This window comes from Dermochelys coriacea, chromosome 1 (assembly GCF_009764565.3).
Source record: "Dermochelys coriacea isolate rDerCor1 chromosome 1, rDerCor1.pri.v4, whole genome shotgun sequence".
Lineage (NCBI taxonomy): Eukaryota > Metazoa > Chordata > Testudines > Dermochelyidae > Dermochelys > Dermochelys coriacea.
In genome coordinates, this window is record NC_050068.2 from 136,586,223 (window position 1) to 136,708,118 (window position 121,896).

General features: G+C 43.6%; 2 protein-coding genes across 4 annotated transcripts; one reads left to right on the forward strand and one right to left on the reverse strand.

The window, feature by feature from the left end:
• The first annotated feature begins 42,704 nt into the window (after window positions 1-42,704).
• Window positions 42,705-57,726, forward strand: BMX (BMX non-receptor tyrosine kinase). The gene is made up of 9 exons (XM_038413549.2): window positions 42,705-42,766; window positions 44,009-44,136; window positions 44,435-44,509; window positions 46,445-46,616; window positions 50,178-50,394; window positions 52,264-52,328; window positions 52,927-53,045; window positions 56,150-56,307; window positions 57,155-57,726. The coding sequence occupies exons 1-9, from the start codon at window positions 42,705-42,707 to the stop codon at window positions 57,227-57,229; spliced, it is 1,071 nt and encodes a 356-aa protein (XP_038269477.2). The 3' UTR covers window positions 57,230-57,726.
• Window positions 57,727-69,287: 11,561 nt separating this feature from the next.
• ACE2 (angiotensin converting enzyme 2) lies at window positions 69,288-107,816 on the reverse strand. 3 transcript variants are annotated; one of them, XM_038372859.2, is made up of 19 exons: window positions 107,467-107,814; window positions 104,906-105,064; window positions 101,592-101,685; window positions 100,672-100,815; window positions 96,060-96,172; window positions 94,844-94,952; window positions 93,580-93,677; window positions 91,396-91,565; window positions 88,911-89,137; window positions 87,993-88,137; window positions 83,101-83,199; window positions 82,176-82,298; window positions 81,690-81,862; window positions 81,548-81,607; window positions 80,756-80,814; window positions 73,702-73,802; window positions 72,118-72,234; window positions 70,659-70,853; window positions 69,288-70,202 (listed from the first exon to the last, which is right to left on the reverse strand). In XM_038372859.2, exons 1-19 carry the CDS (start codon window positions 107,647-107,649, stop codon window positions 70,085-70,087), a joined length of 2,487 nt encoding a protein of 828 aa, XP_038228787.1. In that variant the 5' UTR covers window positions 107,650-107,814; the 3' UTR covers window positions 69,288-70,084. The 3 variants fall into 3 exon arrangements, with proteins under 3 accessions (XP_038228787.1, XP_043360131.1, XP_043360132.1); XM_043504196.1 differs by lacking the exon at window positions 81,548-81,607; XM_043504197.1 differs by lacking the exons at window positions 70,659-70,853; window positions 72,118-72,234 and having other exon boundaries at window positions 69,288-69,760; window positions 107,467-107,816.
• Between the last annotated feature and the right edge of the window lie 14,080 nt (window positions 107,817-121,896).

Consider the following 121,896-nt stretch of genomic DNA (forward strand, 5'->3'; position numbering starts at 1 on the left):
AGCCCCATGGCCCACCGAGACAGGCAGACAGGATGCGGACCCCCAACAGGGCTCCTGATGGATTGGCGCCATTAGGCCTGCCTTGAACCCTGGGGCAATAGAGGGCCATGGAGGGAAGATAGCAGCCCCTGGTGGGTCAGGACGGGTTAACACAAAGACCGCTCCCTAGGTGTCATCTATTGGGAAAGGGAAGGAGACAGCCCCTGGGGCAGCAACAACATCTCGGGAGGCGGACAGGATAGGGACGGGGCAGGGGTAGGGTTAGAGGTGAGATTCTGGGTGGGGAGAGGGCTCTCAGTGATTCTGGGTGCAGGGTCTATGGATTTGGTGGTCACGGCATCAGGAGGTGGACTCTCTTCTGTAGGGCCCCCTCCTGGGAAGGAGGTTGATTGCTCCTCGCCAACAAGAGAAGTCCCTGGTGGATCAGGTCCTGGCCGCATGGCACTGGCTGTCGCCTCAACAGCCTTGGTGGCCGTCAGCAGGGCGCCATCTGTGGCTGGGTTGATGGAGAAGTCCAGGGGCTCCTCAGAAGTGGGAGCGGAAGCAACGGTTAGGGTGAGGGAGCATGGGGAAAGAGGGTCTGGAGTGAAGTCGCCCAGATCGAGGCTCGCTGGCATAGGGTTGTCCTCCCCTGGGTGACCGGGGTCAGACCCAGGGCTTCGATCTCCTCATATATGGACCAGAAATTGTTTTCCGCCATCCCAGGATTCAACCCGCCGGCACCTGACACAATAGTCACCTCGGGGCTCACAAATGTTTCAGGTGGCGCCAGGGCAGTGGGGGCTCCCTCGGGGGTCTTGGAGGGGAGGGACTCCCGTGGAGGGGAGATACTGCCTTCCAGTGCTGCCACGTCTTCCCCAGCTGGCTCTGGTGGGTGGAACACACCCGTGGGTAGAGCGGAAGGCTCGGCATCGGTGCCCCCCTTCCTGGTCTTCCGGGGGGCCTCCGCGTCAGATGGGAGGAGCGGAGCTCGAGCCTTCCGCTTGCCCCGCTTCCCCTGGACTAGAGCCCAGCCCTCCATGGCATCCTCCGGGGGCTGGCTAGCAGGGGTTGTGTCTGGGGGCAGAGGCGATGGCTCAGGGACTCGAGGGAATGTCGGTGGGCCAGCACAAGAGATGGAAGATTCCCCTTGGGGTGGGCCCTCTCCCATGCCCGGCAGTTTCCCTGCCGCATCCTCCTCCACAGGCCCCGCCAGATTGCAAGCAGCGGGGGCAGGGCTCTCCCGCTCATCTGGGCATATTGGGAAAGGTGCCCTTGGGCCTGAGCGGGAGCAATGATGGACTGGGAAGGAGGAGGGGTGGTTCGGGTGCTGGGCAGCCAGGGGCACCGGCTATGACAGGGTCAGTGCCCTGCTGGGGCTTGGGGGTCCTGGATGCCCCTCCTTTCCGGGCCAAGGGGCAGTCCCTTCGGACGAGCCCCACCACCCAGCAAAGAAAGCACGGGGCCTCCCCCGTGGAGTAGTGCACCCGGTAATGGGCCCCCTGGTAGGGGACTAGGAAGGACCCCTCGAGTGCCTCTCCGTCACGCGCTGCCGGTGGCAGTTGAAGCTGCACTTGACGGTGGAACGAGAGGACGTGACGGAGGGCGGGATCCTTGCAGCCCAGTGAGAGAGGGCTCAGGACAGAGATGGGTTTCCCCAGGGTCGAGAGGGCGGGTAACAGGGTGGCATTGGGAAGAAAGGGAGGGATGAAGGTCAGGATGAGGCGGACGCCCAGGTCCTCGAGCGGCTCCAGGGGGACGAACACCCCCCCCCCCACTGCCAGGGGCTTCTCCACCGCCTCCTGGGCGGCAGCCTCTGATGCTAAGAAGAAGATGACCTTACCGTACATTTTGGAGGCCGCCACAATGGCCGTGGGCCCCACTCCCTCGCCAATGCCCGCACCCAAGTTTCCACGTGGGGCGAGGCGGGCACCAGGAGGCAACGGACGCCGTGCTTCCTGGTCATGGTGGGAAAGGGGCCCCGGCCGCTATAGATGGTAGCGGAGGCAGTGGGCTGGAGAAATGACGTAGCGGCAGGCGGGGCGGGCCGCTGCCACCCGGACGTACGCCCTGGGGGCCGAGGGAGGGACACCCGCAGAGCTGGTGGAGGGAGCAGCGGGTAGGGATGCTGTGGCCGGGCTGCAGCAGTGGGGGCAGTCCCTGCCATGGAAGGCCTGGTCTTTTTGGCAGGGCCCTTCCCCTTCTTCGTCCCCTGGCCCTTTCCACCGGCTTGGGGGGGCTTCCCCAGAATACAAGGGGGCAAGATACATGGCAGCAGTGGAGGTCACCCCGGTGCCCGCCGCTGCTGGCACCCCAACAGGGGCAGATGGTTTGGAAGTGGCAGGTGAGGTAGAGGCTCAGGGTGGTGACGGAGGGGCAGGCGGGGGAAGGGTGTCTGGGGCTGCTGGAGGGGCCCCACACATCGTGGCCCTGCCATAAGAAGCAGGGAGGGAGGCGGGGGGGGCAGGTCAACCACTCCTCCCCACTAGGCTGCAGGCAGGGGAGGAGGGCACCAAAAAAGGGGGGGCCGGACAAGGGGAGTATCAAGGGCTCGTAGGGGACAGTCACCGACTCAGGGTAGAAATTTGGCTCCTATAGCTGCACTGGGGAGGGAGGTCACAAGAACGTTAGGGGGGGTGCAGTGAAGAGGGGCAAACTCAAACAGGGGAAGGGCACAAGCATGTGGGCGGGGGCATGGGCACACTAAGTAAGGGGCCAAGCAGGGAGGGGGTACCCTGTGGGGAGGGGGGAGAGGCAGACCGGAGGCAGGACAGGGAACCGAGGAGCTAGCTTCAGAGGCCAGGGCGGGGCAAACAAACAAAAGCTGCAGAGGGAAAAGGGCAGGGCAGGCAAAACAAAACTGAAGCTAGCGAGGTGCTGGGGTAAAGGAGAGGGCAAAAAGGCTGCAAGGGGCAAAATGGGGCAGGTAATTGGGGACAAAGCTGGGGCTCACTAAGGGAGTCCAGTCCAGGGGGATGGCGGGGGGCACATGTGCCCACGTGTGCTTTCAAAGAGTCAGTGCGGGCTGGCTGCTGCTTCAGGCCCAAAAGGTGGGGAAAGGGCACGGCAGGCCAAGCAAGCAGCAGAGTCCCAGAGGCAGGAGCTGAGGCAGATGGTGCACAGCCAGTGGGGGTGATGGAGGGGGCAGCAGTGGTGGTACTGGTGGGGGTGGGGGGGACACACAGATGGATCAGGGGGCAGCTCCACACCACACCCCATGTCCCTGGAAACACAGTCAAGACCCCCACCACAAGAGCACAGTTTGAAAGTTACTCAGTCTTAGGGCCCCCTCCACAGTGGTCTGCAAAGTCTCTAGGTGCTCCCCCACTGGTAGATGGTCATCTCCTTCTCAGGGCTTCAGCAGCAGGCAGCAGACTCTGCAGCAGCAGCAGCAGCTCCAGGAACTCCAGGTGATGGTCCAGGCAGACAGAAAGGATCCCTCTCAGGTGGTGGTGGTGTTCACAGCAGCAATGGCTGGGGTACCTCACTCCCCCCTTCTAGGGAGCGGGCCAGCAGGCTCCTCCCCAAGAGACTGCAATTGGAGCAGTAGCAGCACCTGAGAATGGGGGGCCAGCAGTCAGTCAGCAACCAGGTAGCAGAGAATGGGGGTGGTGTGGGGGCTGGCCCAGCCAGGGGAGCAGCTGGAGCAGCAGGGAGAGCCTAAGGCTTAGCAGCAAGAGTAGCAACCTTCTTCCTCCAGACCAGAGTACTACAGGAAAGCAATCAAAGAAAGAGCTATTGGTCCCCTTTTCCCTGGATAAGGGAACAGGGAAGGTTCCAGAACAATCAGGAACCTTCTGGAGACAATTAAGACAGGCTGATTAGAACACCTGCAGCCAATCAAGAAGCTGCTAGAATCAATTAAGGCAGGCAAATCAGGGCACCTGGGTTTTAAAAAGGAGCTCACTTCAGTTTGTGCTATGTGGGAGGAGCTGGAAGTGAGAATGTGAACTGTTGGAGGACTGAGGAGTACAAGCATTATCAGACACCAGGAGGAAGGTCCTATGGTGAGGATAAAGAAAGTGTTGGGAGGAGGCCATGGGGAAGTAGCCCAAGGAGTTGTAGCTGTCACACAGCTGTTCCAGGAGGCACTCTAGACAGCTGCATTCCACAGGGCCCCGGGCTGGAACTTGGAGTAGAGGGTGGGCCTGGGTTTTCCCCCTAGCTCCTGGTCAGACACAGGAGGAGTTGACATGGATTGTGAATTCAGAAAATCAGCCAAGCTGAGGGCTGCTGTGAAGCTCCAAGGTGAGCAAATCTGTCAATAAGCACAAGACCCACCAAAGTAGAGCAGGAACTTTGTCACAGTGATTTTAGGTGATCTTCTGATGTATATGTTTTTAAATTTGAACCTGCTAGTGCCACTACAATGCCTGCAAACACCGGATTGCTTCTCATTTAACTCCCTCTGCTCTGTACTTCACAGTAACAAACTCAGCATGAATCAGCACAATCTCCAAGCAAATGAGATGGGTGAGTCACATACTGGAGGGGGAGGGGGGGGGTGCAGCCTGGGGCAGGGCAGTGCCAGGGAGGTCTCATATGCTACAGACTGGTGGTGGGGCTTTTACGATGCTAATACCTCCAGAGTATGGCTATCCCCACCAGCGTGCACACAGTCCCACCGGCTCATGGCCAGAGTCACAGACCCCCAGCTAGACACAGGGCTCAATGAATGCAGTGACACAATCGCACAGAGACCCCAGCTACACACAACGAAATGACACAATCACAGATCAGTGAGGACAGCCACGTGCACAGAGCACACCATCCTAGGTGACACATGTGCTGTGTGCTTTCTGGCAGTGCCTGCCATGGAGAGGCTCCCCTGCCCGCTCACATGCTGGCTGCAGTTACGGCTCCGCCCCCGGGGAGCAAACGGAGTGAGCACTCCGTCTCCTCCCACCCCTCGAGAGAGGGGTGGGACAGTGAATGCAGTTGCCTATTGGCTGCAGCGTGGGGGAGGCAGGGGCGTGCCTTCAGGCTGTCCACATGCTGGATTGGATCCCTGACACTTTCCAAGAAAAGAGCAGGAGGACTTGTGGCACCTTAGAGACTAACAAATTTATTAGAGCATAAGCTTCTGTGAGCTACAGCTCACTTCATCGGATGCATACCCATTCCAGAGTCTTAGGGTGTTGGGGAGTGGCTGGCGGGGCCCCTCGGGCTGCGTGCGCAGCATGGTGCCCAGGCCAGGCAGCATCAGGGGCAGGTCCTGCGCAGATGCACCCTCTGGCACCGGGTGCCGAGGCTGGGTCTGTTCCCCTGCCAGAGCTGCACCGTCTGCTTTTCCAAAAGGGGGGAGAAAATGCAAACCCAGCAATAAAGCCCCCAAAACAAACCACAGGGAAAAGAACCAGAACCTGGCAATCAAAGCCAAACAAGCTGTCGTGCGCCCCTGTGTGCAGGCCTCCTGCATGCTAGCATAATAAATCTTTGCACAAAGTGTGGCTCATAAGGTGCCATTTGAAAGCTTGTAATTTGCTGGGCACTATTGTGCTGGTAAAATATGTGGCAACATTGCATGGAAAGGTGCAAAGTTCCCCTGTATGATATTGTTAATGCACCTTCCAAATCCCATAGCTGGGTCCCTACCCAATTCAGGGTCCATTTCATGGCCATAGAATTTTTTAAATTGTAAATTTCACGGTTTCACGGATATTTAAATCTGAAATGTTCACAGTGTTGTAACCCTAGGGGTACTGACACAAAAAAGGGTCATGGGTGGTGGTGGGGGGTTTGCAGGGCTATTGTAGGGAGTCACAGTATTGCCACCCTTACTTCTGTGCTGGGGCAGCATTGCCTTCAGAGCTGGGCGGTCGGAGTGTGGAACTGGTGGCCAGGCATCCAGCTCTAAAGGCAGTGCTGCCACCGGCAGCAGCACAGAAGTGAGGGTCACATGAATGAGAGGAGCAGGACCAGTCTTGTGGGCGGGAGAATGGGTGACTGCCCATGATCAGTGGGGTACTGTGGTCACCTGCACACACAGACCCAACCCAAGGTTCCTTTAATCCCTGAGCGCTGGACCTGGAGCCAGGGAGGGGCCAGGCTGGGGAGGGATGGTATGTCCTCTTCTCTTGCATTGGCTGCTCCCCAGGGATGGGTAAGAGCTGCCACCGGGAACCTTCCCTGGCTGCAGGAAGGTGTCCCCTCAACGTGACTTTGTGCCCCTACCTCTCCCATGAAAGCTAGAGCCTGGCTGGTAGGAGCCCCCAGCCTTCCTCCTCCCCTACAATAACTAGATTTCACAGCAGAGACCAGATTTCATAGTCTGTGATGTGTTTTTAATGGCCATGAATTTGGTAGGGCCCTACCCATAGCCCTGCCCAGGTAGAAATTGGCAAACAGGTCTGTTCTAAACAAACAAATGTGTGTGTGACTTAATTTGCATTAAGCAGTTAACAGAGTCATCAAGCAGGAAGGGAAGACAAAGGAAATTCAAACAGGTTTAAAAAAAACAGCAGAGACCATCCTTTCATGTAGACGACGAGGAGGAGGAGGGGTCCTGACCTGACAGTTTGATCAGTAATCTGCTGGACTATGTGGTGGAAATTTTGTTTGAATCTAATATAGTTTGTTAAATTAGTCATTAATAAACATTTTTATTCTTGTAACCATTTCTGGTTTCTATGTCTCATTACTTGTATTCACTTAAAATCTATTTCTTTGTAGTTAATAAGCTTGTTTTTACTGTTTTATCTAACCCAGAGTGTTTAAATTGAAGTGTCTGAATAACTGCTTGAAATAATGAGTTAGCATATTATTCCCTTAAAGAAATAATGAACTTAAAATATTTATACTGTCTAGGAGATGGATAGGCAGCACAAGACATGCTGTTCTGGGGGGAAAGCTGGGGCTAGGGGTGTGTTGGGGTCACCATGCAACATAACCCAGGCTGGTGAGAGCCAGAGTGTAACCCAAGTGTGGCTGTAGTCTGCAGTTCCACACAGACTCTCAGGGTATAACTCATATGCTAGAAAGCTGTTTGTGAGTGGCCCAGGTGGAAGCTAGTTTGGTAAGGCACCCAAGATTGCAGGGCAGGAGTGGCACAGCCCCCCACTGGTCTGGACTGTACCCTGGTATTGTTACACAAGCTGAAACCAAAATTGGAAATGTCAGCCTAACTTTATATTTCTGTTCCCTGTCCAGGTGCTTTTACTCCTAGAGGCAACACAACCAGTCTCAAATTCTAAAGTAGAAGCTACTTTGTGCTCTTACTCTACTAGGACAGTGTTTCATAACCATTGAGTTACACAAAAGGTAGTTAGGGTATCTCAAGGCATTGGAAATTATATCACAATCTAAAGCAAAGAAAGTATCACTCCCTTACCCCTGCACATCCTTCCCCTTCAAGGTGAAGCATTCTCCTGCCATCTCTCCAAACATACACAGAGGCCTGTTCTACACTAGAAAATTAGGTTGGCATAACTATGTTGCTCAGGGGTGTGAAACATCCACACACCTGAATGGTGTAGGTAAACCAACCTAATTCCTCCTGTAGATAGCATTAGGTTGATGGAAGAATTCTGTAGCCTTTCAACTGTAGACAAGCTCAGAGAAATCAATTATATAGGCTTATCCTTGTTATCACTGATGCATTTTTTAACTTTTATAGTAAATGTTATGAGAGTGGGAGGGTTGCAAAAGATCTGACTTAGCAAAAGGGGCCACCATCCTGGAAAAGATAACAATTACAGTACTGAGACAATGTGCTCTAGTGAAAAGAACAGTGGGTTGGCACTCAGAAGATCTGTATACTATTCCTGGCTCTTCCACTGGCCTGCTGGGTGATGTGTGGCAAGTCAACTCACCTCTTTGTGCTTGGATAATGATACCTAAGAGAAGTGTTATGGAACAGCTAGGTATTACTAATTTCCATTCAGATCAATTGGAGTTGCATCATTGAAATTGAAGGCAGTAAGGGGTCTATAGTGTGTTCCATATCCTTTAATTATTTATTTTACATTAGAGGAAAAAGAACTAAAAGTAAATATAGCAGTCTATATAAAAACATGTTTTAAGATGTTATAAACCAGTGATGATTAATGCAAGAAAATAACTCTTTCAAACAAATACCACATTGTGTTTATGTTCAAACTTTCCTCTTTGTCGTCTTCCTTTTTTCCTATGTCTACTCCATAATTTTTCAAGTGAAAGGTTGCGACATGACAAAAAAACAAAACAAGAACCCTGGTAAAACACCAAAAAAATTCTCTCATTTTACTCATTGGCGAAAAAGAAATAAAGGGCGGAGACGGGACAAATAAAATTTCAAAAAGGAATCTTTGTGGCATGGCATGTGGTATCATTCTTTGCCTATATTTGACACTGAGAATAAATCTCTGATGAAGCTGGCAAAGTGTCAGACAATTATAATGGAGCAGTATCTATTATTACCAAGAAGCAGCCCCTAGCATTATTTGGTAACTGTTTAATGATGAACTAGCCTGGGGTCAGAAATGAGGGGTTCAGGATGCAGGAAGGGGCTCTGGGTTGGGGCAGGGGATTAGGGTGCAGTGGGGGGTGAGGGCTCTGGCTGGGGGTGCAGGATCTGGAATGGGGCTGGGGATGAAGGGTTTGGGGTGTAGGAGGGGTCTCAGGGCAGGGGAAAGAGGTTAGGGTGCAGGCTCCAGGAGGGAGTTTGAGTGCGGGATGGGGCTCAGGGCTAGGGCAAGGGTTGGGGTGGGGTGTGGGCTCCAGGTTGCGCTCACCTCCCGGGAAGTGGTGACATGTCCCTGTGGCTCTTAGGTGCAGGGGTGGCCAAGGAGGCTCGGTGCACTGCTCCTGAGTGCCGACTCCACAGCTCCCACAGGCCCGGAACCACAGCAAATGGGAGCTGTGGGGGCAGAGCTGGCGCTTGGGGACAGCGAGTGGAGTCTCCCTGGCCATCCCATGCCTAGAAGCCACAGGAATATGTTGCCGCTTCCCCGGAGGCACCTGAGGTGAGTGCTGCCCAGAGCCCACACCCCAAAGTCCCATGATCCAGGCCGAACTACCTGCACTGTGAAGGAGACTCTGCAGCCAAGCATTTCCCTGGGTAAATGAGGCCCCAGCCCTTGTGCATAATCTGCAGAGAAGTGTACTTGGCAGGGGGCTGCCCAGGATCTAGCTGTGATGGTGTCTGCCATGGCTAGGAGCTGGCCTGGCTAAATGTGTTTCAGCTTGGGGAGTGGGTACCAGGCTGGCACCAAGAGTGCTGCTGGAGGGGCTGTGTTTCATCCCTGAGACTCAGGTTGAGTATGATCCCACCTCAGCTGGGAAATGAGACCGTCTGTCCTTACAACAGGTGGGGGGAGTGTTTGGGGTGGGCGTTCTGGTTGAAAACCCCAAACTGAGTGGCAACGAGACCTGGTACACAGGGGCACAGTGCTACTCAGGTTTGGCCTGGCCATCCCTCCATCATGACAATGGGGCAACCGGGACAAATTTGTGGGAGTGGTGTTGCCACCGAGTGCATGGGGTCACAGTATCACTCAGCTTTTTGTACTGTGACACTGTGTGTCAGATCACAACACCCAGAATGGGGGAGTAGGGAGCCAGGCCCAGCACTGCAGGACAGGAGCTGCAGTTGCAGGTTGGGTGCATGGCAGGCTGTCTCTCCAGTCTCCTCCCTGCTCTTGCCCCAGAGCCTCCCTTCAGTGTTTTTGCAGCCTTGGGGATTTGGAAGGGTGGGGGGAGGGAGGGAGCTCAGTTTCAGATTTTGCCACCGGCCTCAAAAGAACTCTGTACAGGCCACACCCAAATACATATCAGGGTCCCCTATTAGGGACCACAGTACATGTCAGAATCTCATTAACATTACAAACAAACATAGATGTGTTCTGCTGAAGTGGGTGGGATTTCAAAAATCTGCTAAGGAAATAGATAAGATTTTTAAATGTTGTCAGTACAATATTTTGGGAAGCAAAGAAGCAAAACATACATAAGCACCTACACACACAAGCTCACAAACAGCAGTTAGCACAAAACATGAACTGCAAATGAAGACAGAAAATTGGCAAAAGGCTATGAGGTTTTGGTTTGCTTTAAATCAGGAAACAACCAACATGTTGTTGGTAGCAAAAACAAAAACAAAAAACAAAAAAAAAACCTGTAGCAAAAACCAAAATAGCAGATAGGAACCTCAATATTTTGAAGCCACCGAGTTTCCCTTTTCCACCAAAGGAAAGTTGCATCTCATGCCTAGGGTAACCTATCTCCCCGCTCTCACCTATGAAACACTCTACTTTGCAATTCCCTATCTGTGCAAGCCTGCAAACTAAGACTGCTTTTCATTTAACACCCTCCTCTGCACTTCAGAGTAACCAACTCAGTATGATTCAGCACAATCATCCCCAGCCTAGGTGGCGTGTGACTCTTGTGTTTGGGGAGGCTGGGAATCTATACCAGAAGCTCCTAGAAGTGGGGGATTGGGCCAGCCCCTGCTCTGCCCCGAGGCCTCACCCCAGCTCAGCCTCCTCCCCCCCAAGGCCTAGCTTGTGCTCCACCCCTGCTCCGCGAGCCCCTCACCTGCTGCTTGTGCCTCTCCCCCACCTCCCCCCAAGGCCTCCCTCCGCTTGCTCCTCTCCACCCCTGAGGCCCCACTTCCCGCCACTCACACCTCTCTGTATCCCCCTTCCCCAAGGCGGGCAAGGGGGGTTTCAGGGGAAAAGGCAGAGCAGAGGTGGGAAGAGGCAGAGCAAGGGTGGGGCCATGGTCAGGGCACCTGCGGCCCCCACTTCTCAGGAGCTTCCGGAGGCAGCACTCCAAAGGAGGAGGGCAGGCACACTTCCAAAGGGAGGTGTGCCACATCTGGCATTTCTTGCCCCTTTTAGCGTCTTATACCTGCCGCCCATGATTCCCAGTCTCCCAGCAAACACAAAAAAAAGGATGGGTGGGTCACATACACTAGGAGAGGAAGCTTCCAGTAGAACAGGGTTGGGGAAGTGCTACATACTACAGTGGTTTGTGGGCTTTTATCATACAAATAGTACTGTGTGTGTCTGTCGGCAGGATCAAACCAGGGATCTCTGAAGCTTAGTGCAGGAGCCTCTACTGTATGAGCTAAAAGCCATGTGGCTCTTAGCTAAGGCTGTAACAGACTCATTAATCTCTAGATGGTCTAGGTGACACTAGAGGGAGAAAGAGTGCCACACCAAGCAGGCATGGCACACACAATCACACAGGCTTATTCCACTCATAGACAACAACTAGACACAGGGATCAATAAACTGACACAATCACAGTCAGACACGCACACAGATGATACAATCGTGGTCAGAAACTCACATAGATGACACAATCGCAGAGATCTCATTCACACACACTCAGATGACACAATCACAAAGACCACAATCGCACACACACAGAGACAATGTAATCCCAGATAACACATGCACTGTGCACTTTCTCACACTACCTGCAGAGGGCAGAGTCCCCTGCACTGTAAACCCCACCCCCAACACTCCACTAGCATGCTGTAAGGATGGACCTGCTGGCCTCATCCCTCCCCAGAGAGCAAATGACCTCATCTCCCAGCTGCGGTGGGATCATACTCTACTTGACTCTGAGGGATGTAACACAGCCCCTCCAGCAGCACCATTGGTGCCAGCCTGGTGCCCACTCCCCAAGCTGAGACACATTCAGCCAGGCCAGCTCCCAGCCATGGCAGGCAGCATCACAGCTAGATCCTGGGCAGCCCCCTCCAAGTAAACCCCTCTGTAGATTGTGCACAAGGACTGAGGCCTCAATTACCCAGGGAAATCCACACTGGGTTTCCTCCAGGCCCTGCAGAGTCTCCTTCACAGTTCAAGTAGTCCGGCATGGAGCATGCTGCACATGCCTTCCTCTACCACCTCCAATATGACCACCAATTCTTTTATCTCCACCCAAGAGGTCTCCTGCGAGACCTCTCTGAGCTGTCAATCTGCTGCCACCTAAGCAGGGCAAGGCACTCCAGTGGGCTAGTCTATACTCCACTCTGGTTCCATAGCTGGCTGGAGATATAAGCTGGTGGCTCATTCATGGAGCCATAAGCACAGGTGTGTACCTGACGCGGTTCACAAACTCCCTGACACCTGTCCTTCTGTGGAGCGAGGGACACCCTGGTGCATATCTATATAGGTTTAGCATGACCAGATGTCCCCATTTTATAGGAACAGTCCTGATTTTGGGGTCTTTTTCTTATATAGGTTCCTATTACCCCCCACCCCCGTCCCAGTTTTTCACACTTGCTGTCTGGTCATCCTATACAGGATACATCAAGTTGCAGCCCCTTTTCTGGCTGCACTTTTCCTCACTCCTCTTGATCAATGCACACCCCATTTGGCTGCACAAAGCGGAGGAACCTCCTTGTCAAACTCTTCCAGGCGCTGGCCAAGGTGGCCATCCATCATACCAGGAGGAGGAAGGTGGAGGCGTTCCGCGACTGTGGGGCCCTATCCAATCCCTGGTATGATCATGCCTCCAGGCACAGTTCCTCTGGGGAGCATCCACTGACTACCTCGACACTTTTGAGTAGCAGTGGGTACTAACAAGGATTCTCTGCTCAGTATCCCCCACCAGATCCCTGATTTTCAATCTTTTACCCCACTTCCACTCCTGTTTTTTCATTCATTGTCCCCAGTAAATCAATTTTTGCTTGGGATCAATGGATCCTCCCCCTTAATTGAGGGGAGTCTCTTTAGTTTTGGGCAGGCCTAGACTCGCCTGTCCCCAATACTTCAAATATTACCCAATACTGGACAGGGCAAAGGCTATTTCTCATCTTCTAGACTGTGCTTCTCATTTTGTTTTTCAGAAAGAGCAGAGGGAAAAAAATGTGAAACCAATGAAATGGCCCTCCACTAAAACAAAACAAGGAGAAAGGAAGAAAAACTGAACTGGCAACAAAAGGCCAAACAAGCCTAATCAAAACCAGAAATGTCAGCCTCACTTTGTCTATTTCTGTTCCCTGCCTGGTGCTGCTACTCCTAGAGGGAACGCAGTTGATCCCAGATTCTAAAGTAGAAGGTATTTTGTGTTCTTGCTCTGCTAGGACAGTGTTTCACAACCAGAGGGTCACAAAAAGGTTGTCAGGGCAGAGCAAGGCCTTGGAAGTTATACAGTTGGAAGTTGCACAATCTAAAGCAAAGAAAGTATCACACTCCTACCTCCTGCACACCCTTCCCCTTCAAGGTGAAGCAATCTGTAGCCATCTCTCCAAACATACACACAAAATACATTATATAGGCCTACCCTTGTGATCACTGATACATTTTTTTATTCTTACTTCTATAGTAAATGTAATTGGGGGGAGGAAGATGTTTGTAAAAGTTCTGACTTAGCAAAAGGGGTAACCATCATGAAAAGGTTAACAATTACTGCACTGAGACAATGTGGCCTAGTGAACCTAGAGCAGTGGGTTGACACTCAGAAGATCTGCATGCTATTCCTGATTCTGCCATAGGCCTTCTGGGTGACCTAGGGCAAATCACTTCACCTCTAATGGGAAGTACCATGGTATGGAACAGCTAGGTATTACTGATGTCTATTGAGATCAGCTGCAGTTACACATGCAGACCGAAGGCAGTAAGTGGCCCACAGTATGTCATTTTCCATATCCTTATTTATTTATTTATTTCACATTAGAAAAAAAGAGGTAAGAGTTAATATAAAAATCTATATAAAAAACATGCTTCTAGGATATTACAAACCAGTGAAAATTAAAGCAAGAAAATAACCATTTCACATAAATACCACATTCTGCTCATGTTCAAACTTTCCTGTATTTTGGCCTATAAGTAACTCAAACCATACGCAGTAAATACAAACAATTATCTTCTACACATCTGTTCATCAAACATACCAAAATAACACAGGAATCCCACCAATAAGTATGGAAAGTGCTAGACCTATTGCAGTACATTCAAGTTTTCTTTTTTATCTTCAATATTGTTTTTAAAAAAAGCTTAAGTGGCATTTTGGCATGACTGTAACCATTGTAATTTCTTTCCCATGTGAAAGAAGTTAGCAGTACTCCGTGTAATCTCACTGAAGTCATTACAAACTGATAGTAATTATTAGCAATTTCTTCAATACCAATTTTACTTTCCATTTATTCTTTTAATTTCAAAATTAGTATCAATATGTCTTCCTTTATGTACAAATTTTATAAAAGGGCTTAATATTAAAGATAGTCTGAGAGCATTAAGGGCCTGATTTCAATTTTAACATTAAGCTGAAGGTCCTATACAGTAGTTTCATGACTTCAGGGATTTTTTTTTTCTTCATCCCTTTTTCACTCTGTAATTTTTTTAAATGAAAAGTTACAGAGTAGCAAAAAAAACCAAAACCAACCCTAAATTGTGGATGTTAATCATTACACTTCACTCGTTGGCTAAAAGGGAATAGAAGGAGAGAGAAGGGAAAATTAAATTCCAAAATTATTTTTAAAGCATATTTAGGGTATGGTGTGTGGTTTACTTCTTAGCCTGAATTTCCATTGCAAAAGCTGAGAGGAAAAATCTCTGATGGAGCCAGCAACATGTCAGGCAAGTACAGTCGAGCACAATCCGTTATTTCAGGAACCAGCCTCTTGCGTTACATGATTACTGACCAAAGAGGTCAAATTCCTCAATTCAATGGAAGCTGTGTTATGTTTTTCCTGGGCTCATGGTGGCCACTTAATTGCACCAGCCCTCACACTGTTTGAGGCCAAGGTACGCGCCCAATTTTGTATGGTGCTGAAATATGGGGATGGAATGATACCATAGGACTGGAAAGTGATTCTAAACAAATTTCTTAGGAGGATTCTCAGTCTTCCAAATAATAGCCCAGCTGCTCTTCTGAGAGCCAAGACATGAATGGACTCTATTCTGTCCAAATGGCAATATAGTAATATAAATTTTTGGCTTCATGCTCACAGTACACACTCACAGCAATTGCCAAAGCTATGCTTAGAAGCACTACTCTGTTGGACTTTTTCATGTAAATTTCCTTGGTTAGAATATATTCAAAAGTCTTTGCATTCACTAGGTTTCTCAAAATCAGAAATGATTAAAGTTTTAAAAATGTGAAATCCATAATGAAGTCAAGAATAGAGGATATTAATAACCAAATGGATATTGCACTTGTTTCTATTTAAAATATGTCACCTTGGTTCCCCCTTGTTCAAAAGACTCATGGATAAGCCAGATATTTAGAGTTTGTGTAATAACATGCTAAGGAGGGCCCTTACAGCTCTTCCTTTTCAGTTCATGCAGACAGTTTACACAGAAGGCCAGTCTACTGCACCAAGAAAGTAACTGCCTCTGTCCAGGAGGTTTTAGGGCAGGTGGGAAGACCTACTCCATTATTTATTATATTGTCATTGGTATTCAGAGTAGCAGCCGTGTTAGTCTGTATTCGCAAAAAAGAAAAGGAGTACTTGTGGCACCTTAGAGACTAACAAATTTATTAGAGCATAAGCTTTCGTGAGCTACAGCTCACTTCATCGGATGCATTTGGTGGAAAAAACAGAGGGGAGATTGATATACACACACAGAGAACATGAAACAAAGGGTTTATCATACACACTGTAAGGAGAGTGATCACTTAAGATAAGCCATCACCAGCAGCGGGGGGAAGGGGGGGAGGAGGAAAACCTTTCATGGTGACAAGCAAGGTTGGCTATTTCCAGCAGTTAACAAGAATATCTGAGGAACAGTGGGGGGGGGGTGGGGGGAGAAATAACATGGGGAAATAGTTTTACTTTGTGTAATGACTCATCCATTCCCAGTCTCTATTCAAGCCTAAATTAATTGTATCCAGTTTACAAATTAATTCCAATTCAGCAGTCTCTCGTTGGAGTCTGTTTTTGAAGCTTTTTTGTTGAAGGATAGTCACTCTTAGGTCTGTAATCGAGGGACCAGAGAGATTGAAGTGTTCTCCAACTGGTTTTTGAATGTTATAATTCTTGACGTCTGATTTGTGTCCATTCATTCTTTTACGTAGAGACTGTCCAGTTTGGCCAATGTACATGGCAGAGGGGCATTGCTGGCACATGATGGCATATATCACATTGGTAGATGCGCAGGTGAACGAGCCTCTGATAGTGTGGCTGATGTGATTAGGCCCTATGATGGTGTTTCCCTGAATAGATATGTGGACAGAGTTGGCAACGGGCTTTGTTGCAAGGATAGGTTCCTGGGTTGGTGGTTCTGTTGTGTGGTGTGTGGTTGCTGGTGAGTATTTGCTTCAGATTGAGGAGCTGTCTGTAAGCAAGGACTGGTCTGTCTCCCAAGATCTATGAGAGTGATGGGTCGTCCTTCAGGATAGGTTGTAGATCCTTGATGATGCGTTGGAGAGGTTTTAGTTGGGGGCTGAAGGTGATGACTAGTGGCGTTCTGTTATTTTCTTTGTTGGGCCTGTCCTGTAGTAGGTGACTCTGGGTACTCTTCTGGCTCTGTCAATCTGTTTCTTCACTTCAGCAGGTGGGTATTGTAGTTGTAGGAATGCATGATAGAGATCTTGTAAGTGTTTGTCTCTGTGTGAGGGGTTGGAGCAAATGTGGCTATATCGTAGAGCTTGGCTGTAGAAAATGGATCGTGTGGTATGATCTGGATGAAAGCTAGAGGCATGTAGGTATTTCCATCCCACCATCAACCTCAGCCTGGACCAGTCCACACAAGAGATCCACTTCCTGGACACTACGGTGCTAATAAGCGATGGTCACATAAACACCACCCTATATCGGAAACCTACTGACCGCTATTCCTACCTACATGCCTCTAGCTTTCATCCAGATCATACCACACGATCCATTGTCTACAGCCAAGCTCTACGATATAACCGCATTTGCTCCAACCCCTCAGACAGAGAAGCTCTACTTCTCCCTCATTGAAGAACTCCTTGTTAATCCAGGGTGTCCTCTTGCCATACTTCTATCTTTCCTACGCAGAGGGATAGTTTGCTCTTGTGCCCTTAATAATGTCTCATTGGAAAAACTGCCAACTCTTTGAACTGTTTTTTCCCTTAGACTTGCTTCCCATGGGATCTTATATACCGACTCCTGCATTTGCTAAAGTCTGCCTTCTTGAAATCCATTATCTTTTTTGTGCTGTTATCCCTCCTGCCATTCTTTAGAATCATAAACTCTACCATTTCATGATCACTATCACATAAGCTGTTTTCCACTTTCAAATTCTCAACCAGTTCCTCCCTATTTGTCAAAATCAAATCTAGAACAGCCTCTCCTCTAGTAGCTTTCTCCACTTTCTGAAATAAAATGTCTCCAGTACATTCCAAGAACTTGTTGGATAATCAGTACCCTGCTGTGTTATTGTCCCAACTGATGTCTGGGTAGTTGAAGTCCCCCATCACCACCAAGTCCTGTGCTTTGGATAATTTTCTTAGTTGTTTAAAAAAGCCACATCCACCTCGTCTTCCTGGTTGGTGGTCTGTAATAGACCCCCTACCATGACATCGCCCTTGGTTTTACTCTTTTATCCTACCCAGAGCCTTTAAACAAGTCTGTCTCCTATTTCCATCTCAGCCTCAGTCCAAGTGTGTACATTTTAACATATAAGGCAATGCTTCCTCCTTTTTTCCCTGCCTGTCCTTCCTGAACAAGCTGTACCCTTTTATACCCATATTCCAGTCATATGTATTATTCTACCAAGTCACTATGATGCCAGCTGTGACATAGCTCTCTTATTAACTAGCATTTCAAGTTCTTCCTGCTTATTCTCCATACTTCTCACATTATTATACAGATATAAAATATACTGATTTGATTTCCCCTCTATGTTCTTTCTTGTCTCCCCTTATCCCATGCTCCCCCCCACACCCAACTTCCAACCCTTTTCATGAAAATAGACAGTGAAAACAGACTAGCTGCTCTTCCTTTTATAATGCACTAGCATAATGTTGCAGTATCTCGATTGCAGACACTACGAGGAATTGTTCAGAGGCCATAAACCCCCTTGACTTGAATGTATCAAGGCTAAAAATGGAATTTTGCAAAATATATGCTAATCCAGAAAACACACCTACATGTGTTCTGACAGAATGAGTGTGATGAGTGGCATGCAAATATCTTTCTTCTGATAGACACTCCAGGTTTGATAAGGACGTGATGGAGAGTAAGTCAACAGGACACTTCCCTTTGGAGCGCCAAGCAAACAAAAGACAAAGGACACAGTTTCTCTTGTAAGTGCAACACCCATGTAAGTAACCTTAAACTCAAATAGTTTTTTAAAAACCAAAGGGTCTCGCTCCTCTTTTCACTTGCTATTGCATAATTAATAACAAGATTAATGCATATAATAATCATATAATAATATTTCACTTTTTTACATTCTTTACCTGAATGGTTCTGTTTCATATCCATATGTTTCTTCAATGTAAAGAAAGAAATTAGAAATTACCAGTCTAGGAAACACTGTGATCAATTATGCTTTTTCTCATCTGTGATATGAAGGATTGTGTATTGTTGCTATAATTACTTTCTTCCTGTGTCTCAGATATGATACATTTGTCCTTCATATAGCTTCAATTCCTTGCCAAACAGAGCAAGACTTTAAAGGGAGAAATTCTCAGGCAACAAAAGAACTGAAAATGTCTCAGTTGGAGCTACAGTTTGATCTTAAATTTTAATTTCCTATAAAATGTTTATTTTTATCTGAGTAAAAAAACTAAACACTCATAGCTGTTTATAAAATATAAAATACACTCTTCATAACAGCTTGTTAGAACATGCAATAAATATATCTTAAATTCATTTTGTAACATGCTGTACAATCCGTTAGTAAAGGACATAGTTGTCTTTGTTAATCTTTTAACAACTATTATTATTAAAATGATTATTTCCAATTTTAGGGCAATAAAATGGAGCAGGAATCAATTCTGGAGGAGCTTCTTTTAAAGAAGTCACAACAGAAGAAAAAAATTTCACCAGTTAATTACAAAGAACGACTCTTTGTTCTCACAAAAACAAACCTCTCTTACTATGAATATAACAAAGAGGTGAGAAATCAAAGAGGTACATATTTTTCTAAAGTAAGTTTATGCCTCTGGATTTTCTTCCTCAATGTGCTTTGATTAGATATCATATAGTAGGGGTAGTGATATATTTTGTTCCAAGTGGCATTTAAAAATGGTATGGGACCAAAATCTGGCCTTGATTCAGGATAGCACTTAAGAATGTGTTTAAGTCCACCCCTATCCAGGACAGAACTTAATCATGCTTAATCTTAGGCATATGCTTAACTCTCATCAAAGTCAATGGGACTTAAGCACATGCCTAAAGTTAAGCACATGCCTTGAATAGGGATGTTTTCCTGAATCAGGTTCTCTGTGGTGAGTTATATATCTGGCATTGGTTTGGAAATCATTTATATAGGAGATAGCTCAGTGCAGAATTTGGCTCATAACTGATATAAAATAAAAGGCTAAAGCGTGATTGTATTTTAAAAAGTGATTATGTATCCAAAAATGGTCAGTACTTTGAGCGCAGTGGCCTCTTTTGTGCATTCAGATGTAGCTCTGAAGTGACTAAAATACATTGTTATCATCTGCACTCCTGATAGCACATATGGATTATTCCTGTGAGTTTCAACTCCTTGTGTGAATAAGAGTTGCAGGATTGGTGCCAGTATCTTAACAAAATAATGTAATACAAAATCAGACTCCCATTTCCCACTAAAGACTTTTGCATTTTCTATCCTCCATCTCTGCTTTTGCATTGTAATACCAAAGTTCATGTACCAGATGTAGGGACCATCCTGTTGTCTTTATACCTTGACTTCAAGGGGAATTTTGTCAGTGTATGGATTTCAGGATAATATATCATGGAGGTTTCTAAATGTCCTTCCCAAACAGTTTAACAAAAGTGAGAACTCTGCCTTACCCAATCTGAAGTGTGCAATTACACACAGCTTGATTAAGTGTGGCTTTATCAAACTTGTCGTGACCATAAAGTATTTTTGATTTGAGGACAATAGTCTTGTGTTTAGACTGATGAGTAGTCCTGCTTCGACTTTTATTCTTAGAAAAAAGGTAGCAAAAAAGGATCAATTGACATTAAGAAAATTCGATGTGTTGAGACAGTGAATCCTGAGGAAACAGGCACCTTTGGAGAGACAATATCCATTTCAGGTAAGATCACGAAATACAAAACTGGTCTTTACTGTTGTGAACCATTATTTCTAGGACAAATAAGGACTCCCTGCTGACTGTTACAAAACCTTACAGCAGGTTGGAAATGCATCCTTTTTAGTATAAACCTGACCCAAAGACCATCAAATCAACAGGAGTCTTTTCACTGACTTCAGTAGAATTTGGATCAGGACCTGTCTCTGCGTTCATGTGTGTATAATAGTTTATTTATTTTGGTGTGATCCTATACACACACAAGAATGGTGCATTCATCTGAATATTGAATATGTTTATTTTGTTGTGCAATACTGATCACAATTCATTTTCTCTTTTTAACCTTCCCACTTCACCTCCTTTCACTTTAGTGGCAAAAAGAAGTGCAGAACTTGGCCTTTTGATATTGAAACTATAGGTTGACCATTTAAATGTACCAGACTCCAGAAATTCAAAGTTACAGTTCCTCAGCAATTGTACCTCATCCAAATTGCACATCTCCATTAAACCTTATCTTAATAAACATATACAGTAATACCAAACACTACATATGTGAATGGAAGCAAAGTCATATCTGCTGCAAAAGCCATAACTTTGACTTTGCTGTCATTTGTATGTGTTAATTCTCAGAGATAGGTTCATTCCAAGATCTATGCCAGAGCAGAGAGTTTTGGGGGCAGAGAGTCCTTGAGGAGAAGAATATACAGCAGTGCAAAGCAGCTGCAACTTCCCTTTGTGATAAGGGTGGGGTGCTATAGTCTAAAATTGGCAACTGTGGCTTGGAAATGGTACATGACCTGGGCAGCAAGAGGAATTCATTAATTAACTGCCACCCAATAATTGCTACCCCTGGGGGTAACCCCAAGAGAGGGCAGCAGTGTTATCACTGTCTGACTTATCTCAGATTGGATACCCCCAACCCTCATTAAATAGTATTTTTATATTAATTAGTTTGTTACTCTCATGAGCACCTAATACACTCAGATCTGGGGGTGGGGAGGTGTGGGGGAGGAATGAAAGGTACATACTGTACTTCCCAGTTCTAATGAGAATGTGCAAGTTACTGAATGTAGGGTCTTATTGTTTGCCTACTAATGCCAAAGGGAGTTTTGCCATTGGGAGCAGGATTGGTTCAGGCCCATAATGCAAGCTCACATTCATGTGAAATAGGAGTATAACTATATAACTCTGCTCTGGCTCTTCACTGTCCTGGGCTTAGGGTTGCCAAGCCTCCAGGATTAGGCTGGAGTCTCCAGGAATTAAAGATTAATCTTTAATTAAAGATTATATCATGTGATGAAATCTCCAAGAATACATCCAACCAAAATTGGCAACCCTGCCTGGACTGCATGCATTTTGGTTTGAATAAGCCTGCAGAGCTTGATCTTTGTGTTTCTAAATCCTTTACTTCTTTGTTTCCATTACTCTAGGTCTTTATTTAAAAAAAAAGCTAATGAACTTTGAGTCAGATGTGAAGCACAGGATAACTAGAATGCATTGTTTTCCTGCCTCTTTTAGATTGTATACAAGGATGGCCTTCTCTATGTCTATGCAGCAAATGAAGAGAGCCGAAAGCAGTGGCTGAAAGCTTTACACAAAGGTAACATTTATTTTTACCATCTTGTGAAGCAACTTTTTTTTAACATGGGGGGGGAGCGGGGATTGTGTGTTCAGAGAAATCGTCTGAATAAGGGGAGCAGATGAATCTAGTTTCTCATTTTAATGCAATGGTTTTGTCAGCCATTTGCAGCCTCAATCTCATTCTGCCATGCAACAGGACTGGAGTGGATGAGAATATTTCAAAAATGTCAATGAAAATGGTGGGAGGAAAAAATTCACAAAATTTCCCTGCTGGCATTTCCCTACCAGCTCTAGTCTTTACACAGTTTTGTTCTAATTCTTTCCATGGTCTTTAACTGAGCAAGGCTCCGTCCATACAATAAGTGGTGTCAGGCAGAGTGCTGGGCCCAGTAAACCACAGTGAAATCAATAGGACTCCTCAGGGGAGGAGGAGTCGATCCACATACTACACATGCAGGAGCGCCCATTAAAGTCAATGGAAGTCTTTCTGTTTACTTTAAAGGACTTTGGGTCAGGCCCTGTTTATCCCCCAGTTCTCTCCTTGTGGGTGGAGGTGACCATGAGGGTGTGGGCTCTTTCCTTGCCTGCATGGAAGTGAAGATATATTAACTATGGCTGCAACATTGTCCCTGGACAATCTGGGCAGAAGTGGGAGGCTCCAACAGGCTACATGCATTGTTTCTTCTAGAAACCAGGGACAGATTATTTGAATAAGTCTTCGGAAGAAAATTTGGTTTTGAAAGCCCCTCTGGGGAGGGGATCCTGGAGGCAGGTGCCAGCAGGGATCCAGACTGGCAAGGAAATAGGGAAGAACCACAGGAAACCAGTAGGCAGTTTGGAGGCATAAAGACTTCCCCACTCATGGCCCTGACCTCTGGCAGATTGAGTTTTTGGTAGCTGAATCCTCTGCTCATTCCATTCATCCACCAGAATATGTGCTGGAAACTCCAGGATTTATCTCTTCATGGGGCTTATTGTCCCGTAAATTGTCTTTTTCCTGATGGGAAAAAGATCTGATCTTAGGACCTCAGGATTTGGTCCAGTATTCTCAGCTGAACATGTTAATAAGTGTGCTATTCAAACAAGATATGTTTTTTTAAAGAGAGTATGTGAGGAATACCATTTGTTCAGTGAAATATTGCATAAATCTTGTGACGTGCATTATAGCAAAGTGATTACAATTTCTAAGGAACTTTTAAAATCAAGTTTAGCTATAAAAACTAGTAACAAGATTCTGTGGCCAAGATTTTGAACAATCATGCAGCAGCTCCCATGCTTCTGCATGTGCAGCATTTTTGAAAACCAGGCTGTAAATTCAGGTGCCTAACCAGGGATTAGGAGCCTAACTTTAAGCAATCATTTATAAACCCTTGCCCTACACTTTTCAAATTATTTGTTTCATTATCTTTTCAAACAAATACTACAAAACGGATTTAAAAAACTACAGTGTCCCTATTGCCAGTTATACTGTTTTGGGCCATTTCTATAGAACACTGGAGTATTTTTTTTATATACAAGTAACAAATGTTTATTTAGAGGTTTGATAAATAGAAAGTGTTACATTTTAACTGGACATTCCTTTAATAGGTCAGTTTTGTACTGAAATTTGCCATTTGGGATATTGAACACCTATAGTTTGTCTAGTTTATTTCTATGATATGAATTAGAAATGAAATCACACTTCATATTTTTGATACATAAAATATTTTTTAGGTTTTTCAACACAGTTAAATGGGCTTTAGGACAGTCTAGCAACGTCTTTAAGTCTTTGTAAAATGCAAGTGTCCTCCATGATCTTGATTCACAGTTACTGAATTCCTTTATTGTATCAGTTTGTCTTACTTTACTGAGACATGCTACCAGCAAACCTTTTGAAATTCTTTTTTTTCTTCTTTCCCTCCTATGCTCTCCAGAGATTAAAGACAATCCTAATTACTAAACAAGTATCACAAAGATTCTTCATCAATGGGAAGTTTCTCTGCTGCAACCAGACATGTAAAGCAGCCCATGATGTACCATCTGGAAGAAATGTAATGAGCCATTTTTGCTTTTTGATATGTTGTTAGTCTTAATGGTGCTTTTCATGATATTGGTAAATCTACAAGGATAATTTTAGTCAGTGGTGGTAAATCTAAAAATCTGGTCAATTATTCCTTTTGATGTTTGTTCTTAACTTCTTTTAGCAGCATTGCAATTGTACTATGCAGTTTGATAATATGGCTAAGGGAAAATAACATAGTATGTGAAATACCCATGCTGAGATCATAACTATTTTTTACTGTACCTCCAAAATGCACCAAAAAGAAATTCTTTCTCTTTACTTCTTTGACTTAGGTATGTTGAGTGGTTGTTGCTATTGTTATGGGACTGGGAGAAAAAAATATCAGAACTTGTCTTTATGGCTGACTCCTAACAGCCAAATTATCTACTAACAACATTGGTGTGTCAGTTATAAAGAATTAACTTCATAATTAATCCAAAGTAAAACTGAATTTTCTCATTATATCTATATTTATGGTGGCGGCGTTTCTAAGCAATGCAACATTCTCCCCCACAAGCCTATTTCTGGTACTCTGTGGAATGTGCGTTTATAAGAAATAGGATTACAATAAGCATAGGAACAGGTTTCAGAGTAGCAGCCGTGTTAGTCTATATTCACAAAAAGAAAAGGAGGACTTGTGGCACCTTAGAGACTAACAAATTTATTTGAGCATAAGCTTTCGTGAGCTACAGCTCACTCACTGGATGCATTCAGTGGAAAATACAGTGGGGAGATTTATATACACAGAGAACATGAAACAATCGGTGTTATCATACACACTGTAAGGAGAGTGATCACTTAAGATGAAATAATCACTTTCCTTAGAGTGTGTATGGTAACCTCCATTGTTTCATGTTCTCTGTGTATATAAATCTCCCCACTGTATTTTCCACTGAATGCATCCGACGAAGTGAGCTGTAGCTCACAAAAGCTTATGCTCAAATAAATTGTTAGTCTCTAAGGTGCCACAAGTCCTCCTTTTCAATAAGCATAGGGGAAATCAAAAGAATAGCTGAAAATCATTTTACCTTTATAAAATGTACTGTGCTGAGGAGCAAGTTTAGTTAGGAAAAATTGCCAGTCAAATTATTCCACAAAATGGTTCTAGGGAGCAGTTGTTTCAAATAAGGCACAATCTGGAACCTCATAGAACATTTGTGCATTTCCCTCCCGTGCACCATTTAAAACCAAACATGGTATATGTGAGTTGCAGATTCCTGCAGTATGTTGGAACAATGTATTTACTGAATGAAGGAGTATTTTATTTTTTTATTTAAATATACATTTTTAAAATACTGGACTGGAAATTCATCACAATTATTTATCTCATTTATTAGTCACCATAAAGACCTGAGGAGTAAATTTTCAAAATGGTGCATGCCAGATCTACATATTCATAAGCACCCTGCCTCCCCCCCGACACACACACACACATTATTGCATGCACATTGGATAGTTGAGGCTTACATTTTTTTGAAAGTGGACAGTTGTTTGGGTGCCTCTGGTTTGGGAGCCTAGCTTGAGATATGGAAATACTGATTTTTCAGAGGTGCTGAACTCTTGCAGTTTCCATTGACATTGAGAGTGCTCAGCCCCACTGATAATTAGGTCCCAATTGTTTCAAGATGGGTACTCAAAATGACAGGCAACCCATATTTAAGGGACATATTTGAAAATGAAAGCCTAAACACCTAAGAATCCAATTTGTATGTGCGAGATCGCAAGTGAAAATATAGAGGCCCTTTTTAAAATGTAGCTGCACTATTTATAATTAACATCAGTTTCCTATGTATGGACACAGTGGGAGGAACACTAAACATGCCCTACTATTTTAAAGAGTTGCCAGTTGTTGGTTTTTTGTCATTTGAATGGCCTTCTGTAACTTCCAAACCAAATAAGATATATGCAAATAATGCTATAAAACCCACACACTGCCACAAGTAACTATTTGGTTGCCATTGGACTTCTACACAAAGTAGTAGGTAGAAAAAGAAAACCTTCCAAAAGTAGAGTCACCATGTATCAAATACTTTGTCTCTGTCTGAAATACTACAAAATGCAAGAGGGTGTTGTGTCTACTCTAAATTTGCTTCAGAAAAAACATCTATTGTTGATGATGCAGCTGCACTTGTGATAGCAACAGTGTGAGAGGGCTAGTGGAGGGAAAATCTCAGGCAGCTTCCAACATATTAACTTTCACATTCCCTAAAGCATGTTAACCCAACGTGGAGGTAAAACATTGGTGATCACGAGTTCTGTGTGTCTCCTCTAGTAGTCCCACCACAGCTGCCACTAGTGGAGCTACATAAGTGAAAAAGCCTATGGCACGCAAGGCCTTGGAGTTATGCAGTAAATGGCTTGTGTTATTTTTACTTTCCCTCCAGTTATAGATATGAGTCTACCTAGCACAACCAGCTCTGTGAAACCGCTGCCTGCTGTCCCTGGGAAACCGGTAGGTGATTAACTTTTAGGATCTGCCTACAATGAATTCTGCTTAAGTGGGCAAATCCACTCTCTAGCATCCAGACCACATAAATGATGGAGAGATCCACTGGGGAAGGAATAGAGACCCTTCTCCCCCAGACAGCTGTTGAATAGAGATTATCCAATCTAATCACTGAGTAGCACCAATGTCCTTAGTGGCCACCAGCACAACACGGGGAAGACAAGAGGGTGCACTTAGCAGTCCTCCAGCTCCCCCACCCTTTCTCCACTCATTCCTCACCCTGCCCACACTCCCCTCTGGGCTGTCATGCAGGAGTGCTTGCAAAGCTGTTAAAGGTCTTAGATAGTTTCAATCCATTGCAGCGTGCATATGTCAGTTTGGGCCATAGCAAACCTCTGCTTCTTGTGAAGTTGTTTGAACAGATTTGCTTTTATGTGCCTGTTTCCATTAACGTCAATGGGAATTTTACCCCACAAGCTTCAGTGAGAGCAGGCCTGGGCCCAAATTGTTTCTCTAGAGTCCAAATCCTTCCATTCCAGAAGTTGCAGAGGGCCTCCTACTGAGTGGAAATGCTGCAGTTCCCCTGTACTGGGGGAGGGCAGGATTACATGTGGTCTATACAGGAAATGTGCAGCCTCTGCTGTCACAGAGTCCAGCTCCATGAAGGCTCCTTTATAGTCATGTATAGAGAGGCCTGTTAGAGGGAAGGTGGTCGTCCAGAGACAAGAGTCAGGATGGGCTGAAGGATCAGCTACTACACTGATTCTCTGGTCCTTTCCTCCCTGTAGAGCACAAGATCCATGGAGGTCACTCTAGCACTTAGGCCCAGGTAGTGACTGGAGTGCTGCTTCACTGTTGTTCCATGGCCGGGGATTGGGTTATCTCCACCAAATGTGTCCGTGTCCAGACAAGTCACTCAGGCTTGGAACTGGGGAGAGGGCTTGTGACTAAGAGCTCAATTATATGTCATACATCTAAGACAGGGATTGGCAACCTTGGCACGTGGCCCATCAGGGAAAGCCCCTGGCGGGCCGGGATGGTTTGTTTACCTGCAGCTTCCGCAGGTTCAGCTGATCGCAGCTCCCACTGCTGCAGTTTGCCATTCCAGACCAATGGAGGCTGCGGGAAGTGGCAGCCAGAACATCCCTTGGCCTGCGCCACTTCCCGCAACCCCCAGTTGGCCTGGAACAGCAAACCGCGGACAGTGAAAGCTGCAATTGGCCAAACCTGCAGACGCTACAGGTAAACAAATTGTCTTGGCCTGCCAGCGAATTTCCCTGATGGGCCACATGCCAAAGGTTGCTGATCCCTGATCTAGGATACACTCAGGTTATAGTTTCCAGCTTTTCTCTGCAACCACCAGCACTAGAAACTTTTTTAAAAATGAAAGCTGAGTTTCTCACGTAATAACTTGACTCCAGCAGCAGGGGATTTAAGAAACATACCAAATATCACATGACTCATGATAAAATCATAAGAATTGGCAATGCTGGCGTTAAGTATTTTTGTGTGTGTAGGGACTTGGAAAGCATTTATAATTGAGCAAATGGGCTTTTGATGCTGGTTCTGATAATTGAAGTTTGAGGATACTGAGACTATGAATAAACAAGTTCAAATGCCATGGGCCATCCTCCCTGACTCCTGTCGAAGGATTTTGTTTATCTAAAGGGATTATCAGTCATGCAAATCAGCCACTGAACTCATATTATAGACTTGACTCATATTAGGACTTCCCAGCTCATTATCAAGGAGATGTTTGGAACGGGAAATTTAAAAAGCAGGGGCATAACAATGCTCAGATGGGTCCCCAAATACAAATTCAAAGTGGGCCCTATAATAAAGCTCAAATACCTTCCAGTGCTTGTTAGAGACAAAGCAACTTTATTTCCTGGCCCCAGTTACATGGCACAGGTCAGGACTACAAAAGTTGTCAAAGACAGGGAGCAGCATCTACTTAGTCCAGCAATTAGTAGTGCAAGCCCCCAACAAAACTTTGAATAACTTTCTCCTTTGTCCCCTTGCCCCTTTTACCACCCATTCAAATTGCTCAACATAGCGAACACCATAATCTCTTAACACTCCTTCCAAGTCTCTGTTGCTTATGCCCCTCCCCTCACCCTTCCTCCAAATCTCTGGAGACTCTGTCCCCCTCTTCCCTGTCTAGGCTGTTCTTGGTGCTTCCTTCTCCACACATCCCTGGGTCTCTGGTGTCCTTTTTCCTGAGACCAACATCATACCTCTGCCCTCTTATGCTGGGGCCTGAAAGAAGAGGCTATTCCAGGAGCAATTATGGGAGTAGGGGACCATCAGCCGGGATAATGGGCATGAACGTGCCTTCACAGGAGCCGCCAGACAGTTTCCCGACTTTTTGGGAGGCAGCAGTTGTTTCCTGCCATGAGAGGCAGCTTTTCACATCTGTTAGTCCTCTGCACCCCCATTGTAGCCCTTGCTGTTCTCTCCTGCCCCCTCACGCCTCCTAGCCAGCAGGCGGGGGCAGATCAACTGGCCATTCCCAGCCCTCACTCAGTCAATTCCCTTACCCCCTTCCTGCATCCCTGAGGTTGCAGCCAGAGCCATTGAGAGGTTCCACTGTTAATTACTCTATGGCCTTAGTGTGAGGATTTCTAGCCTGCTCTCTCTCTCACACACACACAACACGCGCACACACACACACACACATCTCTCTCTGGGGAAAATTGAACTTATCCACAGTGTGCTCTCCACATCAAATCCAAGCTGGTAACCAAAAGTGGCAGGCACATAGGCACCTAAGTCTCATTGAAAGTCAATGGGACTTAGGCTCCTAAGTGACTTGGGCACTTCTGAAAATGTTATCTTTAACCCTCATTCCTACTGCTATTAAAAGTCAACAGCAAAACTACTACTGACTTCACTGAAAGGTGACTAGGGCTCAGGGCGGTATATTACCTGCAAATCTGTATGTTTGTGATGGCCATGCCTTCCAAGACTGGAACCGCCACTTACAGGATTTTTTTTAACAAAAATCAGGGTTTTTATAATCCCAGCCAGCCCACCACTAAACCAGGACTCCTCTGGGAATTTTGCAAGCTTAGATCTACATAGACCCACTGTATTTGACTATAAGTTTTTAATTATTTTAAGCTGCTGTTATTACCAAGTTTTAAACAATTATTTAACTTTCTCATAATTCCGTATGACAGACAACTTATATTAAGCAAATAAGTGTGTGCCATGGACTTTCCTCTTTTAAACTAACATTTGCATTTCCTGCTGCAGCAAAGCCCTGACTCTTTCCATTTTATTCCATGACAAATAATCGGCCTTGATTATCTGACATATCAATTTCTTCCCATACTGTGTTTGGAAAAGGAAATAACAGGCCCCACTGTGCAGTAACAGTTGGCTAATGCTGATATCATTTTTAACGGTGACTATTATACTTGTTATTGATCTAAGGCATATTTTTAAAAATGCAACCTGCTATTGTATCATATTACAGCAGAGTCTTTTGGTAAGGTCTGCTATCAGCACACTTACCTACGGTGGAAGGTACTTACGCTTCATGACTCACAATGTACACTACAAGTATGTCTACACTTCAAAAAAGATTTTTTTTACTTGGGTTAGTACTTTGAGTTCAACCCCAGGGTAACTTATAGGCTTGGACTTGAGCTGCTGACCCAAGTTAATGCCAACTTGCCATGTCTTCACTGCTATTTTAACCCAAGTTAGCTAACCTGAGTTAGGAACATACCTTCTTTGCAGTGTAGATATACCCAGGTATAAATATCAGTTAATCCTATTGCCGTTCTGGGTTATGTAAATTCATCCTCTCTGCTGAGCCACCTGCAACATGTTGCCAATTGAGCTCATGTGAGCTCACAAATTGTTAGCTTCAATTGAGATGTCCTTATCTCTTCTGGTTGTAATTTTAAACCCACTGGGCTGATCCTGTTCTCAGCTATAATACAAAACCATGCTCCTTGGGTCTTGTAACATAAAGTCTGTGCTGTTGCTAATTTCACAAATACACAGCTCCACATATAGTAAAGCAGGACCAAGCCTTGAATATTATGAATAGAGGTTGGTTTGTAGTTCATTATGTATATTGGACTACAGCTGTTGGAATGTGTTTTAAAACAGATGAAGGAAAAAATACTTCAGCACACTATTTATTTCTTGTTAGCTTGCATTAATTTCTTCGCAGTCACAGAGCTCATTGAAGAAGCAAATTGCAATATAAATGCTAAAAATGATTTTCTACTGCGATGCACTTCATTGTAAGTTTTATTTCCTCTGCCTTTCAAAAGCTGAAGCATGACAGTCTGCCTCCAGTTCTAGCACCTGGTAAATCCTTGCTGAAGATCACTGGGGCAGAGTATGACTATGAACCCAAAGGAAACTCTGATATCCAGCTCGTCAGGAACAACAGGTATTATGTTCTGAAAGAAGAGGATCCTGACTGGTGGCAAGTAAGGGACCTAGAAGGGTAAGTTTACTTTGCACACTTAATAGAGAATATTTGTTCAGTAATGACCCTCATTCCACATCACACCGATCCTGAAACAACCCTGTCTGGCACTGGTGCATTCCAGGATCTAGTTAAGAACTACCCTGTGCTTTTAAACTTGCTCCAGCCTGATCTCATGAGCCTTAATTTTCTCTACACTCCTCCATTCTTGTTCTCCTCTTACCTTGCCCTCTTTGACCTTTGCCACAGTCTTATATACATGACACGTACAGCGTCTCTCTGATGCATGTGTATTTAACATGTTGGTATGGAATTTAGAGGAAGTCAAGCCTGCTCAGGATTTATCATTTTCATTCAAAGGCTCACAAAAAGGTCCACTACTTGCAAACCATATAACAAATGTACAAAGAAGGGGGGTTGCATTCCTAAGGCTGTTCAAAAATCTGTCCTGTCCCATCTTTCCTTCCATCTCACCTACTTCCACTTCTCCCTGTGAATAACTAGAATTTTAGCTACCAGATCAGGCAAGAGTGACAATAATCACTGAGTAGCCTATTATCTGAACAGTCTCTAGTGGTTTTTATTTTGGAATGTACCTGCAAAGCAGTGGCAACTTTAGAGTCAATGAAGATTATTAGGAAGAAGCACTTTTCACCTTTGGGGTATCCACCTGGGGCGGGAGGGCTGGGAAAGGGAGTTAACCCAAAGCTTTTTGTTGTACATCATGTAACTTGCAGGATGTGAGTTGCACCAACAGTGTGCATATGGAACAACTGTTCCATTTTCAGTTCACATCATGTGAACACCTGGCAGCAGTTTGCTGTGAACTGAGGGCACAGCATTCTCCAGAGGTGTCCCATGGAATGTATTCCAAAGGATATGTCTGTGGCTTTCCTGTTGAGCAGGTGGAATCCTGGGATTGCTTTCGCTGTGAAGTGTGGAAAGGCAGGCAGGTTCAATTTTATGTGAAGAATCACATTTTCAACGTCTCCGCCCCATACTTCCTTTCTGGGCTGGCTTGCAACATTTCCAAAATACTGTCGTCCAGCATGGACCCCACAATGCTGCACACTGCTATGGTGATAAGCATGAGTATGCACAGGCTGCTTGGCTGTATTACAGCACTCAGAACCGGCCCGAATGCCCGTTGCACCACCCAAGCTTCTCCAGCATCAGGGGATACTTTACAGCGGTGGCAGCAGGACAAGGTAGAAGAACAGGAGGATGCCATTGGAACAAGAGGGCGAGTTCCTGGATCACCTACACAGCATTCAGTGCCACTTCTGGCTCCGGAATCCAGTGTGGATTGGTGGGAGAGGATCATTCTGCAGAGCCGGGGTGACCAGCAGCGGTCATAGAACTACCAGATGGGAAACCTTTTTTGAGATCTGCGTGAAACTGACCCTAGAGCTGCAGCAACAGCGTGCCAACATGCTGTGGCCCACACTGGTGGAGAAGCAGGTCATAGCTGCCATCCAGAAGTTGGCCACCCCAGAGTGTTACCAGTCTGTAGCCAACTAATCCAGTGCAGGGAGATCAACCGTTGGGACCATTCTCTACTAGGCCATTGATAAGGTGCTGTCTAATTGGGTCATGAAGCTGCATAATGCTCAGGAGATTACTGATGGCTTTGCATGCATGGGGTTCCCAAACTGTATAGGGGCAAGTGATGGGACCCATATGCCTATCTTTTGCCCCCCTCTCCCACGAGGCTGCAGAATTTATAAACAGAAGAGGGTATTTCTCCAAGCTTCACCAAGGACAAGTGGACTCCCATGGCAGCATGACAGACATAAACACAGGGTGCTCTGGAAGCATCCACAATGCAAGGATCTTTTGGAACTCAGTTCCATTTAGATTAATGAGAAAAGACTGTTCCCCCTCAGAAGCACTGTGGACATTAACAATATAGAGGTTGGGCTGGTTATTCTGGGAGACCTGGCTTACCCCCTGATGCCCTGGCTAATGAAGCCATACACTTGTTTTGGGACAGAGAAGGGAACATTTTTACCATTGCCTTAGTAATTGCAGAATGAGGCTCGAGTGTACTATAGGTCATTTGAAAGGCAGATGGTGCTGTTCATGGAATAGGTTGGAAGCTGCAGAAATTTTTGTTTCCAAGCATTTTAACTGCACATCATGCTTCTGCGCAATATTTGTGAGAGCAAGGGGAGGAGGAACCTTGCTGATGGGTGGGAGGCTGATGTTAAGAGAGACTTGCTTGAAGGTTTGAGCATCCCCTAGAGAACACTAACAGCCTGGAGAATGCTGCCAGGGATGACAGTTTTCATATTTTGAGTCTCGTGCCTGAACGTGACAGCCCAGGGGGCTTGTGCTGGGATACAGACATTGCAAGCACTGGGGGATTGTGTGTAGGTAGGTTGAAGTGTGTACTTATGTAAAACCCTATGAATTATTTAGCTTTATTTAAAGGGATTTTCTGTGTAATGCAATGATGACTCATAATGGGATGCACTGTGAACTGTTTTTATTATGAAGCAACAAAAACCAATAATAAGGTTTATGAAGCTAATGGAAAATAATGTATTTGTATTTGGAAATGCATTTAACTAACCAATCTACTAGCTAACCAACTGTACACAAACATTTCATTAATGCAACAGTGTGAACATTTCAAATACAACACTGGGGGGGTACAGGGTTGCATAAAGTCATAGGCGAGAATACACCTTGCCTCTGGATTATGGGGTTGAGTGCCATGGCTCAAAGTTGTCAGAGCCGCAGGGCTCCCAGGAGTCAGTGTTCTGGTGCCTAGAGGTTGGATCTGAGAAGTGAATGGGAGCTGCCAGCAGCCCTGCTGTGGGGATGTGGGGTAGGCATTGCTTCTGGTCTCAGTATCCAGCCTTGTCCAGGGGCTGAAAGACATGGCTAGGTCCCCAATTACGGACCTGGCCTAGCAGGAGTATGTTTTGCAGGAGGGCATTCTGACTCAGGACAGCATCCATGAGCTGCCTCTTCATCGGTCTGTGTTTCCTGTGTGCTCCTTGGCTGTGGCGATGTTGACCTTAGCCACAGCCATGCTTTCCTTGGTCTCCATTCTTGGCCACTGTCACTATTTCCTGGGAGAACTGCATTTCCTTCTCCCACTCAGTCCTCATGTACTGCCTCCACCTCTCAGCCAGTCTGTTTTCCTTTGTGACTCAGCCATGTGTTCTGCAAATGTCTCATTGCGAGTCTTCCTTTTTCTCCCCTTCAGGTTGACCAGCCTCTCAGCAGTATATAGAGGCCTTGATGGTCTGCCTGTTGCAGGGGTTGTGGGAGTAAGAGGGAAAAACAGTTGTGTACTGTTTATATGCCAGACAAGTCCTGATAGCTTCTTTGTATATGTGACTTTTCCTCCCCAAGTCTCTTCCCATTCTTAGGGGAACCTCAGAGATGGTCAGTGGTTTGCATGGAGAGAAGGTGCTGGCTGCATTTGGATTTCAGTGTCCTGTATCTGCTTTCAGGCTGTTGGTAGGGGTGGGGTAGTCAGAGCTATGTTCCAGGTTTGCTTTTGCAGGTTTGTTTGTGCACTGGAGGCATTTCTGTGGTGTCCGAGGTGCAAAGGGAGGGCTATGGGGAGCATCAGGGGCGAGTTAGATTGTAATCTTCTCTACATCCCCTTTAGGCTGTCCTGACTGTCAGTGACATTATGCTGAAGGGGGTGACTAAGAGGCACAGAATGGCCTTATTCTTAAAGGCAAAAGGCAGACCAGCGACATATGGTATGAAGTTATTCACCAGGATGGCCCCCCAGAAGTGCTGCAGGAGTGGAAGGGGCTTGCAAGCTATACTGGGGGGTAAGGCGGCATGTAACTATTCTATACTAAACAAAATTCAGCAATTTCTCAGTTTTAAGGTCTGCTATACCTCCCCTGCAGACATGGAGACAACACAGAAAAAAACAGAAAGGTCCTACTATGGTTACAGGTTTCAGAGTGCTAGCTGTGTTAGTCTGTATCAGCAAAAACAATGAGGAGTCCTTGTGACACCTTAGAGACTAACAAATTTATTTGGGCGTAAGCTTTTGTGGGCTAGAACCCACTTCATCAGATGCATGGAGTGGAAAATACAGTAGCAGGTATATTTATACATAGTACATGAAAAGATGGGAGTTGCCTTACCAGGGGGAGGGGATTAGTCTAATGAAACAATGTAATTATCAGTAGAATATCAAGGGAGGAAAAATCCTTTTGGAGTGGTAATGAGGGCGGCCCATTTCAAACAGTTGACAAGAAGGTGTGAGTAACAGTAGGGAGAAATTGCTATGGTAAAATTAGGTTTTGTAATGACTCATCCACTCCCAGTCTTTATTCAGGCCTAATTTGATGGTATCCAGTTTGCAGATTAATTCCAGTTCTGCAGTTTCACATTGGAGTCTGGTTTTGAAGTTTTTTTGTTGAAGAATTGCCACTTTAAGTCTGTTATTGAGTGACCAGGGAGGTTGAAGTGTTCTCCTACTGGTTTCTGAATGTTGTAATTCCTGATGTCAGATTTGTGTCCATTTATTCTTTTGTGCAGAGACTGTCTGTTTTGGCCAATGTACATGGCAGAGGGGCATTGCTGGCATATGATGACATATATCACATTGGTAGATGTGCAGGTGAACGAGCCCCTGATGGTGTGGCTGATGTGGTTAGGTCCTATGACGGTCCCTTGAATAGATATGCAGGCAAGGTTTGTTGCAGGGTTTGGTTCCTGGGTTAGTGTTTTTGTTGTGTGGTGTGTAGTTGCTAGTGAGTATTTGCTTCAGGTTGGGGGGCTGCTATAGTTATCCGCTAAACTGCTTGTTAATGGCATTTGTACCTCAGCCTGGTCTGCCCATGCAATGTGCACATCATACCTCACGTGAACTATAAAAACTAACCCCAATTATTTTCCTGAAACCATTGTCTCAACAAACTGTGGGATTTTGAACAAATGAATGCTTTTGGTATTCACTCTGCCCTGGGATGGGCACAGAGGGTCGGGATGTGCCATTTTGAAACAGCAAAAGGGGGTAGGGAGCAGGAGGGTCCTAACCACATCAGCCAACAATAATAATAAATTGTAAGGACAAGTTTCCAACATGCTGAGTTCCCTCGAAGGGATCTGATTTTTCGGTCCCAGCCTGGTTTTCTGGCTGGACTCTGGCTCCAACAATACAAGGCAGGAATCAGGGTCCATTGTAGCAGGTCAGGATTGGGGCGGCTTTCCAGCTGGCCATCGTCAGCATCCTTAGTCCCAAAAAGATCCTGGCTTTCCAGGGCAGCTCCTCTGCAGCATCCTCCTGTTCATTTTCCAAACGCTTGAGCCAGTCATCCTCGGTGGAGTGCAGAGCACAGGCAGCAGGCTCCAAATAGTGCCTGGGAAGGGTCATACTATAATTGTATAGAATCCTGCCCAGTTCATCAAGGTCACACATCCCCTGCCAGATTGTCTCTTTTTATCCCTCATTTCAATGTATTTTCTCCTGAGCTGCTTGCTCTATCCAGCACTGGTTGGCAACCCACTCATGGCTCCTCACAGACATCCGCTTTGCAGTGTCCACAAAAAACTCCTCATTCCTGTAGCTGGCCGCAAAGAGCTTCCTGAACCAACGTTGCTCTCCCAGATGGAGATGAGATCCAGGGTCTCAGTTGAGATCCAAGGGGCTGCACGAGGCATGGTGTAGGCTTCTGGAGCGCTATCACAGTGGTATCACCAGAATGATACACTGGAATCCAGGAGCAAATAGCAAAATCTAGCTCTGCACCAGCTTTTAAAAGGGGGAAGGGACATCCTGTAAACTTGATCCCAGGGCAGGGTGTGCACACAAGTAAAAAGACAGGTAAGTAATAGTCAACCTGCAAAGCACTATGGGATTGCCAGTGGAAGCATGCAAGAAGTGGTGCATAGCAATTGCATGCACACAAACAAAAGACCAAACTAATACAATTTGAAGTGAACCTAGTCCACTGGGCAGGACAACTCCAGAATTCCTGATAGATGTGGAAATTAATGCACAGTGATTGGTTGCGTCATGCATACACAAGTGTTTTCAAACCAATTAACTTGATGTTGATCTGGATTAAACACCCCATGTAGACAGCCCTTAATGTTTTACCGCAAATGACTGGGGCACCCCTTTCTATAGATTGTTCTTGGTTATTCCCTTGTGGTCCACAAAGGGGAGGAACCTCCTTCAGCAAATTAAAGGAAGGTAATTTCTCATTCATCTCCAGCTGGGAGCAATACCTATGTTCAGCTGAGAGAGGTCCCAGACAGACTAAAGAGAGTTTTGGACTGAGTGGAGTTTTGGCTGGTCCACTAATAACTCATTGATTCAAGTACAATTTGGAAAGAAAGAAAGAAAGAAAGAAAGAAAGAAAGAAAGAAAGAAAGAAAGAAAGAAAGAAAGAAAGAAAGAAAGAAAGAAAGAAAGAAAGAAAGAAACACATTAGCTTCTAACACACAATACCCAGCTTGATATTCAGTCACACTGTAAAAAGTCCCATGGAATCAAAGAAAGCAGAAGGCCAGCAACAAATTAGTATGTGTGAGGGGCTACCCAGTTTAATGCACAGAGTGCAGAGTGCATGACTGCTTGGTTGATGGCTAAGTGGTGTATGTATACACCTGATGCAATCAGCTCCAGCCTCTCACAGCTCAAACACAGCATCCTGAGCTGAAGGGAAGGAGCAGAGAGAGAGAAAGAGAATTATTCATAGTGTTTCCCTTTGACCTGTGTGGCTAATTGGAGTCAGGGCCTTGGAGGGCCGTTGCTATTAGGATGAGAAATTGAAAGTACAAGTCAGGTATATTTTTGGTGTAATGTCTTTTATTTACAGAAACAAATGACTCACATTGTCCTCTTTCCATTAACACAGCAGGAAACAAACAGCAGGCAGTTCCCTTACTCAGCAATCTTCAGGTCTTCCACTCCATTGAGTTCTCTGCCCAAGAAGCCCAGTCTCTCTGCTTCAGTCACGGTCACGTTCACTGCTACTGTCCTGTCTTTCTGTCCCTGCAACAGACACAGCTTGCAACTGATACGGTTGCCCTGTGTTTCCAACCAGAAAACCCCCTCAGTCCACACAGCTTAGCTCTGCCTTAGAATCATAGAATCATAGAATATCAGGGTTGGAAGGGACCCCAGAAGGTCATCTAGTCCAACCCCCTGCTCAAAGCAGGACCAAGTCCCAGTTAAATCATCCCAGCCAGGGCTTTGTCAAGCCTGACCTTAAAAACCTCTAAGGAAGGAGATTCTACCACCTCCCTAGGTAACGCATTCCAGTGTTTCACCACCCTCTTAGTGAAAAAGTTTTTCCTAATATCCAATCTAAACCTCCCCCATTGCAACTTGAGACCATTACTCCTTGTTCTGTCATCTGCTACCATTGAGAACAGTCTAGAGCCATCCTCTTTGAAACCCCCTTTCAGGTAGTTGAAAGCAGCTATCAAATCCCCCCTCATTCTTCTCTTCTGCAGACTAAACAATCCCAGCTCCCTCAGCCTCTCCTCATAAGTCATGTGCTCTAGACCCCTAATCATTTTCGTTGCCCTTCGTTGTACTCTTTCCAATTTATCCACATCCTTCCTGTAGTGTGGGGCCCAAAACTGGACACAGTACTCCAGATGAGGCCTCACCAGTGTCGAATAGAGGGGAACGATCACGTCCCTCGATCTGCTCGCTATGCCCCTACTTATACATCCCAAAATGCCATTGGCCTTCTTGGCAACAAGGGCACACTGCTGACTCATATCCAGCTTCTCGTCCACTGTCACCCCTAGGTCCTTTTCCGCAGAACTGCTGCCGAGCCATTCGGTCCCTAGTCTGTAGCGGTGCATTGGATTCTTCCATCCTAAGTGCAGGACCCTGCACTTATCCTTATTGAACCTCATTAGATTTCTTTTGGCCCAATCCTCCAAATTGTCTAGGTCCTTCTGTATCCTATCCCTCCCCTCCAGCGTATCTACCACTCCTCCCAGTTTAGTATCATCCGCAAATTTGCTGAGAGTGCAATCCACACCATCCTCCAGATCATTTATGAAGATCTTGCCATGCTGCCTAGTGCCTCAGGTGGTCTTCTCACAGCCCAAGCTGCTTTGCTTCATAAAGATGCTTGACTGAGTTGAACCTGAAAGAGAGTGCTTGGTACAGCCATTGACTTTTTGATGTCTGGAATTGTTTTGGATCAGAGAACCCGCTGCTGGCAGCCATTAGTGCATCAGGACATTATTGAGCAGCCCTACCTACAAACTGCCTGCTCCACTCCTCCTGCCGAGAAAGCCGATCGCTAAGATGGAAGTTACTTCCATGGCTGTTACAGATTTTAATGTATTAAAAAGTAATTTCCTACAAGAACAAAATTCCCCATGCCTTCCTCTATGTGGCATATAAACACCAGGACTATTTTAAAATATTTTAAACATGAAAATCTCTCTGACACTATAAAAAGTTAGTGAGTGAATTTGTTTAATCCCATTTACTATTTGAAAAGGTCAAATTTAAGATAGAATTATACAAAATAACTGAATCGTGAAATGTTTACTTTGCAGGAATGAAGGCTTCACACCAAGTCCCTATCTGAAAGAGATCTCCCGGGATGATGATGAACCTGGGTAAATCAACATCCAGCCACGCAGTGCTTAAATTTTCACCTCACCATTTTAGGAAAGACCAGGCCACATTTCCAGAATGTTTCACTGGTTTATGATCATTTTATGGCTTTCTGAGTACCCTGCATAAAGTGTCATGAATGATATCAGATAGACTATATCTTCATCCCCTTGTTGTATTTAATGAAAAAAATTATGGGTGAAATACCAGCCCCACTGATATCAATGGAAGTTTTCAATATGGCCAGGATTTCACCCTACATATTCTTACTTCACTATTAAGGCCCCAACCTTGCAAACATTTACATATGTAAGTAACATTATGCATGTGAGTAGTCCCATAGAAAGTAACATGATTTTGTTTAAATGAAGCCTGCCAGATCAGACCCATTTTTTAAGTGTCTTTGGCCCTGATCTTGCAAACACTTATGTATGCATAAAATTAAGCACTTGCCTGAGTGTTTTCAGGGAGCATATGAGTAATCCCATAGACTGTAAAGAGTAAGCGGAGCTGGATCAGGCCCACAACTTTTTTGTAAAATGTGATAGTATAATTTCCTAAATACTGTAGAATGCAGTAAAAATTAGAATTATTTTTATTATTTTATCTTATCTTATTTTATCTTATCTTATATTATTTAGAATTATTAACAAATTATTGGTTTGTTGTTGGGGTTAGGAAGAGGAGAGGGGAGGTATTTGTTATGTTGTAACTTGTTTTGGCATGTGCTATTTTAATTCTGTCCCTGATGTTAAAAACATTTACTGGAGGATTTTGAGCTTTTGTGGTTTTGGAGGATTTCTGTGTAAGCTTCAATGAGGCAATTACAATCTCCTCATAATAACTGCAGCAGAGAGGTTCAGCCCCTCTGCCTAGCAGGATGGGCAGAGAGAGTGTTTAACTCTCCAAGCACACTAGTTATTATCACAAAGGGGGCGAAGCCACTTTAGGTTCTGCTCAGAAGTCTTGTGAATGCCCTCTGAGCAGGCTCCTGATTTTTCAATTGGTAATTTTTAAAACTCAAGTTAAAATTTCCTCCCACAGCTAGCCAAGGCATCACTACTTATAAAGGACTTTCTACCTGCAACATGTTCATTTGCAACATTCAGCTGCAGCTCTAAAACTGAGGTTAGAGTATTTTACCGTGGGAAAGTGTGTATTTTTTTCACCTTCACCAAACCAAAAAGAAATGGAAAGAAAATGAAATATGTCCTCAAATTTGCCTAAAGGGGGAAAAATCAACTTTGAGCTGAGCCTAGCCTTAGTTCAGTGTGAATACCTTTAATATGGGTTTTGACTCGACCTGCGTATTTAATCATGATTTCAATGGGGTATTTCATCTTTGTAGGAGAAACTCCAGTGGAAGTGACCATTCATCAGAAGAAGAGGAGAGCATTGCTAAGCATGAGTGAGTATATGGAGTGTTTTCATGTGTAAATCTTGAGCTCTTTGGGACAAGGACCGTCTTTCCATTAGATGTCTGCACAGTGCCTAGCACAGTGGAGCCTTTATCCCCCTCTCAACCCTTCTGTGATACAAATCATCGTTATTATTAATAATCTTCAATAGGCTTCCAATGGAATGAATATGTTTTCACCCAACAAAGCAGCAGATGGGGAGGCTTTTAGAAAAGCCTGTCTGATATCCCGATAAAAGGGGGTGCTTACAAAAGACTGACCTCTGTGATGAGGCTGTGGGGAGTTTCACTTGAAAACATGTATGAAGTAGCTGTCTCCTGCATTTGGGAGCTTGCCGCTCATGAGCATATTATGTAAGGTAAAGCCTGCCTATCACAAAGAGGTTTGAATGTTGTAGGAGTTACGCTTTTCAGTTGAAAGTCCCCCCAGGGTGGGGGTGCATGCAGGGCTTTCCATGGCAGAGTTGCCAAAAAAGAAAGTATTCTCACTTTCTGAAGGCTGCAGAGCAGGGTGCCATGCTGGCCCCAAATAGAGCAGGGTGAAGAGGGCCAGAGGAGTGGGGCTATTTACATGGATTCAGTGACCCAAAGCCCCTGAACAGGGAATGTGGAGAGGCAGCAGCCACCCCAGATGCTTAATTTTAATGATCCGAGATTTTATTAAAAACACTGGTGAGGAACTTTGTGTTTGAAAATGGACAATTCTTAACATGCTGCTGCTACTACTGGGGGCTATACAAGATAGATACTTTGAAAGCTTTTTAAAAGCAGATTTGAAAATGAGGCATCTTGTAAAGGTTTTTCATTGGTCTATTTTGCCAAACCATTATTCGGAAATCATGCTGTAAACAATATTTCTTGTTGTAGTTGGTACACTGGTGATATCTCCAGGGCCCAGTCAGAGCAACTGCTGCGACAGAAGGTACTGGAAATATCTTTATTAACTGTGTTTAAACCCCTCTGTAAATCTATTGTTACCAGTGCTGCTCCTTGCCTCTAGAGGGTGCGAATGCTCTTTAAATAACTTTAGTATCACAGTGAAAGTGGTAGAAACTGAAATAGGTATTAATTTAGTTTGAAGATATAGGCGTAATTAGGTTGTGGGTGAATGTAAGGTCCCTAGAGATGGCTAAGTAATGGCACTAATCTAAACTAGGCAAAGGGCAGACAGCGCTCTCCCCCAAAGCTCTGCCAATGGCTTTCACTCCTGACATACAATACTCTAAGTTGCTATTTCAAATGTTGGTCTTTTTGGAGCACAGACTGACAATCAGAGAATACTATGGGGGGGATTCTATGACGTGCACAAATGGAGACGACTGGACAATGGCATTGCCATATTCCGTTCCATCGGAGACATGGCATGTCAGCCACTAGTACACTTACCTATTACACCTCCTAGCTCCCGTGACACTCACTCCTTGTATACTGCCTATCCCATTGGTGCTCAGCCACTTGCAGCTCACACCATGCTCGACAGAACCATGGCCCAACTTTCCTTCCCAGATGCCTGCACCAGAAGTTCAGAAAGGAAGTATAATCCTAGCAAATCACTGTGTATTTCTAGGAGGAAGTGGGGACCAGTGGAAGGACTAGTCACCTATGGCCGGATCAGGGGCTGAACAGTCCCAAATCCCATTGATCTGAATGGGACATGAGGTTGTGCAGCATTTTGCAGCATTGAATCTTAGACTACAGCTGGACTTGTAAGTGTCTTGTTCCAGCCACACACCAACCAAATTCCAGCACAAGACCAATGTCGCTCCTACATGTACTGCTAGGAAAGTCCTATTGGGAACCAGAATGTCAACACCTACCTGGGAAACCATCCTCAAAAGCAAAAATCTATAGTGCCAAACTGGGGGATGGGGAAAAGGGAAGAAGTATGATTTAGCTGCCGCTCACATTAAAAATAGCCTAAAAATGAATATGTACTGAAAATCTCTCTAGCTGCTTAGTCACCCAGATATTCTGAGGCAGTGGAAAACTGATGTGAGTTTAAGGCATTATGGAAATGCATCAAGGCAAAGTTACAAAATATTTCTCAAATAGTGGGTGTTTCTTGTGATGTTTTCCTTCCTTTTTATTTATTATTATTAGGGGAAAGAAGGTTCTTTTATGGTTCGAAATTCAAGCCGAGTGGGCAAGTACACTGTGTCTGTATTCAGCAAGGCTCTTGAGTGAGTATTCAAATGATTGCCTTCATTTCCATTGTCCACTCCATGGGTTTGTTCCTATGGGGAGTTGGGTTTGTTCCTTTGGGGAGTCATTCAATACCAAAGTTACTTCACCAGATCTGGACTGAACTTTGGGTAAGTTTGGAAACAGGCTTCTAAACAGTATTATCCCTCTAAATCCATCTGTGCCTTAACCTTCTGGTCCCTTTTGCTGAGTCCAGTGCTATAGTGACAGAAAGCACCACAAAGAGGTGTGCTCATTGCAGGGGAAAGAGAGAGTAGGGGAGAGCTGGTAGATATATTATTGTTTCATTGCCAGCTGAACATGGAGCATCTCCAAGGATAGGTTGTATGGGAGATTAATGTAATGGCTGGAAGGAGAGGGGAAACTGAAGAGAGAGAGAGAGAGAAATGGGGAAGGGCGGGGAAGATCAAGCTTGGGAGATGTAGGAAAAAGGAAGGAGTGGTTAGAAATGGAACTGTAAACATTCAGAAAAATTGGCTTAGTGGATCAAACCACTGGTCCTTCTAGTCAAATGTCCTGTAATCAGAGGTGGCCAGTACCAGATGCAACAGAGAAAGATATAATACCCTGATTCCTCACCACCATTGTTTGCATTAAATAACATTTAGACACAATAAGTCCTGTATCTTGGCAGGAAGTTAGACTAGATGACCCTAACCCTATGGTTCTATGATTTTCATGGGAAAAGTTTTTCCCTATTCTTAGGCAGTTAGTGTCCTGCAGTGGGATAGCCGATATCCCTTATAAATATGACCAGCATTTTGAATACTACGTATTGGAAGCTACAGAAATATGGAGAATTTGTAATATGAAGTTTTGTAAAGGGACTACTCAGTGCAACAAAAAGAACACTTCGCTCACAGGACTGCAGGCTGGGGAACTTGCTGCTTTATTCAACTGTATCACAATAGAGTGGGAACACACAGACCAGAAAGTAAAGGAGGGCTGGAGTGATGCATCATACTCTGGGTGGCCCAATTAACTTTATTATAACCCCTTTACCCCTTTACTACAGTAAGTATATAGATACCACTTATTAAGCAAAGAGTCCCCTTAACTAAATGACAGCTGATAGCAGCAAAGAAAAAATATTATCAAAATTGTAACTGATGCATCATGAGTCTGATGACTACCTGTCTAATTAACTAAATAAGGCTTGGACTTTAGTGAGTCCACTTAATAAGGCTCTCACATACAGAATACTTTGTGCTATTTTTCAGAGATAAAGAAGGAACTGTCAAACATTACCATGTGCACACAAACTACGAAAACAAATATTATCTGGCGGAAAATTACTGTTTTAATTCAGTTCCCCAGCTTATTCACTATCATCAGCATAACTCAGCAGGTAAACCACTTCTGTCTCTCCTTGCCCCTTCTGGTGACTCTGAATGTGTTTTTCTCCTATCATATGTTTTTCTCCTGCCATAGATAGATTTAGAGAGACTAAGGTTGTTGGGTTTCTAATATTTATGGTGAATCTCTTGCCATACTGAATGGCTTAAATACTAAGAATAAATTTACCCCCCTTTTAGGTGTTGATGTTGAGAATTTGTTCATGGGGGGGTGTTAGTTGCTTAGGATTTTTATTATTATTATTTAAGAGAGCTGCATGTACTGTGATCATTAACTGGCTTTCTTTGTAGGTATGATTACAAGGCTTCGACATGCTGTGACTACAAAAGCAAATAAGGTCCCATCGACATCATCCTTAGGAAATGGTATGGAGATGATATTCCCTTTTAAAACTATTGCCACTGTTTGCCACCTGTCACAGCGCTGGTTGAGCTCCTCCTGCTGGACACTCACCGGACTGCTGTGAGGGAATCCAAATGCTGAATCCTCAAATCCTCTAATCCTCTAGAGCAGTGGCACTCAATCCGCGGGCCGCAGCACACAGCTGCGGCCCATGTGACATCCTCAGGGCCATACAGGTAGTATATATATTGTGTGAATGCAGACCACATGACACAGAGAGAGCTGCATATGTGGCCCACAATGGTAAATAGGTTGAGAATCACTGCTCTAGAGTCTAAATGGAGTCCAGGGACTTCCCCTGGCTTGGGGGCTCTAGACACACTCTTGGGATGAAGATTCTCTGTTTAGCACTTGCTTCTGAGAGCTGAGACCTTTTGGTCCAACTGCCTAGCCTCTGCAACCAGGAGTGATCCTCACAATTCCCCCCTTTCCCCCCAGTTTATGCACAGCCCTTCCCAGAACTCCAGCCTTGTAGGCACTCTGGGTAAACAGGTTAACCCCTCAGGGGCATGTGGTAGGTGTTGTACATAACTGACACAGACAGATTTTGCACAAGATTCTAAATTACCATTGCTCTTTACTTAAGAGAGAAAGGACAAGAGGGTACGGATCATTTAGAAAACACTGAACACCCTGAATGCAAGGCCTCACTAACTCACCTCTCCCTTGGGGTCCATCAGAGTTCAGGTGGGCTGGGGTCCCCACTTCCCCATCAGGCTCCTGCAGCAGCTTCCCTCTGCTTGAGCTGCTGAAAATGGCCAAAGACCCCCAGGAAAACTGCTCCTGCCCTTTTATAACCTTCCAGTCCTTCTGCCCTGTGACTCCTGGATCAGCCTCCAGGTGATCCCAGACCTCTACCAGATGACTCTGTGACCAGGTTGCCTCTCCCCCGACAGACTATTTTTTCCTGGGTGGAGGAAATTGCTTAGGGCACTTGTATTTGAATAGAAGACCACCCAGATTTCACAACCTTCTATTGCCAGTCCTGTGTCACCTACATGGAATTTCTGTCCAACATGAGGTAAAAGGACAACAGAGAAGACAAAGGGCTGCACATTGCAAATAGAGTTTGATAAAAACACAGAGAGAGAATTCATAATCTCACCCAGAATTCCTTAGGTTGTACAGATGGATCCCACACATTGTCATACCACCATAATTAGTCAATAAAAAGAAACCATTATGATTTTCCTTACTTCCAATCTTGGCCTTATAGAAGCTGCAGAACCTTTAAACTCTCTGGTTGGCAGTCACTTAGATTCATCTCTGTGTCAGAGGTAATGCAGAACCATCCTGCAGTGCATAGAGTTTAGAGAGGGCTTGTTCTTTGGTGATCAGTCCCTCCCTTGTATGGGGAGTGCACAGGTGCATTATTCTTAATGCTAGTGTAGTTACCACCCACCAGTGCATGCAGCCTTTCCCAAGGCGGCTGTGTGTGTGGATGTTGGAAGGCCATGGGACCACATTCCACAACTCCCTCTGGGGTCAAGTGACCGGCGCCTTGTGCACTCCCTCCATCTGCACACCCATGCCACAGCCCTCTCAATCTGGCCCTTTCTTGTTATGTTCTAGCACATTATGTGGTGGGATTGCATTTGTTTGTAAAGCCAACTGAAAAACAGCCTGGCGATATTTCTATTTTTTGGCCCAAAAGTCCTTCATAAGTCACACGAACTTTGTCTGGTTTTGTGAACTAACAAACCTCAGCTGTGGTATCAAGTGGCACTCTGGGGTTGTGCTACAGGGTACCCATTTCTGCTGCCACTTGCATACAAAACCCATAGACTTCATGTGGCACACTTTCATGCATTGCAAAAGAAAACAAATGGACACCTTTAGAACCCTGGGACTGCATATGTCAGTCTGGTAGCTAATGGGGATTGCTTCTGTCCCTCTAGGGATCTGGGAGCTGAAACGAGAGGAAATCGTCCTGCTCAAGGAATTAGGAAGTGGCCAGTTTGGAGTGGTGCAGCGGGGAAAATGGAAGGGAAAGTATGATGTTGCCATTAAGATGATTAAAGAAGGATCAATGTCAGAAGATGAATTCATAGAGGAAGCTCACATCATGATGTAAGCTGCACTTTGCTTAATGAAATAACATTGCAAATAAGGCTCTTCCACAAGTCATCTCAGTAATATAGAATAGTCATAAGAACATAAGAATGGCCATACTGGGTCAGACCAAAGGTCCATCCAGCTGAGCATCCTGTCTACCAACAATGGTCAATGCCAGGTGTCTCAGAGGGAGTGAACCTAACAGGTAATGATCAAGTGATCTCTCTCCTGCCATCCATCTCCACCCTCTGACAAACAGAGTCTAGGGACACCATTCCTTACCCATCCTGGCTAATAGCCATTAATGGTCTTAACCTCCATGAATTTATCCAGTTCTCTTTTAACCCCTGTTATAGTCCTAGCCTTCACTACCTCCTGAGGCAATGAGTTCCGCAGGTTGACTGTGCACTGAGTGAAGAACTTCCTTTTATTTGTTTTAAATCTGCTGCCCATTAATTTCATTTTGTGGCCCCTAGTTCTTATATTATGGGAACAAGTAAATAACTTTTCCTTATTCACTTTCTCCACACCACTCATGATTTTATATATCTCTATCAGATCCCCCCCTTAGTCTCCTCTTTTCCAAGCTGAAAAGTCCCAGCCTCTTTAATCTCTCCTCATATGGGACCTGTTCCAAACCCCTAATCATTTTAGTTGCCCTTTTCTGAACCTTTTCTAATGCCAGTATAGCTTTTTTGAGATGAGGGGACCACATCCGTATGCAGTATTCAAGATGTAGGCACACCATGGATTTATATAAGGTCAATAAGATATCTCCATCTTATTTTCTATCCCTTTTTTAATGATTCCTCACATCCCGTTTGCTTTTTTGACTGCCACTGCACACTGCATGGACATCTTCAGAGAACTATCCACGATAACTCCAAGATCTTTCTCCTGATTAGTTGTAGCTAAATTAGCCCCCATCATATTGTATGTATAGCTGAGGTTATTTTTTCCAATGTGCATTACTTTACATTTATCCACATTAAATTTCATTTGCCATTTTGTTGCCCAATCACTTAGTTTTGGGAGATCTTTTTGAAGTTCTTCATAGTCTGCTTTGATCTTAACTATCTTGAGCACTTTAGTATCATCTGCAAACTTTGCCACCTCACTGTTTACCCCTTTCTCCAGATCATTTATGAATAAGTTGAATAGGATTGGTCCTAGGACTGACCCTTGAGGAACACCACTAGTTACCCTTCTCCATTCTAAAAATTTACCATTTATTCCTACCTTTGTTCCCTGTCTTTTAACTCGTTCTCAATCCATGAAAGGATCTTCCCTCTTATCCCATGACAACTTAATTTACGAAAGAGCCTTTGGTGAGGGACCTTGTCAAAGGCTTTCTGGAAATTTAAGTACACTATGTCCACTGAATCCCCCTTGTCCACATGTTTGTTGACCCCCTCAAAGAACTCTAATAGATTAGTAAGACATGATCTCGCTTTACAGAAACCATGTTGACTTTTGCGCAACAATTTATGTTCTTCTGTGTGTCTGACAATTTTATTCTTACTGTTGTTTCAACTAATTTGCCCGGTACTGACGTTAGACTTACCGGTCTGTAATTGCCAGGATCACCTCTAGAGCCCTTCTTAAATATTGGTGGTACATTAGCTATCTTCCAGTCATTGGGTACAGTAGCTGATTTAAAGGACAGGTTACAAACCGTAGTTAATAGTTCTGCAATTTCACATTTCAGTTCTTTCAGAACTCTTGGGTGAATGCCATCTGGTCCTGGTGACTTGTTACTGTTAAGTTTCTCAATTAATTCCAAAACCTCCTCTAGTGACACTTCAATCTGTGACAATTGCTCAGATTTGTCACCTACAAAAGACGGCTCAGGTTTGGGAATCTCCCTAACATCCTCAGCCGTGAAGACTGAAGCAAAGAATTCATTTAGTTTCTCTGCAATGACTTTATTGTCTTTAAGTGCTCTCTTTGTATCTCGATTGTCCAGAGGCGCCACTGTTTGTTTAGCAGGCTTCCTGCTTCTGATGTATTTAAAAAACATTTTGTTATTACCTTTTGAGTTTTTGCCTAGCTGTTCTTCAGACTCCTTTTTGGCTTTTCTTATTACATTTTTACATTTAATTTGGCAATGTTTATGCTCCTTTCTATTTACCTCACTAGGATTTGACTTCAACTTTTTAAGAGATGCCTTTTTATCTCTCACTGCTTCTTTTACCGAAAAACGTCATCGAAAAAGAAGTTCCTCTTCAAAATAAAACCATAAGTACCACAGGCAACTTTAGACATAGGCTGAGTATGTGACCACCTAGGGTATCACATTTAAAGAGACATCAACAGAATAGTAGAGAGATTGCTGGGGTTACCAGTAACCAGTATTATACTGCTCTTCAGCTTCACTGACTGCTGAGCTTCTGCATGTGTGATTTAAACATGTACTTTATTATTGAAATGCCTCCTTCAACAGGCATGTATGGAATTATCTATTTCTGTCATCAGAAGCAGGTGGGAATGACATATGCATGAGTAGTTGGGATGTATCAGACCAATGAATGCATCTGCAATATATTTCATGTTAGCAATGGGGAGGTAACCGCCCCAATCTTCACAGTCAGATACCAGTTTGCAAGTAGTTTTATTCAGGGCATTTCAGGTATGTCACAACATAAGGAAATGTGCTGTGCTCCTGTCAGTTGGCTAGCTGAAATGGTTATAATAGCTGATTCTACTTTGCTACATTCTCTTAGTAGGAACATAGCCACTTTTTGAATGCCTTCTAGTGGCCTGGGATGACTCTGTCGTGCCCTGCCTCAGTTTCCCCTCTTGGACTCATCAAGAAGTCAAAAAAGGCTTCTCTTTGTTCAGTTGTGCCCCTCCATGGAGGCTGGTTTTACTAGCAAAAAGTTCAAAATGAGGTTTCCCCAGACTTAAGCTGGGGACAACCCATCCTCCCCGAGGTACTGTCTCAAAACTCCCCTAGTGTCTCAGGATCTTCCCTGCTTCAGCGGGCCACTCCCAGCCCTTCCTAGCTGGAGCAACTCCCCTGATTGCATGATCTTCCCTGCAGGAACCTTTCTTACTCTCTACCACAGCTTTCCCTTCTTGTTTCCTGCCTTCCTCTGGCTCTTTATAAAGATCAGCTGCCCTTTATCTGACCCATATTGAGAGGCTGTTAATAAGGCACGGGTGGGCTGGACTAGTTCCCTCTTAAAGGGCCCAGGCCATTCTGTGACATGGAATCCTTAAATCTCAGGTGCCAATACACTAACTCAGCTTTCTTCATGTGTGCCAGTGCAGTGATGCACAGGCTCAGAAGTCTGCACTACTGGAACTAAAATAGTCAGTTTCACCATTCGTGATTATTGGTGCAATTGTTTCATGCTAGCATGGAGAAAGAAATTAACCTCTGCTTGAAAGGGAAATTTTTAAGTCTGAAATTTCATTGATCAAACCCAAACTTTACTAACTAGGCTAGAACTCTTATTAATTATTATTTATTTGTATTGCTCCAAAAGTTACTTTACAAATGTCAAGTTAATGATAAGGAATAAAAGCTCACAACATAGAGTAACATATTTATTTCTTATTTTTTTGTTTCAGGAAACTTAATCATCCCAAACTTGTTAAACTCTATGGGGTTTGCACAGAGACATATCCCTTCTATATAGTGGCAGAATATATGGCTAATGGCTGCTTGCTTAACTATTTGAGGAGTCACAGAAAGGAACTGCAACCCTTTCAGCTGCTGGAAATATGTTATAGCATTTGTGAAGCTATGACTTTCTTAGAGAGCCAGCAGTTCATTCATCGAGACTTGGTAAGCTCTAGCCACATAGGATGGGGAGGAGGAGGAGAGTTAGAACCTGATTCTGTGTTCTGTTAGTCCTACTTTATATCAGTGTAACTCACACTGGCATAAAACAAGGGTAACAGGGTGGACATGTAGACCACTGGAATAGAAGGTTCTGTTTAGTGGTGTTTTGTTACTATTATAAGAACAGCTGCTGTGTCAAGAACTTGGACCGTTCAGATTTTGTTGTAATAAGCCATTATTTTACCCACTCGTGTCTTGTTCCTTCTATTTTTCACCCTGGTTTTATAGTGATCTAGCTCTACTTTACACTAGTGTAACTGAGAGCAAAATCAGGACCTTGTATCTAGGCCCACCCTTTGTGTAGGAGTGTGTGTGCAAGAACACTGGCAGACAGGGTTGGGTGGAATCAGATTGGTTATGGTGTGAGATCACTGAAAGAGAACTCTCCCTAGCTCCTGGAGACTCATGTTCAAGACTCAGTTATGACATTGTGTGTTCTAACTGTAGCCACTGGAAAATGTGCGAGAATCTACAATATGGAGAGAGCTACATTTTCGAAGGAGCCTCAGCCCAACATCTCCACTACCAACCATCATTTTAAATATTCCTTTTACTGTTTGCAATTTTTTATTTGTGTACACAAATCGAGTAACTGGACATATAACTAACCAGTTTGGACATTCAACTCTGAAATCCAGGAGGCCGAACAGTTTATCAGTACAAAATTCAAGTTATAAATATAAAGGCAATTTCTGAAAATTTGCTACTGATTGTTACAACCCATAGAGAGCCAAGAATAAAAGCAGAACTTGGCTTTAGGAGGTGAACCATATCCCTGGGATTAACAACCCTCGGGGCAGAGATGATAGCCTTAGGTAAATGCTCACATAAATAAGTCTGTGCAGATCGAGGCTTTTCTGGCCTATTCATTGCTCATACTGCTTAAATTATCTCTCAATATTCCATTCTCTTTATAATGAATAGTAAATAACCAAGTCAGCATTCTTCTATCATACACATGTTGTTCTTGCTTTTGATGTACTAGCAACTTTTGATGAGGTGTTACCTAATGGCTAGAACACTGGTCTGGGACCCGGAAGACTTGCCTTCAATTCTTGGCTCTGCCATTGGTTTGCTGGGTGACCCACCCTTCCCTGTGTCTCAGTTTACCCATCTGTAGAATGGGGATAATGATACTGATTTCCTTTGTAAAGCACTTTGAGATCTATGGATGACAAGTGGTATAGAAGAGCTAGTTATTATAATTGTTACAAATTAAAAATAGTGCATCATTTTTTAAATCAAAGAACTTCATGGATATACGTGATGAGGGCATAGGCAATGTGGTCTAGCAGTCACATTTACGCCGTGGTCTGCATGTGAGGAACAGTGGTCACTGAGCAGGAGTTGCATGAATCACAAGAGCCAAGTTCAGTAAGCAAGAGTTGGGGTCAGAGTCAGGCCGGGGTCAGAGAGCGGAAGTCGAGATAGCACCAGGCTGGAATCAGGGGGCAGGAATCAGGGTCAGAGTCAGGCTGGATAAGAAATCAGGAGACAAGGCAAAGTCTGGAGCTGCAGCAAGCCAAAGTCTGTGTGTGGTTTTCCAGACAACTTCCTGGGGCAACCCCTGAGGCTAAATAGGGGCACTTGGCCAATCAGAGGGTGGCCGGTACTTGGGTGGTACTTCCTGCAGCACCTACTCTCCACAGTTCCCCCTGACTGTAGCTGTCCCAGGCTCTACAGACCCAGGTTCTAGCCCACGGACCCTTACAAAGGAATTCTGCAGGAAAGAAATACTGTTTGAAAATAACCAAACTCTTGTTTCACTTGGATTTCGGTCACTCAGTCTGTTTTCTTGTTTTCCCACTAAAGGCTGCTAGGAACTGCTTGGTTGACAGTGATTTTACTGTGAAGGTGTCTGACTTTGGGATGGCTAGGTAAGCTACAGACTGAATCTTCAACCACTTTAGTGCAATAATGTCAATCCTGAATGGTTTATTGGGGTTAGTCAGCCAGTGCTGCCATGAAACCAACAGTGAATGAGCTGTTATTAATAAAGTTAAACCACAGGGACTATCTAGTTCTCTTTAGTCCCATTGAGTTAATGATTGTAACCCATTCTGGGGCTTTCAATGAGACGAGAAGCAGAAGGTGCAGACTCTTGGCATCTCTAAAGCTTAGAGGGCAAATTTAATGTATGCACATCACTGTTTCATGCTTGTCAAAGAAATCTCAACAATGTTCTCTATGTGCAAGAGAGTTTTTATAATGCCCCCTTTGTCAGAGATTCACGTGGGTTTCTGATCCCTTTAGCAAAGACATGATAAGGAATCCCTTGATAACTTGATTGCAGCAACATACCTCTGTAGCTTGAGGTTAGCATTTCTTTCGGGTCACCTCTGGAGACCTGGGTTTCTGGCCAGGCTTTGTTCACAGGCTTGTTGGGGAGTTCTTGCGGGGCATTCCAGGCAGAAGCAGGAAGCAATATTTCACTAGCTATTTGTCATAGCCTGAAGACTGTCTCTTCCCTTGCAGGTATGTTCTGGATGACCTATATATAAGTTCATTAGGAACTAAGTTTCCAGTGAAGTGGTCGGCACCAGAAGTTTTTCATTATACTAAGTTTAGCAGCAAGTCGGATGTATGGGCCTTTGGTACGTATGGGATTTGACCTTTCATATTGGAGATGCTTAATAAGCTCAAAAAATGCAAACTTGACTGCATATTTGAAAAGCCAAAAAAATGACTGACAGGCTTTAACAACTACTATGCAAAAGTCTAAGATAGGCATTTACTACGTATTGCGTGTATATTCTGCTTAATATTGCCATGGAACAACAATAGACCAAACTGATGTAATCTTAATGGCTACTCTGTGGGTGCACCGACTAGAATTTGGTCCACTATCCATATGTTGTACAATATGTGTGTAGTCCAGTGCCCGGGGTGGGTCGCTGGAGCAGAGACCAAACCTGAGCCCTCTGGCTCTAAAAGCACCAGCCTCTAGTGCCTGAGCTAAAAGACCTGTTCAGTTAGTTCAAAGGTTGTAGCAGATTCATAAATCTCAAGCCTAGCCTGTAGCATGAGAGAGCATGCCATACTGTGTAATCACGGGATACATGTGCCATGCTAGCTTCTTGCCAGAACTTAGAACATGATGCAAACTTGTTTCCAGCCAGGAGAGCTCAAACTGCTGATCTTCTCATGGCAACCTGGCACTGAGCTGTGGTGAACAAGATAGAAGAGCGGTTTTTCCAAATTCTTCTTTCTTTCAGCTCTGTCTACAGCTAGTCATCCTATCCCATTAAAAGAAAGACTGCAATACTGAAAATGTTTTGCATGTGCCCTATAGTATTATGTTATACAGCAGGAGTTGGCAACCTATGGCACACGTGCCAAAGATGGCACGCGAGCCAATTTTTAATGGCACGCTGCTGCATGCCGGGTCCCAGCCGCTGGCCCAGCCGCTGGCCCAGCTCAGCCCGCGGCTGAACCCAGGCCAGGACCCCGGCAGGCAGCAGCGTGCCATTAAAACTCCTGCCCGCCCCGACCCGCTCTTCTCCGCCCCCCCACGGGGACAGGGTGAAGAAGCTTGGTCCTGCTGGCTAATGCTGCAGGGCAGGCAAGCTCCTGCCTCTTCCCCCAGCGTGCTGGGTTCCTGCCCCTCCTCTTCTCCCTCACGGCCGTTGATCAGCTGATGGCCCTTGTGCAGGAGGGGGAGAAGCCGAGCTGCAGCGCATTTGCTGCTTTGGGGAGGAGGCGGAGAAGAGGTGGGGACAGGGCCTTGGGGAAGGGGGGTGGAATCAGGGCATATCCCCTCCAGCCCCCTGCCATGAGCCGCTCTGGGCAGGGGGCTGGGAACAACCCCACGACTCCAGCCCACACCCCCAGCCCTCTGCCTTGACCCCTGCACCCCCCCTCACACACACACCCAGCCCCCTGCCCTGACCCCTGCACCCCCCATAACCCCAGCCCTGACTCCAGCCCCCCATATACCCAGCCCCCCCACACACCATGTCCTAACTCCTGCACCCCCCTCACATGCCCCCAGCCCTCTGCCCTGACTCCTGCACCCCCCACATTCCCACCCTCACCCTGAGCACCAAACAGGAGCTTCTGCACACACACACCCACATTCCCACCTGCACCCCTTGCACCAAATGGGAGCTGCTCAGGTAAGCTCTCCACCCCCAAGCCTCCTGCCTCAACCCTGAGCCCCCTCCCTCATTCTAGCTCTTGGCCAGGCCCTACACCCCAACCCCTAGCCCTGTGCTCAGTGCACTCCCACCCTCAGCTCAGTGCAGAGAGAGAGGAAGAGAATGGGCTAGAACCAGGGAGAAGGTAAGTACCCACTCTGTGTGCGTAGGCCCGGGATCCCAGACTGGCAGTGGGCTGAGTGGCAGCGGGCTGAGCCACTCAGCCCACTGTTGGTCTGGGGTCCCGGCCGCTGGCCCTGCTCAGCCTGCTGCCGGTCTAGGATTCTGGCTGATGGCCCCTTGCCAGCCGGGGTCTCGGCCACAGGCCCCGCTCAGCCTGCTGACGGCCTAGGTGAATGGAACCCCAGGCTGGCAGCGGGCTGAGCGGGCTGGCGGCGTAAGATCAGCATTTTAATTTAATTTTAAATGAAGCTTTAAACATTTTGAAAACCTTGTTTACTTTGCATAAAACAATAGTTTAGTTATATAATATATAGACTTATAGAGAGAGACCTTCTAAAAAACATTAAAATGTATTACTGGCACGCGAAACCTGAAATTAAAGTGAATAAATGAAGACTCGGCACACCACTTCGGAAAGGTTGCCGACCCCAGGTATATAATTAAGATTAAGATTTAGTCACGGGTATTTTTAGTAAAAGTCATGGACAGGTCATGGGCAATATACAAATATTCATGGCCCTGTGACCTGTCCACGACTTTTACTATAAATACCCCTTCTAAAACTTAGCAGCTCCTGGGGCCCCAGGGCGGACTGCTCTGGGGGCCCCCAGGACACTGATGCTCTGGAGGGAGGTGGAGGGGCCGAAGGCTAGCCCCTACTTTGGAGTGGCCCCTGGGACCACTGCTGCTCCATGACCAGTTCTGCTCTGGCGGCCCCAGGGCCAGCTGCCTAGGGCTCCTCCAGCAGCAGCCAGTGCGGCTGGCCCCAGGGCCACCCCAGCAGCTGGCTCCGGGGTCAGCTGCTCGGGCAGCCCTGGGGTCTGCCGCACCAGCAGCTGTGGAAGTCACTGAAGTCACAGAAAGTCACGGAATCTCTGATGTCCATGATCTCTGTGACAGACTCGCAGCCTTATATATAACCACTGTAAGTCCTTTGGGAATCTTATTTAAGTCTTCTAACACTAAAGGACTAAATGTCCCAGTCCCTTAAAAACATCTGTAAAATCACATGAGAAAATCATTTACAAAATGCCCGTAGTACTTATTCTATATTATTTTGTAAAGTTGACATAGGACAATTCTTAAATTGCCATGTCTTGGGCATTATCACTGAACAACCCCATCAAACATCTGTATCATTCAACTTCACCTACCGCTACAACAGTATGTTGTTTGCAGTTGAGTACAGCATCACTAACACTAATATCGTTCATCATACCCTGGATACAAATCAGCCCCATACATTTGCTAGAAAAACATTTTTTGCTAGAAGTTTCATCTGTTATTACCATTCTGATAGATGAATATTGCTTAAGTGTCTTAAGCTGGAATGGTTTTTCATTAAATTTCTTGTCTTCCAACCCTGGAAATTTCTGCAGGGATCTTAATGTGGGAGGTGTTCACTTTGGGAAAGCAACCCTATGAACTGTATGATAACAAGCAAGTAATTGAGAAGGTTTCTGAGGGATATCGGCTTTACCGACCACAACTGGCCTCAGAGACCATCTACCAGTTAATGTACAGCTGCTGGCATGAGGTACGTACATTGGTCCATATGCATTGGAGATGTTATCTAAAACAATTGATGGACTTCATGATCGTCAGCTGAAAAAAAGCAATACAGGAAACTATTTCTGTTAAAGAACATCAATTGTAAAGAGAAACTAGCTTCCATAAAGTACAGTACGCCAGAGAAAGGGCCCATAATTAATAAGAGGACAATGTGTGGAAAATTAAGTATGAAAGAGAACTAGCTGAATTTCCTTTTAAGGAAGGTGTACCATTCACTTATGAAGATAACTTTAAAATACGCCTCAAAGTAGATGATAGATTTAGAGTTTGAGTGATTCATCATAACGTCTCTATGCCTGAAATTCTAAATGTAAGAGCATTGTCAAGATTTGTAGGTCAAACATTGATCATTATGTACCCATATTTAAGTTTCTCTTAAAGATCAATGCTGCCATGCCGCCTACAGTGACTCTAGTACAAAAAAATTCCCAATTTATTGTTCCTCTTCCTGCCTCTGTTTAACTGTCTTTAAACAGTGATATGTCCCTTCTTGAGTGTCTAGTAACTGCCTGGCACATTATTGGTGCTACCATAAAATGGTGATTGTTAGTTTTTATATGACTCACACCAAACATGACAAAAATAAGTTCTACTTGAACAAAAATTTTAAAGAGAAAGAAAAAAGAAAACAATAGCAATAGAAGAAAAAATTAAAGCATACAGTGGTTGGAATCATTAATTGCTTTGCCACATAAATGCCATTGTCTCTCCATAATTCTGCATGTTTGAGCTAAGAAAAATGAATATGTTACAGTAACTATGTTATATTTTCAGTGTTAAGTAACCACATAAGTTGTTTTGTTTTCATATAGCTACCAGAAAAGCGCCCCACATTTCATCAACTCCTATCAATTATTGAGACACTCAGAGAAGATAACAAATCTTGAAGACAAGTCCTCATCATGTGGCTTTTGAATATTGGTTGACATATCACCAGTCTACTTTGTGGGAGCTAATATTTTTGTGCAAATTCTGAAATCTGACTGACTTCAGATTTGGCTGACTCCAGCAGTATGACACTGGATTTTCATTGTCTTTTAACTCGCAGTGCTTTGACAACATAGAGTAAAGAAGAAAGCTCTTGTGATGTTGTGGTGACTTGGTATTGTCTGAAAGAAGAGTGTAGAAGTATAATACTGATGCTGTTAGTATGATCCCCCCCCATAGTACTTCACAAGCAGAGAACTATCCAGTAATAGAGTAAACTCTTTCAAAGTTTGTTGCGGTGTTGGGTTTTTTTAGGTCACAACAGGATTTTATTAATCTTTATTTGGAAAATGTAAATGTGGGCAATATAAGCTTACTAGGTTTTCTCATTATCATATCAGATCTCAGGGTATTTTCTGTTATATAAACCTGAGGTTGATATTATGGGTCAAATTCATACCTGGTGCAAGTGGCTGCAACTCCAGTGGCATTAGTGTTAACTTCAATGCTGTGAATGCTATTGCTAGTGAAACAGCATATCACTTTGGTCACTAGGGCCCTATCCAGTTTCTCTGAGGTCAATGGGAGTCTTTCCATTGACTAGTGCATATTGGATTGGGCTCTAATGACATAGGTTTAATTCATTGTTCATTCTAAACTAAATCTGTGTGACATTTATGGGGCTACTGTTGGCAGTGATATGTTCTTATTCCCTATTTAATCCCTGATAATGCAAAACTATCCTTGTCTAAAATTCCATGAGCCTTAATTTATTGAAACATCAGTACGGGAGCTGCAAGACCAGATTCCTGACGAAGACATCACCATTTTAAATGTTCTTAATATAATGGCATGACCAAAAAATTTCACACTTGAGAGCTTGAAATTTGACTCCTAAATCCATATTTGGACACTTAACTAGAAGGGCCCTAATTTTCAAAGGTGCTCATCAACTATAGCTCCCATTGACTTCAATAGCAGCTGGCATTACTTAGCACCTCTGAACATTTGGCTACTTCTATGTAAGTGCTTAAATATAGATTTAGGAGCCTAACCTTAGGCACCCAGGTTTGAAAATTTTGGCCTCTTTTCTTTTATATACATGTTGAAAAATTGTGACTAGAGTTTGATTCATAGTAATGGTAACAGTAATTATTTTGGCTCTACAGGGGAAAGAGTACATTGAATTATATGTACTCGACTGCTCCAGTGTTTGTCTTGCCATATTTCTGTTGTTTTTAAAGGACTAGAAAGAACATGCGTACCAGAACTGTGTATTTTTAAAAGTCAGGCTGAAGTACTAATGCAGAGGATGCTTTGGCACCTGGAGTACAGTGGTAAACAGGCACATTAGAGGAAATTATGTTCATTTACAAAAATGTCTGACACATTAGGAACTGGCCAGCAATGTCTGCATAGTATTTCTAGCAGGTTTTTTCCCCTTTTCTCCATAATGTCCAATACAGAATGGGAAGTGTAAGGGAAATGTTGCTTAAGACGGATGAAAATAGTTGATTTTAACTGATCCTTCCTTACAGGCCTTTCCCTTGTTTTCAGTTACATTTTAGATTGCTTTATAATATTGCTTGATTAGTTTTGAAGCCTAATACATGTACATTTCTGAACGTTTTCCATATGTTCTTGGCCTATGTTATAGACATAGTAGCCACTTCTCTCTGAACTTTATCATATTCAGAAAAGGCTTTAATTAGTGCTTTAGGTGAAACTCCAAACCTGTGTGAGGCAGCATTGTTTGTTTGAGTCTGACAAATCAAAGTGGAGCATTGCAAAGTTGATTTGACTAATGTCTGTAACAGAATCCTGTGACTTTGTATCACTATGTTGTAAATTCACAGCTAAATGCAAACATCACACATCTTAATGCACAAGGTTACCAGACTTTTGTGGTGAGCGACTGTTCCTGAATCTACATGTAATGAGACATCCTACATCTAGATGAGACATTTTGGACTTTAAATCTAAAGTGAATACATTTGTCTTAGCTGCAAGTTATGAATGGATGCTGAGACTGTGCTATTTTTAGCCCACACATCTTACTTGGTATTGTTGACTGAATTATTACATGGCATTTTGTGACATTATTGCATGAAGGGAACATTGCAAGCTTGGTTGTTTTCCTGTTGCATAAAATTTCTTTGTTGATCCAAGTGAAAAATAAAACAAGTTACACAGGAGGGTGGGAAGATGCAAAACACATACAGTTGTCAAAAGGACCCAGAGTGTAGAAAATTGTGTCTGTTGCTGGTGCACATGTATTCTCTCTGCTCTAGATGCACAGAGATGGTGGAGTGCTGTGCTGGAGGAAGGAGGGGACAAGAGACATAACAGGCAGGCAGGAGAAAAAATGAGAGGGAATAACAGAAAGCAGCAGGAGCTGCAGGGAGAGAGAGGAGGAAGAGCCTTTTATGTACCTCTCTAGCACCCCCAGGAGCCTGGACTGCTTAACACCAGCTTCTCAGAGAGCTTCCTGTTTCCTGCTGCTTCCCTGAACCCACCTGAGGAGAAGAGACAGTCAACTGAAGTAGTAGGAGCCAGTTAGACCCTTAAGATGCTGATATCTTCCCTCACTCAGGCCCTGCTACCAGCCTATTTATTTGTCCCCTTCAATTGAGTGTTGAGAGCCACTATCGCTGGCACAGAACAGCAGTCATGAGTGAAAGAAGAAAATGCCCCTCTGGGGCAGTATTCAGAAAAAGAAAGAAAGCAAAGGAAACTTTCCTATCTAAGCAAGCAATAGCTCTCCTGAGATACATAGACACAAATGTTCGTGGTGAGCCTTCCGCCCCCCAGTGAGGAAGTGAGTGGTAAGGAGATGCCTGATCTTCCAGTTAGTCAGAGTGACCTGGCAGCTACTGCAACATCCATATCTCCATCTCAAATGGATGTAACCATGCACATTCCTGAAAAAAAGTGTAGGTCAGAGAAGAGTGTGGTGGATGCGCAAGAAACAGCTGCTGCTGAGTTTAGTTCCTTAAAACTAGATGATCCAGGACTGTGGACCCACTTGAGCAGTAGCCTGAGGGACTTCCTTGTACTGCATGGGCCACAGCAAGTGAAAAACTTCATGTTCTCCAAAGACAATGAAAATAGAATTTTCCATCCAACACATTACTGGCGTGAAATCCCCAATGGTGACAAAATGGAGAGGCCATGGCTTATGTACTCAAAAACCCAGAATGCTGCATACTGTTTTTGTTGCAAACTCTTCAGGTCTAATGTTCCAGCCACATTGGGTTCTACAGAAACAAAGGACTGGAAAAATCTGGCTAAAATCTGGCATGCCATGAGAAAGCAGCAAACCACCAGAGAGCATTCCATAGGTGGAAAGAGCTTGAGATGAGACTAAGTTTAAAGACCACCATAGACGATCAGCATCAAGAGAAGATTGCATCAGAGTCTCTTTACTGGAAAAATGTTTTGAAAAGGCTCATTGCCATTGTGAGAATGCTTGCTACCCAAAACCTAGCACTGCGTGGCACTTCAGATCAACCGTATGTGCCAAACAATGGAAACTTCCTTCAAATTGTGGAGCTGACAGCTGAGTTTGATGCTGTACTCCAGGAGCATCTAAGAAGAGTCACCACCCAAGAAATGTACACACACCATTATCTTGGAAAAACAATTCAAAATGAGATCATACAGTTACTGGCAACAAAAGTCAAACAGAAGATTGTGGCAGATCTGAAGTCAGCAAGATATTACTCTGTTATTTTGGACTGCACACCTGACATCAGCCATACAGAACAAATGACTTTAATGGTGTGTTTTGTAACAACAACAGAACCTAGTGAATATGTCCCTGCAATGGTGACTGTCAGAGAGCATTTTCTAGAATTTATTGTGTGACAAAGCTCTGTCCTTGTCTCCGTGGGTCCTGTGTTTCCTGGCAGATTTCGCTAGCCTCAGAGGCTCACCCTCCACATAACCCTTCTCTCTCTAGAGACAAGGGTCACAGTCTACTGAGCCATTTTCATCATAAGCCAGTGAAGGAGGTGAGAAGAAGCTATCCTCCCTTGCACAGTCTCTGTTGTCTCCAGGTCTCAGTGATTAATCGAGGGGGGGCAAACGGGGGGAGTCTGGGCCCGCCCACTACTCCGGGCTCCAGCCCAGGGACCATAACAGTATCAGCTGTGGTAGCTGACCTTTTAGAAACATGACACATACAATTCCCTGGGCTACTTCCCCACAGCAGCCCTCACTTCCTCAAGCTCCACTTTACCCTTACCTCAGGGTCTCCTTCCTTGTGCCTGTTATGGTGTGTACTACTCAGTCTCTCCAATAGCGCAACTTCCTCCCACAACTCCTGACATCCGCCCCCATCTGACTAACTGGGAGGCTTTTAACTAGTTTCAGCCGGCCCCTGATTGGCTTCAGGTGTCCCAATCAACCTAGCCTTCTCCCTGCCTTCTGGAAAGTTCTTAATTGGCCCCACGTGTCTTAATTGACCTGGAGCAGCTGCCATTTCATTTATCCTGGTACCAGGGATTTGTTTAGCCTGGAGTTAATATATCTATCTCCCAGTACATTTCTATAGCCATCTGGCCTTGCCCCATCACAATTGACATTGATGATACTACAGGAGCTGGTATCACAAATCATAGAATCATAGAATCATAGAATATCAGGGTTGGAAGGGACCCCAGAAGGTCATCTAGTCCAACCCCCTGCTCAAAGCAGGACCAAGTCCCAGTTAAATCATCCCAGCCAGGGCTTTGTCAAGCCTGACCTTAAAAACCTCTAAGGAAGGAGATTCTACCACCTCCCTAGGTAACGCATTCCAGTGTTTCACCACCCTCTTAGTGAAAAAGTTTTTCCTAATATCCAATCTAAACCTCCCCCATTGCAACTTGAGACCATTACTCCTCGTTCTGTCATCTGCTACCATTGAGAACAGTCTAGAGCCATCCTCTTTGAAACCCCCTTTCAGGTAGTTGAAAGCAGCTATCAAATCCCCCCTCATTCTTCTCTTCTGCAGACTAAACAATCCCAGCTCCCTCAGCCTCTCCTCATAAGTCATGTGCTCTAGACCCCTAATCATTTTCGTTGCCCTTCGTTGTACTCTTTCCAATTTATCCACATCCTTCCTGTAGTGTGGGGCCCAAAACTGGACACAGTACTCCAGATGAGGCCTCACCAGTGTCGAATAGAGGGGAACGATCACGTCCCTCGATCTGCTCGCTATGCCCCTACTTATACATCCCAAAATGCCATTGGCCTTCTTGGCAACAAGGGCACACTGCTGACTCATATCCAGCTTCTCGTCCACTGTCACCCCTAGGTCCTTTTCCGCAGAACTGCTGCCGAGCCATTCGGTCCCTAGTCTGTAGCGGTGCATTGGATTCTTCCATCCTAAGTGCAGGACCCTGCACTTATCCTTATTGAACCTCATTAGATTTCTTTTGGCCCAATCCTCCAATTTGTCTAGGTCCTTCTGTATCCTATCCCTCCCCTCCAGCGTATCTACCACTCCTCCCAGTTTAGTATCATCCGCAAATTTGCTGAGAGTGCAATCCACACCATCCTCCAGATCATTTATGAAGATATTGAACAAAACGGGCCCCAGGACCGACCCCTGGGGCACTCCACTTGACACCGGCTGCCAACTAGACATGGAGCCATTGATCACTACCCGTTGAGCCCGACAATCTAGCCAGCTTTCTACCCACCTTATAGTGCATTCATCCAGCCCATACTTCCTTAACTTGCTGACAAGAATGCTGTGGGAGACCGTGTCAAAAGCTTTGCTAAAGTCAAGAAACAATACATCCACTGCTTTCCCTTCATCCACAGAACCAGTAATCTCATCATAAAAGGCGATTAGATTAGTCAGGCATGACCTTCCCTTGGTGAATCCATGCTGACTGTTCCTGATCACTTTCCTCTCCTCTAAGTGCTTCAGGATTGATTCTTTGAGGACCTGCTCCATGATTTTTCCAGGGACTGAGGTGAGGCTGACCGGCCTGTAGTTCCCAGGATCCTCCTTCTTCCCTTTTTTAAAGATGGGCACTACATTAGCCTTTTTCCAGTCATCCGGGACTTCCCCCGTTCGCCACGAGTTTTCAAAGATAATGGCCAAGGGCTCTGCAATCACAGCCGCCAATTCCTTCAGCACTCTCGGATGCAATTCGTCCGGCCCCATGGACTTGTGCACGTCCAGCTTTTCTAAATAGTCCCTAACCACCTCTATCTCTACAGAGGGCTGGCCATCTCTTCCCCATTTTGTGTTGCCCAGCACAGCAGTCTGGGAGCTGACCTTGTTAGTGAAAACAGAGGCAAAAAAAGCATTGAGTACATTAGCTTTTTCCACATCCTCTGTCACTAGCTTGCCTCCCTCATTCAGTAAGGGGCCCACACTTTCCTTGGCTTTCTTCTTGTTGCCAACATACCTGAAGAAACCCTTCTTGTTACTCTTGACATCTCTTGCTAGCTGCAGCTCCAGGTGCGATTTGGCCCTCCTGATATCTTTCCTACATGCCCGAGCAATATTTTTATACTCTTCCCTGGTCATATGTCCAACCTTCCACTTCTTGTAAGCTTCTTTTTTATGTTTAAGATCCGCTAGGATTTCACCATTAAGCCAAGCTGGTCGCCTGCCATATTTACTATTCTTTCGACTCATCGGGATGGTTTGTCCCTGTAACCTCAACAGGGATTCCTTGAAATACAGCCAGCTCTCCTGGACTCCCTTCCTTTTCATGTTAGAAATGTGCTTCTTAAAAAGCTGGAAGATACGGGAATTGTGATAGCTGACATGAGAGGTCAGGGCTACGATAATGGTGCCAACATGAGAGGACAGAACAGAGGAGTGCAGACACGGATCCGAGAGTTAAACCCTCAAGCTTTTTTTGTCCCATGCAGTTCTCATTTATTGAACTTGGTGGCCAGTGATGCAGCATCAGTTTCTAGTGAGGCTGCTGAATTTTTTAATGTAATTCAAAGCATCTATGTATTTTTCCCGCATCCACTCATCGATGGCAAATTTTGAAGCAACATCTGGGAACATCCTCTCTGACACTGAAACCACTGAGTGCCATATGGTGGGAAAGTTGAGTGGAGGTGATTAAGCCTATCAAACACCAAATTGGGAAGATAGATGGTGCCATAGTTGCCATTATGGAGGATAATGCTATGACAGGAACTGTTCGTGGAAGAACAGTGGCAGACGGAAATGGAATCACCAGAAACATACATAACTTGAAATTTTTGTGTGGCTTAGTGTTGTGGCATGACATACTGTTTGAAATAAATGTTGTAAGCAAGAGACTCCAAGGTATTGACCTTGATATATCTGGAGCAATGGAACAACTGGACAAAGCAAAGTCATACCTACAGTCTTACCGGTCTGATGAGGGATTTCAAAATGTTCAGAAGAGTTCACAGAAGTTGGCAGAGGAACTTCACACTGAAGCTATTTTCCACCCATTCAAGAATACAAGAGTCACCAAAGAAGAAGACATTTTGATTAAGAGGCACAGGATAATCCCATAAGAGACCCCAAACAACAATTCAAAGTTGAATTCTTTAACCAGGTGCTAGATTGTGCAATACAGTCAGTTGAAGAATGTTTCATGAAGCTCAAGGAACAAAGGAGTATATTTGGGATGTTCCAAAACTCCTCACTATACCCAAAGAAGACCTACACCAGCAATGTAGGGCACTAGAGACAGTGTTGACACATGATGACATGCGCGATATTGATGAGAGTGATTTAGGTGATGAACTGAAAGCCTTTTCAAGATACATTTCAGCAGGATCAGCTCCAAAGGCTGTTCTGGAATATATGTGCACAAATAAGATGACCACCCTCTTTCCAAATGCTTTTGTTGCTCTACGCATACTTCTAATGCTTCCTGTAACATTTGCCAGTGGAGAACGCAGCTTCTCCAAGCTGAAGTTAATAAAAACACATCTACGCTCCACAATGACACAGGAGAGGCTGGTCGGCCTTGCAACCATCTCAATAGAACATGAGCTGGCCCAGACTGTGGATGTTCAGGAAGCAGTTCAAATCTTTGCAACCAAGAAGGCACAGAAAGCACCAGTTTGATTATTCAAACAGATAAAAATGCCAATGTTTACTATGCAGGCAAGAAAATTTACATTTGCTGTTCAGGCGTTTGAAAGTTAAGTGTTACTTACACTTTTTGAACAAGCCATTTTAAGTTGTTAGTTCTCCTTTATTGGGGTAGGTAGCGGAGCAGTACCATGAGAGGAGTAGAACAGGAAGAAGGCAGAACTGAGAACTTTCAAAGTTTTGGCCCAAGCGAGGGGACATGGGGGCATCATTTGAGCTCCCCGCCTCAGGTGCCAAAATGTTGTGGGCCAGCCCTGGGTGTGTGGGAGAGGGCTCAGAGCTGGGGCAGAGGGTGGGGGTGGGTGAGGGCTCTGGGTTGGTGTGTGGGCTCTGGGGTGGGTCTGGGGATGAGGAGTTCGGGGTGCGGGAGGTGGCTCAGGGCTGGGGTGGGGGTGAGGTCTCTGGCTAGGGGTGAAGGCTCTGGGGTGAGAATGAGAGGTTCAAGGTGTGGGAAGGGGCAGGATGAGGGGCTCAGGACTGGGGCAGATGGTTGGGCTGCAGGGGTGTGTGGGCTGGGGATGAGGAATTTGCAGGAGGGGGCTCAGGGCCAGGGCAGAGTGTTAGGCTGTGGGCTCTGGGGTGGGGCTGGGGATGAGGGGTTTGGGGTGCAGGCTGCCCAGGGGCTACAGTGGGGAGAGAGGACTCCCCCCCAGCCCTCTGTCACCATAGCAGCTTGGGGCTGGAGGAGAGGCACATCTCCCTGGCTGTGGCAGCTCCAGTGGGACTGGGCCAAAAGAGAGGCTCCTCTCCCCCGGCCATGACAATTCCAGGGCAGGCAGCTCTGCTCTGGGGCGAGCGGAGTGAGGGGGGCACCTCTCTCCCAGCCGCAGCAGCTCCATGCTGGGGCCGGCGCTGGGGGAGGGGTGTCTCTCCCCGCAATGGCAGGTCCATGCTGAGGCAGGCTGGGAGAGGTGTCTCTCCCGGCCACAACCCTAAGCCCCTGCATGGGGCTTAATAGGCAGGTATGCGGCCACGCAACTTAGAGGGAACTTAGCCGCACCCCGCCACCCCGAAGTGAAGCTGAAGCCTGAGCAACTTAGATTTGCGGTACCCCCTGTGGCATGGGGCCCCAGGCAATGGCCTGGCTTGCTACCCCCTAATGCCAGCCCTGGCTTTTATATGGAAAAAAATAGTTGTTGTGGCACAAGTGGGCCATGACATTTTTATAGCATGCCGGGGGGGGGGGGAATGGCCCTCAGAAGAAAAAAGGTTGTGAACCCCCTAATTAGGGCCTAAATTAGAACAATCATGCTTCCAGTGAGACCAAATTTCTTCTCCTGCTATCACCCTTTCCAGTCAGGGATTCCTCCTCTTTTACACTATCTTCCCTGTATCAGACTAGCGTGATAATTAGCTAAATTAGGAATTCTCAAATATATGTTATTAATCATCATAATAGAGTGTCTCATGAAACATCACTCCTTTCATTCATAGTCACATGGCCCAACTCCCCTCCTATTTATGGTCATGTCATCACTATGGAAACTAGTCATTTCTTACATAGAAAAATAAGATTTTTAGGAAAGAAATTAATATATTTTTATTAGGGCTGTCAATTAATCGCAGTTAACTCATGTGATTAACTCAAAAAAATTAATCATGATTAATCACAGTTCTACTTGCACTATTAAACAATAGAATAGCAATTGAAATTTATTAAATAGTTTGGGGTATTTTTCTACATTTTCAAAGATATTGATTTCAGTTACACCACAGAATACAAAGTGTATATTGCTTACTTTGTATTTATTTTTATTACAAATATTTGCATTGTAAAAATGATAAACAAAAGAAATAGTATTTTTCAATTCACCTCATTCAAGTACTGAAGTTCAATCTCTTTATTGTGAAAGTGCAACTTACAAATGTAGATTTTTTTGTTACATAACTCCATTCAAAAACAAAACAATGTAAAAATGTAGAACCTATAAGTCCACTCAGTTCTACTTCTTGTTCAACCAATCACTAAGAGAAATAAGTTTGTTTACATTTATGGGAGATAATGCTGCCCGCTTCTTATTTACAATGTCAACAGAAAGTGAGAACAGGCATTTCTATGACACTTTTATAGCTGACATTGCAAGGTATTTATATGCCAGATATGCTAAACATTCATATTCCTCTTCATGTTTCAGCCACCATTCCAGAGGACATGCTTACATGCTGATGATGCTCGTTAAAAAATAATGCATTAATTAAATTTATGACTGAACTCCTTGGGGAAGAATTGTATGTTTCCTCCTGTTTTACCCACATTCTGCCATATATTTCATGTTATAGCAGTCTCGGATGATGACCCAGCACATGTTGTTTGTTTTAAGAACACTTTCACTGCATATTTGACAAAATGCAAAGAAGGTGCCAATGTGAAATTTGTAAAGATAGCTACAGCACTCAACCCAATCTTTAAGGATCTGAAGTGCCTTCCAAAAATTGAGATGGACAAAAAATGGAGCATGCTTTCAGGAGTCTTAAAAACTCAACACTCTGATGCGGAAACTACAGAACCCAAATCACCAAAAAAGAAAATCAACCTTCTGCTGGTGGCTCAGATGATGAAAATGAACCTGTGTTGGTCCGCACTGCTTTGGATCATTATCTAGCAGAACCTATCATCAGCATGGACCCATGTCCTCTGGAATGGTAGTTGAAGCATGAAGGAACATATAAATTTTTAGCATATCTGGCACGTAACTATCTTGTGATGCCAGCTATAATAGTGCCATACGAATGCCTATTCTCACTTTCAGATGACAAGAAGCAGGCAGCATTATCTCCTGCAAATGTAAACAAACTTGTTTGTCTGAGCGATTGGCTGTACAAGAAGTAGGACTGAGTGGACTTTCTAGGCTCTAAAGTTTTACCTTGTTTTATTTTTGAATGCATTTTTTTGTACATAATTCTACATTTGTAAGTTCAACTTTCATGGTAAAGAGGTTGCACTACACTACTTGTATTAGATTTATTGAAAAATACCATTTCTTTTGTTTTTACAATGCAAATATTTATAATAAAAATAAATATAAAGTGAGCACTGTACACTTTGTATTCTGTTATAATTGAAATAAAAATATTTGAAAATGTAGAAAACATCCAAATATATTTAAATAAATGGTTTTCTATTATTGTTTAACAGTGTGATTAATCATGATTAATTTTTTTAATCACACAATTAATGGTGATTAATTTTTTTAATCACTTGACAGCCCTAATTTTTATATGGGTTTTTCAGTGAGCTAATGATTATTACGGATTTATTTGTATATGAATTAGATCAGTGGTTTTCAACCTAAGATTTCCAAAGAGGTCTGCACCTCCATTCAAAACTTTGTAGGGGTCCACAAATGAAAAAAGGTTGAAAACCACAAAAATAGTTGAATGGCCCATTTTAGGTGGGAATTAAACCACTGGTGGCAGTGGAGAAAGCATGTTTCATTTTCTGTACATCTGGAGATATGGAATGATTCAATGCGAAACATTAATAACCCAAAGAACAGTCTGCTTCCTCACAACCATCAGTCAGAGAGCTCCTGGGATCTCAGTTTTATCCTGTTCTTTACTAGAGTCAGAAATATTATTTTAAAAATCCAACAACTAAGACTTTAAACAATGATTTGAGGACTTCAGTAACGCAACCAGAGGCTTAGGGTCTATTACAGGAGTGGGTTGGTGAGGTTCTATGGCATGCAATGGGTAGGATGTAAGACTAGATGATCAGGATAGACTCTTTGACCTTAATGTCTATGAACTATTAAATAAAATAAATAAGATAAGTCAGAAACCAGGCTACGAATAGCAACTTCCATACATGCGAATAAAAGCTGCTTATGAGATTATGATGACCTAACTGCTACCACTGGTGAGGTGTCCAATAATGGAACCAAATGCTGAAATATTTTAAATTAGAATTCAAGTTCTGATCATTTGATCTTAGAGTAGTTTATTCCAAAACACACATTATACAATAGGTTTTCTTTTCAGCTGGAAGCATAACCCAAAAAGCTATTTTGGAGGGGGAACATTTGCTCTTTGACCTCAACACCATACTTACCAGGCCAACCAACTGGGCAAATTACATATGCAACAACATTTTAATAAAGTTCAAGTTCCTATTTGTTTCTTCTTTTAATTTATGTTTTGGGTTTAATATGGAGTCAGGTACTTTGAAGGTGCAAAAACTCATGTAATTTCAAACTGTGTCCTCCAAAGCTGAGGTTCCTCAGGTGCTCAGTGTGTGTCCACTGACTAATAGGTCTTTTTTTCAGCTCACTCTCCTGATAAATTCTGATTTTCCTTCTTCCTGTTGGACAGCTTCATTGTCATCTGGAGGAAGCACTTTCTTTTTCAGTTCTTCTTATATATCTGCTCTTGGTCTAGAAACAGCTAAGTTAAAAACCTTTGGAAATAGAGTATAGAGGAAACACAGAGAAATTGCAAATAGCTGGTTGACGGATAGCAGCATGAGTGGCAGTGCGATATGAAAAATATATTTAATGAAAGAACTACACACAATGTATTTCTTGTGTATTTGTACACCACCGATTGAACACAGAGATGGCAAACAAGTCATTTGCTTGCCTTGGGCTGCACATGGGCAACTGCTTGAAAATATCAGAACCCATAATGTTTAATGACATCTGAAGTATTTTGGCCTTTCCAATGCATTGTTGTTAAAGCTAAAATGAAAACAAAAAATTAAATAGAGAATTTGCATTATTTTCTAAAATGATGTTTGCTGCTCTTCATGTTGTTTGAAAGCCGGATTGACTTCTCCATCCTCAGGTTCAGGGTTGATGTGGTTGGTTTGTAATAATTCATTTGTGGCTGCTTTCCTTCTCCTATAAGAAAAAAGAATCTGTTAATATATAGGAAGCTGAGTCTCTGCTTTGATCAAATTCTTATGGATTCTAACAAGAGACTATTGTAAAAAAAATACTGTATTTCATGTGATTCATTTTACCAAAACAAATTACACTGGGCTTATTGACTTTAATGGGAACAGGACGAAGTATATCATATGGCATGTTGTAGAAGTGCCATTGATACAAATAAGTTGTAAAACAATGAACCAATCTTTGTTGGATTGGTTTCAAATCAAAACTATGCTTCAAACAATTCTTATGAAAAAAAGACATGCAAAGCACATTATAGGTCAGTTCTTCCAGTGCATTAGGGTGGGTTGGAATACAAAAAAAACAATTTAGGCTTGCTGAAAACCCATCTTCAGGACTAGCTTCAATAATGTTGAGTTGCCAGGCCTCCGGCTGGCATATATTATTTAAAATAATACTTACTTTCTTCTGTCTCTCTGCCCAGTGATGATCAAGACAATGACTCCAATCACAACTACGCCCATGACCACCCCAAACAGTATTAGCCAGATAGTGACAGGTGGTTCATAAGGTGGTGCCAGTGTTGGAAGAATACCCTCAAACTCCAGAGTTTTGTCATCCAGCTTGAAAGCCTCATTGATTCGTCCCCGACACATTCTGCCATCAAGAATACAATCAAATAGATGAATAAATTAAACACAAACAAATCAAATATTTTTGGATTCCTTATAATCCTCTAGGTATTTTAAACTTCCATTGAACTCTTTGCTTGAAGATGCTGCTTCAGTATTGGAGTGATAAACTATTTTTCTTCCTGGCATGATACAGCAGGCATACAGCAGCAAGACATGCCAGATTTGTTCCTGCTACAAAGACAGTAACTGAAAGCCTGAATTTCTGTAGCAACCAGAACTGACATATTCAGATTTGTTACTGTACACAGTAGTATCCCAAATCCTAATAGCCAAACCAAACCAAGACAAGAAACCCTTCGACCTCACTGTCTACTTGCATCTTATCTCTCTCCTTCCCTTTACCTCTAAGGTCCTTGGATGCCCAGCATACAACCACAGCCTTGGCTTTCCCTTCTCTGTTTTCCCCTTGGATCCCCTGCAATCTGCATTTTGCCTTCTTCACTCTACCAAAAATACTCTCACCAAAGTCTCCAGTGGCCTTTTCCTGGCCATGTCTAAGGCACTTTTCTGCATCTTGATCTTCCTTGATCTTTCTGTTGCTTTTGAGAAAATTTGCAAGAGACCATAACTTCTTTGGCCATATTCTCTCCTAGTTTTCCAATCTCTCTGACTACTCATCAGCACCTCCTTTGGTTTTTAATTCTCCCCAGCCAGTCCCTCAGGATTTGTCCTTTGTCTCTTCTTCTTTTCTCTCTCTATGTCATCCAAAACCTTATTGTTCACACAGCTTAATTTATTCTCTCTGTGGTAGTATCACAAATCTACTTCTCCATCCTTGATCTCTTCTGTGCAGTCTTCCATACCCGGCTTTCTTTCTAACTTTCTTTCTTTCTTTCATTCATCCTGAAGGTCCTGCTAAAAAATAGCACCTGAACTTACACTAGTTAGGTTAAAATTACATGGGCCATCTATCTTCAAGTTCGGGGCATAAACTAATCACCAGCTGGGGTTGGAGAAATGTTCCTTCTCCATGGCACAATACAGTACAATTCAATGTATTCTAGGAGTTTCACAACTTTTATGTGTCACCTGATATTGGCTGCTTTGAAAACAACATCCAATTAGACAGGCTATTGATCTTTTTTGATATGACAATTTCTCTCATCCTAATTTTTCCTTACTTTAGTTTTGTGTCACACTTGCTCATAATACCTCCCTCAGTCATTTGAGTATTTATATGGCTCCAGCCCTCTTTCATGTTATTTCCTCGAAGAGCAAAATTTCACCTGATGGCTGTTTCCACCTCAGTTTTGGGAACGATGTCAGTGTTATTACCCGGCATTCTGACAGTAAAATAGAAGGAGATTCTTTGTGTTACATTCTCTACTTTGATATCTGTGCTCCTGATGGGAAATATAAAAAAAAGTTTCATGATTAAAGAGATACCCCCAAATAAAAATCACATGAATGAAAATCTTGCATCCACTATACCTACGAAAAACACCTAGCAGCACAACGTAAGGGTCCATTGCTTGAAAGAGGTATTTTTGTCAACACTTGAGCTTTCAGTTTTGTGTTATTAAGTAATTCTAGATACAGATGCATTACCCCAGGATTGAGGCACCCACTGGCATAATCTCTTAAAGCAGCAGTTCTCAACCAGGGGTCTAAGGCCCCCTGGGGGGCCGCGAGCAGGTTTCAGGATGTCCACCAAACAGCTGGCATTAGACTCACTGGGGCTCAGGGCAAAAAGCCGAAGTCCAGCCATCCCGAACCTGAAGGTGAAGCCCGAGCAGCTTAACTTCGCGGGGCACCTTGTGGCATGGGACCCTCGGCAATTGCCCTGTTTGCTATCCCCTAATGTTGGCCCTGGCTTTTATATGCAGAAAAACAGCCTGTTGTGGCACAGGTAAGCCGTGGAGTTTTTATAGCATGTTGGGGGGGCCTCAGAAAGAAAAAATTGAGAGCCCTTGCCTTAAAGCACCTGGCCAACCACAGAACAGAGGGGTTGCCCTCAAATATTTGGGGCAAAATTCAGCTCAGCTTCTTGCACTTTGAACTAGAGAATAAAAACTAGCATTTGGTTGCACCTAGGCCTGCTGAGAATTGAGCTTAGACATAATGGTGATTGATGTGTTATAAATGTGATCTAATATATTAGGCAGATCGCCTCAGAAAATCATCCGAAGAGACCTATCTAAAAATTGGTCCAAGAGACTTAGCAAGAATAATGCTATTTTTTGTACAAATATCTATTTCTGGTCATAGCCTATGTTAGTAAAGGACTACATATTTTTAAATGAAATTAGATTAGGGTTGCATTTATTTATCGTGGGTGACTTTTCAACTCATTCAGATCAATTAACTCACGTTTTGTGGGTCCAAAATCCCTTGGCTATTCAGCATCATGTATATGAGACAAGTGTTATTGCCCAGAATTTTATATAATTTCATTTTTTATTTTTAATGGAATGTTTCTCCTCTTGGGAAGGTATCTCTATTGCTCCATTCTCTGGCTATCATAGCCCTATTCCCCTGTTAGCATTTGGGCAGCTGTTCTCAAGATCAAATCTCACCATTAGTAAGTGGTAAACTACAGTCTCCTACCTCACCTAAAAATAAAATATCATCTAACTATTGCACAGGTGATGTTTTTCTTTCTGTCAAAAGTTCTGAAGATTAAACAGCATGTGGCAAAGCAAATGGCTCTCCTATTAAGATCAGCCAATCAGTCCTTTAGTATGAAACCATCAGACCTCCTCCAGCTACATTACACAGAAATCACAATTAATTTCACCAGTACATATCCCTGCTGAACCAAAAGCAGTACTGTAGGCTCACCGCATGCACAGTCAAACAAAATAACTCACTGGAATGAGACAGTCTGGTTCTTGACCTCTGAGAAATACTTCCTCATGGCATAGGCAATCGATGCTTGGAACAAGTATAATTCATTTTCATCCCATTTGTACTACAAATATAAAAAAGAGACCTTCAATAGAGATTATAATTATGATGAAAATTACTGTGCATTAAGCAATGACTTTTAAAATACTGCTTCAGTAGTAGTAATTATAATTACAGCTAGACAATTTTTTTTTTTGGCCAGAAAATGCAGCTTCAGGTCAACCAAAACATTCTGTAACTTCGTTGAACCTGCCAAATTGTTTTGGTTGGAAACCATACACACACCCCTGCCAAAAAAAATTCTTTCATTTTAATATTTTCAAAACAACTTTTCATTTCAAAATTTCATTCAATTTTATTTTTAAAAAATAGTTACATGTAAAAATGAAATGTGTTGGATCAAACCCCAGTCATGGCTCAGGGTCCCACTGAGCTAGGAGTTGTACAGAAGGTAACAAAGAAGACATTCTCTACCCTATAGAGCTCACAGATCTTTTACCAGGCAGCACATGACAGGTGGACAAACGTGTGAAAAAGAGGTAACAAAATGTACAGAGGTTAGCAGAAAAATGGAAGTCTTGGCTCACCACTTACTTATTTACAAAGGTAATTTACATGCCCAAAGTGACTTACAAATATCTGATTAATCATCACACCTCCCTTCAAAATAGATAAGTGATTGATTCCCCAATTTACCAATTGGGAAAATGAGACATACATAAACGGAGTGTCGTGAAGAAGCTCACTGTGGGTAGATCTATACTGCAACAAAAGACCCGTGGCATGGCAGCAGCTGGGCCAGGTCAGCTGATTTGAACTTGTAGGGCTCAACCTGTGGGGCTATACAACTGCAGTTAAGACGTTCGGACTTGGCTTGGAGCCAGGGCCCTGAGACCCTGTGACAGGGGAATGTATCAGAGCCGTGACTCCAGCCCAAGCCTGAATGTTTACACTGCAACTTTTAGCCCTGCAGCCTGACCCCTGCAAGTCTGAGTCAGCTGACCCAGGCTCTGAGATTTGGTGCCACAGGTTTTTTTATCTCAATATACACATACCCTGAGTGAGTCAATTGCTGAGCCAAGCCCAGAATGCAGAGGTTTCCAGATTCCAGTCCCATATCTAATCCACAGCTGATGCTGTTCCTCTGAACCTGACCATCTTTTAATGTGTTGTCATCTATTTGAAGTTCTGCCATTGTAGGTTATTTATCACTTATGGCTATTTTGTGTCTTGACTGAATCCCACAAATAGCACCAGGAATATCTATCCCATTTCAACACAAGGGTTCATGATAGCCGAAAAGATCTTTTTTGCTTAAAATAAGAAAAGAAACCAAATCCTAGCTCTCATGGATTCTTTACCCAGGAGTATTGCCACTGTAGTTATTGGGAGTTTTGTCTGGGAAAGGACTTTATGATTTAGAGACTGGTTTCCATTATATAATTTTATACATAAAGAAGTCATTTAGTAGGAGACTGAGCTGTATTTTTCTTGTTAAGAATTCTTTGCAGCAATGTTTCTGCATAAGGTAGTTATTGATTTTTATACCCCAAACCAGACAAGTGATTCAAAAAAGGCAAAGCATATGTGGTATTTCATAGCAAACGACATGATAGGTCAGATATTAACTTTAATGGAACACAGAAACAGAGAATGGTGCATCAAGTTAAATAGCTCATTTCTGGCAGGTGCCCCTGCCTGTGCAGGTGGAAAAACCCAGCAATAATGGAGAATGTATCCTGTGCAATTCTGCAATGGTTTACGTGGAAGGAAAGTTCATTTTTGACCTCTGTAGCAATCAGTTTATAACTTGAAGCCAGAGCTTTGATTACACTTATATCTTAGCATGCATGCCCATAAATGTTGTTATTGTTAATATTATCCAGCCCTGATATGAGGCTCATAGGCCTGGTACAAAACTCTAGATACCCCCTATATAATAGCAATTAAAAAAAATACTGCCACATTTTTTAACTCTCTGATCTCCTCTTGCAGTGAATTTCATAAAAGGAGGATGCGTTGGGCCATATCTTCAGCTGGTATACGTCAGCCTAGCTCCATGAAAGTGAATGGTGGATTCAGCTAAAACAGAAGGAAATGCTTCTAAACTCAGACACAGTCAGTAGACCAATTACTCCGCAAGTATAGTGTAGCACAGCTCCATTGATTTGAATCTAAATTACTTCCAGGGACAGGCCCAGTGCTTAGCAGTCAGAGGGACAGTGTTCTGATCGAAAGTCCATTGAAGCCAATGAACTTTGCATTGACTTCAGTGAGTTACAGATGAGGTCCTACGGGACAATAAAGTGGGCTAAAGCCACCATTGCTCACAAACACCTTCTTCTGAGGTGTGTTGAGCATGCAAAGATAGTACCCCAGGATCTGGTCCTTAGCATTAATGAACGATACAGCTGTATGGCGTACTTGTGGCACCTTAGAGACTAATAAATTTATTTGAGTATAAGCTTTTGTGAGCTACAGCTCACTTCATCGGATGCATTCAGTGGAAAATACAGTGGGAAAATTTATATACACACACAGAGAACATGAAACAATGGGTTTTATCATACACACTGTAGGAGAGTGATCACGTAAGATGAGCTATTACCAGCAGGAAGCGGGGGAAAGGAAGAAAACCTTTTGTGGTGATAATCAATGTGGGCCATTTCCAGCAGTTGACAAGAACGTCTGAGGAACAGTGGGGGGGGGAATAACATGGGGAAATAGTTTTACTTTGTGTAATGACTCCCAGTCTTTATTCAAGCCTAAGTTAATTATATCCAGTTTGCAAATTAATTCCAATTCATCAGTCTCTCGTTGGAGTCTGTTTTTGAAGTTTTTTTGTTGAAGAATAGCCACTCTTAGGTTTGTAATCGAGTGACCAGAGAGATTGAAGTGTTCTCCGACTGGTTTTTGAATGTTATAATTCTTGACGTCTGATTTGTGTCCATTTATTCTTTTATGTAGAGACTGTCCAGTTTGACCAATGTACATGGCAGAGGGGCATTGCTGGCATATGATGGCATATATCACATTGCTGGATGCACAGGTGAACGAGCCTGTGATAGTGTGGCTGATGTGATTAGGCCCTATGATGGTGTCCCCTGAATAGATATGTGGACAGAGTTGGCAACGGGCTTTGTAGCAAGGATAGGTTCCTGGGTTAGTGGTTCTGTTGTGTGGTGTGTGGTTGCTGGTGAGTATTTGCTTCAGGTTGGGAGGCTGTCTATAAGCAAGGACTGGCCTGTCTCCCAAGCTCTGTGAGAGTGATGGGTCGTCCTTCAGGATAGGTTGTAGATCCTTGATGATGCATTGGAGAGGTTTTAGTTGGGGGCTGAAGGTGATGGCTAGTGGCGTAACCCCTCAGACAGAGACAAACATCTACAAGATATCTATCAAGCATTCTTACAACTACAATACCCACCTTCTGAAGTGAAGAAACAGATTGACAGAGCCAGAAGAGTACCCAGAAGTCATCTACTACAGGACAGGCCCAACATAGAAAATAACAGAACGCCACTAGCCATCACCTTCAGCCCCCAACTAAAACCTCTAGTAAAGTCACAGCCAGAGCCGTCATCTTCAGCCCCAACTAAAACCTCTAGTAAAGACACAGCCAGAGCAAAGCTGCAAGTGTCTTTACCTGATCAATGTCACCTGAGATGTCAGTGCATTCTAAACAGATGCTTAGTGCAATAGATTTAAGTTATATATGGACTATAAGGTGAATAGAAAGCTGGCTAGATCATCGGGCTCAACGATGTAGTGATCGTAGTGTATAATAGTGTATAATATAACGTAGTGATCAATGGCTCCATGTCCATCAATGGCAGCCGGTATCAAGCAGAGTGCCCCAAGGGTCGGTCCTGGTTTTGTTCAATATCTTCATTAATGATCTGGAGGATGGCATGGATTGCACCCTCAGCAAGTTTGCAGAAGACACTAAACTGGGAGGAGTAGTAGATACATTGGAGAGTAGGGATAGGATACAGAGGGATCTAGACAAATTAGAGGATTGGGCCAAAAGAAATCTGATGAGGTTCAAGAAGGACAAGTACAGAGTCCTGCACTTAGGCAGAAGAATCCCTTGCATCACTACAGATTAGGGGCCGAGTGGCTAGGCAGCAGTTCTGCAGAAAAGGACCTAGGGGTTATGGTGGACGAGAAGCTGGATATGAGTCAACTGTGTGCCCTTGTTGCCAAGAAGTCTAACGGCATTTTGGGCTGTATAAGTAGGAGCATTGCCAGCAGATCGAGGGACGTGATCATTCCCCTCTATTCGGCATTGGTGAGGCCTCATCTGGAGTACTATGTCCAGTTTTGGGCCGCACGCTACAAGAAGGATGTGGAAAAATTGGAAAGAGTCCAGCAGAGGGCAACAAAAATGATTAGGGGTCTGGAGACATGATTTATGAGGAGAGGCTGAGGGAACTGGGATTATTTAGTCTGCAGAAGAGAAGAATGAGGGGGGATTTGATAGGTGCTTTCAACTACCTGAAAGGGGGTTCCAAAGAGGATGGATCTAGATTGTTCTCAGTGGTGGTAGTTGATAGAACAAGGAGCAACGGCCTCAAGTTGCAGTGGGGGAGGTTTAGGTTGGATATTAGGAAAAACTTTTTCACTAGGAGAGTGGTGAAACACTGGAAAGCATTACCTAGGGAGGTGGTGGAATCTCCTTCCTTAGAGGTTTTTAAGGTCAGGCTTGACAAAGCCCTGGCTGGGATGATTTAATTGGGGATTGGTCCTGCTTTGAGCAGGGGATTGGACTAGATGACCTCCTGAGGTCCCTTCCAACCCCGATATTCTATAATTCTATATGTGCTGTTCCAAGCATGCTGCTTCTTTAACATAAGCTGTAGTAAGCAGACAGTGAAGTTCTCAATTTACTTTTTTTGCAAAATCCACTGTGCCTCAATTAACTTTATAGCATTTCCATAACTGGAAGGGAATGTCTCAATCTTTCCTGGACTTTTACCAGCACCAGTCTGTCAGGCGTAATACAATATAGCTGTTGCCATATTTAGAAAGGATTCAGAAGTCAGGTTTGTCAGGAGAGATGGAGAGGTGAGCTTTCACACTGTACAACAGCTCAGGCTAAGGCTGTTCAGGCTTCTAGAACTATTGAGCCAGACCCTCGGCTAGTGTAAGTCAGTGTAGCTCCATTGACTTCAACAGAGCTACAGTAAATTACACTGGCTGCAGGACTGGACCATGTAGTACACAAGGGACATGGCTAGAGGCTTAACCCAGGCATTAGCATGGGGCCTGAAGCTGTGCTCAGTGACATAAAGCAGTGATGTCACTGGCTTTGATGGGCACAGGATTAGGCCCATAGTCACTCCCAGGCTCACATTACACTATCTCCATTGCACAGTCAATCCCTGACTTGACACAGGATGCCTGCTCTAACAGCTGTGACCATGAGATGGGTTAATACAGGCAGTTTGCTGTGTACTTAGCCCCACTTCTAAGCACCTGTAAGATACTGTGAAGTTGTTCCTTCGTTCAGAAAAAATGTACATTACTTCACATCTGAATCAGAGGGGCCCTTTCCCTCAGCGTTTTTGACTGCTGCAAATTAGCACTTCTTAGGCCAGATTCACTTGTACACTTGCTACCTATTTTGTGCTGCTCTGGTGATGCAAATCAGTGGTAAACCCAGCATAGCCAATCAGTTAAACTGGAATTTGGGCTGCTTTGCAATGTCTGGGCAGCACAAAGCAGCTGAAGTGTATTGTTGAATGTGTCCCATTATGAGCTGTGGCAAGTCCTATGTAGGAATCTTCCCAACATGCCTACACACTAGTTAACACGTGTTACCAAGATTCCTTGTCGAACTACAAGGTTTCAGAATTATTTACTTGTGTAGAAGGAGTGTCAGAGCAGAAATGTAGTTAGTGGACAATGTTTATCTAATGTGCTTGTTTTGCAGCTTGGGACCATATCTTACAGTTATTCAAATTAAGTACTGTAAATGAGATTGTTTTACAGCCACTCAATTGCATGATACAAGAACATGATGAAAAAAGCCAGGCATAAAATGGTGTTAAGTTAACCATTAACTATAATGGCTAATAAATATGTTGTAATATGGAGCCTTTTAGTGGTGTTGCTATCACCACTGAATGACATCTAACTCAACTCAGGGGGACAGGAAGCAAAAGAAGTTTACTAGGGCTTGCATAAAAGAAAGTGACAGAACTGAAAGAGTGTGGGTTTGTGTGAGAAAAAATAATACGTTTGTGTAACCTTCCTAGACCAATAGGTTCCTACACTTAGGTGTGAATTTCAAATTTGAGTGTTTGGATACATAAGCAAAAAGCACCTGCCTGATGAGCCAATTTTACCTGGAAAAATGCTCATGCTTTGACAGCAATGATAATGGGGGAGGGATAGCTCAGTGGTTTGAGCATTGGCCTGCTAAACCTAGGGTTGTGAGCTCAATCCTTCAGGGAGCCATTTAGGGATCTGGGGCAAAAATTGGGGATTGGTCCTGCTTTGAGCAGGGGGTTGGACTAGATGACCTCCTGAGGTCCCTTCTAACCCTGATATTCTATAAACCTTTCACAGGAAGGAAGGGTCTGTGTACTGTGCTATTGAGAGTAACATGAAGAAGGAAATCTAGAATAAGGAGCAAATCCACAACCAAATGCCCAGCCTTGCAGATCAGCTGAGTTAGCAGAGAGCCAATCCTCCAGCATGATGTTGAGGGAAGTACCATCTTTTGCCTACTAGCTACTGCACTCCAGAAACATAATAGTAAGGACATTTGGGCATCTGGGCTGGAGCATGGGCAGGAGGAGGGTGTGAGGAGGTTTGTAGGATTTATCAGTGCCTGGAAAGATGACATCAAATATGCAAACAAATTGCTAGAAAGAGCAGTCATATTGTTTGTAACAGAGAGCATCCAATACCTCCTGTATAGAATTCAGCTAGATATTTCCATGTTGATCTGTGATTTGTTAAACTAAACATGACATAGTAACAGAATGAATATACTAATCTGGATTTACTCACTGCATTGTTCCCAAGTGCTGATTTCAGACTGATCCTTACTTTGATTGCATTGAGAGAATCTGATTTAAAAAGAAAAAAGCATTGTATCACAACTGCAAAGTCTTTTCCATAAAGCTGCTGTATAACAAGTGAGATGATGATGTGATTTTGTTTTTCTGATAGTTTTTACCCTCCCCAGGCTAATGAAGGTATCAGATACAACACTGTTCTCAGCCTCTAGGATATGCTGCATTCTCCCATACTGACTGTGGCTACAGGTGTGTGTCTCAAATGTGCTTCCGCATTTGATGTAGTGGTGCTGGGCTGAATAAAGCATTTTACTATTACTCCCACTTCTTGGGCACCCTCTTTGTTGTGGCCAGTAATGGAGAGCCAGGGAGAGATGACATTAACATTCCAAACTGGCTTGCCCACCCTGAGCCTGATTGCCGTTCCAGCTCTGATGACAGAGAGTCTAGGTGAGTTCTCACCAGCCCGGCAGATGTGAAGCATGCTCAGGAGTCTCAAGCAAGGGTTATAATTGAAGAGCTGAAACTGATCAGTACCTACAAACCCAAACCACTATTCTCCCTTCATTCTGATCATCCGTCCTGAGTTTTTAGCACTGCCAGTGTAAAAAGGCTTTTTAAAGTGCCCTATGTCAATAATTTATTATCAGGGTCAAGTGCTCAGTTTCTGGGAATTAGATGAAGCTCTGACAGGAGGTTGATGGCCACCATGGTCCCTGAGTATCCTGACTCTCCAGCATTGGGGGTGATGAAGTCAATGGACTATTGCATGAGCAACTCTTACTGCTGGGTTCCAGGGCCATAGACATTGCCTGTTGCCTCTCCCAACTGGCAGATTCAACAACTGCGGAAAGAGAAAGGGGGTATGGGTTGAGGAGAAGCTGTATTGTCAAGCATTCTGAATTGCATATAAAACCATTACATACATGGAGTCCAGAATGGGTTCCAGCCAACAGATCTGCCACTATTGTTCTTTATCAGCCACTGATGTAAAGGTTCAAAGTAGTGGAGCAAGGGTGTTGCATTCATCTTCTTTTCTCCTGTTATACTTTCTAGTGCCTGGGTCCAGGGCTGTGATCTCCCTAAGACAAGCATGTCCCTGGGTATCAAAGGATCAATAATTATTGCTAGGTTCCATCTGTGCACAGATTATATGTACGCACTCATATGAATGCAAATAAATTCCCTTCTCATTGATAGGAGACTAAAGCCCTATGGGTCAGATCCTCAGCTGGTATAAGTCTGCATAACTCCACTGGAATCAGCTGAAGAAACAGACTTTAATGTAGAGCCAAGTTTATCCCTGGTGTAATCCCATTGGCTTCAGTAATTTAAGTGGCTTTACAGCCAGGATGAATTTGGCCCAGTTATATGCAATCTCCTTTAATATAACAAATTGTGTGTTTTGTTACCGCAGTTTGTGACCAGCTGTCGTGGAATTAGTAATGTCACATGTGTAAAGAGGGCCTGTATGGTTAGCAGCCTTGCAAAGTGCCTCCTGAAACTGGAATTGATAAATGGTCCTTGTGTAATATCTAAAAGAAAAGAGAAAAAAGAACAAAAGCCATACTTTGTGTTACCCAGCTCACACTGGAGCAGCAAATAGCCTTGCCCTTTGGAATGGGCTGCAATTTAGATTAATGCTCCTGCTGGTGACCCTGGGCACTTTGAAGAGAAAGACAAAACGCTAATGGTGGGCTGGGCCAAACATCCTGATAATGTTCAAATGTCAAAATCATAAGAGCTAAGATGTGCTCTCCGTTACAATGGGCCCTAGCTGGAGTAAGTGAAGTTACAGAGACTCTGATTCTCCACTCTAGCTGAGCACAGCTGGGATCAATTGGATGGAGGAGCCCCAGGGAGCCAGCTGCAGCTCTCTGAGTCAGGGCTGTACAGGGACATCCCTAATGTATGTCACTGGCACTAGCTACTGATCCTTCAGGGGCCTGCTCCCCTGGTTTTAGGCACCTGAATCCAGTGAAGGACTTCCAGCGTTCTCCCTCCTTCCCCTTATGGTGAGGATCAGAGAGACAGCTGGCATAGGAAACAACAACACAGCCATCTCCACCAACATTACACCAGCAGGAAGTTCCTCTGCACAGCAAGAAATTGCTAATGGGCATCTCCAGTCACATTGCACTATGTGAGAATCCAGCCCTAATAAGTCTGCGGGTCTGATCCAAAGCCCATTGAAGTCACTGGAAAGATTCCCATTGACTTCCGGAGGCCTTAGGCCAGGCCTAATCAAAAGAAGAATTTGGCCTTAACACTCTAAATGAAGTATTTGAGCAAGCCGCTGCTTGTCATCTAGGAGTTAAATGATGATGATAAGGGTACCTTATGAAAGAGTAATCATTGGCCACATGGAACAGAGCAGCTGGGTCACAGTATGTTTCATCGTGAGGCAGTGGTTCAACCACACCCACTATTTCTCGCCTGTGGGTAGGAGAAGAAAAAGTTAGAGGCATTCCCATTACTAGTTCTTGAGAAAAAAATAGACTGACCTTTCCACATGGCCGCTGCTGTTTGTAGCAGTCATCGCTGTTGACATCTCCCTTACCTTCCAAACACAGACATAACACAGCTACATAAACTAGGCTCCTAAACTGCGCTTGGTCTGTGCATGGAACTACTGTGCATGGAATTATTGGACCTAAACATTTAACCCTGACTGGAAACTCAAATGTAAAAAGTGAGTGAAAATGTCACAATAATCTAGAACTTTTTGCCGGTTTGAAAATTAACCATGGGAAACAGGTTTTTTTATGATAAATGTTATGAATAAATGCAAGAAAACCAGGCAGCGCAACTAGACTAGTCCAGACAAAAAAAGGCGACTGATATCATTCAAGGACTGTTGAAATGATGCTTTGTAAAAACAGAAGAGGTGTCGTCTGAAATTAATGAACTTAAATTGGTGTGGTGGATATTAGGACTAATTGATGGACAAAATAAAGAGGGAATGAACTATGCCACTCACTTGTCCCCTTTAGGGGTTTCTTAAAAAAAGACTTTGAAAAAAATTCATCTCCTTTTCCACCTTGTATCCCAGTTGGTCTCATCTGCTCATCTTCCCTAACCCCATGATAGAAGGAGCTGACCAGTCTGAAAGACTTTCTTCCTGAGAGGAAGGCCACTAGACCTTGCTCTTGTTCAAAGAACTTTGTTTTTCACTTGTGAGTCCTGGAAATCATATCATGACATCCAGGCCTCAGCCCATCAGTGGGGATACCTAATTGCCAGCACTGAAAAGGCATATAAGATCCTGTTCTGTTCCATTCCTCTTATGTTGCTTTCCCCATCTCCCCCTTCCTCCTATCCTATCTCAATTTTTCATCAAATCCTGAAATCAACTGCATTGCATCAGCACAGTGGGATGAGATGACCACAATTCTGTTCTGTTTAAGGAGAAAAGACCCAACCAGATTATGCCCCATGGTCCAAACAACAGGTGCCTTGATTGGCCTGCCAGCCAAAGCATCCATTCGTGACTCAGTGTTCCAAAGACATCAACAAAAGCCATATTTCCCTCACCCTTTCTGTCCCATCTGTCCTCCACCTTGTGTCTGTGTGTTTGTTAGAAACAGGAGGCATTTTACCCAACAGGACTGAAAGTGAAATTAACCCTTTCCTTTTCATCAAAGTAAGTTTGTTCTGCGAATAGAAGACACTGATATTTTGCCTCCAAATGGAGAGAAACTTTAAAGGTTTAAGTTAATTTTACATAGCACTCTTTTTCATTTTCAATATAAGTTTTTGTTTTAATTTATTGTTCTTCCCTCTGTTTCAACTTTAGAATGAATGCTTTTGGGTGTTTGCTAAGGAACTGAGTAAAACCAAGGCCTCGGTAGAAGAAAACTTCAAACCTAAGTATCTATGTTTTAATGTTGGACTGTGAAAGAGCTTATAACATTTTTTTATCTTTGAGATCAATACCACAGAACTCACAGTGATGTCAGTGGTGGCACTGCTTCAAAATGAATAGCAGGATATAGCCCTTTGACATAAAAGATTAAAAACCAAAGGATTTATGTTAAGATGGGGTAGGAAAGGTAAAATCATTGTTGTAAAATATTCCACAATCAATTGGCTTCACACTCCACTCGTCATTTGTCTGATGCATAGCCCATTGAACCAAAGACACCATGATGAGGTGTCAACCCCATGCAAGGCCTGAATAGAGAGAAGGGCCAATTAACCTTATGACAGGCTGCAGCTGGGTGAGAGTCAGCATTGAAAAGGTCTAATTGATGATGAAGCTCAGCTGGGCAAGGGGCATGCTAAACTGCTATAAAACCAGGAAAGAGCAAGTAAAGGGGGGGGAGGGTTAGGTGAAGGCTGTCCTGTCACGTCACGTCACTGTCACCTTTTGGGCTTAGAGAGGGAAAGGAGGAAACTGGGGATGAATTGAAGCCCTGGGATCCAGGCCCTGAGGAAAGGGCATATCCAGAGAAGGGTGGAAAAGGAGCATGATAGGGATGAAGTAGAGGAAGCATCCCAGGGAAACAGCAGCAAAGTTTTGGACAGTGCAGAATTTGGCTGCTGGTTGTAGGGTCCTTGGGCTGGAACCTGGCATAGTGGGCAGGCCTGGGTTCCCCTACCAGCCACTGGGGAAGTGGCACAGAATGGGCAGTGGAGCAGAAGACAGCCTAGGATAGTCATCCAATGGGACTTGGATCTCCCAGAAGAGGAGAATTATAATAACCTGACCAGAGAGCCAAGCCATGAAAAAGGAATACCCTGAGTGATAAAGAGGGAGTAATCTGATGAGGGAGAGAGAAAGAGAAAGAGAGACTCCCTGGGATGTGAAACTGAAGGAGGTGGTGTCAGAGTGGTCATGAGCTAATCTCCAGATGGGCCACAAGGAGGCACCACAGCAGTGAGCAGCAAACCCTATGATGAATGTGGGCATAATAGTCATCCCTGAGACAAGTGGAGTGAGAAACTATGCATGTCGGTCACCTCTGAGATGAGGGGAGTGTGAGGGACAGTGCATAACAGTCACCACTGATACAAGGGAAAAGTGAGGTGTCACAGCAGTTGTAGAAGAAGTAAAGGGACTATGGAGCTGCTGCATATGGAGGCCTTTCTTGGAGAAGGACAGTATACCCTCCTGAAATGGACGCAGAGTTTTTGTTCCTGTTTAAGGGGGAATGAAAAGCAATCCATGGGGCTCCAATCACTGCTTCTGCAGAACTAGCAGAGACAGGGGGAGGCCCAGTTATAACTGCAGAGGTATTTAATGAAGCTGGCAGAAAAGCGGAAATCTTTATTTAAGATCCTATGGGAAAAAGTGAGCCAGGGCTGAAGAGGCTGGGAACAGAAAAAATGCTCTGAGGCCAGAGGCATGGTCAAGAGCGTGTATTATACCTGCAGGCAGTGAGGACAGTTGAAGAGGGAATGTCCCTGCATGTATCAGGACAAGGAGTCTTGCCTGGAAAGGAGGGATGCAGAAAAGCCCCAAAGAGTCCCATTTGCTGAAGAAGTAGGAAAAGGAGGGACCTGTTTTATCTGTGGGAAATGGGGACACGTGCAGAGGCACTGTCTTCACACAGAGAATCTAGCAGGAAAAGAGCAAACGATTGAGAAAGGATGGAAGGATGAGCCAGAGGCCCATACAAAGTGCACAAAGGTAGTCAAGAAGGCCTAGAGAGTAAGGATAGATTGGTGGGAAGAAAGAGTCTGCCAAAGACAAAGTGAAAGGATACAAGGACAAATATGGAGAGTAACCGGAATGCAGGGGAACTCAGACTCCGGGAGAAAGAGAGCTGGGGTAGTCTGCAGAGCCAGGGCAAAAGCTACAAGAGCGGCTGGCAGCTGCAGAGTAAGCATTGCAAGTGGCTTTGCAAGACTGAGAATTCCAGAGGGAAAAGTTTCAGGACACCATGGAGGAGAAGGGTAGATTGCTCCTTACGGTGGGCAATCTGGAGCAGAAGCAAGGTAACTAGCTCCAACACCTCCGAGGGGAAAGGCATCCATACCCCCCAGGGTTACAGACTGGAGTGGGAGGGTATATGATGGGTATCTGCCCCACACAAGGCCTGAGTAGAGAGAAAGGACCAATTAACCCTGTGACAGGCTGCACCTGGGAGAGAGTCAGGGCTGATTAATGAAGCCCAACTGGGCAAGGGGCAGGCTAAGCTGCTATAAAGTATACAGTAAAGTAAATAAAAAGTAGAGAGTAAGAGGGGGGCTGCAGTCACTTTCTGGGCTTAGAAAAGGAAAGGAGGAACCTGGGGGAGAATAGAAGCCCTGAGATCTGGGCCCTGAGGAAAGGGCACATACCCAAAGGAGGCTGGAAAAGGAGACTGACAGAAGCAAAGTGGGAAGCAGCCCAGGGAAAGAGCAGCAAGATTTTGGACAGTGCCAACCTTGGCCACTGGTTGTAGGATTCCTGCCTGGAACTGAGACTAGAGGGCAAGCCCGGGTTCCCTCCTAGCCACTGGGGAAGTGGCACAGACAGGGCAGTGGAGTAGAAGATGGCCTAGGACAGCCATCCAATGGAACTTTGATACCCCAGAAGAGGAGGATTATAGTGACCTGGCCGAAGGGCCAAGCCAGGAAGAGGGAGAACTTGTAGTGGTGAAAAGGGAGTAACCTGACTGCAGAGGGAGAGTGCGAGTGATACCATGGGGAGAGAAACCAAAGGAGAGGGCATCAGACTGGTCATGAGATAATCCGCAAAAGGAGGTGCCACAGCGGTGAGTTGTGAACCCTGTGACAGACACCCATTACATTGAATGGGCTTGGGAGCAGGTCCCAGAAAGTGCATTAGTGATATTGAGCAACATCCCATGAGGTAAGTAAATACCATTACTATCTGCATTTTACACCTGGGGTAAGTGTGAAACCCTGAGAAGTTAAAAGGTCTGTGACAGAGATGGGATTAGAAAGCAGGTCTCTTGCCTGCTGTGCCTTTGGAGTGGAGAAATATAGCTCCTTTTTTTTCCTCACGAATAGCTGATTTCCCAAACTGTACCATGGAGACAGACCTATTTCAGCATACCTAAATCTCTGAAACTGCAGACATTTAGTCCATACAGGTGTACAGACTAAGAACATCATCTACCAGTGGATAGCATTTCAGTACCACTGCGACCGATCTGTTTACTTTGCTAACTAATTTGGCATTCCCCTCCACTTCCCTCTGGTATTCCTGAAAATGAAAACTGAATGATCCCTTAAACCCTCTTCCCCAAAAGTTCTTCTTCTTGTTTCCCCACACTTACTTCATCTCCCACCACTTCTTCATCCATTCATCTTTTGGAATGTCACCTCTAAATACCATCCATCGCCACTTCTCTAGCATGTAAGTAAAAGGCATTGTTCCAACAATAGTGAGGGCTTGTTTGAGTAGGAAGTTGATATCCGTTTCTGAAAAAAGAGCACAATGTAACTGTTAAGGTGATGATGAATACATGGCCAGGCTACTAATGTTGCTTCCTTCACCATACATAGCTAAAGAATACATCTGCTTAGAAAATTTTAGTGAAACACAAACAAACAAAACCCCAAAGAAACCCAGAAAGATATTGTTATGCAAATTTGTACATTTTTTTTCTCTTTTTGCTCCAATTCTACTTTCTAAACATTCATAATCCCTGTGGCTTTTGTTGCAACATTATTTTGTTGTATTTATTTAGTTGAGATGGGCCTGGGCTCAAGAGTTTGGATCCAAATCCTAATCTGAATTTCCCCAAATTTTGGAGGATTTTGGATTGAGGGATTTGATTTAGGCTCATCTTCATCATGTAATAATCAACTGGACAAGCCAGACAAATCCAGCTGTGAAGAAGAAGTTGGACAAAGCAGCCCTTTACATTTTGATATAGATTTGCATAGCTTTATGCAAACAAAGTACAAGGATCACCACTAATCTTACTGTGCTGTAAAGATTTCCTCAATAATTATTCAATTCTGAAGTTAGTGAAGAACTACCAGTTTATTTCTAAATTCTTGCAGTAGCATCAAATGAATGGTGCATTACAAATAAGCGCTTCCCGGTTCATGAAGTCATTTTGGAAATGAACATACTGTGATATGTAACTGAGCTGTAATTATCAAAAGCATCTAAGTCACTCACTCGTCTTACAGACTTACTCATACTCTGCTACAAAATATGGCATGAATACATTTTTATTAGTTACCGTTGTCTTCCTGAAAAGTAGATTCTAGAAGGCCAAGTGATTTCAAATGCTTTGGAGTAGCTGCAGACAGTGACATGATTTCTCCTACTGCTTCATGAAATCCTTCGTTAGCACCACTTCTCAGCAGATAAGAGAGGTTGGAATATGCCATATCATACTCTATATGCCCCATCTCATGGTGTGCTGTCAAGAAGTCATCCATACTCACTTCAGTGCACATCTTGATCCTGCATTCCAATGCAAAGCATTTAAAATTAAATAAAGACACTGGCAGAGCTATACCATTTGCTTGGTACTGGATGCTGTAGTTGTGGCTGCAAAACACCTTAAATAACTCACTTACTAACCCCCTGGTGTATTTCATGTTCATCGTTTTCTAAAACATTCACCTTTTGGTCTGTTCTATGTTTGATCCCTGCCTAAAGGTGATTTTGGGGGAAAGTTTTTAGTAAAATTCTTTTGGCTATTATTGAATTCTGCAGAGGTAAAATGAATATTGCCGTGCATTTTGTATGCAGCCATTTTTTACTCCTCTGAAAGCTGGCACATTAACAGTGCTTATTAAGGAGAATCTCTGCCAAGTTTACATAATTGGTTGAATAATTAATACAGTAAGAAATTAACAAATATTGGCTACTGCATATAGAACTCTTTTTAGCCTGAGTGTTTATAAATGTACAGATGCACGTTGAACATATTCATTTTTGTCAATATGCATTATTAACACTTCTGCTGCTACATGGAGATTTAAGGCTTTATTGCACCCTTATGACTAGCTGGACTGTACAAACTGCATACAGCCCAGAGTAAGGTGTGGCGCAGCACTAGGGGAGCTCCAGGAGGGTTTGTGCCTTAGAGGAAAGGTAGCTTATCTCTGAAGGTAAAGGACATGGCCAAGTCACAGAAAGTTGGTTTTGGAACCAAAATCTTTACACCCAGGTTTCCTTTCTATCCTAAGCCTCTGTATAATCCACTTGAACGCAGCACCTTCCAAGCAAATTAATTACCCTTTCTGTATCTCTATTTCCTGCTGCGGATGGTACTTTGTACCCACCTACGGCAGCAGTTTGCTATCTCTTGATCTCAGAACAATTTATAGGGATGGATAAGCACCATTTGCCACAATTTACAGTTGGGGTAGCTAAGACACGATTTGCCCGGGGGCCATTATGATATGTGAATAAGATATAGGGCTTAGCAGGCAAGAGACCTGCTTTCTAATCGCCTCTCTGCCACAGACTCTGTCATTTAACTCCGGTGTTTGTCACCCCATGTGTGAAATGGAGATGATGTTGATTTCTGCTCACCTCATGTGGGTGTTGAGGCCTCACTATGTAATGTTTATGAAGTGGCATTTAAGGACAAAGTACATATAGCACATAGTGATGTCCATGTGCTAAATTCTGAAAGCATGTGATGAGCTGAATATATCATGAATCTTGGACCACCTCCCCTGGACTCTGCTCACTAATCCATCTCACCGAAAGCTACTCCTGACATTTCACACCTTCATACAACTGCTATTTCATAAAATCCCACCAGACAAATTGTTCTTTCCCCTCAAATGTGGCTTCTCTTCACTGCCACCAAATTACATTGGTAGATGGTCCAGGACTGGAAATTTTCACCCCTAGATCAATGACTGATATCTGGTGACCCACCATTGAGCCAATTCTCTCCTTGCAGGCTATTGGTAACTACCATTGATTTCAAGGGACGATAGAACCTGCTCCAATGGGTCTCATTATATATAAATACACATTCTCGCTGAATATGAAGCAGATACATGGGGGACAAATTTTCACTGATTTGCATTCCAAATGGTCCCCGTGAAGTTAATAGGCTAAGCACTGTCCTTTTTTGATAATTGTGTTAAAGTCCCACAACACAGTTGTTCTATCACTAACTTATATGAATATAAACACACTCCTCTGTTTAATAAAGAGAGTAGCCCATTGATTTTACAGAAAAATGTTACAAAATCCAGTTTAGATTCCCCTAACCACCCTAAATCTGCCCCCGCCAAAAATATTAGAGAAGTAAGGAAAAGATAAAATTAAAATAGTAGTTTTCCCAGGTGCACTTGACTAGATGTCAAAGAATCATAGAATTGTAAGGCTTGAAGGGACCTCAGGAGTTCATCCGGTCTAGCCTCCTGTGCTGAGGCAGGACCAAGTATACCTAGATCATCCCTGACAAGTGTTTGTCTAATCTCGTCTTAGAAACCTCCAGTGACCGGGATTCCACAATCTCCCTTGGTAACCTATGCTAGTACTTAACCACACTTACAGCTAGAAAGTTTTTTCATCTTATCTAACCTAAATCTCTCTTACTACAAACTAAGCCAGTTACTACTTGTCCTCCCCTCATTGGACATGGAGAACTAGAGATCACTGCCCTTTTAATAGCAACCTTTTACATCTTTGAAGAGAAATGTGAAGATTCTATGAGTACCCATAGGAAAGAGTTATAATCGTTACAGTACCTATAATCCTTTTTTCCCATATCCCAAGCTGTCGGATGGCAAACAACCTTTCTGCCATCGTTAGGCTCTGTAATCATAGAGTTGTTCCAGAAGCCTTCAGTCATTTCATAGAGGCCAACAGAGATGAAAAAATCCTCAGCAGCCTTAAATATTTTTGTTGCATCCCAATTCTAAAACAAACAATGACAATTCATTGATAATATTAGCCAATCATTATATAGCTAGATATTTCTCACAGTCCAGTAGAACAGATTCTAGTCTGAAAAGTGCCTCTGAAAAACAGCATCACAGTACCCATACTTATTGTATCTCAATGACTTCAAACCAAAGTCTTACAGTTTGCAAATAAGTTGGTAGCTTACTGCCAGCCCTGAAAACTCATTACCGGAGCTGAGTCAAGCTGGCTCATGGATCACCATCAATAATCAGGTTTCCGCAGTCAAAGCTAGCCTATTGATAATGCATGAACCAGAACAGAAAAGCATTAACAGGAGTGAAAAGTGGTAAAATCTTAGTTCTGTCAGTAATGTACACAAATATAGGGTCCTATTCTCCCCTCTCAGTGGTGTAAGTCTGGAGTAACTTGTTGAAGGCAGTGCAGTGGCAGTGTTGTAAAACCAGTGTGAAAGGGAAATTGGATCTGTAAACTCAGAATACAAACAGGCAGCAGAGCTGAGTAAAAATGGGTTCAATTTTAGTCATTTATCTGATCGTAACTGTACTTGAAAGTTAGTTTAAAAACCTTCATTTGAATTTCATTCTGCAATTTTACTTATTCTAAATATGGGGAGCTCTTTATTGGCCTATGAGTATTGCAGCCATAAAGTCAGAGGCTTTAAAATTAGGGAAGTAGGATAGTCCAGTGAGGGTGTTAGCCTGAGACACAGATGCTCTGGATTCAATTGCCTTCTCCGCTATAGACATCCTGGGTAGGATTGGGCAAGTCACTTAGGGCTTGTCTACATGGGGGCGGAGGTGTGTGTGGAAAGCTCACAGGAGCTGGCGTGCACTAGCTCTTCCCCACTAATTTCCAGTGTGGATACTCTTACTGCGTACTAAGAGTGCCTTTGTGCACATTAACTTAACGCACTTTGCAAGTGTACTAAACTAAGCCACCTGAGGGCACTCTTAGGCCATGTCTACACAACAAAGTTAAGTCGACATATTTATGTAAGTGGACATCAAGCCTCCAAATTAAGCAAATCAATCTTGCATGTTCACACCACATTCGTGTCGGTGGAGTGCGTCCTCACTAGCAATGTGCCGTAAGAGTGTCCACCTGGGGAGTTAGTGAAGAGTTGTAAATTCACAACTTCACAAGCTTCCTGCACACTAGGCTTCACTGTGTAGATAAGCCCCTAGTCTCCCTGTGCCTAAATTCCCCACTTGTAAAATGGGGATAACAGAACTTCCCTACCTTACCAGGAGTGTCGTGAGAATAAATCCATTAAAGATTGGGTTAAGGTACTCTGGCAATGGGATCATATTAGTGGAGCTTCCTATCCAAGAAGTGGGTATATTTAGGTTAAATAGTTAAATGTTAAATACTAAGCTCTCCTGATTGTAGATTTGCCTGAATTTCATTCATTTTACAAAAACAAACATTTGACTAAACATCACAGAACATTATTATTGTTACGCCTCGAGGCCCCAACCAGGTTCAGGGCCTTATTGTGCTAGGTACTGTATAACACATAAAAGACAGTCACTGTCCTTATACTTTACAATCTAAAGATGCAAGACTGGCAGAGTTGGGAAAAAGGATACAACATACAAGCAGATTGATCAGGGCAATTGTCTTGTTAGTGCAATGATTTCTTGGGTGAGATTTTATTTACTGGGATTTTTATACACAAAACATGGAACAGATGCAGAAGAGGGAAAGGGAGTTGGAACTAAGACTAGACAGTGGAAGAGAGAGAGACAGGGAAGGGAATAGTGAGGGAGAGGGGAACAGATGGGAAGTGAATGGATAAACACAGGGGAAGACTAAAGGAAACAATAAAAGAGAGTGTAGAAAATAATTCTGTGCCTGAAGCATGACTATACCTAAGACCAGCCCTGGTTTCCAGGGAGATGGCTGAAGTATTCTATTTAATATACTACCTAAAAACTTCATTTAAAGAACCATGAGAATAGCAGCAAAACCATATTTGCAGCTTGACATCTCATTAGAAGTCTTACCTTTTTAACCATTTCAGAAGTTACATCAATGTTTGGTTTGTCCGGATAGGGGACTGTCAAGGCATACAAATTAGTCCAAAATCTACCCCACATGTCACCTTCAACAGAGAAGGGAAAGATACAAATTAATTAAATAGTATACTATCTGCCATGCTCAAAGTCATCACCAGATTGTTGCGTTTGTATCATAATAGGTGTAAGGATTTTCACACATGTAAGCTAGGGCCTGATGCAAAGCCCATTGGAGTTAATGGGAGTCCTTACATTAATGTTAATGGGCTTTGCATCAGGCACATTATTATTTATTATTATTCTGTTAGCTCCTAGGAACCCCAGTCATGGATCAAGGCCTCATTGTGCTAGATGCTGTACAAAGACAGAACACAATGGTCTCTGTTCCAAGAGCTTAAAATCTAAGTATGAGACAACAGATGGATAGACATAGACAGGATATATTTAATATAATGATAACACAAGTAGAATATTTTAGAAAATATATATATATATAAAGTTTTATTTGCCATACAAAAATTATTTCAACCTCAAAGGTGCTAATTTCTTCCATGAAAAACAAACATCATCATTCCCTGAGATAAACTACCTCTTACCATACAGCTTCAGGACCATTTCAAATTGAAACAACTGAGCATCCACTGCATTTCTATGTGTAATACTACAATTGATTATTTTCATTAACTGATATTCAAATATGGCAAAAGTGGCACAGTTAAAATAAGAATGTCACAGTTAAGGTCAAGATTTTCAAAAAATGTGCCTAAAATCTTCTTCCTAAATAAGAATTTAGTAGTTTAGTTTTAGATACCCATTTCTGAGAATCTTGACCTAATTTCCTTTAATAATGATAAATTGGCTCCATTATATCATGCCATTTTGGGGAGGCAATATGGTCTAATGGAAAGGGAACTGGATTGGAAGATAGGGGATCTGGGTTCTATTCCTACCTCTGCCTCTCACCAGCTGTATGAGCTTTTGAAAATTGCTTCAACTCTCTATGCGTCTGTTTCCCCTCCCACCCTTTCTCTGTCTTGTCTATCTAGATAGTAACCTCTGCAGGGCAAGGACTGTCTCTTTCACTGTGTGTTTGCACAGCACCTACTGGAATGGGACCCTAAATTATATCAAGAATCTGGATTCACATGCAGTTTAATGTCTTAATATTTATATCTTAAATGGCACTGTCCTGCTCCCACAGCAGTAAGTGTCTACGAAATCAAGTTTGTATAATACAGATGCTTTTTCATACCGAGTAAATGAGCAGGAAGACATCCTGTTGAACTGATGTGGTCTGAGCCATAGACATTCTCCAGCCTGTACCTCACATAAGCATGTAGCTCCCGATATAAAGGTTTTATCTAAAAAAATGAGGATAGATCACAGAGCCATTAATTTGTCTAAGCCACCATCTAGAAATGCAGAGCCTCTAAGATTCAACCAACTGGATATTGCTTATTGTCTTATCATGCACCTGTCCAATGTTCTAGGTGTATGTACACAATGTCATGTGGATCCATTCTGAAATTTGCAATCCAGTTGTTGTTGTTTGTCATCTTGTCCTACAATATTGATATCAGGCAATTCAAGAATGAATTTTGTGACTTTTACAGGGTCCTTGTAAAGACCATCCTGACCTCATTGTGGTACTGGGGTGTTCCCAGAGGAAATGGCTGGCTAACAGGACCCTGGCAACCATATTCCCACCATTAAGTTGCATACGAGAGCTTGGAGACAAAATGCTACTGCAATCCAGCTTCCCCTCAGTAAGGTCCTAATAGCACTGCACAGGTGCAAGGGAGGGAGGCATGTCTATCCCTAAGCCATGGAATAGCTATGGAGCCACTCAATGGATGTCACTACAGTCCCCTGGCAGAATGCTCTCCTGTGAGGGTTCACATAGCCCCCACACAGGAGAAGGATGAAAGAAGCTACATAGCATGTAGTCACATCCATCATTCTCCTACCTCCTGCTCACTGCTGTACCTTTTGAAGTAAAAAATTCAAACCGGTTCCATGACAAAGGGTACCTTCTATGGTTGTGACGGAGGAAGCTAAATTTTTCCCTAAAAGACTAGATAAATATATAGGCTTTGTAACAAATTCAGGTCCTGCTGGAGCAAGGGGAGAAGGGAATTCCAGAAAAGAGTCCAGGTTCATATGAAACCTGCAGGTTCCATTTGGGCTTGCCCCAGGTTTGCTTTGAAGTCTTAAGTTCGTGAGAATGTGAAACTCCAGATGAAGCTGAAAGGACTGTGAGAGCAATAAATGGTATGAACAAAACCAACTGATTATGGTTTGTGGAGCCTACATTACCCAAGGCCAGTGGGCTAGGCAGAGTTGTACTATTTCCCCATGGTAGAGCTGTCACAAAACTTTCACAAATTACAAACCAATGTAGAAATGACAAAATGAAACTACAGAACAGTGGTTAAGAAAACTCCCACAACTTGACACTGAATCACTACCTGCTCAAATGTCGTTTCCACATCTTCAATCAGCTGATTACGGCTGTAGGCATATTCTGGGGAATTATCTACTTCATAATTTCCTCTCCAGTAATCTCCATAGTCAGAATACTCTGCAAAACAAAGGCATGCTCTTACTGCGACCAGAGTCCAGCCTGAAATTTAAACAATCTCTCCCTATAAGGGAAGAGATGAAGTTACTAGTATTGGAACTGAAGGCATGAGTGTGTCCTCTGAGACGGTGGGAGGGAGGAAGCTACCCCATGGAAAAGCTCTGTTCCACTGCAGTTTAGATAGCCCAAGTCTCCAGGGACAGCAGAAACAGAAATTGCAGCAACTGTTTGAAGGTCTGTCTGTGATTCATACTCATCAGAGAGGCAGAATAAAGAGATGGATTAGGCTAGAGTTCTTCATTAGATTAGGGGTCAAGGGAGAACAAAGACTTGGGTTCAGTTTCAGTGACAATGAAATCTCATAAATCAGTCTCATAAAACATATGCAGGGCAGGCTGCCTCCAAACTAGACGTAGGAAAAAAGCCCTTTCTAGTTTTGAATCTACCTCAAGAGTACAACTACAGGGGCAAGCTCAGATCCTGGGATTTAAATTCAACATCCCCTCCATGAAATTTGATTGGGGAGGGGATGCTTCATGTTTAAAACCCACTGTCTGGGCCCTCTCTAATACTGGGGGAGCTAGTAGCAAGGCCTCTAGTTAAAGTTGCCTTGACACTTTCCATTACAACCCTCCCTTTTCAACTGCTTGTAACTTTGACAAACATTTACCATTTGGACTTAAATTTTCCATGTTTGGGCACTGCCTCTAGTTAGATTTTTTTGAGGAAGGATAAAATACAGGAAAGTAGACAGATAGAGGTATGGTTGCGTGGGGAGAGAGATGAGTGGAATTGGAAAAGTTTCAGAAAAAGGCAACAACAATTATTAGGAGTATGGAACAGCTTCCGTATGAGGAGAGATTAATAAAACTGGGACTTTTCAGCTTGGAAAAGAGACGACTAAGGGAGAATATGATAGAGGTGTATAAAATCATGACTGGTGTGGTGAAAGTAAATAAGGAAGTGTTTATTTACTTCTTCTCATAACACAAGAACTAGGGGCACCAAATGAAATTAATAGGCAGCAGGTTTAAAAAAACCAAAAGGAAGTATTTCTTCACACAATGCACAGTCATCCTATGGAATTCTTTGACAGAGGATGTTGTGAAGGCCAAGACTATAACAGGGTTCAAAAAAGAACTCGAAAGTTCATGGAGGATAGGTTCAACAATGGCTATTAACTAGGATGGGCAGGGATGGTGTCCCTAACCTCTGTTTGCCAGAAGCTGGGAATGGGCGATGGAGAATGAATCACTTGATGATTACCTGTTCATTCCCTCTGGGGCACCTGGCATTGGCCACTGTCAGAAGACATCATACAGGGCTAGATGGACCTTTGATCTGACCTAGTATGGCCATTCTTATGTTCTTATGATGTTGCTACGCCTTGCTAGGTATTATTTATATGCTATGGTATGATCTATCATAGAAGCTCTCAGGATAAAAACAACTCATCCAAGCTGCTGTTTCTTGAGAGGATGATCCTCTCTGATTGGTGGGAAGAAGATCTCTAAAAAGCATCACACTGCATAATCTTTTGTGCCTTAAATTAAAAATTCCTTCAACTGCTCAGATAATAGCTGCATCTGCACCTCACCTAGGCGAATTATTGGCTTCACTTTAGGTAGTGAAAGATACTGTGGTGTTATGGGAGTGAGATAAAATGCCAACAAAGACAGACCTCTTCATTATGGTGTAAGACTGGGGAAATGTATCTGGTCGGATCACTGGCCGGATTCTCCACTGCCTTGTACAGTTAGTCACATAGGAACATGGGTTGTCAGACAGCACAGGACCTCCTGGGTCATCGAATCCAGTCCCTGCTACTGCAGGCGACCCCATCATATAATCCCATTCATAAAATGATCCAGATCCATCTTAAAATCTAGTTAAGTTGTTTGCCCCTACTACTCCTTTTGGGAGGCTGTAACAGAACCTCATTCCTCCGATGGTTAGAAACCTTTTTCTAATTTCCCACCTAAATTTATTCATGGTCAGTTTATACCTAATTGTTCTTGTGCCAACATTGTCCTTTAACTTAAACAGCTTTTCAACCCTCCCAGGTGTTTACTGCCCTGATGTATTTTTAGACAGAAATCCTATCCTCCCCTCAGCCTTTGTTTTTCTAGGCTAAACAAACCAAGCTTTTTTAGTCTCCCCTAGGACAGGCCCAACAAAGAAAATAACAGAATGCCACTAGCCGTCACCTTCAGCCCCCAACTAAAACCTCTCCAACGCATCATCAAGGATCTACAACCTATTCTGAAGGACGACCCATCACTCTCACAGAGCTTGGAAGACAGGCCAGTCCTTGCTTATAGACAGCCCCCCAATCTGAAGCAAATACTCACCAGCAACCACACACCACACAACAGAACCACTAACCCAGGAACCTATCCTTGCAACAAAGCCCATTGCTAACTCTGTCCACATATCTATTCAGGGGACACCATCATAGGGCCTAATCACATCAGCCACACTATCACAGGCTCGTTCACCTGCGCATCTACCAATGTGATATATGCCATCATGTGCCAGCAATGCCCCTCTGCCATGTACATTGGCCAAACTGGACAGTCTCTACGTAAAAGAATAAATGGACACAAATCTGACGTCAAGAATTATAACATTCAAAAACAAGTCGGAGAACACTTCAATCTCTCCGGTCACTCGATTACAGAACTGAGAGTGGCTATCCTTCAACAAAAAAAATTCAAGAACAGACTCCAACGAAAGACTGCTGAATTGGAATTAATTTGCAAACTGGATACAATTAACTTAGGCTTGAATAGAGACTGGGAATGGATGAGTCATTACACAAAGTAAAACTATTTCCCCATGTTATTTCTCCCCCCCACCCCACCCCCCACTGTTCCTCAGATGTTCTTGTTAACTGCTGGAAATAACCTACCTTGCTTGTCACCATGAAAGGTTTTCCTCCTCCCCCACTTCCCCCGCTGCTGGTGATGGCTCATCTTAAGTGATCACTCTCCTTAGAGTGTGTATGATAAAACCCATTGTTTCATGTTCTCTGTGTGTGTATATAAATCTCCCCTCTGTATTTTCCACCAAATGCATCCGATGAAGTGAGCTGTAGCTCACGAAAGCTTATGCTCAAATAAATTTGTTAGTCTCTAAGGTGTCACAAGTACTCCTTTTCTTTTTGTGAATACAGACTAACACGGCTGCTACTCTGAAACCTCATGAGATAGGCTCTCAGCCCCAAGGCAGATCCAGAAGGAACTTCACTAGTAACTGTCCTTCAGCCTGGTAGCTCTCCTTTCAGTATAATTTGTTGTCTCCCCTTTAGCCAGTTCCTAGTTATTTCATCAAAAATACCAGATTAGTCTGACATGATCTACCTTTGGTAAACCCATGTTTCATTTTATCCCTTTTTCTGTTTACCTCCATTATCTAGTCTCCCTGATTTGAGAGCATTAAGCTTTGGTTTTTGCTACCACTTCAGAGGTGGTAATTTCCATTTTTGTACACTCATTCCCATTAGCCATCCTCCCACTGTTCTACTTTATCTTCCTTATGGAAAACTGAGCTGAGAGTTGTTGGGCCACACCTAGATTAGCCTTAGCCTCTACCTCATCCTCAAAGCATAGTGGCCTCACTTCTCTTCTTGTTCCTTTATTTTTACAGTTAAAGCACTTTTTACTAATTGTTTTAATTTCCTTGGCATGATCTAACTCAGTTTGGCTTTTTGGCAGTTCTCTCTTTATCTTTACACTTTCTGACCTCCAAGACATAGCTTTCTTTGCTGATCAATCCCATCTTCCATTCTTTGTAGGCTCTCTAATTACCATGAATATCCTTTCTGAGGTTGTTATTCATCTCTTTAGGTCTGCAGCCCTTTGTTACTAGTTATTTCCCCTTGCTTGGGATGCAGATTCCACATCATTTTTGCACCTCTGACTTAAAGAAATTCCAAGCCGCCTCCACTTTTAAGTCCCTGAGCTCTTATGTGCAGTTGACTTCACTACCTAGCTCCAGTAATTTTTCAAAGCGCTCCCTTTTGAAATCAAAAACCTTAGGGTATGTCTATACTACAGAAACTATACCAGCATAGGTGTTTCACCATAGCTATGCCAGCATGGCTCCCTGATGTAGACACAGCCTACACTGACACAAAGGTTTTCTCTGTTGGTGTAAGGCAGAACCATCCTGAATGACTGGAACTATGTCAACTGAAGCATTCTTCCATTGACACAGTTGTGTCTACACTGTGGGATTAGGTTGGCATAGCTACGTTGGTCATGGGTGTGGATTTTTCACAGGATGTATCTATGTTAATCAACTTTTAAGTTTAGACCAGGACTTTGCGGATTACACATGTATAAAGTGAGTGCAAAGTGCGTGCACAAGGCTACACACCAGTGTATGGAAGTTCCTGGCTTTGTTTGGACACAAATGACTGCACAAGGTATGAAGGGCTATGGAGAATTAGGCCCTCTGTGTTTCTGAAGGACAAAATAATTGCAATTGTAACTTACTATTAAGTCTTGCGGCCTCATTTTCCAACTCAACATAACGTTCATATAATGGTCTCATCTTCTTGCCAACTTCAGCTCTCCAACCTTGCCATGCCCATAGTCTCTCAGAGTAATCAGTACTGCTAGCCATAATAGCATCTAGCCCTGTCGTCATTTAAAAAAAAGAACCAGAGCCATAAATAAAAGATGAATTGTTTAAGTATTTGTCATTCTACATTAAAAAACCAACAGGAAAACAGGGAAGAATGAAAACAGCAGAATACACATTTTGGGTAAAACCAGTCACGCTGTAGCTGAACGTTTTGGTTTATTGAAGGAAATGTTTTATTTGTTTCCATTTCAGCTTTTCTGCCCTGAGATATGGGGCCAGTTTGTGATTCAGGGAAAACAAGTGTGACCCTAGATTAATTTCACTAAAGTTAGTGCAGTTTTCTGGACTTACACCAATGTAACAGAAATCAGAATCTGGCTTGAAGTCCGCCAATAGGACTTCTATTTCTTTTGATAGAATTTGATAAAACTCCCCCAGTATGGCAGAACCCCCAAGTGATGTAAAGTTAGCACAGGCTGCTCTACAACATTAGAAGCCACAGCCAAGTTTTGGCCACACAAACTTACATCATTTGAAACGGGGCATGTAATTTTGAGCAAACCAGATGGAGGACCATGAACTATGCAACTCATGCTATTTCACTAAATTATTTCCATGTGTGAAAAGTCACAGCAAAATTGTACTGGGAGATAAAAACCACGCCACCAACAACAAATAAGCTTTATAAAATAAGAGCATTTGGAGAACACAGATCTATTAAACCTAAATTTTGATCTTTCACAATTAAAAACCTCCTCTCTGCTTTGTTCGACTCTTCTTGAAACCTGTTAATGTAAAGGGCACAGGATAGACATTGTTTATACCGTACCTGGCTCCAGCGGCAAGCAGTTAAATGGATCATCAGGTTTACACACAGTCCCAGTGCTGTAGATGGTGCTCATTGTACTTAAAATAGTTTTTAGCTGCAATTTAAATACAAAAAAGCCCATTAAAAATAAAACAATAAATACAAAATGATAAATATTCCATAACTATTAGTCCTTAAGATCTCAGTACAGCAGCCTATCCCTATCAGCAAGGCAGTTTAGCATGTGCTTAAGCACTGTACTTGAGTAAAAATGAATTTAAGCATTTGCTTAAATGCTTTGCTAAGTTGGAGCCTACTTGGACAAGACAGATAATGTAATATCTTTTGAGTGGATACTAAGTGACTCCACAAAACCCTTCAGATACATCACCATCATAAAGATTAACAATGCATTTTATGTATTTGGCACTCATGCCAAGGGTTTCTAGGTAAGTATACAGTACATATGTTTAAATGGAGGGGAAAGGTCCCTTTTCCAGATACAGACAGGTTGATTGTTGGTTGTATTTTTTAATGATACATAAGGTAGCTTGTATGAATCTGTTTACTGTGGCTTTACACAGAATTTAATGTTTATGTCTTGGTTCAGCTGAAGGCCAAATGCATCTCAAAATGTTCAGCTCCATCTCAGCCTCACCAGTTGTGCTACAGAGCATTCTCTTTTCACTTATCTATAGTTAACGTCTTTCTTTCTCAACTATCCTCAACTTTTCCAGTGTCAAGTGAAGCATATTCCCTCATTGAGGACTATATATCTGTCACATGTCTAGCAAATGCCCCTTCACAGTCACTCACGAGGATTGCCGTGAGAGGAATCCACAGCTTCTTCTGCTTTCGATCCTCTAGGGCATGTTAAGCTTCTGGAGCCTCAGCAGATTGCAGCACTGTTTCCCCCTTGTCCTGTTTAGCACAATTCCTGGTCACCGACCCTCAGTCTGTTACCCCTTCTCAGAAACCCAGCTCCTCATCCCACCTGCCCTTGCCCTCCAGAAACAGCACTGACCCATAAGATACCCCAGTTACTCAAACACACCCTCTCTCAGAACTCATCCTAAAGTGTGAAGCTTCTGGCTAGAGTTTAAGTCTTTCAGGGGCACACAGCAGTTGTGAAGCAATCAACACACACACACACACACACACACAATTTTGCATGGAGTCTAACACCTTAATACTCGTTTATATTTAATCATGTAAAGGAGAGGAGAATACAGATCACACAAAACTGCTAATCTAAAGGCATACCCCTTCCTATAACACTCTTCCCTTGTGAGTCCTTAGGGACCATCTGGTTCCAGGAAGGCAGGCAGGGTGACCTCTGCCTCCTGAAGGCTGTTCCACGATTGGTAGTCTCTCCCTCCTGGAGCCCCTTACCTAGCTTCTGTGACCTTCCTCTTTCATGCCCCAGGCTTCCTTTCCCTGTCCCTTGAACCTGCCTGTGGATTTCTTATTTAAACTCCTCCTAGTCACCTGATTGCCTTTGTTCTCCTCCTGGTAACTTTCCACTGCTACTTTATCACACGCCTCATCAGAGGAGTCAGCTAAACTGGTTTCCTAAGGCTGCCACTCATCCATTGTCCCAGAGGATTGCATCTGAATAGGATCACTGAGCCTTAGACCTGGTCTACACTACAAAGTTAGGTCATCATAAGTCACCCTGTGTTGACCTCTATGTGTATGTGTCTCAGATTTGCCTCCAGCCAACGTAAGTGCCCCACTACGGCAACACAGTAAAACCACCTCACCGAATGGCATAAAATCATGGTTCACCTGCTGAGGTCAACACAGGGTGAGTGTAGACACTATATGACCCATGTCAACGTTAACAGTCCTCCACTAGCTCAATTCCCTCTAACAGTGATCACTCTGGACACAACTGTAAACTCCACTGCCTAAAGGTCACAGAGACTGGAGGACTTCCCCCCTTTGAAATCTCCACCACCTTTTTGAAATCTCTTTTCCTCATTGCCATCTGTAGTGAGCACACCTAGCAGTTCTCCCTTGGTAAGCACCTTCTATTATTTCTGTCTGTTACAGGCCCTGTCAGCGATAGTGGATCCACATACATATAGGCACAAATGCTATCGCAGTTTTTCATAATACAACTTCATAATATCAACCAGAATTCATAAGCTGTACAGACATAGCCCCAATTCACAAACCTCTCACTTTTATATTTTGTATCAGAGCTATTCGGAGCTATCCAAGAGAAAAAAAAATGTTTGAGCAATTTCTGTAAGCATGAAAAATGATTGTGTGTGGGGGGGGGAAGTCACAATCAGAAAATTTAAAAATACACAAATGGAGTTCTGTCAAACAATACAGAAAGTCGCCTTTGAGCTGAGAACCAGCATGAACAATTTCAGCCCAGTGAGTCTTCTGGAAAGCTATAAGTGCCTAAAAATAGAGGATAAAGATGAAAATGCTTATCACTTACAATCACAATGCTGCCACTGCAACACTACAATTATACAAAATATTTGCCTGAACCATTTGGAATTGCTCACAGACAATCTGCCTTTCTCTGAACATGAATTGCCAGACTGGATCAGACCCAAGGTCCAACCTGTCTCTGACAGTGGCCAACATTAGATGCCTCAGAGGAACATATAAGAACCCCGCAGTAGACAGATGTAGGATAATCTGCCTCCACATCAGGTCTCATCTTGATCTCCATTAGTTAGAGACTGGCTTAAGCCCTGAAGCACAAAGTTCAATATCCCTTCAGATATGTGTATAGTCATTAGGCATAACTCTGGATAGTCTTGATAGCCATATAAATGCCCAGTCCCATTTTGAATCTTCCTAGATTTTTGGCCTCAACCCCTTTGTGGTAATTACACATCTGAACAATTATTTCCTTGTCTTAGTTGTAAATTTGTCACCTTTGCATTTCATTGAATGCCTTCTTGTCATTTGTGTTTCTACTTATTCCCCAAGATCCTGACCCTACAAAGCACATAAGTATGTATATAATTTTTCTTATGTGAGCAGTCCCATTGACTATGCTATATAGACACATGCATATTGCTTAATTGTATGTAACATATGCTGAAGGATCTGTGTATTCAATGAGTTCATGTACTGATCTAAACTTGTAGGTACTTAATGCACAATATAAACTAGCAATAAATTAAATGTGCACATATGTAATATTAGCTAATAAAAGACATATCATTCACAACAAGACAACACTGTTGGGATTTAATATGTTGCTGGGATAAACAAAGACTAGGAATAATATTATAACCACTGCCAGAGACATTCTGAAATGTATTTCAACTCTTGGGACAGCCTACATATGTTTAGCAACTTACTTCACTGTATTTTTCCTCAGATAGCACTGATGTTCCTTTGTCCTGAAGAGACTGAAGTTGGAGTTTGACAATAGGATCCGTAATTTTATCTATTGCATACTTGCTGGCATTGTTGGATGCTTCATCATAGAATGCAGACCATTTGGCTCCTGCTTCATTCTAAAACAGATTAATTATAGTCTGAATTACTCATTTGTAAGAAATCCAGCAAGATAATAAGTTTTAGGGGAGAAAACATTCCTTGCATGAAGAATTAGTTTTGTGGATTTTGCTAGTTCTCTCATTAGCTTTGGAAATATTTCTACTATAAAATCAAAATAACTAGGGAACATTTTGGATTCAATTTATTCTCAAATGTAGAGCTTTTCAAATTATTTGTATTTGGAAAAATAGTAATCAAGTAGCCAATACTCTCTCCCCAAAACAAACAAACCAGTTTTTAATGAAACCAGTTTTTAATGGATTCAGAACCATCAAGCTGTGCACATAGCTGGTATATGTAACCATACATACTTATTACCGCTCCCCTCATCCTCCTTCCCTCCTGTATTTGTTGCACGCGCATGTTGCATGCTGTCTTAACTTAGACTAGGGGTGGGCAAACTTTTTGGCATGAGGGCCACATCTCGGTATGGAAATTGTATGGAGGGCTGCCTGGGGCAAGGGGATTGGGATGCACGGGGGGGATGAGGGCTCTGGCTTGGGGTACAGACACTGGGGTGGGGCTGGGGATGAGGGGTTTGGGGTGCAGGAGGGGGCTTCAGGCTGGGATCAAAGAGTTTGGAGGGCGATCAGGGCTGGGGCAGGTGGCTGGGCTGTGGAGGGGGAAGGGGTTGCAGGATCCGGGCAGCCCTTACCTGAAGTGGCTCCTGGAAACAGCGGCCCCCCTCTGGCTCCCACATGGAGGAGGGGCCACACTGCGCTGCCCCATCCACAGGTACCACCCCCGCAGCTCCCATTGGCCATGGTTCCCGGCCAATGGGAGCTGCAGAGACGGCACTTGGGGAGGGGGCAGCATGTGGCTGGCTGCCCCTGCTTCCAGGAGCCACATAGAGCAGAGCAAGGCAAGCCCCCGACCCTGCTCCCCAGCTGGAGCACCAAAGCGGGAAAGCATTGCTCCCAACCCCACTCCTCTGTGGGAGCTCGAGGGCCAGATTAAAAGGTCAGACGGGCCAGATGTGGCCTGCGGGCCATAGTTTGCCCACCCCTGAGTTAGACTGTAAGCTCTTTGGGGTATGGGGCATTCCTACCTATGCATTTAAACAGTCCATAGCTCAAGGATCATGATCCTGACTGAGTCCTTTGAGTGCTGCCACAACAGAAGTAATAAATCATAACTGCCATGTCACTGCTAGTAATTCATGTGATTACACAGATATTTAATCTTCACAAAGTTATAATAATTCATTCTTACTGATTGGACGTGGAAGACCACACACTCCCAAATGCAGTTTTAAGATCCTAAACTGTACATGCAGAATATGAACCCACAACATGCAGTTGCTTGCACCAACTCTGTGTGTCTATACTCTGCAAGACAAGCTGGCTCACAGATGCAGTACAACCCTTAGCACTTACCATGATTTGGATTTCGGCAGTCATTAGAAGAGCCATTTTTCATTTCCATCTTTTGTTATGGACAATGAGCACATGCAGGTTTGGTTTGGAATCTTAGGACACTTCTAATCTCCCTTCTGTATGTTTCATGACATTTAAGGAACATTGTACTTATGGTTATCATAGCTCCTTGCTAATGACTCATCAGAAGATAAGAATTACCACCCACCATGCAGTCATTCAGAACTATGTATGAATATGTTGGCAATGTCTTTTTTTTCTTTATTCTTTGGGAATGAGCAAAAATGGGGATCATTTTCTTTTTAACACCTCAGTCCTAGTGTTTTCCATTGATTTTCAAGATTCCACAATATTTTCCATTGATTTTCAAGATTCCAAGAATAGTAGATGCTTTCTAATATGGCTGCAGCACTGAATCCTCAGTGACCAATCAGATTATGGTTGAATGCTGTCACAGCATATGATATCTGTCTAGAAGGGCAGGTGATTGTACTGCAAAGCTAGAGCAGAGGCTGGATAGTTAGAGACTGGGAGACAGTGAATCTTATTGTGAGATAGGGCAAGCACAACTGTCACTGTCCTTCCTGTGGCTATATACTAGCTTCTATTAGTCTGGCCATCAGGCCTTGGGAATCTGGAAATCTATATATTCATTAAATTTTCCTCACAGTACAATTCTACCTATTCCACTGGTGATTGCTAAGGATGCTAATCTATGAGACTAGCGACAGTGTTTTGAGGCAGACAGTCATCCACCGTGAAATGAGTTAGTGACCTAAATCTAATTCACATAACCCACCAAATGACCATCAGAAAATTTTCAGGAACTACTGAACTAAAATCCAAAATTGAACCCATCCCTAGTTCCTTATTCATTAGCAATTCCTATATATCTATCTACAGCAATACAATAAAATATCACGTAGTTATAATATAATTTCTAATATAATAGCAAGCATTCCGAGACAGCATTATGTACCCACCATCTTTTCAGCGTTCTCATCTGTGATGTTGGTATTATAGTCCCAGGAGGCAAGTGAACTTGCATAAGATAGATCTTCTGCTCGTACATTGAATTGAGACAAAAAGTTTCTGGCCTCTTGTGTTGTATCCTGTGATGTAGCAACAGCAGTGAGACTGCAAAGAAGCCAAAGATGGACCAACATACTTCCTTTGAGCCAAGATCCACTAATTGAGTTAGGTTCCCTCAAATAAGCTTCCTAATCAGCTTCTGTCTCAACAGCCTTTGCACATAGGTGTGTGCTAGGGGAAAAAGGGAGAATCCAATTTGCTGGATCTTTTATTGTTTTTATCCAGTGAAGGACAGAAATGAAAATAGCTTTAAAAAGGCAAATAAACAGAAGTTAATGGTTAACTTTGGAGAAACATAATTACTAGTAGCATTTTATGGTCTTATAAAAGGCTTTTACTTTTAGTTAATATTTCCCCAGTATGCTGTCAATGATACAGCTGGTTATTATCTATAGTCTCACAGTGTCAGAGGAAGTCCAAGATCTGCAAATCCTTTAACAGATTGATGATAATCTACAAAAATAGTTAGCAAATTCAGTGAGATACAACCTGACCTTATCTCTTGGGAAGAAACAAATTCAGTGTAGGATTAGTGTAATGTTGCTGCTTGGCCTCTTATGGTATGTCTACACAGCAAAGAACCCCCTCCCTCCAACTGGCCCATGCCAGCTGATGCAGGCTCTCGGAGCCCAGGCTATGGGACTGTTTCATTGCTGTGTAGACTTCTGGGCTTGGACTGAAGATGGGGTTCAAGGACTCTGCTGGGTGGGAAGGTCCCAGAGCTCAGGCTACAGCCCAAGTCTAGACATGTACACAGTAGTGAAACTTCCCTGCAGCCCAGTCAGCTTGAGCCCCTAAAGCCTGAGTCGGGTGGCACAGGCCAGCCATGGGTTTTTCTTTGCTGTGTAGACAGACCTGTAGGCCCAGATCCTCAGGGTTTGCAAGGGAGGAGCCAGGTATTTAGGTGCCTAACTCATACTGAAATTAATGGGAGTTAAGCACCTAACTTGCTCATGTGCTTTTGAAAATCCCACTAAGTACCTACTGCATCTTTAGGCACCTAAATATATTTGAAAATCTGGCCCTTAGGAGCCAGAAAGTCAATGGGACTTAGGCTTTTAAGTGACTGAGTCACTTTTGAAAATGATACTTAGGCTCCTAAGTCTCTTAAGCATTGCAATGCCTTCTTTTCTATTTGGGAAGGGCTTAGCACAGTGTGAGCACTACCCGAAACAAAGAAGAAAAAGAATAAGATTTAATTGTTCTTTTATTGTTTATTATTTGTATTAGGTCAGTGCCTAGAGAAAGACCATTTGTGACGGAATTAGGAAGGATAAACCTGGGACATTCTAAGCGATAATATCTTGGGTTTTCCAAGGTAACTTATCAAGAGGCAGCTCAAGTCTCTTTTAGCTGGGGATCTATTTAATGTGCCACATGCAGAACATTACATATACCTTTTGCACCTTGCTCTCAATCTATCAGGTAGAGTTCTGAATTATATCACAAAACGATTTCATTATGAAATCCTTCAAACTTTCTGACATATTTATAGGATACGAAAAAGTGCACCAGTAAGTGAAAACATTTCATAATGTAGACTATTATTTGCAATGTAGATAGGAATTCCACTTTGCACATTCTACAGTATTTTCACAGAGGGTAAACCTTTATTGTGATATGAATTAGTAGAGGTTTAAACTTGAGCTTTCCCTACATTAGAGAAATTTGGCCTGACAACCACCACATTGTGACCACCCAAGATGCCTATCCCAGATCCCAGCACCAGCTTCTTCTGCAGCATTGTTATTTACCAATAATTCTCAGGAGAAGGATTCCTATGGCTGTGCTGCCGGCTGTCCAAAGGCAGTTGTGGGGGAATTGGTGACCATCTGGGACAACAAGGAGATCCAGTCATAGCTGAAATCTGTAATTCAGAACACCCAATCTGTCACCTGGTTCCAAATCCCTTGCTGACCAAGGCATCACTCAGCTGAGTGAGTAATGCAGGAAAATGTTAAGGGCAGGGGTCAGAGTTTGGGGTATAGGAGGGTTCTCTGAGATGGGACCGAGGGGTTTGGATGGCAGGAGGGGGATCAGGGCTGGGGCAGGGATGCGGAAAGGGGTGCAGGTTCTGACTGGGGGTCAGGGCTCTGGGGTGGGGCTGAGGATGAGAGGTTTGGGGTACAGGAGGGTGCTCCAGGATGGGATCAAGGCGTTTGGAGAGCGGGAGGGGGATCAGGGCTGGGGCAAGGGGTTGGAGTTGGGGCATGGGGAGAGGCTCAGGGGGTACAGGATCTGAGCGGCACTTACCTCAAGCAGTTCCCGAAAGCAGTGGCACATCCCTTCTCCAGCTCCTATGCAGAGGCATGGCCAGGCGTCCCTGCACGCTGCCCCATCTGCAGGCACCGCCCCTGCAGCTTCCTGTGGAATGCATAGGAGCCGGAGCAGGGCCATGACGCGACTTCCAGGAGCCGTGTGGTGCGGCCCCAGCTGCAGCGGGGCTGAGCTGCGTGGTGTGGCCCTGACCCAGCGCCCCCCAGCCAGAGCATCGAAGCGGGGTTGAGCTGCTGAAGCGCCGGAGCGGGGCTGAGCTGCATGGTGTGACTCACGGACCGGCTTAAAACAGCTCACGGGCCGGATCCAGCCTGCAGGCCATAGTTTGCTTATGCATGGTCTAACTGATCACCATTGGTGGGGTCAGGAAGAAATTTTCCCTCGGGTTAGATTGTAGGGTTTGTTGCCTTCCTCTGCAGCATATGGGTGCAGGTGACTTGCCAGCATTATCTGGGTGTATCTCATGTAATCATTTCCCTGCCTATGATAAATAATAGTCTAGTCTAACATGGGCTGTAACACTTCAGTCTAATTTCCATTGTTGAATTTAGTGTGTGGGTGCTGGGTGGGGTTGATAGCTTGCGATACACAGGAGGTCAGACTAGATGATCAGGTGGTCCTTTCTGGCCTTGAACTCTATAACTCTATAATATGGCCTGAAACAATAACAGCATGTCCAGGGCAGAGAGGAAACCTGCTCATTCTATGGTGAATTGGACAGATTTCTTGGTGATTGCTCTTCAACTTAGTTTGGGATGCTGTTCAAGAGTAAAAACACAGCTTGGCCTGCTCCAGTGAAGAACAGCAAGGGGATAGGGAGAATACTAACTTGGAGGCCCGAACAAATAAGGACATGGAGTGTGTGATACCTGAGACCATGCTGAGATCCCACAGCCTCTTCAGAGGGTCCCAAGCTCTGGAGATGGCATAGGAGACAGCATCCAAGCAATTTGGGAGGAAGAGGAGAAGCAATTGGGTGAGAAGAGGTTCTCTACACAACATGTATTGTTATATGGAGAAATCAGGGCTGATTTTGCTGGTTCCGGGTAATGGGGGAACATAGTGAACATGTCATAATTGTTTGCAATGTGCAGATGAAGCCTCATATAACAGCAGACGTCTCTTGCTCCTCCAGGTCTGCCAGTTCCCTCCTCTCCTTCCCTGCCTGGGCTGCTACAGCATCAGTGGCAGCTCCTGACTCCTCCCTTGCAAACCCTATTTTGTTCTCTCAGAGTCTGACTTGTCTCACAGCCCCTTCAGTAGCTCCTTGCTGTGATCAGCTGAGTGGCTGCTTTTGCCATTCTTAGTGAAGTGTCCGGCTTGGTACTTACAGCGCTGGCTGAGCTGTACCATGTAACTTGACTCATGCTGGCCATCAGGCAGAGATTTTTACTTTGTATGTATCAAACAGCACCTAAATATAAACAAAATATGAGATTCTGATTTCAGTCAGCTACCTATTGGGCATGACAGAGATTCTGATTTCAATCAGCTACAATGTAAGCCTGACAGCTTACATTGTCGCTGTCAGGCCGTATGCCAAACCAGGGCATCAGTTCAGCTATCTGCTCTGATATCTCTGCAATCCCTCTTCATTCTGTCTTTCTGCTTAGTGCATGAAACACAGGCATACGCATAATTAGATACTGAACTGCTCTGCTGCTACCACAGGCTAGGGTAAGGAACATGGAATAATGAGGGAGAGGTCTCAGTACAGTTTCTAATGGGCATGTGTCCACACATCATCGTTTGCAATATCATTTAGATACAATATCACAGAGAATGTTAATTCAAAGTTCAAAATTCCTCTTGGACCATAGCTGATAAGAGCTACATACTGCACTAAGTGGGAATCAGAAACCAAACGGACAGACAGGACTATGGGTGAGGTTTTTCATAGGAGTGGGTGGGTGAGATTCTGTGGCCTGCGCTGTGCAGGAGGTCGGACTAGATGATCAGAATGGTCCCTTCTGACCTTAGTATCTATGAATCTATGAATCTATCTATGACTAGTACAAATTCATAAAATAATAGCAAGAGGTAAACATTTTTCATCTTGATTTTCCAAAGAATTTTTTTTCTTTTTAATTATTATTAAATCAGAGTAAATAAAATGAGCCGGTAAACCTTCAGTGTCAGCCCCAAGGAGTCATGCACCAGGTAACAAAACCCACCTAACATGGCACATAAAACAGGTAAGAGGAAAAGGCAATTGTGCGGGAGAAGAGAGAGAGAGAGCAGAAAAACTGAACTTTCCTCTCATGCACTCTTGAGACAAATCCAGTTCACACTGAAGCCAACAGGAAGTTTGCCATTGACTTTAATGGAAGGTTTTGCCCTTATTGAATTTTCACTTGCCATCCTACCGGAGTCTAAAATGCATATATATATTTATATGGCTACAGAACATTCAGTTATGAAACCTAAATATATTATTATCATCATTTTTATATGTGCATCCACAAGGTGTGAAGGCATTTAATGTACTTATACAAGTGAACATATCGGCACCATACATAGGCACATGTGACACTAATAATCACTCAGTCACTGTACCTGTTCCATGATATTTGAAAACTACCAGGTTCAATCATTTAAAATAACAGGTGTATGTATCTACTTAATCATTAATTACCTAATGATGTTCTTTAGTAATTAGTTATTAGTTCATTAGCATAACGGTTTGTTAGTTTTGAAAGTTGGAACATAATTAAACTGCACAAATCCCTTATTACCTGTCTGTTTTAAAGAAAACAAAAATACTAGAAACAAGTAAGAGCAGTTCATAGAAAGGTGAGCAATGACTGCTCCCAGCTAATGGGCTGGGGACAGCTGGTTGATACATGACCTAAGTAAACTTGACACATTTAAAACAGTTTACTTCATAAGCAACAGGTTATTGCAGTGAAGAACTGACCAAAAAATCCTAGGTTTTTTGTTGTTTTTATTTTTCATAGTGCTCCTGTCCCAAGCTTCTGAGTGTATATTCTTTCTGATACGATGGGTGGGAGTTTTTACCACTCAAGATATGACACTAGGGTGGCTGGCAAATAGTTTTCCCATCCCAAGAAAAATTTCAAGATTTCAAAATATTATCCCATTCTGAATTGGGACAAAAAGTTGAATATCTGAAAAATTGTTGTGAATCAACAAACTGAAAAATGTTTTGGCTAATTTTGTTTGATTTTGACCTCTTTATACTCTGTTGTTTACTATAATTAACTTACATTTCTAAATGAAAAGTAGTTCTGAAGGAAAAAAATCCAGAATTTTTCATTTTGAAAATGTCACAGTGTCCGATTTCAACAATTTCAAAACATTTTTTCCAAAAAAAATTTCAAAACAAGAAATTTGTTGATTCTCATCCTTTCCCACAAACAGTTTCCTAGAGCCCCAAATGCAGATCTCTCCCTCTTCCTTTGCAGATAACAATATGAAAGAGAGAAGACCTAAAATTGCAAAATTGTTTTCCCTCAAATTATAGTGCAAATGATGATGATTAATAAGGAATATCCAGGAAAGTGCTTCATCATGAAGTCCAACACATAACAAGGAAGTTTCTTTCCCCTAGTGATGTGATGAGCAGCTCCAACAAAAATTGCTCTCTCTCTTTTGCAACTTCAGTACCGCTAGTGACATTGTTGAAGACCTTAGTTCCTTGTTATGTATGGAGTCCCCAACCCTGGTGCATCCATGGAAAGCAGAGTACTGGAACTGTGCCACCCAGCCAGGTTCTGAAACCCCTGAGGTCTGCACATATTCCAAGGGAAAAAAATTTGCCCTCACAGATAGCTCTATAAGGCTTATGCAACTCCCCAACCCGTTCCCTTGCCTAGAGATATAGATACAAACTCTGACCTGCCCATATGCTCTAAAATGCACGCACTGTCTTACTGACTCAATACAGAGGGTAAATTCTTTACCAGAGGAAAGATAGCCAGACAGAGAGATTGAAAGGAGCCATTGAAGCAGAGCTGTCATCTGGGAGCAGAATCCAGGGCCCACTGGGCCAGACCTCCAAAGTGATCAAGTGGAGGGGGACATAAGAGATCCCTCAGCACCTGCACTATGATTATTTTGTTCTCATGGTGGGGAGCCCATTCTTGAACATATCTTTTCCCTGCAGTAGGTGTGCAGAGATGAAGGACTGGAGTTATAACCCTTTTAACCTACTACTACTGGGGAAGAGAGAAGGACCAGGATCCATAGAGGTCTGATTGTGGGGGATAAGAAGCTCATTTGCACAAACACCTTTCCCTCTGAGTAGCTTTGCACCTTGTTCCAGCAGAGCAAGTGCAAACCCTTTCACTCACACATACGTACCAGGCCCTAGGATAGGTCAGACCAGTGGAGAGGCACCATAAATTGTGGTAAGCGATTCCTACAAACTCCCACCCAATTCAATGGCAAAATTACCTGACTAAGCATTTCCAACATCTGGTCCCTAAGTTTACACTTTTTCCTATAAATTGTTACATTTGTGTTTCATTTAAAAGAAAGAATGTGTCTGGTGCTGCACTCACAGTTCTCTACAGATTTAATCAGTAAACATGAGCTTGTTCTCTAATTCCAGGGCAGATATCTCAAAGTTCTCAAAACTCTTCTCTAAACACTCTGAAGTAATGAGTGACAGAGTAAACCATAAACTCAGTTTGTTTATGCATAATGTATGCATAATTTGCACTAGTGCTAACCCACAGGCATCAAAACTCTCCCTGTTAGATGAAATTGTGACCAACTCTGGTAATGAAGTTACTGATAAACTTTGATCAACCTTTGCTTTATCTAGAATCTCTCTGAATTTTATAATTGCTTCGTTTAACTGTTTTATTTCATTTATCTGGAATTTAGGTAATGATCTATAGCCTCAGATCAAGCTCTTAGAAAAGCAAAATTCTCCTCCCAGTCACATCAGTGTTACTCCATTTGTACCTCATGGCTCTGCACTGATGTAGCTTAGAGCATAATTGTCTCACTGTCTTTAAGGAAGTGATTGAAGCAAATTGCCTTTCACTGAATTACCTATATAAAGCTCAACATTCTATGAAAGGTTGCTTGGAGGAAAAACAACAGCTGCAAACAAGCAAAGGTTATATAAGATAGTTGGGCTAGCTCCTCAGCTGGCATAAATCAGCATTGTGCCACTAATGGTGTTTAAAGGGCAGAACTCACCAAGTCAAACTCTTTGTTTTCTAGAGTTTGCAGTATGAGAACACTAGAACACAGACTAGTTTCTTCCACAGCAAATACTTTTTGTGGAACCCAGTTTCTGATTACTATTTCAGCCAGGAATCTTAAACCAAGAATAACTTTTAATGGTTGTTACGAATGACACAAGCCCATTTGCTTTATATCCCACAGGCTATTCACTCACAGCTCCTATGGGCAACAAAATATACTCTCTGTCTTCACCTTACATAATGACTAAGGAAAATCATGCCAAGCCACTGTTACTTAATCTCACTGGTGAAGATCCAATTCAGGAGGAGGTTAGTGATTAATCATTTACTACCAATAACAGGCTACCTCACATAAAATATTCAGAAGAGAACCACTTTCAAAGTGCTGGCCAGTGCTGAAGGCTCAGACAAATCCCCATTCAAGTCATGTGTGGTATAGGAAGCCTTGCCAAGGCCTCTTTGCACTTTAAGTGAATTTCACCCACACTGAAGAACTGCCTCTTTTCATCTGCATTTCCCATTTGCCGTTGTGCTATTAAGCCATTCACCCAAAGAGCCACACTGCAGAAATCTTTCCACAATTTCTGAAGAGATGTCACAGTACCAGCCATTCAGCGCAGATCACATTGCAGTTCACTCTAGCAATACAGAGTATGGCAGCTACGAAGGTAGCCAGCCACCTACATAGGCAACAAAATAATACTGGGCTTAATCCTGAGTTCCTTAAATAAGTCAGTGCCTGAGTTAAAGACCTCAGGATGGGAACCATTAATAATATTCTGTACTTCTACTGCATCTTCCATCCAAAGATCTCAAAGTGATGTTCTAACACTGATGGACTAAACCTTGCAATATCCTTGTGACGCAGGGGAGTATAATTATCCCCATGTTACAAATGGAAAATCTGAGACACAGGGAGATTATTATTCATTTCCATTTTTTTATTTTATTAATCCATTGCCCAAACTTGTGCTAGGAATCTCACAGCACATAGAGAAGACACAATCCCTGCCCTGAAGAGCTTACAGTCTAAATTGATGGGACACACAACAGATGTGGGAAGTGGTCAGAGATGCAAGCAAAACTGAGACCATCCTAGGCATATGTCTTGTTAGCTCTATGATTTTATTTTTATTAATTGCCTCCTTCCTCCCTTCCCTCTTCTCATGTCTCTCAATCCCCCATTTTCCTTGTTACATGTGTTGTTTCCACTGTTCTATATCCTGGTCCCTTCTCACTCCATACCTGAGATTCAAGGATGAGTGGGAGAAACCAAAAAGAAAAACAGACAGTCAATGAAGGTGGGGCTGGTCTCCTGGGGGCCAGGATCAGCATAGCCAGTCCAGACCTTGGAGTCTTTGCCAGCTCTTTTCACTTTACACCTGCTCCTGTTGTAGGTAAAGTGTTTGAAAATATGCTGTGAAACACTAAAGCTTAAATAATGGTTTAAATGTTCTCTTGAAATAAGAAATGATAATTGTAGTGACACTGGCCAAATTCTATCCTCAAAAGTATTATTGTATTTTTCAAAGGAATTGCGAAGACAGGACAGGATGTAGAAGTAAGCAAGCAGACGTTTATGCAGTCATGTAGATATAATTCCTCACCTCAGCATACTCATATTCTCTTTTTACTATATATATAATTCTTCTCTGCTTAGGGCCCAATTCTATTCCATTGAAGTCAATGGGACTTTTACTATGGATTTCAATGGGAGCAGGATAGTGTCCTTAATATTAATTTCTACCATGGATTATGTGTGAATGGCTCTGTTAAAACTGTCGAAGGGCAGAATTTAGGGCTTGAACATTTAGGTGCCCTCAGCTGCCATTCATGTCAATGGGAAATTCACAGATATGAATAGGCCAACAACATGGACCATTATGACCATCCAGTCAGATCTCCTGCATAACACAGGCTATGGAATTTCACAGCGATGCCTGTATCAAGCCCAATAACTGGTGGTCAAAGTAGAGCATATCTTTTAGACAGAAATCCAGTCATGATTTAAAGAGTCCAAGTGAAGCAGAATTTAGCACATCCCTTGAAAATTGTTCTATTTTCACTGTTCAAAATTTGGGGGGAAGATTTCCAAAGGCTCAAAGAGCAGTTAAGTGCCTAGTTCCCATGGATTTTCAATGACAGTTGGGCATCTAATTGTCTTTTGTGCCTTAGCAAAGTTTGAGCTGGAAAATGAGATGCCTTGGGGATATTTTCTGACTTTCATTTCCAGACTTTGGATCCCATGCCCTTGATTGCTAGATTAAAAGGGCTTCTAGTACTAGATCTCATCTCCCTGTTTAATACTTACAAGCTGTAATTAAGTCACCACTGAACTTTCTCTTCCATAAGCTATAAAGGCTGTCAGCACCTTGCAGGATCAGACCCTTGGCCTTTCGCTTTTTCACAGTAAATAAAAACACCACATACAAATTCCTATTCAAACCAAAGACACACTGCATTTCTGCGTGCAGAGTCCATTTGCAAAGACATATTCATATCCAACTCAAGACTAGTGCCAGTGAAAAGTGACAAAAAGAAAAGGAGTACTTGTGGCATCTTAGAGACTAACAAATTTATTTGAGCAAAAGCTTTCGTAAGCTACAGCTCACTTTATCAGATACATTCAGTGGAAAATACAGTGGGGAGATTTATATACATAGAGAACATGAAACAGTGGGTGTTACCATACACACTGTAACCAGAGTGATCACTCAAGGTGAGCTATTGCCAGCAGGAGAGCGGGTGGAGGGGGAGGGAACCTTTTGTAGTGATAATCAAGGTGGGCCATTTCCAGCAGTTGACAAGAACGTCTGAAGAACAGTTGCGGGTGGGGGGTGGGGGGAATAAACATGGGGAAATAGTTTTACTTTGTGTAATGACCCATCGACTCCCAGTCTCTATTCAAGCCTAAGTTAATTGTATCCAGTTTGCAAATTAATTCCAATTCAGCAGTCTCTCATTGGAGAATTGGAAGATTCTCTGCCCTGCTCTCCTGCTGGCAATAGCTCACCTTAAGTGATCACTCTGGTTACAGTGTGTATGGTAACACCCACTGTTTCATGTTCTCTATGTATATAAATTTCCCCACTGTATTTTCCACTGAATGCTTCCGATGAAGTGAGCTGTAGCCCACGAAAGCTTATGCTCAAATAAATTTGTTAGTCTCTAAGGTGCCACAAGTACTTCTTTTCTTTTTTGCGAATATAGACTAACACAGCTGCTACTCTGAAACCTGAAAAGTGACAGTGACAAATGCTCTCTTATGGAACACACATGAATAATTTGGTTCACCTTTATTACAGGGAAAGAAGAGAGGGTTACTCACCCTGTGCAGTAACTGAAGTTCTTAGAGATGCATGTCCTGATGGGTGCTCCACTGTAGGTGCGGCAGCGCCCCCGGAGCCTGAGATCACCAGCAGTGCCCGTCAGACCTGCATATGCTCACATCCCTCGTTTTGCGCTGTGAGAGGAATGTATATATATAGAGCTGTGCAGTCCAACCGCCCCCAGTTCCTTCTCTGGTACAGAGCTTATGTTTTTGGCTCCGAAGCAGAGGGGAGGAGGGTGGGTAATGGAGCACCCATGGGGGGACACATCTCGAAGAACTTCAGTAACTGCACAAGATGAGTAACCCTCTTCTTCTTCGAGTGATGTCCCTGTGGGTGCTCTACTGCAGGTGACTATAAAGCAGTGCCCCTAGTTGGAAGGCTGGGGCCTCAGAGGGACACATATTGCCAAAGAGAGGACAGCCTGCCCTAGAAGAGTGTCTGTTGAGATGTCGTGCGTAATAGCATAGCACTGGGTGAAAGTGTCTGTCGGTGCCCATGTGACAGCCCTATCAATGTCATCAATGGGGACATTATTAAGAAAGACAATCAAGGTAGATAACGAATACGTGGAATGTGTTCTGATTGAGGTAGGAGGTTGTCTATCGTCAACATCATAAGATAAACCCATACACTGTGAGATCAACTTAGAGAGGCGCTGTTTAGAGATGGCAGTGCCTCTGGAACTTTTGGTGGTGAAGGAGAATAATTGTGGAGATTTCTGGAAGGGTTTAGACCTGTCCAAGTAGAAGGCTAACGCACACCTTATGTCTAGGGTGTGAAGAGTTGCCTCCTTTTTATTACTCTGAGACTTCAGGAAGTTCAGTTGATTGCGATAAAAAGAAGTTGGGACCTCAGGTAAGCTTCTTGGGTGTGGGCACAGTGTAACTTTATCTTTATAAAACACTGTGTATGTGGATATGCCATGAGGGCCATGATTTCGTCTACCTGTCTAGCAGAGGTGATGGAGACAAAAAAAGGCCATTTTCATGTATAGGTATATGTAAGAACAGGTTGCCACTGGTTCAAATGGGGGCTTAGTCAGAGAATGTAGCACTGGCCTGGGGTCACAGGCTGGGGTCCAGTGTCATATATGGGGATAGAGCTATTGAATACCCCTCAAGAAGCACTTTGTGAGTGGGTGTGTGAAGGAGTGGCTGTCAAAGGGGGCGTGAAAGGTAGTGATTGCTGCCAGTTGTACCCTAATAGAACTATTGGCCAATCCTGACTGTTTAAGGTGTAGAATGTAGTCAAGAATAAGTGGCAATGGAGCGTGTGCTGCGTCTACCTAATGTGAGGCACACCTGCAGTGAAATCTAGTTCTTTTGTGAATGTAAGTGTGTCTGATTATGTTATGCCTACTATTCAAATGTATCTGTTTGATAGTATCTGAGCAGATTATTTCCGGACCCTGGAACCACAGAGGAGCCAGGATTTGAGTGGAGCATCTGTGGATTGGGATGAAAAATGTGTCCTGTGAGAGGAGCCATGGTGTTAGGTGGAGAGAGATTCGTCGGCATACTATAATGCATAGAAGGTAAGTATACCAGACCTGTAGTGGCTATGTTGGAGCTATTAGTATGACATGAGCTCGGTCCTCTCTATTTTGCAAAGTACTCAGAATAGGAAGGAAAAAGGAGGGAAGGCATTAAGAAGTGGTGCGTCCCAGGTTATGAGGAATACATCTCCCAGCAATCCATGCCCCAGTCCCATTGTGGATCAGAATTAAGGGAAATGGGTGTTGTGTTGACTGGCAAAGGGATCTATGGTGGGAAGGCCCAATCAGCTGAATATGGATTCAAGTGCTCACATATCCAGCTCCTACTCATGATCGTGTGAGAATGTCCTGCTCAGTGTGTCCGTAGTGGTGTTCTGGTGTCCCAGGAGGTACACGACTGAAATGGAGATGTTGTTGTGGATATACCAGTTCCACAGTTTGATCGCCTCTGAGCATAAAGAGTGGGACCTCGCTCTACCCTGCCTGTGGATGTAATACATGCAGGTGAGATTGTCCGTCATCATTCTTATGTTATGATGTTTGAGAGGAGGTAGGAAATATTGGCAGGCACTGCAGACCACTCGTAGCTCTAGGACATTGATGTGTAAGGTGAATTCAGTGGACAACCATCTACCCTGCACTGAGAGCTTGTGTAGATGCGCCCCCCCAATTGATTAAGGAGGCATTGGTGACTAGGATCATAGTCGTGATGGTTGTAGGAAAGGAACTCCAACACATATGTTGTTGGGCTGTGTCCACCACAGCAGTTAATCTTTGACTCGTTTCAGCACAGATAAAAGTTTGTGAATGCTGTGCTTGTGGGGGAAGTATACAGTACGGAGGCATGCTTGAAGACACAGCATGTGCAGTCTTGCGTGCCTGACCTCAAACGTGGCTGCTGCCATGTGACCTAGAAGCCAGAAGCACATTCGTGCAGAGATCTGGGGGCAGATCCGTGCAGCAGATACCAGATCCATTATAGCTGAGAATCTGAGAGATGGTAGGAAGGTTCTGGCTTATATGACATATAACTGCACATCAATGAATTCCAGCTGTTGTACTGGTGTTAGGGTGGACTTTTCTAGGTTTACAAGGAGACCTAGCTTCATGAACAGATCTGTTTTTAAGTGGGTGGCTCGTAGAGCATAGATTTCAGATGGGGCCTCCAGGAGACAGTCATCAAAGTATGGAAAAATGATAATTCCTCTTTTCCTTAGTAGGTTGCAACTACTGTGAGGACCTTGGAGAACACTTGAGGTGCTGTGGATAATCCGAATGGCAGTACTTTGTACTGACAGTGGTTACTGCTCATGACAAAGCAGAGGAATTGTCTATGGGCAGGATGTATAGAAATATGAAAGGATGCATCTTGGAGGTTGAGGGCAGAGAACCAGTCCCGTTGTTCCATGCTGGGATAATAGTGGAGAGGGTAACCATCTTGAAGCATTGCAGCTTGATGAATCTGTTTAGATTGTGAAGGTCTAGGATATGATGCCAGCCACCAGGCTTCTTCTGAATCAGAAAAGAGTGGGAGTAGAAATCCTTTCTCATGTGTTGGGGAGGGACTTGTTCTATGGCTCCCAGTTGCAGAAGGTGATTTATTTCTTCCCGTAGAAAGGACTTATGAGAGGGGTCCCTGAAGAGGGAAAGCGGGGGGGGGGAAGGGGAAGGAGTATCCTTCTTTGACTATCTCTAGAACCCATTTATCCGAGGTGCTAAGACTCCAAGATGGGAAAAATTGAGCTAGTTGATCACCAAACTATTGGAACATCAGAGATGTGGGGATGACTGGAACAAGGGAAGGCTTCTTGGGGCCTTGAAAATACCTTCAAAATTGTTGCTTTGGTGCCAGTACATGAGAGAGAGTCCCTTGAGAAATGGGCTGTCTATATTTAGACAGAGGCCTTTGTCAATGGTGTTGGGTGTTGTAGTGGCATTGAGAGATATATTGTTCGGTTTGGGATTGCGGTGGAAGTTGGTACTTCCCCGAGCGTCTCTTTGGTGCTGGTGCGCATCTCCTGAGAGAACGAAAAGTAG

Bases quoted from the DNA above. Each gene is read 5' to 3' on its own strand.
- BMX (XM_038413549.2), top strand. From the start codon at position 42,705: ATGGTTCGAAATTCAAGCCGAGTGGGCAAGTACACTGTGTCTGTATTC. The intron at 50,395-52,263 runs GTAAGCTCTAGC...TTCCCACTAAAG, and splicing joins AGTTCATTCATCGAGACTTG to GCTGCTAGGAACTGCTTGGT. The intron at 56,308-57,154 runs GTACGTACATTG...GTTTTCATATAG, and splicing joins TGTACAGCTGCTGGCATGAG to CTACCAGAAAAGCGCCCCAC.
- ACE2 (XM_038372859.2), bottom strand. From the start codon at position 107,649: ATGTTGGTCCATCTTTGGCTTCTTTGCAGTCTCACTGCTGTTGCTACA. The intron at 91,566-93,579 runs GTAAGACTTCTA...TGTTTGTTTTAG, and splicing joins CTTCTGAAATGGTTAAAAAG to AATTGGGATGCAACAAAAAT. The intron at 80,815-81,547 runs GTAAGAGTTGCT...TTTTTAAATCAG, and splicing joins TATGGCCCTGGAACCCAGCA to ATTCTCTCAATGCAATCAAA.